This window comes from Molossus molossus, unplaced genomic scaffold (genome assembly GCF_014108415.1).
Source record: "Molossus molossus isolate mMolMol1 unplaced genomic scaffold, mMolMol1.p scaffold_m16_p_22, whole genome shotgun sequence".
NCBI lineage: Eukaryota > Metazoa > Chordata > Mammalia > Chiroptera > Molossidae > Molossus > Molossus molossus.
In genome coordinates, this window is record NW_023425358.1 from 21,576,138 (window position 1) to 21,692,907 (window position 116,770).

The 116,770-nt window shown below is 49.9% G+C and overlaps 4 protein-coding genes, 1 non-coding gene and 1 pseudogene across 10 annotated transcripts in view; 3 read left to right on the forward strand and 3 right to left on the reverse strand.

Annotated features, from left to right (window-relative positions):
• The window catches only part of NEFH (neurofilament heavy), an 8,717-nt gene extending 3,035 nt beyond the window's left edge, over nucleotides 1–5,682 (reverse strand). Inside the window, exons 1-3 of the mRNA XM_036276412.1 lie at nucleotides 4,763–5,682; nucleotides 2,740–2,939; nucleotides 1,336–1,460 (exon numbers count right to left, since the gene is read on the reverse strand). Coding sequence (XP_036132305.1) covers nucleotides 1,336–1,460; nucleotides 2,740–2,939; nucleotides 4,763–5,642 — 1,205 coding nt within the window. The 5' untranslated portion in view covers nucleotides 5,643–5,682. The remainder of the gene's footprint in view (nucleotides 1–1,335; nucleotides 1,461–2,739; nucleotides 2,940–4,762) is intronic.
• A 22,260-nt stretch (nucleotides 5,683–27,942) lies between these two features.
• LOC118639860 lies at nucleotides 27,943–28,279 on the reverse strand (annotated as a pseudogene).
• A 4,333-nt stretch (nucleotides 28,280–32,612) lies between these two features.
• Nucleotides 32,613–90,451, forward strand: AP1B1 (adaptor related protein complex 1 subunit beta 1). 4 transcript variants are annotated; one of them, XM_036276407.1, is made up of 23 exons: nucleotides 32,613–32,759; nucleotides 51,941–52,003; nucleotides 55,515–55,620; nucleotides 61,963–62,098; nucleotides 62,868–63,113; nucleotides 64,842–65,032; nucleotides 66,097–66,318; nucleotides 69,427–69,547; nucleotides 70,018–70,113; nucleotides 71,140–71,255; nucleotides 71,846–72,011; nucleotides 77,139–77,237; nucleotides 77,586–77,845; nucleotides 78,504–78,705; nucleotides 79,500–79,520; nucleotides 80,149–80,292; nucleotides 84,376–84,521; nucleotides 86,347–86,476; nucleotides 86,770–86,854; nucleotides 87,530–87,616; nucleotides 87,713–87,867; nucleotides 88,515–88,523; nucleotides 89,314–90,451. In XM_036276407.1, exons 2-23 carry the CDS (start codon nucleotides 51,967–51,969, stop codon nucleotides 89,386–89,388), a joined length of 2,850 nt encoding a protein of 949 aa, XP_036132300.1. In that variant the 5' UTR covers nucleotides 32,613–32,759; nucleotides 51,941–51,966; the 3' UTR covers nucleotides 89,389–90,451. The 4 variants fall into 4 exon arrangements, with proteins under 4 accessions (XP_036132300.1, XP_036132301.1, XP_036132302.1 ...); XM_036276408.1 differs by lacking the exon at nucleotides 88,515–88,523; XM_036276409.1 differs by lacking the exon at nucleotides 79,500–79,520 and having other exon boundaries at nucleotides 89,314–90,449.
• LOC118640478 lies at nucleotides 85,065–85,161 on the forward strand. The gene has a single exon (XR_004961393.1). It is a non-coding gene; the product is annotated as a small nucleolar RNA SNORD125 (small nucleolar RNA).
• An 11,766-nt stretch (nucleotides 90,452–102,217) lies between the features above and the next one.
• Nucleotides 102,218–104,824, forward strand: RASL10A (RAS like family 10 member A). The gene is made up of 3 exons (XM_036276442.1): nucleotides 102,218–102,436; nucleotides 103,760–103,884; nucleotides 104,249–104,824. The coding sequence occupies exons 1-3, from the start codon at nucleotides 102,218–102,220 to the stop codon at nucleotides 104,514–104,516; spliced, it is 612 nt and encodes a 203-aa protein (XP_036132335.1). The 3' UTR covers nucleotides 104,517–104,824.
• Nucleotides 104,825–105,025: 201 nt separating this feature from the next.
• On the reverse strand, nucleotides 105,026–110,732 carry GAS2L1 (growth arrest specific 2 like 1). 3 transcript variants are annotated; one of them, XM_036276414.1, is made up of 7 exons: nucleotides 110,411–110,732; nucleotides 109,544–109,656; nucleotides 108,801–109,458; nucleotides 107,366–107,473; nucleotides 107,175–107,271; nucleotides 106,916–107,087; nucleotides 105,026–106,369 (listed from the first exon to the last, which is right to left on the reverse strand). In XM_036276414.1, exons 3-7 carry the CDS (start codon nucleotides 109,437–109,439, stop codon nucleotides 105,325–105,327), a joined length of 2,061 nt encoding a protein of 686 aa, XP_036132307.1. In that variant the 5' UTR covers nucleotides 109,440–109,458; nucleotides 109,544–109,656; nucleotides 110,411–110,732; the 3' UTR covers nucleotides 105,026–105,324. The 3 variants fall into 3 exon arrangements, with proteins under 3 accessions (XP_036132307.1, XP_036132306.1, XP_036132308.1); XM_036276415.1 differs by lacking the exon at nucleotides 109,544–109,656 and having other exon boundaries at nucleotides 105,609–105,658; nucleotides 105,999–106,369; XM_036276413.1 differs by lacking the exon at nucleotides 109,544–109,656.
• Nucleotides 110,733–116,770: the final 6,038 nt, after the last annotated feature.

Consider the following 116,770-nt stretch of genomic DNA (forward strand, 5'->3'; position numbering starts at 1 on the left):
TTATTATCACTCCCATTTTATTTTTCCAGAAAACACATGCTAAGAGAGATGAGAAACTCTAAGAGAGACAAAAAGTTTTAAAGGCCCCTGACAACTCAAGTACCTCTTTTGCCTCCAAAGCAGGCCTCTAGCTGGCTGGATATTGGGGGGGGGGGGTGCTTAAACCCTCTAAGTCACTGTCAGAATGAAAAGATTTTTGTCTCTCAGAAAGTAGAGTGGCGATTGCCAGGGCTGGGAGAATAAAGGAAAGGAGCGTGGGGAGTTACTGTTTAATAAACACAGAGTTTCAGTGTGAGATGATGAAAAATGTTCTGGAGATAGATGGTGATGATGGTTGCACAACAATGTAAATGTACTTAGTGCCATGTATATTTAAAAATAGTTGCCCTGCCCTGGCCGGTTTGGCTCAGCGGTTAGAGTGTCGGCCTGTAGTCCTGAGAGACCTGGGTTTGGTTCCCGCTAAGCGCATGTACCGAGGTTGTAGTGTGTCCCTGGCCCTGGTTGGGTCATGCGGGTGGCAGCCACTCGATGTGTCCCTTTCACATCGATGTTTCTCTCTCTCTTCCTCTTTTCCCCTCCCACTCTATCTGAACAAAAAAACAGAAAAATGTCCTCAGGTGAGAATAAAAAAAAAAAGGTTGCCCTGGCAGGTTTGGCTCAGCGGGTTAGAGTGTCAGCCTGCAGTCCAGAGAGACCCGGGTTCGGTTCCTGCTAAGGGCGCATACCTCGGTTGCAGTTTGTCCCCGGCCCTGGTTGGGTCGTGCAGATGGCAACCACTCGATGTGTCCCTTTCACGTCGATGTTTCTCTCTCTCTCTCCCTCCCACTATATCTGAGCAAAAAATGGAAAAATGTCCTCAGGTGAGGATTAAAACAAAAAAATAAATAAATAAAAATAGTTAAATGGCAAATATTTATGTTACATATATTTTACCACAATAAAAAAAAAGTTCAGCCCTGGCCGGTTTGGCTCAGCAGTTGGAGCATCGGCCTGCGGTCCAGAGAGACCCGGGTTCGGTTCCCGCTAAGGGCACGTACCTCGGTTGCAGTTTGTCCCCGGCCCTGGTTGGTCATGAGGGTGGCAGCCACTCGATGTGTCCCTTTCACACTGATGTTTCTCTCTCTCTCTCTGTTCCTCTCTCTCCCTCCCACTCTACCTGAACAAAAAATGGAAAAGGTATCCTCGGGTGAGAATTAAAAAAAAAAAAAAAAAAAAGTGCATCTTTATCTCTAAGACAGGCAGGCTGCTTCACTGGAAGCTCGAAAACAAAGGCTTAGCTCCTCATAAGAATACAAGGGCTCCCCACCACCCCAAAGGCCCCCTGGCCCACTTCACCTGTAAGCGGCGATCTCAATATCCAGAGCCATCTTGACGTTGAGCAAGTCCTGATACTCTCGGAGCTGGGCTGCCATCTCCCACTTAGTATTCCTTAGCTCAGCGTCCAACTGCTGGATAGCTTCCTGAGGAGGAGAGGTTACATACATGTCACATGCCAGCCAACACCTGGCCCTCTGGACCAGAAAAGCAGGGGCAAGCCATGCAACCCAAAGCAGTCCTGTCCAGCCATGCAGCTGGAGCCAACACCCACCCTGTTAAAGCTGTGGGGACCTCATTCATGGACATGGAAACCACATGAAGCAAAAATTCAGCTATGTATATAACTTCAGCCTGGGGAATGGTCTGGAAAGAAACACACCAGACTCCGACAATGGTTATCACTGGTTAGTAGGATGATGGTTGAATTTTTGAATTTTTACAGATCTCTTTTTTTTTTTTTTAATCCTCACCCGAGGACATTTTTCCATTTTTTGTACAGATAGAGTGGGAGGGAGGGAGAGGAAGAGAGAGAGAGAGAGAAACATCGATGTGAAAGGGACACATCGAGTGGCTGCCACCTGCACGACCCACCAGGACCGGGGACAAACTGCAACCGAGGTACATGCCCTTAGCGGGAACCGAACCCGGGTCTCTCCGGACCGCAGGCCAACGCTCTAACCGCTGAGCCAAACTGGCCAGGGCTTTACAGATCTCTTAAGCTTAGAAAATGCTCAGTGGGAACAGAGCCTTGTCTGTTTGGCTCGTTATTGGTCCCGTAATTCTCCAAAGTGCCTGCCACATAGTTAAGGGCTTGAGAAGCATCCGTTGTTGACAACTGAGACAATACACAGAAGTTAAATGTAGTTGAAGCTTCTCCCCTGTTCCCAGGCCCATTTAACCACTGTTTAAAGTAAATCATTATGGCTGATTTTTATTGCCTCCTTTTTGCTTTCTTGGTTTTCTAATTTTTCTATCATCACCACATATTATTTGCATAATTTCTTCAAAAGTGATGTTTTCTTTTGCCAGTTGTCTTTAATGGGGCATCTGCCAAGGCCTTCCCCAGGTTACCCACACACACAGACACTGGTTATTGTTTACCAAATGCACTTATTGTGACCAAACCCTGCTAAGAACATTCACATTCATCTCTTTAAAAGTTTATCTATATTCTTAACCTTCACAGCTCTGCAAAGCAGGCATTTTTTTTCCTCTCTTCTTTTTCATTGAAGGAATTCAGATTCAGAGAGGCAGATAAATTTCTTGGAGTCATATACCTAGAAAGACATACTGATATATCTGGTATGTCTGACTCCAAGGCCCATGGTCTTGATCACTACCACCGTGCTCAGAGGACAGTGATTTGTCCAGGGTCACCCAAACAGATGAGGCCGTCTGGCTCTCTGCCCCACCCCTGTCCACCTGGTAGGATGCGATGTCAGCCTGATGACGGTCCTCAAGCTCAGAGCGCTGCCTCTCCAGCGAGTCCTTGGTGCCTTTGAGTGCCTCCAGCTCCGTGGTCCTGGCCTGCAGCTGGCGCCGGTACTCAGTTATTTCCTCCTGTGCTGAGCGCATGGCATCTGTGTTTACCTTGGCTGCCTCTGACAGTCGGTCCAGCCTCACTGGGGGAGAAGGGAAGGGCACAGGGTTAGCACACCTGGATATGCCCAGATCCAGAAGGTGACACACATAGGTTGAGGACCTACTGGGTGCTGAGTACTATCTTGGAATGTTTAACTCACCTTATCTTGTATGATAGGCAAATAACTACTGCTCAAGGCTACCCAACTGGTGAGTGGCAGCGCTGGGATTTAAATTTAGTGTCTATCTGGCTCCAAAGATTAGACTGTCTTCCTGACTCAGTGTCCAGAAACCCTACAGGGCAGAGGGACACCCTCATTTCTGGTCTTAATGCCTGGTTCAGCTTCCCAGCAAGGGGATTCAGATGTGAAATCTGGCTTAAGTCTGAACTTGTGGCTGAATAAGTTCATGAGCCTTTGACCTTTGAAGACACGAGGGTGCTATGAGCCACCATGTAGCCACAGCCCCTTCTTTGCAGATTTCTGCTATGCAGAGCACAAGGTCACTGCAGAGCCTGGGGCCTGTGTGCCAGCTCCTCTGTCCCTTCCTCCACCTGGCTGTACATTCTGGCACTGGAGCCCCTGAGCCAATGGCAACCACATCTTGCCCCTACAAGTAAAGGGCTGCTGGTTCCCAGACCTCCCATAGCCAGTGGAGGTCTAGAGACTAGGCTACATCTCCTCAAAGTGAACGTCCTGAATCCTGAGATAGTGACACCCAGGCCCTGAGCTGGGAGTGTGGGAGGAAGAAGGGAAACCAGCTGGATGGGCCAGAAGCCTAGGATGATTTGCCTGTTTGAAGGGCAAAGCCCAAGAGAACAGAGAGGTTTGCTCTGGGAGGAGCCTTGAAGCAGAGATGAGGAGGAGACAGTCTGCTACTGCAGAGAAGTGGAAAACAAAACAAAACGAGAAAAGCCACACATCCAAATCCCAGCTTTCCTTACTAGTGCTGGCAAATATTGAGAAACCATCCTGATGGGTAAGGATTTTTACCCACTGTGGATCACAGACCCATTTGGAAATCACTGAAACCCCTGCACCCTCTCCCAAGAACAATGCACAAAGTTGTATGGTGTGTGTGTGTGTGTGTTGAGGGGTGGAGTGGGGATCATGGAGCTTCCCAGAGTAAGAAGCCCAGCTGGTCCACCTCCATCGTTCAACCCAAATAGAAATGAAAACCAGAGAGGGCAAGTGTTGGTCAAGGTCACCCTGCAGCTGATGGAAACAGCTTCAGAGCTGCTGCAGCAGCAACAGAGCTGACTCGGGGCAGCATGAAGTTGGAGGGGGACGGACTTGGGAGGCTCACCAGCCACCTCAGTCTCAGGTACCAATTGGATGTAGTGATGGTCCCCCTTGAGAAGAAAGGATGTGAGAATGCCCCACCCCTTCCATAAGTAGTGGGGAGAAACCTGACAGGGATCAGAATAATGGAGTCCCCTGCAGTGTGCAGGAAAGGGGGATGGGCAACGTTGGTCAGGGAAGTCAGGTTACTTCGAAGGGCAGAGAGTCCCCAGCACTTGTGACTAGAAAGCAGCATTGTTACGGAACAACAGAAGGAACCTGATGGAACTGGGACCTAGGAATGGGGTTACCCAAATACGGTGGGGGAGACCAGAGGAGACCCAGAGTTAAAGAACAAATATAAGGAACCTGAAAAAGGGAGGTGTTCCACATGAGACCCACCAGAAAATCATTATTTAACTAAGGGTTATGCACTTTAAATGGGAAAGCTGAGTAGCACACCCTCCAGTCCTGCCACCTCCACGCAGAGTCCACCAGCGTCCCCTGGCGTCATGCCACCCCGCCCCTTGCTGCGGGACCAGCATGGTACACCCCATCCTCCCCATTCCCGCGCACTTGCGAACCTCGAAACCACTCCTCCGACTGCAACGTGCTTTGCACCGCGTGGCCTTCGAGCTGCGCGCGAATCTCGCGCAGCGCCGACGTCACGTCGCATTTGAGGGAGTCGCGCGCGTCGGCTTGTGCCTGCGCCTGCGCGACACCGCAGCCCTGGATTTGGCTGAGCAGCTCGCCCACCTCTTCCTGGTGGTGGCGCCGCAGGTAGCCGCACTCCTCCTGAAGGGCTTGCGCTTTCTTTTGCAGCTCGACCCGCGCCGCCTCGGCCTCCTGCGCAAAGCGCGCGAGCGCGCGCGCCGCCGCCTCAGCCTCCTCGCGCTGCCGGGCCTCGTCGTCCAGGCGCTGGCGCACGTGCGCGATGTCCTCGAGCAGGTGCTCCTGCTCCAGGCGCAGCTGGCCGCGCGCCGCGCCCAGGCGCAGCACGACGCCGCGCATCTCGCGCACCTCGCGCTCGTACAGCTCGCCCATGGCAGCGCGTCCCGCTTGCTGCTGCCGCAGCGCCGCCGCCTCGCCCTCCAAGTTGCGATTGTGCGCCTCCAGCTGCCGCACTTTGTCGATGTAGCCCGCGAAGCGGTCGTTCAGCACCTGCAGCTGCTCCTTCTCGCTGCGCGCTGCCACCGCTACAACGCAGCCCTCTGGTCCGTTGCTCAACGTGTCTAGCGAGTCGGTGCTCGAGGCGATTGCCGCACCGCGGAAACGACTCGGCGAGGCCGACACTGAGCTCACGGACGTCCGCCCCCACGAGTGGAAACCGCTCGACGAGCCGGCGGCCGAGCGCGCTCCGCCTGAGCCGCCCTTTCGAGCCAGTGCATAATGCAGGATGCCACCTCCGTGCAGCGACGCGAACGGGGAGCCCAGCAGCGCGTCGGCGCCGCTGAAGCTCATCATGGCTGGAGCAGGTGCAGCTGCCGGTGGAGCGGGTGACTGCGGCTGGGACGGGGCGGGTAGCACTGCGGCAGCTCCGGGACGCCGGCCCTTTTATAGCAGCCGGGCCAGTCCAGCCCCTCGGCAGCTGCGGGGGGGGGGGGGGTGACGGGGGAGGGCCCCGCCCGCCTCCTCCCCTGCTGCCCCGGGGCTGGCCGGCTCCGCCGCAGTGAGAAGGGCGGGGCAGAGGGGACCAAAGAGTGAAGGGGAATCCGCGAGAAGTCGGAAGAACACCCCCCCCCCGCCCGGCCTCGAGGTCAGAACAAGGGGTAAAGGACTCCTAGAGTGAACCGGCGGGGACCCCCAGGTGTGAATCGGAAGACCCTGCCCCTGTTTTCGGAATTAGAGAAAGGGGAAAGGGGAGAGAACAAGGAAAGCTGATGGGAATAGGGGCAAGGTGCCTTAGGGATGGAACGAAGGAAGACTCTATAGTCAGTGGGATGAGGGGATTGCTGCATGAAATGGGGGTACAAGGTTTCCCTAATAATTAGAGAGGTCCTCAGGATAGGGGGTGCAGAGGTCTGCAGCCACCCCGGAATAGGAGAGGGAGCAAGGTAATCTTGAATGGAGGCATGGTGAATACTACAGAGAACAGAGACAGCAGACCTCTGAAGTTTCAATGTTTCCCCCCAATAGCTAGAGGGGCCACCAGGAGAGGGCTCAGGAAGCTCTGCAGCCACTCCAGAATAGGGATGGGGAACCTGGAGTTGGGGAGGGCAGCAAGGCTACTCTTAACTGGGGGAGAGAAGGAATCCTAGATGATGGGGCACAGTAGTCACAGAAGGATAGAAGGTGGGAGACCCTGCAAATGGCCCCAGCAAGAAGGACCCTCCTTGGAAGGGTCAGAGGGTCTCCTGCATAGACAGGAGGAACCCGGGCTGAGTGTGAGGGTCAAAAAACCCAGAGTGGGGGTGCTGCTGGGGACTGAGCATGAAGTTGGGAGAGCTGGCACCTGTATGGGGTGGGGGGAAGTGACAGGTATGCTAGTAGTCAGTCAGGTCAGCTCTATAATTTGCAGGCCAAATGACCTTGGACAAGTTGTGTCTCTCCCTACCCCACCCCCCTCCACCAACCTCAGTTTTCTCATCTGTGAAAGGAAGGGGCCTTGCCTTGGGGCAGGTTGCAATTTAAGACCCCTAGCTTCCCAAGAAGCCTCGGCTTTGGGAGGGGCCCCCTCTGCCTGAATTGGGGGAGGGGAACTTTCACAGGCTGCCTCTAGATAAGACAGCTGCTTTCCCACAACTAGGAAGTCCATTTTTCTAGCTTTCCCTTTTCATCTCCTCAACTTCAACTTGGCATCTCTTCCCCCGCCCCCACAACAGATAAGTGGGTGCCCCATAGGCTTCCCTTCTCACCCCCAGGGAAGTAGTGGGATGCTTTTAGGGTACCAAAGTCCCTCACCCTAAAAAGCCCTATTGGAGGATCAGGTATAAAAAGGGGTCTTTGAGCTTTATGTGTGTGTGGCGGGGGGTGGGGGTGGGGTGGGGGGGAGGGCTTTCCTGGAACTGTTGATGTTATTTCACTTTTTCTCATTTTTGGCTAATTTCAAATGCCTTGGGAGTGGGGGCAGCACTGCAGATGATGCTTCAGCACAGGGGTCAGGACCTGCTCCTTGTCAGGAAGAAAGGGGTTAACCTCTGCCTTGAAGTTGGGGGGAGAGGAAGAGGGTATACAGATCCCCCATACCTAACTGTGAGCAGAGCAGATGGGGAACTGAATAAAGGTGGAAGAATGGTCTGGCAGGGTCACAAAGGGAGCCAAGGACCCAGCCCCTTGACTTTCTGGTAGGGATCCTGTCCCATATTTTCTGTTAAATTCTCCCACATACATACCTGGGCTACCTTGCTCCTCCACTGGGAGCTGAAAGGACCTGGGGGGGATGCCAGATGCAGGGAAGGGATCTTTTAGAGTCCGTGTAGACTCTGCTATCAGATCTGAGCCTCCCTTAGGTGGTTATCTCAACCCCCACTACCTTTCCAATTTACACTGGTTTTTCTTCTGTGGTATCCCCAAAATGGGGACAGACTGATCCCTCAGAAAAGTCCTCTGCCAGTTCTTTTCTCTTTGCCTTCCACCTCATTCCCAGACCCTGGTTCTAAGCATGCCGTGAGGGATGGGGAAGTGATGGTGCTGTCCCTTTAACCACGTTTTACTGGAAGGAGAGTGCGCTGGGGAGGACGCAGGAGGGGGAAGGGAGTTTCTGGTTTTGCATGGAGAAGCAGAACATGATGAAGCATTTTCCCCCTATTTAAAGATCCAGGCATGCTCTAGTTTGTAGGGGGGAGAGGTGCTGATTTGCACTTGGTATTGGGAGGATGGAGGTGAGTGTTTTGAGGCTTCTGAGAATGGCACTTTATGGGGGGTGCTTACACAGGGTCCCCTTACTTTCACATGGCTCCCCATTTACTGTCATTCTGCTTGTAATTGTACCATTAGAGCCTTGTTCCACTGAGTCTTTTCAGTCATCTGCATAATGCAGAGACATCCTCTGGGTGTGGAAAGGCTGACAGGCAGCCAACAGCAAGGGGGAGTATTGCCAGGGGCCAGATAAAAGAGGGGAGGGGGCCAAGATGGATCTGTCAAGGCTAGGGACCCACAACCATGGGATAACAGCTGGCTGTGGATTCCAAGCAAGAAATTCCAAGCATGGTGTGGCTGGAAAAAGGACATGAGGGTGGGAGCTCTCAGCTCACTCCCTCAAAGGGCCCTTCAGGCTCACCTCCAGGAAGCCATTTCTGGCCTCCTTTACTCCCACATTTAGTTTATTATTCCCTCCCTAGTCCTCATTGCTAATCCACCACATCACACTTAATATTGTCATTAGGTAAATAAATTCCATCAGGCCCTGGCTGGTTTGGCTTAGTGGTTGGAGCATCAGCCTGCGGACCAGAGAGCCTGGGTTTGGTTCCTGCTAAGGGCACGTATCATTAATTAATTAATTCCATCAGTTCTCCTGCCAAACTTGTGTGGTCTAGAGGGAAGTAAAAATGATTCTGCCCCAATTCCTTGGGCTTCGAATCACTTTCATCTTTCCCCCTTCAATTCTTACCATTTGGAAGTGAGTAGAACAGCATTCTCATATCCTTCAAGTGTTTACTGAGCATCTGCTCTGTGATAGGCACACAGAAACACAGGTCACAGAACCTTATAAACATCTAAACTTTTCTCCCTGGGACCAGGATTCTTATGTCCTTCCCAAATCCCAGTCCAGCATTCCCCATGGCACCTCCATCAGGATGATGATAAGATTACCTAAGTGTGGGGGAATGAGAGACCCCAGAGATGTAATAGGCAGCTGGCTGGGGTTGGGGTCCCCCCTCTGAGAATTGCCCAGCAGAGAGTACCTGTGATGTGTGACCCAGTGTAAGCACATCCTTTATGTGGGGGAATCACTTCTCAGCCTGGCATCCTGTACCTCTGTGTGATCTCTCTGGGAAACAGCACATGACCACTGTTTTGGAGTACATTTGCTACTTCTTTTCTTGCTTTATTTTTCTCAGTAGAACTTGACCTTTTCTAACGTCAGCAATTCTCTTATCTTGTCTCTTCATATAGAATTTAAACTTCACAAGGGAGGGCTTTTTGTCTGTTTTATTTACTGCTGATTTACCTAGCCTTTGGAACAATGGCGGGTATATAGTAAGTGCTGAAAAAGTAGTTGTCAGTGGACTGTACAGTCGTGCTGGAGACATGGAGGATCACAGGGACATTTCAGCACCAGGCACGTGGACAGTTCCCAGCCTGCTGCACTTTTTTTATTTTTTTATCCTCACTCAAGGGCATTTTTCCATTTTTTTGTTCAGATAGAGCGGGAGGGGGAGAGAGGAAGAGAGAGAGAGAAACATCGATGTGAAAGGGACACATCGAGTGGCCGCCACCCATACAACCCAACAAGGGCCGGGGACAAACTGCAGCCAAGGTACATGCTCTTAGCAGAACTGAACCTGGGTCTCTGTGGACCACAGGCTAATGCTCTAACCACTAAGCCAAACCGGCCATGGTGCCTGCTGCACTTTTAGAGAGAGACCACCTAAGGTTGGCTGTAAAAGATGGGCTTGAAAGTGTGGCCCCCAGCCCTGGCCAGTTTGGCTCAGCAGTTAGAGCGTCGGCCGGCCTGTGGTCCTGAGAGACCTGGGTTCGGTTCCCACTAAGGGCACGTACCTTGGTTGCAGTTTGTCCCTGGCCCTGGTTGGGTCGTGCTAGTGGCAGCCATTCGATGTGTCCCTTTCACGTTGATGTTTCTCTCTCTCTCTCTCTTTCTCTCTCTCCCTCCCACTCTATCTGAACAAAAAATGGAAAAATGTCCTCGGGTGAGGATAGGAAGGAGGGAGGGAGGGAGGGAGGAAAGAGTGACCCCCAGCCCTGGCTTGGTAGCTCAGTTGGTCAGAGTGCCATCCCAATACACCAAGGTTGTGGGTTCCATCCCCAATCAGGACACATACAAGAATCAACCAATGAATGCATACATAAATGGAAAAATAAATAGATTTTTCTCACTTCTTCTCTCTCTCCCTAAAAATCACTAAATTAGCCCTGGCCGGTTTGGCTCAGCCGTTAGAGCGTCGGCCTGCGGTCTGGAGAGACCCGGGTTCGGTTCCCGCTAAGGGCACGTACCTCGGTTGCAGTTTGTCCCTGGCCCTGGTTGGTCGTGTGGGTGGCAGCCACTCGATGTGTTCCTTTCACATGGATGTTTCTCTCTCTCTCTGTTCCTCTCTCTCCCTCCCACTCTACCTGAACAAAAAATGGAAAAATGTCCTCGGGTGAGGATAAAAAAAAAAAAATCACTAAATTAAAAATTAAAAAAGAAAGTGTGGCCTCCACCCTCAGGCTTTGAGCCTCCCAGCCCCAGCTGTGTGGTCAGTGATCTTTGCTGCGACTTAAGCCCTGCTCACTCCATCGCTTGCAAACTCACCCCACACCTATTTTCCTTTTTGAGTTTGGCAGTTATTTTCTATATCTATAAAACACTAAACATCTCTTTTTCTCCTTGTCTCTCTTCCTCTTTAGTGTTCATTATATCCCATATTCTCTGTCTCTCTCTCATTTGTCCCCTCCTTCTCCACTTCTTTCCCTTTTCCTCTCTCTGTTCCTTTTCCCCATGACATCCCTCCTTCTTCTTTTCCCCCAATTTTTATGTCCTGCTTATTCCTTCCTGCCTTCCCTCTTTGTCCTTCCCCTTGTTAGAAGTGTCCTATTTTTACAGAACTTGAATCTGATTTATAGTAAAGGGGAGACAGCCTTCCTCCCCCTATTCTGTTTATGAAGCAAACAGCAAAAACTGAACTACGTGCAGTTTGGCATAAGCTCCCCCTTCTAGTGTCTACCCACAGTCTTAACCACCAGGAGACCAGCCCATAGCTGATGAGTGCTTGCAGCTTGCCTTCCTGCCCACTATCTGCTGCCCTGGAGGGCACCTGATGGGCAGCTGAATTCTGCCGCAAAGGTCAGGAGCAGGTGGGTGGATTTACAGATCTCCCCCCCTCCCTTACTCTAGTTTCCTTTGTGGGCAATTATGGATGAATGATTCTTGAGCTGTGGTTCTTGAGACTGGGAGTCAGATGGTTCATTGGTTTTTCCTACTGGACCAGTTCTAGCAATTGGGTGAGGCTTGCTAAGTTACATGTGCTCTAATGCTGTATGTGCTTGTTACCAAGAGCAAGAGGTTAGGCAACAATAGAAATAAAGGCTCTCATCTAAGAAGGGGGGGAAGTACCTCTACTTTTATGCCTGGTCTTTGTCATCCCTGCAATGCTATGAAGTAAAACTATCTCTACTTCATGGTTTGGGAAATAGAAGCCCAGAGAGGTTGGATAACTTTCCAAGGTTACATAGCTAGTAAATGGTGGAGCTGGGATTTGAACCCAGGTCTGATGGGCTCAATAATAGGTATACTCAACTACAAGACTGTTCTACCACCATTCATGTTCATAGAAAGGTCCTACTGGATTCCCCTAGGACCACTGCTCTAGACTGGACCCTGTACTTTCCTGGTTCCATCACAGCTGGCAGGAACTTTGTTATAGGGATTCCTTCTGGCCCCTTCATGGAAGCAAGGGGGGTTGAGACTGGCCTTGTCTTGGAGGGAGGAGGTTAGGCTTCCCAGACAGTACAGTAAGGAAGTTGAAATGATAGCTGATTCAGCTTTTTAAAAAATTTTATCCTCACTCGAGGACATTTTTCCATTTTTTGTTCAGATAGAGTGGGAGGAAGAGAGAGAGAGAGAGAAACTTTGATGTGAAAGGGACACATCAAGTGGCTGCCACCCGCACGACCCAACCAGGGCCAGGGACAAACTGCAGCCAAGGTACATGCCCTTAGCGGGAACTGAACCCCGGTCTCTTTGGACTGCAGGCCGATACTCTAACCGCTGAGCCAAACCGACCAGGGCTGATTCAGCTTTTTTGATGATCTGGCTTGAGGAGATAGATAAGTAGAAAGAAATCACAGTCATGATTGGTGTTCACAGTGCAGATCTTGAGTCATCAAGAAGACTATTTTGGCAACAATTTTGCCCTGTGTGTTGAGTACCTGCCAGCTGTGTGCTGAATGTTTACATATGTGGCATCTGCAACAACTCTGCTAGGTCTGCAGGGTCATCCTCCAATACAGAGTAGGACATCGAGGTCAGAGAAAGAAAATAACCTGCCAAGATCACAGAACAAGGTAGTGGAGGGGCTCTGGTTCCCAACTAGGCCTCCTGCACTTTCCAGTATCCACACTGGCTTTCAGGAAAAATGGTTTCAATGGTGCTTCATCTCTTTAGTCTGGAGGAGAATGTAAATCCATAGTACATTTTAGAGAGATTCTATGTCAAAGGGTTTAAATGTGGGTGTTGGGACTTAAGAGGAGAACTATCTGTTGGATAAAAGTTCATTCCTGATGCTATGTTGGCAGGAAAACAAGGAAGGCATCACTAGGCTTTCGAAGAGGCCCCTACAAGTGGGCACAACCCTGGGCTTGCTGAACATGAAGTTTGCTTTGCTTGGGAGAAGCTGCACCCTAGTCTGTTTGCTGTGTGGTCAGGCTGCATGAGGATACACAATCTGGTGGAAGCCTGGCACCACCCAACAGCAGCAAACACCAGCAGGGGGAAAATGTGCCAGGAAGGTTTCTGAAACCTCTTCCTCGGCCCTCAGCCAGGTGCCAGCCATAGATGGAAGACTGCAGGAGCCCAGAGTAGACCTGGATCAGGGACTCAGGCATACATATTGCTGAACTGCTTCCTGGCTTCTGGGGAGATTAGTGGTGGAGGAAGGATACAGAGCTGACTTTGTGGCCTGGGCTGTCTTTTAGGGGGAATTAGTAGTGATAATGTGCTTTTTATTAACATTTAAATAATAATTCTGCCTCTGTGTTGGTCACCAATGCAAATTCCTGGGTCTACCAGACTTTCTGGTGGAGGGGCCTGGGGATGTGCATTCTGAGCCAGTATCTGTATAGCAGAACTGCCTTTTTGATCTGGCCTCAACTAACCTTCCAGGTGCACTGATTGAGCTCCTAACATTAAGTGTTGTTTTTATATTTGTTATCTCATTTAGATGTCACATCCACTCTGGGAGGCTTTGGTGAGCAAAATGAGGCCTAGAGAGATTAAATTACTTGCCAAGCACAAAACTTCACAGTCTGGCTCTAGGATTTCACCCTATCCCACCTCCCTATCTTTTTTTTTTTTCTTTATTGATTTTTAGAAAGAGGGAGGGAGAGGGAAATAGAGATAGAAACATCGATGAGAGAGAACATTGATTAGTCACCTCCTGCATGCCCCCTATTGGGGATTGGCCCACAACCTGGGCATGTGCCCTGACCATCGACCTCTTGGTGGGTGGGTTGATGCTCAACCACTGAGCCACACCAACCAGGCACCACCTCACTATCTTTACTCATGACTGGATAGCTCCCAGGAATATCTTCCTCCCTCATCTTACCAGTCCAAGCCTTCCTTGTCCTCCATGTCCTCTCATTCCTAGTTCCTTGTACTAGGCTCATTCCTTAAGTGCATGTCCTGGGACTTAGTTGATAGCATGTGCTGGAGTCCCTGGTGCCTATGCTTTCTGACACTTCCTGCACCATGAGCCCAGTGGTGCAGAGAGTGGTCCTTGCACCTGGGAGTTCAGGGTGTGTGCGCAGTGGGTGATCGAATGGTGGGGATATAACACTTGAAGCATAGACAGAAGAGCACAAGAATGCTCTCTCATGGTTGCTTAGGAGGGGCAGGGCTGAATGGAATGGACAGAGAGCTGGTATGCCCTCCCCTGCCCACATCTCTGTCTGCCCAAATTTCTTCTACCTTCCAGGCCCACTCCATGAAATGATTGATTCTATCATATTCTCTCACACTCTGAGCTTCTTGTCTAAAATCCTTTACCCCACCCCAATATTTATGCCCTCCTCCTTCACATAACTCCTCTTTATCCTTCAGCTATTCCCTATTACTTCCTCCTTCGGGGAGCTTTACTGAACCCCCAAGGTTTTAATAGCTGCTTCCTTTGGGCTCCACAGCCCCCTGCCTTTTCCTCATTCTGGCCCTAACACCATGTCCTAAGGGCTATTTTTCCTAACTAGACTTTGAGCTCCACAAGGGCAGAAGCTGTCTCTTATTTAATGTTGCAGCCATGGGGCCTGGTACCAGAGTATTAGTTCAGTGAAGTTTGTTAAAGGAATAAATGCCAATTGTTGGGTGACTTCCTTATGAACTCTACTCCACCTTATACATCTACAGTAATTATAAGCCATCTTGGGCTACATTTCACAAGCCAGAGTCAAAGGAATCCAGGGTAGAGGGTCGTAGAAACCATTAGTTGTATAAACGGGGAAACTGAGGCCCAAGTGGTCAGTGGTAGTACTGACTCTGGCCAGTATTTTCACTGTAGCTCGTCCCTGCCTTGTTTCTGGTTCTGCTGCTTGAGCTCCTTGAGGGCAGGAACCAAGACGTGGATATTATTTCCTGACTTGGCAGGGTGCTTTGCCATTTATCACAGTCATTGCTGTTAACTGGGTATGTAGAAGGTGTGGGGGACCCTTTATATGTATTTTTGCCAGTTTGCAATTCTCACAGTATAGGCAGGGAAGGAAGGTACAACTACCCTATTTACAGATGAACAAACTGAGGCAAGCTAAGTAACTTGTAGGTTCCCTTCACAAACTTACCAGGGTCTAACTTGAGCCCCACAGCACTTGTCATCAAACACATCTTCCAGAGAAAGAAATCGGAGGCTCTGGGGCTATGGAACCTGTTTTCCCAGATTTTCTGGCCTAGCAGAATCACGCCCTCTGCAGGCAGCAGGCACACCTGCGTCAACGTCAGCCCCACCCCTCAATTCCGGGAACTTCCACCATCGAACATTGCTGAACACCCCTCAGAAGACTCTGGCTCAGAGAAGCAGTGCTGGTCTCCGAAGCGTCGGGTTAGAGGCATCCCGCGGGAACTGCGGAAAGGTGGCTGCGGCTTTGGCTGCCAACACATTCTTCGTCGTGAGTGATTTCCCCACGGTGGCGGTGCTCAGAGGGGAAAGGAACTTCCTGGGGGACCATGCACAAGTGAGGGCACCAGTGTGTCAAGCACTGGGCCTGTGTCCGTGCCTCTGTGCATCTGAGGGCAGCCTCCCTGTCCCTAGACCTTAGTTTCTGCACTCTAAAACAGGGACTCTTCCAGGACACTTCCACGACTGCAAAATCATGATTTTGTCCAGCATTTTCAGAAATTCTGTCCCTAGGCAGGCACTGAGAAATCGGAGCTACCTACCCCTTCCCTACTGCATTAGTACTGCTGAGACTGGAGAGTCCTGGAGGATGGGGAACAGCCCCTTCCTGGTAAACCAGGCGCCCTACAGCCTGGGATGATGACAGACAAGAAACATGGCCATGGAAGTAACAAGTGACAATAGCAGCTCAGATTTATTGAGCACTTACATGAAGGCCATCACATGTGTTATTTCCATTTCACCCTAGGTAGGTACTATTCTTGCTATTCCCTTCACTGATGAGGTGTTGGAGACCCAGAGTCACAGAATAGTTACTAGTCCAAGGTCATACAGCCAACTAGTGTTGAAGCAGTGATCCACAATCATACCCACTATATTGTATGGAGAAATGTTTGACCTAGAAGGCAGGTGGCAGAGGGGGAAAATGAGAAGGATCTATCAGTATTAATAATATAAACCATGAATTGAACACTCAGTATGTATTGGGTACTTACCTAAGGACCATGCATCCTATGTACTCCTGACAGTAACCCTATGCTATAGGTTTTATTATTTCCACTTCACAGACAAGGTTCAAAGGTCACCTCATATGTCTCAAGACCCACTGCAGCTAAAGCAAACTGGAACTTTGGGGTCCATTGATGGTGCACTCAGCCTGCCTGAATATTATTCTTAGGAAGTACCCACTCTTCCCTGAATCTCAGTTTCCCCTTCTGTAAAATGAGATGCTTAGACAGGAAGGCCCTGGACATTGTTTTCTGAGCTCATGTTTTTTTTATTTTGGGGAATATTGACATAATGTCCGGAGTCCTGGGTTTGTTCCTAATTATCTGTGATTTGGGCATGTCTTAACGGAGTCTCCTGCATCTCTAGAGCTGAGCACTGCCCCCTCCAGTTAGATGTGGAGATTGGAAAATATCAATCACCAGGGCACCTTCCAGCTTTACTATGTTATGACTGCAGATGAAGAAACAAGTTGAGGTTCAGCAAACTGTGTATCCCTGAGAAACTGTCATGAATGTGATTCTCCCACTTCACTCAGAATATCCCTGGTATGAGGCTTTCTGCATGGGTGAAGGGGAGCAGCCACCTCCAAACAGTAGGCAGTAACTGCTAGGGGAGGCTACTCCCCTAATGGTTCAGAGGTTCACCTCTGAGGTCAGACTGACCCAAGGTTGAGTGCTAGTACTCCCACTTCCTAGTGGGGTACCATGGGCAAGCAGCCTCTCTTTTCTGTGCCTCAGTTTCTCCATCTGTAAAATGGGGTGCTATAGTACCAGCTTCATTTGAGATTTGTTGGGAAAACATGCAAAAAGCCTAAAGCCATTTTTGGTCTAGAAAACCCTCAATAACCCCAACTGTTAGCAATTATGTCCGTAGCACCATTCTGAGCACTGGGAGAGTTCCTGAGACTTGAACCCTGCCAACCCTCTGGGACCAATAGTATTAGTGGTGAAGAGGAGGGGCAGGGTCCTGCTGAGTCAGCGGGGACCCAGATGTGAGATGCAGGCATCCCCCACTCCTGAGGCTGCTGGCACAGACTACCAGGCCTGGTGGCATTAACAGACATTCCAGCACATCTCTGGTTGGTGACAGCTTCTGGGGAGGGCAGCAGCCATGTGAGAATGGAGGAGGTGGAGGAACAGTCTCAGGACTGCAGCATTGTGTGCCCAGGGTTAAAGCCTTGTGATTTAAGATGAAACAGCTGAAGTGAATATTGTGCTTCAGATTTTGTTTTCTCTTTTTTTTTTTACTTTATTGATTTTAGAGAGGGAGGAAGGGAGAGGGAGAGAAAGATAGAAGCATTGATGAGAGAGAACATCAATTGGCCACCTCCTGCCTGTCCCCCCCCCCCCCCGGGGGATTTGGCCCACAACCTGGGCATGTGCCCTGACCGGGAATCAAACCATGGACCTCCTGGAACATGGCAGTGACCCTGAAGACTGGGAAAGGAAAGGAAGATCAAAGCTTGAGAGTGGTGAGGCCCACTTCTGCCTACTCATGTTGGGGCATTGGCTTTGGGGGTCCCTGCTGAGGAGTCCTGATAAACCTACAGGATCCCCCAGCATTCAGCAAGGCATGAGGAGACCTAAGGTCCTCTGGAGCGGGGATCAGAGGAGAAGCCTTGAAGACCCTGAGCCATGTGGACTGAGTAGGCAGGGGGGCTGGTGGGCAGGATTAGCCCCTAGAAAGAACACATTGGATATTGGGACAAAGGGAACCTTCCTGATAGAGGTCCGGAGTGTGTGTGGGGGGGGGATTGTTCTGTTTTCATTGTTTTTCTGAAGCTGTCAGGCCTGTGTTCAGACCAAATCTTCCAGGAAAGCCCCACACATAAACTCATGGAAGAGCCATCCTGGAAGAAGAGGTTGGGTGGCCTGGAGTTCTCCTCTGAAAATCCTGAAGGGCATATTGAAGTACCCAGGAGGGGTCTCAGACCTGCCCAAGGTCGCACACAGCGAAAGAGCTGTGCTTAGGCCAGGAGTCTCTTGGCTCCCTGGAAGCAGAGAATACTGACTCTGGAGTCAGTCAGACTCAGGACAGATCCTGACTGTAACTCAGTGACCTCAGACAAGCCCCTTCACCTCTCATTAGAATGAGGTGTCAGTACCTCTCTCACAGGGTATGAGGAGGGGTTGAGGGGATTTTGCTTGTCAGGTGCCCACATACTGCCTGGGAGTATGGTTGTCACAGTTATCAAGGTATCATTCCTAGGGCTGTTGTGATGACCTAGGCTGCCTGCCCTCTGACCCCCAAGATTGGGAGAACTCCCCATATTCCCTCCTCTGCTCTTTCTGCTCCCTCCCAGGCCACACAGCCAGCAGGAATTTGTCCTCTGCAGGGATGTGCAGGAAGAGAAGTCTCCTTTTTTGATGAAACAGCAATGAGGTGATGTCTGGTTTTTTTATATCCCCATTGCTGAATTGATGCCAGACACAAGAGTCCAGGCTAAATTTCATTACCTACATTTGTCCTTTGGGCTCCTGGCCCTGTGGGGACCTTCCGGAGGTTCAGCTTGAGACCCAGCTGCTGGGAAAAGCCGCCAGGGCCCATGAGAACAGTTCTGAGAGCTAGCACTCTCACTGGGGACTCAGGCAGGGTCCTTGAGAACCTGCCTCATTCAAGAGTCTTTTCTTTAAAAAACAAAACACATTACTTTTTTCTTCTTCTTAGCAAAATAAGGCATGCTTGGAGGTGTAGGAATTAGCACTGACCCCCTTTTGGAGGGCAAACTGAGGCCTACATAGGTCATTTACCTTGGCCATAAGTCATGCTCTTAATCCTATTAATTCATTATCAGAAGCCTGAGTCCTCATTACCATTCTGATCAATTGTCTGGAGACAGTGGTTAGTTATAATATTATAGGATAATATTTTAAATGGGAAAAAACTTCTAAAAGTGACACACACTTGTTAAAAATAAATTCAGTTACAAAAATGTCTGAGGTACACAGTGGTAGTCCCTGAAACCCCACACCATACAGATAAGCTCTAGAACCATTTATTATATATATTCCTCCCGATTTTTCTATACATTTACAAGTAAATGTTGACATTTATGTTTTGTTTTGTTTTTTCTCACCCGAGGACATTTTTCCATTTTTTGTTCAGATAGAGTGGAAGGGAGAGAGAGAGAGAGAGAGAAACATTGACGTGAAAGGGACACATCAAGTGGTTGCCACCCGCACAACCCAACCAGGGCTGGGGACAAACTGCAACCGAGGTACGTGCCCTTAGCGGGAACTGAACCTGGGTCTCTCTGGACCGCAGGCCGACACTCTAACTGCTGAGCCAAACCGGCCAGGGCAACATTTATGTTTTGATAAGATTATACTATGCATTCTGTTTTGCAACTTGGTTTTTGCAAATAACAGTAGCTCTTGAAATGCAGAGGTTCTTAACCAGGCAGATCTGGTGGGGGAAGCAGCTGGTAAAGTTTTGTGCAAAATTGTGTTGGGTATGTTTGTGTTGAGGGTTAGTGACGAGGACTGTCATCAGACGCTAAAAAGATTCAGAGCCTTGGCTAGTGCGGCTCAGTTGGTTGAGCATTGTGCCCCGTGCCTCCCACCCCCATTCCATCAGGGCACATGGATGGAGTCTCCCCCATATGGATGTTTCTCTCTTCTTCTCTTTTCCTCTCTCTCTAAGATAAATAAAAACATAGTTTAAAATATAAAAATAAATAAAAAGATTCAGACCCAAGCCCCTTGTTTTTCAGATGGAGGAAGTGAGTCCGAGAAGGGAAGGGTCCCGTGAGAGGGGAGCCCAGCTCCTCTGGATGGCCTTGAAGGATGAGGGCAAGAATGCTGCAGTCGCCAAGCCCTGGGCATCCTGCCCTGGACCCAGAGAGGAGATTCGCCCTGCAGAGCCAGGAGGGCAAGGAAGTCAGCCCTGCCTAAGCTACCAGGAGGAGCCTCTGCAGTTCCTTCTGGGAGATTTACAGCCACCAGGAACTTGGGGAGGTTACAGAGAAAAAGTCTGATGCAGCACTTGGTGAGAATATTGCCTGCAGCACAACAATAGGCTGGCTTCTGGTTGGGCCTGGCTCCTGCAGGGTCAGGAAGGTCCTCCAAGGAGCAGGCTTAGAGTGTGGGGGTGGGCAAGGATCAGAGCATGCTGTTGGGATCAGGAACCCCACAGCCCCCTGGTGCTAGGACCCAGACCCTGAAGAGGGCTCTGAGTACGGAACCTGCCCAGGCTCTTGTTACTGTGCTGTGAGTACTATCAGCACAGCCCACAGGCTTTCTGGAGCTTAAACTGCTCAGGATTTTCTAGCTGCTACAGGAGAGTCTGATATCACTAACAATGGCCACCATCCATCAAGGGCATCTCCTATGTGGGCCCTGTGCCAAGCACTGTGCGGGCACATACTTCAGCCTTTAATCTGCCCATCAGCCCCTGGGGAGGTGGGGGTGAGGGAGTCCTGTCTTTCTCTCACTTTACAGTGACTCACCAAGGCCAAGGACACTGCCCAAGGCCAATGGAGTCAGCAGAGGTACTGTGCAGTTTGAGCCTGGTGCTGAAGCCCCATTTTCAACCACGTCCACTTTCTGCTGTCCTCCGGGAGAGGGGCCGCACCTTGGCACAGGAACGACCCTGTGAGATTAGGGTGGAGAAGTTTTTGTTCTGTTTGAACTTTTTACCACAAGCATGTGCCACTTTTACAGTTAAGAAGGAACATTTTTTTTTAGTCTGTATTTCTGGCCCTGACCTATTTGGCTCATTGGTTAGGGTTAGAGCATCCTGGTCAAGGGCAAGTACCTGGGTTGCAGATTCGATCCCTGGCCCTGGTTAGGGTTGTGCGGGAGGCAACCAGTAGATGTGGACACATTGATGTTTCTCTCTCGCTCTCTCTTTCTCTCCCTCCCTTCCATTCTACCTAAATAGATCAATGGAAAAATACCCTCAGGTGAAGATTAACAACAAAATTTATTTTTTACTTTATTGATTTTAGAGAGAGAGAGGAAGTGAGAGGGAGAGATAGAGATAGAAACATTAATGAGAGAGAACATCAATTGGCCGCCTTCTACATGCTCCTCACTGGGGATATGGCCCACAACCTGGGCATGTGCCCTGACTGGGAATTGAACCGACCAGACCAACAACAAAATTTTTTTAATCTGTATTTCTGAAATGATTAGCAAACAGCCCAGTTTAGTGCCTTACCAGTAGGGCCTAATAAAGGCCCACTGAGGCTGGGATGCTGCAGTCTTCTTGTTCATGGACACCCCTCTCAGACAACACCTTCCTCAAACCCAGCCTTAGGGCTGGGAGACGCTGCTTCCACTGCATTCGTGGCCTCAGAGCAGGGTGGGCTTCCCTGATGAGGAGGCCCATGGGCTGGTGGAAGTAGAGTGAGGTGAGGTATGGCAGGAAGGACTGGGTATATAGCTTAGACAAAGGCTCAGAAGTGTTAATGAGTGCAGGCTGTTCCTGGAATAAGAAGATTGGCCCAGGAGGGCTTCTGAAAGACTAAGAGCAGAAAGTGCTATGTCTTAGCTGGAGGGCCACATGGCCTGCTCACTCTTTTTTTTTTTTTCAATATGTTTTTATTAATTTTAGAGAGAGAGGAAGGGAGAGGGAGAGAGCGATAGAGCAATAGAAACATCGATTGGCCCTGGCCGGTTTGACTCAGCGGTAGAGCATCGGCCCGCAGACCAGAGAGGCCCAGGTTCAGTTCCCACTAAGCGCACGTACCTCGGTTGCAGTTTGTCCCTGGCCCTGGTTGGGGTCCTTTGGGTGGCAACCAGTCAACTGTATCTCTCCCACATCGATATTTCTCTCTCTGTCTTCCTCCCTCTCTCCCTTCCCCTCTATCTAAAGATAAATGCAAAAATGTCCTTGGGTGAGGATAAAATAAAATAAAAGAAAAAAGAAACATCAATTAGGTGCCTCCTGTACTCCCCCTACTGGGGATCAAGCATGCAACCTGGGCATGTGCTCTGACTGGGAATCCAACCAGCAACCTCTTGGTGTATGGGACAATGCTCAGCCAACTGAGTCACACCAGCTAGGCGGCCTGCTCACTTTCGGTGAAACAGCTGAGGGCCAGAGTGGGACAGGTGACCAGGGTGGCACAGGAGGTAAGTTGTCCAGCTCACCCTAAGCCGCTGTTTATGCCATTTATTCTTTCAGCCCACCAGTCTTTTTTTTTTTTTTTTTTAGCCTCACCCGAGGACATTGTCTCATTTTTTGTTCAGATGGAGTTGGAGGGAGAGAGAGGAAGAGAGAGAGAGAAACATCGACATGAAAGGGACACATCAAGTGGCTGCCTCCCACATGACCCAACCAGGGCTGGGGACAAACTGCAACCGAGGTACGTGCCCTTAGTGGGAACCAAACCTAGGTCTCTCTGGACCGCAGGCCGACACTCTAACCGCTGAGCCAAACCAGCCAGGGCAGTCTTTTTTTTTCTTTATTGATTTTAGAGAGAGAGGAAGGGAGAGAAAGAGATGGAAACATCAGTGAGAGCCTCCTGCATGCCCCCCAGTGGAGATCAGGCCCACAACCTGGGCATGTGCCCTGACCAGGAATCAAACTGGCGACTTCTTGGTGCATGGGTCGATGCTCAGACACTGAGCCACACCAGCCAGGCTTTTTTTTTAAAATCCTCACCCGAGGATATTTTCCCATTTATCTTCAGATAGAGGGGGAGGGAGGGAGACAGAGAGAAACATAGATGTGAGAGACACACATCCACTGGCCACCTCCCACGTGACCCTGACTAGGGCCGGGCACAAACCACAACCGAACCTGTGACTCACTGGTCCACGAGCCGACACTCTAACTGCTGAGCCAAACTGGCCAGGGCAGCCCACCAGCCTTTATTTGGCTCAACTCAGCACCAGACCCTGAGCTTCCAGCTGCTAAGACAGCAGCATGCAGTGATATGGGAGAGGAATGCACACACAGTTCAGGGTAGTGGTTAAAAGCCAGGCTTTGAAAAGAGCATGACAGTTGAGAGCTTGATTCCCTGCTCCACCCCTTACTAACTCTGTCATCAAAATGTTTACCCCGCCCTGGCTGGTTTGTCTCAGCAGTTAGAGCGTTGGTCCGTGGACCGGAGAGTTCCAGGTTCGGTTCCCGCTAAGGACATGTACCTCAGTTGCAGTTTGTCCCCGGCCCTGGTTAGGGTCGTGTGGGTGGCAGCTACTCCATGTGTCCCTCTCACGTCGATGTTTCTCTCTCTCTTTCTCCCTCTCTGCCTCCCGCTCTATCTGAAGATAAATGAAAAAAAAAATGTTTACCAAGCAACTATTATACACCAGGCTGTATGCCTGGCACTGGTGGGACAGTTAGGAACACATAGACACACTCTCTGCCCGCACAGGGGTCACAGCCCAAAGATCTCTCTGAGCCTCAGTTTCCTCATCTATGTAATAGAGATCATAATAGTACCCCTCACCCCAGCTCTGTGTGTGTGTAGGAGTAATGCCAAGTACCCTGTACAGTCTGTTCAATATACAGGGCAATTATTATGGGTGAATTTAGGTAGTGCAGGACTTCTTGGGTGAATTCTGCTTCAGCTCTCTGCTTCTGCCAACCTTTATTGAGCACTCACTATGTACCAGGTACTAGACCAAGCAGTTTGACAGTCCAAGGTATCACAGTGATAGATTTACAACCAGAACTCTTACAGCAAAGTCTACTGTACTTACCAGGACACAGCCTAGGGACATATTGGGATTGTTCCATAAACCAAGAGATGTGATGTCCTCAGTTGACACTTCTTTGTGAAATGAGAAGGACAAACCTCTTCCATCACTGGTTCAGCTGGGCTTGGTAGTTATGCATGTGGGCTCTGGAGTCAGAGCCTGGACTGGAGCCTCAGCTCAGTCATTTCCTTGCTGTGTGGCTTGGATTGGTTACTCAGCCTCTCTGAGCTACAATTTTCTTACCTGTGAAATGGGATGATAATATCAGCCTTGCAGAGTAGTTGTAAAACATGAGATGGTTGCCCTGGCTGGTTTGGCTCAGCGGTTAGAGCGTCGGCCTGAAGTCCAGAGAGACCCGGGTTCGGTTTCCGCTAAGGGCATGTGCCTCAGTTGCAGTTTGCCCCCGGCCCTGATTGGGTCATGTGGGTAGCAGCCACTCGATGTGTCCCTTTCACATCGATGTTTCTCTCTCTCTCTCTCTCTCTCTCCCCCTCTCTCCCCCTCTCTCCCACTCTCCCTCTCTCCCTCTCCCTCTCCCTCTCCCTCTCCCTCTCCCTCTCCCTCTCCCTCTCCCTCCCGCTCTGTCTGAACAAAAAAATGAAAAAATGTCCTCGGGTGAGGATAAATTAAAAAAAACAAAAACAAAAAAAACATGAGATGGTTGATTGCACACATTTTGCACAGTGCCTATCACTTGGAAGAGCACAATAAATGGGGTGGCTCCATTGCCACTGTTATTGTTTTGGACCACAGCTGCCCCTTCCTGTACCATGTTTTAACCTCAGCTTTCCCCCACCCCCAAACATTAATACTGCTGGTACTATGAAGGTCAGGGTAGACCCCCTTGGAGGGCCACCTGAGCAGGGGAAACAGCCCCACTTGACGCAGCTGGAGTCAGTGGCTTCACTTCCCAAGGCCTCTTGTCACACCTGCTTGGCTGCTTCCCCTCTTAGCCAGTCTTGGGTGTGTCCAGGCTGATTCCTGGCCAGGTGTCCCCTCAGGAGGCCCCTGAGGACTCTGGGCCATGGCTGAGGCTGGGGGAATGGGCATCTTCCATGACACTGACCTCATGTCTAGATTTCCTTTCTGACCCTGCCTTCCCGACCTCCTCCGCTCCTTAGCTACTAGGGTTATAGGCTCAGCCCACTCCTCTTCTCTCTTGTTCTCCTGCCGCGCCATGCAACCTCACCACCACCACTGCCCACCTTGCATATCTTATCTCTCCTGCACCCACCTGTCACCTTCCTGCTCCTTAGTCCTGGCCTCTGGGAAGTTTCAGGTTGGCCTTTCCATCAGGGACACCCACTAGATGCTGCTGCTGAGGGATCTATCACGGACTCCAGCAATGTCCTCTTCAAGAACAGTGTCTGCTTGGTGACCAGGCAGGGGATCTAGGTGGGGGTTCCTGGATGAGGGATCGGGTAGTTGTGATTTATAGTCATGACCACAACTATTTTCAGCATAGTCATCTATGCATCACTTGACATTTTCACATTTCAGTTTTTGCCCACTTCTTTCAGTGTGGCAGGTATGGAGGTGCCTATTATCATCCCCATTGTGCAGATGAGCAGAGGCTCAGGGAAGGCAAGTGACTTGCCCCAAATCACACAGCCAGGCCAGGTCTGGTTTCCAACATCCTGCTTCAGTGAGTGGTCTGGGAAGTGTTCTCTTTCTACACACTAGGTGTGGCCTGGCTGGTACCGCGGTGGACATCATCCTGGTGCTTTACCACTACCACAGTGGCCACATCCATTACTGGGGACCCGCCACAGGTGAGGCACTATGCCAAGCACTGCACATTCATTTACACAATGAATCCTCTCAGCGACTTCCAAAGGCAGACATTGTTCCTATTTTACAGAAGATGGAAAGAGGGCACCAGCAGGTTAAGCAACTTGCACGAGGCCATATACAGCCAGAGCCAGCACTGCACCACCAAATCCTCTTTCTCTTCAAAAATTGAGATATAATTTGTATACCATAACATTCACCACTTTAAAATGTAAAAGTCAGTGGTTTTCAGTAAAGTCCCAAGGTTGTATAACTATCACCTAACACCAGACATTTATTCATCCCCCCAAAGGAATCCCATACCCACTAGGGGTCACTGTCCATTCTCCTATCCTCCCCACCCCCTGAGCAACCAGTAATCTCCTTTCTGTCTCTGTGGATTTGCCTACTCTGGACATTTTATATAAATGGGATAATATATTATGTGGCCTTTTATATCTGTCTTTTTTCACTGAACATAATGTTTTCAAGGTCCATCCATGTTGTGGCATGTATCATATTTCATTCCCTTGTATAAATATAGATGTTCCTCCATTGTATAGATATAGACATTTTGTTTCTTCATTTATAACCCAGGTCCTTTTGACCGCAAAATGCATGCTTTCCATGTGGTCCTGGGTGCTGGCCATATGAGCTGTGGCCTCACTCTTTCACCTGGCACATGTCGACATTGTCCAGGTCGATGAATGCATGGCTGAGGAGCTGTGATGCTACCTTATCAGCACAGGTTCAAGAGGAAAGTTGGCTGAATGGTCTGGAATTCAAGTCCACTGGAACTGCTCAAGGGCTTCCCGGGGCTCCTGCCCTGTGTCAGAGGAGTTGTGGGTAGACTCAGACTCAGAGTGTAAGAATATGCAGGTTCCTCAGAGATGGACCCACTCACCCACTCCTTAATGTTAGTGATGATAGCTTTAACAGTAATGACAGTAGTGGTACTATCAACTGCGAAAGCTCAAAACAGGGCCAGCCTGGAGGGAGTGCTTCACACACCAGGTAGTTTGGGCTCACTTTTCTGAGCATCTTCTGTAACCCTGACCTTCTCTGGGCCCTCTGTGTATGGGTGGCTGGGAGGGTTTACATAATAAGAATTACCACCTCTTTTACATTTGTTATCTCATAGCAGCCTGAAAATAGCACCTTCCAGGTAGCTCTCAGTTTTACAAATGAATATGAGGCCCAGAGAAATGAAGTAACTTGTCCAAGGTCACATAGCTACTAATTAAAATCTTGGTCCTTATGATGCTTAAACCTGGGCCTGTATGCCCTGCTCAGAGAGCCCTCTCTGCCTTCTTCAGGAAGTCTTCCCAGCCCCCTCTCCAGGCCCTCACTCCTGCCCTGTGCTTTGAGCTCTCAGACAGGAACTGTCTGTTGACAGGGCATTCTCCCAGGAGGGCAGTTTTGGCATAGGGCCTGGCACAGAGTCCACAAATGTTTATCAAAAATAATGAAATGAATGAAAAGTCCCCAATTTGTTTTAAGAAGAGAGCACTGAAGCACCCCATCTCTCCCTAGGTCCTCTGATCTCCACAGAATCTGCAACAGATACATAGATACATCCAGGTCATTCGTCCGTTCATTAGTTCGTTCGTTCGTTCATTCATTCATTCATTCATTCATTCATTCATTCATTCAGCAACTGGCATGGGAATGAGGCAGTACAGTCCTAAAATGAATGTGGTTCCAGTTCCAGATCTGGTGGAGAGTTAGAGCAGGATGGGGCTGCCATTGGGAGTCTGGTCATGGGTCTCTCCCAGGATTTAATGGGGAAGGGGGGTGTGAGCTGGGCCTTGCAGAGGGGACTGAACGAGTTTAGTGAAGAGCAAACAGGCAGGAAGCTCCTTAGGGCAGAGGCTGGTTATGGGCCTGCCAGAAGGGGATAGCGGCACACAGACACACACACACACAGACACACACTCTCTCTCTCTCTCTCTCTCTCTCTCTCTCTCTCTCTCTCACTCTCTCACCCCCACCCTCACCCCCCCTGACACCCCATGCAGCCTGGCTGGGGAGCTGGGCAGGCACCTGGCAGGCACCTGACAGGCCTGGTAAGCTGCTATGGTGACCTGGCTCCTCTAGGGGGCAACTTGAGTCCATCATGAAATTGGAGTTTTCAACCCAAACAGTATTGCACCTCAAGCTTCAGCAGGGCCTTACCCAGAGGGTAGATTGTTGGGACTGTGGGATCAAATGGACTGTGGTTCAAGTCCCAGCCACAGATAATAACGTATTTAGTCTGGAATACTGATTGATGTCTGCATTGTGCTCCCTGCATGCCAGGCATTGGGCATTACTTCCTTTGGTCCTCGTGGCAGCCCTGTGGAGTGGGCATCAGAGGAAACAGGCACAGAGAGGGCAAGTGTCAGAACCTGGGTTCAAGCCCAGGGATCTGTGATTCTGGACTGGGCTCTTCCCAGATGTACTCCCTCCCAGCTCAGCTCTTTTCCAGCTAAATGAGCCTGTATATCCTCACCTATGAAATGATGATGACAATTATCCATAGGGATATCATGCAGATTAAAAGAGACAGTCCAATTAAATGATTTTTGTACGGAGTCTGTCACATTATGAATTTTTTTCTTCAAGTTTTGTTCCTTTATTTCAAAGGCAGTAATAGTCTCAAAAATCTTTCTCTTCATCAGATGTTTGATTCTCCTTGCAAAATTTTTGGTCTCTGAGCTTGAACATGGAGTTCTACTCCATCAATAACATGACTTTCCTGTTGTAGTGCATTTTGAAGTTCTTCTGAAGAAGAAAATTAAATCCAACCCATACCTCTGTGAAAGCCAGTCTCTTTATCTAAAGGTACAGTGCACTTGAGTACATGGCCAAACTGTGCCAGGTGTTCTCTCAGCTCACTCGAGGTGGTGGTCCAGGGAATTTTTCTGACAAAAGCAACGGGCTGGTCAGTATTCGCCTGCAGAGTCATCGCGCCCCTCAGTGCCGAAGCTGCCATTTCTAGACTCACATGATGTGTTTTTGATAAATGGCACTGCCACACCATCATCACCATTATTACTGGTAGGCAGCGGAGCCAGGAGAGGGTGAGCAGAATTTTGTTTCTGGTAGACCAGGAATGGGTGAATGAAAGCATTTGCAGCAGGAAGAGATGAGGGCAGAGGAGGGATTCTGGGTGGCCTCTAGGCCCCTCTGCCCTGGGGGCTGTGCCAGATCTACCCTGGGTGGGAAGGATTTGGAGCTGCCCACCCTCAACAGGTGGGGAGCTGGCATTGTTAGTGAGGCTGTAGACAAAGTCTCCTCCTTCCTCCTTCCAAAAAGGATATGAGGTAACTTACAGAAATTTGTAGCATAAAAACAACAAAAACAGCCCTGGCCGGTTTGCTCAGTGGTTGGAGCATTGGCCTGCGGACCAGAGAGTCCCGAGTTCGGTTCCCGCTAGGGGCATGTACCAAAAACAAACAACAAACAAACAAAATAACAGAAACAGCAAGCAAATATAAATTGAAGGAGAGGAATAGAAATCACATAAAAAGAAGAATCACATAGAAAGAAGGTTGGGAATTAGAAAAGCATGCTGTGGGGCTGCCTGTGAGACAGTTACATCCAAAGGGAAAGGTGGCAGTTAATGTCACCGGTAGGCCCTCTAGTGGGCTTAGATGGAAAGAATACTTAATTCAACATACTGTACTTATTATGTACCAGTGTGGAGGGAGGGTGAGAGAAGGACAGGCTCTGAGATTTTGTGTCAGAAAGAGGAAGAGACTTGCTGAAGGTCTCACAGTGCCAGCAGCAGGTCCTGGCATCACAAGTACTCCCAACCTTCCTCTGATTGTATGAAACCTCATGAGGCAGGTAAAGATGGGGTGAGAGGGAACGCATGAGCCCTGCAGTCATCAGCCCTGGTCTTGACTTCCAGGTCCTACTGTTGTTACCTTGTGAAATTGGGAAAGATTCTCAGCTTCTCAGAACCTCAGTGTGCTCATCTGTAATGGGTTATAGTAATGCCCACTTCTTGAGAATGGTGATAGATGTCAAGGGCATACAATGGTGCTTGGTCCATGATGTGTTCAGAGTTCTCAGAAAGGAGAAACAAGCCCAAAGTGGTGGACCGACCTCTTCAACATCAGCCAGCTCAACAGAGTGGAATAGAAGATAAATAGGGCTTGGAGAAAAGTTTGAAAACTTCCTCCTCCAACCAGGAAGTGATGTTATTCTTAGCAATGATATATTTATTGGGAGAGATCAGTTCTCTCTCCAGGTGGGATTGGCCATCATTGGCTCTGCCCCACCCATCCTGGAGCAAGGGACTCCACCTGGACCCAGAGTCTCAGAGGGCCAGAGTGGACCGCACATGCCCCAGCTGTGACTGTTCTAGACATAACTCAGCATTTGATGATTAGTGTGACTCAGGCAGTGTGGCCAGCTAGCTTTGGTGATGAGGATGGAGAGGGAAGCCCCACTTCCCCAATTCCATCTTCCAACTCTGCAAGCAGCCTTTGGCACTGAGCTGTCTCCTCTTAATTAGCATTATATTTTTAGCCTTCCTGCCAGGCTGAGCTGTGGGAGAGGAGGCCCAGGCCCACAGGGAAGTGGGGAAGAAATCGGCTTTGCCCACAGGCCTAAGTTTTTTTATCTTTACTTGAGGACAGTTGTGGAATTGAATTGTTGGGAGAGTTCAGTAAGTTAATACATAGATAAGCCTGGCACAGTGTCTGGTTCATGTAACTATTAGTAGTAGTAATATCATCCTTCACTATTCAGGCTGGATGTCATTTCCTCTAGGAAGCCATCCCTGACTTTCTCAGGCTGCGTTTGGTACCTGAGTCTCTTGTGTATTCCTGGTCCTTCTGAACTGTTATAATTGTCTCTTTATTGTCTCTCTCCTACACTCAACAGTGGCCTCAAGGAGAGGTTGTACCACATCTTGATCAGTGCTATATCTCTAATATGGCTGGCTCAGGTAGGAGTGAAAAATACATTTCAGGTGAATGAGTAGGACTTATGACAGCATATATCCCAGGGCTTGGAACCAATCCCTCAGCTCTGCCACTCAGATACTGTTTGACTTAAGCAGTTTGCCCCTACCCAGATAAAATGGGGAAGATGTGAGGAACAAACAAAACCCTCTGCACACTACCAGGCACACCCCATGTGCTCCATAAATATTCACTGTTGTACTGCAGTCTCAGGTTAATGCCCCCGTTTGTCCAGGCCTCTCCTGGTCCCTCCAACCCTGGGGGAGCTTTCATTCCTTCTCTGGACTCCCATATCCTCAGTGCATCCCCTATCACAGCACCAATCATATTTGTCTGCTGCTCTGTCACGCTCCCCAGACAAACTATAGGTTCAGCAAGGGCAGGGCCTTTGCCTCACCCCATACCCAGCCCAGGACCTGGTTCAGAGTAGGGGCTTGAAAAATGCTTTCTGAAGGACCCAGTTGCCAGGCTCCCTTGCCTTCTTGCCTCTGCACTGTTGTCCCTGGATTACCTTTTTCTTTCATCTCAGCTTATACAATTGTGTTCTCAATGAGCAAGGCCTAGCACAAATGCCACCTTCCCCAGGATGTCCTTCCTGAGAAAATGACCCTGTGACTTCCATCTTGGAACTCTTAAAGCTCTGACTTCTTCAACCAGCTTGACACCTCTAGGTTTGTTGATTTGTTTTTTTGTTAGATAATTCATCTCTTTCAATGTTAATTCTCAATGAAGTTTTGCTTTCCAGTGAGGCTGATGGTATTTGCCAACATTTATCATTAGAGAAGGGTAGTTCCTCCAGACAGCTGTGCATAGCACATAGAACATGGTACACACTCATAAAATTATTTTGTTTTGAGCCTACTTCATAAAAGGATTTTAAAATGGAATAAGGTCTGTAAATTTAGTTAATGGTATTGTACCAATGCTAATTTCCTGTTTTGTTTTTTTTTATCCTCACCCAGGACATTTTTCTATTTTTTGTTCAGATAGAGTGGGGGGGGGGGCATTGATGTGAAAGGGACACATTGAGTGGCTGCCACCGGCACGACCAACCAGGGCCCGGGGACAAACTGCAACCAAGGTATGTGCCCTTAGTGGGAACTGAACCTGGGTCTCTCTGGACCGCAGGCCAATGCTCTAACCGCTGAGCCAAACCGGCCAGGGCTAATTTCCTGGTTTTGATTTATATTACTAATATATAAAATGTCACCATTAAGGGAAGCTGGGTGAAGGGTACATGGGACTCTATGTATTATTGTGTAATTTCCTGTAAGTCTATAACTATTTAAAAATAAAAAATTTATAAAATAATTCGAGTCTCATTAAATATATAAAATTATATTAAATATTAAAGCAATATCTAGATTAGATAGGACATACAGATTTGGCTGTACAAGCTTATTTATTTAGTTTTATAACATAAAAAGATTGATAACCTAAGTGTACAACTGTAGGGAACTGATTTTGAGAACAGGGATACCAGCCCTACAGTGGAATACCATACAGGTATTGGAATGCACCGCATAGAAATGTACTTATTGTTTTGAGAAAGTTTTTACCAATATTTTAGTGAGGTAAAAATATCAAATCTTAAATCAGGTCTAGAAGGAAATTCACCAAAATATTAAAAGTGATTGTCTCAGGACAAAAGAATTGCAGATTTCTTTCCTCCCCCCTCCCCTCTCCCTCCCCCTCCCCCTCCCTCTTCTCACCAGGACGACAAAGCTGGGGACGGGGTGGGGGGGATGGGGAGGAGGGTGTCAATGGGGAAAAAAAGGAGAAACATCTGTAACAAAAATTAACAAAACAATAAAATAAATACCAAAACAACAACAACAACAACAAAAATTATCTGTAAGAAGAAGGAGACAGTTAATAGTACCAGTTGGGAGTGAGGTGGCTATAGAAATTGAGGTCCTAGCAGACCCAATAAAAGGGGAAATGGGACATTATAAAGTTCTCCTTGGATAAAATTTCCATGGAAGGTGCGATATTTCCCCCTACAACGCGGAATTCCCGAAGGGCTGCACTGAAAGGCGACAAGCACTAGACTAGACTTGAAGCTATTCATAAGGTAAGAGATCTTGAAAACCCTGCCTTCTCAGAGCCTCAGTTTTTCCGTCTGTAACACAGAAGGAGGAGATGGACCTCAAAGTGTCTACCACCTTTTCCATCCACGTTGAATTACTTAGCGGCTAACTGGCTAATTTTTCTAAGCGTTCTACGGGACGTATTGGCGAAGCAGCGCCGCGGCTAAGAAAGGGTTAATCCCCCGTGGCCCCGCCCCCGCCCGGGTTGCACCTTTGACCCCGCCCCCAGGTCTGCGTCCACCGGAAGTGCCCGCGCGCAGGCAGCTCACTTCCGCCCGACAGGTGACAGCCGCGGGGCTCGGAGCTGCCGGCTGCACTGTCGCACCGGGAAAGCGGGAGGACGAGGCCGCGGACATTTTGCCGCCCAGCCGAGCCGCGCCGTGGCGCTGGGAGCCGTTCGGAACTGCGGGTGAGGAAGCAGGGAGTCTGGCGAGGCAGGAGAAGACGTGTGGCGGAGAGTCGGGGGTGTAAGATTAGGTGTTTGCGGGGGTCAAGGGTCATGGAGAGGAAGGGGCGCGAGAGGGCGGAGAGTGGCTTCCCAGACCCCGACAAGGCAGAAAGACTGCGGGTTCATTCATTCACGCCCATTTGGCCGCGGACCTGCGCCTCAGCTAGCCCAAGTTCCGCAGCCCCTCCCGAGGCGCCCTGTGGGACAGAGTCCTAGACTTGGGCCCCGAGGAGCTTGCGCTTGGCCGGAGGGGAAACTCCTCTTCGCGTCCTGGTTTCCCCCTTCACACTCACCCCTATGGCCATCCTGAGGCCTCCTGGTCGTTCAGGTGTTTATCTCTTTGCCAAGATTCGAAAAGAAAAAAAATCAAGAAACAGCCGCCTGCTCCGGGGTAGATTTGGGTTCGGTGTGTCCGTTGGTGCTTCAGGACCAAGTTAACTGGGGGCACCTATAGTAATGCTAAAAATACTGATGCAAACTAATTTAAGAATATTCAGAACCCTACTGTGTACCAGGCACAGTGCTGAGCACTTTACTTACTGTGCTGCATTGAAACTACATAATAACTGTGAGATAGCTACTGTTGTTATCCCCATTTTATCAACTGGTAAACTAAGGCACAGAGAGGTTAAATCACACATGTAAGGTCAATCGGGTACAGAATCAGAGTTCCTACCCAGGCTACTCAGGCTTTCAGGGACCTGCAAAGTGCAGAGACAAAAGAGAAGCTGGTGCTATTTGAGCTGCCATTATATTTACGTGCATCCAGGTAAAGATGTGGCCTACTGCTTCTCTTCTAATCTTCGCAAGGGACATTTGATTCACTTTCTTTAGGATGAAACAATTTTTCAGGCTATTCGTGTAAGTGATTACCCTTCAGGGCAAGAGTAGAAGTTTTTCCTGACTCTTGAGAAGTGTGAGACACACAACAGGCTATCCATGAAACTAATTTAAGAATATTCAGCCCTGGCCGGTTGCGCAGTGGTTAGAGCGTCGGCCTGTGGTCCAGAGAGACCCGGGTTCGGTTCCCGCTAAGGGCATGTACCTCGGTTGCAGTTTGTCCCGGGCCCTGGTTGGTCGTGCGGGTGACAGCCATTCAATGTGTCCCTTTCATGTCGATGTTTCTCTCTCTCTCTCCCTCCACTCTATCTGAGCAAAATATAAAAAATAAAAAAATAAAAAAAAAAAACCCTCTGATCTGTTCTCCTAGTTCCACTGAATTCACAGAAACTTAATATTGTTACCTTATCCCCATCCTTCCAAGAGAGGGTTTGAGATGAAGTGACTTGTCACAAATGGTAGGAACATGAGTAGAATTCAGAGCATTTGGCTCCCTCTCCTGAGTTGAGCCCACAAGACTCCTCTGACCTCTTTCAAACTGTCATAAAGAGCAGCTTCACTCGTTCTCAAAGAATCAGAGGCTTAGACTCTAAGGCTTAGAGGTTATGTAGAGATTATCTGTTAAGTGAGGGTTGCGCAGAGACTTCACCCTGAACAGCTTGAAGGGCTCAGAGGGATCATGGAAAAAGCACTCCTGACTCCCATCAGTCAGCCCTGGGTCTCAACTCCAGCTCAGCAGCTTCCTGGTAGTAGTGACCTGGACAGCTTACTTAGGCTTGGTCTCCTTTATGTCAGCTTAAAATTATACTGGCCACCACCTTTCTGCCCCTGTCCCCAGCCCTGGTGTGTGTCGGGTTAGATGAGGAAATTCGTGCAGAGCCTGTTATTGTTGTAGTGGGTGCCTAACCCTAGGCAGTTGGTGCCTGCTGGGGGCCTATGTCTGAAGAAAGCTGTCATCCCTGTTTTGTGGGGTGTTACTTCCTTCTGCAAACAGATCTTTACATACACACTTCTTCTACACACTTCTTCTACCCTTCTCGTTTCACTTCCTAAAAGTGTTTTCAAACAAGTTCAGTATGTTGGTCCTGCTGGCTTTGGACTTGAGCTTTCATCTTTTTCTAGTTATCTTCTGAAACTGTTGCATGTCTTGACTGCTCACTTTCCAGAAAACCCCCCACCTGGCACCAAAGCCTGAGATGCTTACTGTGAGCAAACATGGCTTGGGTATGGGTTTTGCACTTTGCTGTATTTCTAAAAGCGGAGGGGGCATCTGTTACTTGAAGATGTTTCTTTTTTTCTGAATAGGTCTTTTTGCCTAAGATAGGTCACTGAGAAATTATCACAACCAGAAATGGTTTTGTGTTCTTTTTCTCTTCACACAGAAAGGAACAAATAACTCCAGAGAGAAAATATCACTTGAGCAGTTGGGGAATCCTTTAAAAAAAAATTCTGCTTAGCCCGCCCAATGTGGCTAAGTGATTGAGCATTGACCCATGCACCAGGAGGTTGCTGGTTCAATTCCTGGTCAGGGCACATGCCCAGGTTGTGGGCCAAATCCCCAGTGTGGGGCATGCAGGAGGCTGCTGATTGATGTTCTCTCTCATCGATGTTTCTATTTCTCCCTCTAAAATCAATAAAGAAAAAAAAAATTAAAAAAAAACTAAGCCTGGCTGGTATGGCTCGGTGGTTGAGTGTCGACCCATGCACCAAGAGGTCACTGGTTTGATTCCTGGTCAGGGCACATGCCCAGATTGTGGGCCCCCCAGTGGGGGACATGCAGGAGGCTGCCAGTCAATGTTCTCTGTCATCGATGTTTCTATCTTTCTCTCCCTCTCCCTTTCTCTCTAAAATCAATAAAGAAAGAAATTTTTAAAACAATCAATAAAGAAAAATTATTTTTTAAAAATCTTGCTTAAATATCCATCAGCATCTCCTCATTGCCTTCAAGCTAAAACTCACATTCCTTAGTATGACCTCCAAGGCCTTTTGGGCTCTGGCTCTTCTGCCTCATCTCTCCTACTCCACCTTCCACCTCCTCCCAAGCTTCAGTCAAACTCATTTGCTTTTCAGCAAAGCTCCAACGCTGTACCTCTCTGTCTTTGCTTTGTGCTGTTCCCACTGCCTGAACACCATTTCCTGTCACCATCCTCCCTTTGCTGGACCACTGCTTGTTGCCTCTTATATGATCATTCCCCCCATACCTTGCCGGCCTGAACTAGATGCCCTCTTTGATGTCCTGTGGTACTGATCACAATGGATTGTCATTGCCTGTTTACTTGGCTCTCTTCTAAGTAAACGGCTCCTAATCTTGGAGAAGACACGTCTTAGCTGTCTGCGTCTCCATTACCTAGTAAAATGTCTGGCACATAGTAGGTGTTCAGTGAATGAACAGATGAATGAATATTGCATTGAATTGTTAGGATTCCTTGACTCCTAAGGAATTCAGAGCACTTTCCAGATGTATCCTCATGTCACCCCAGGGGAAGAGGGAAAAATCTGACCAGTGGTGGGATTAACTACTCTCAAACTTCTGTTGCTACCACTCAGCCAGCCACTAGTGTGCTCCCGGGCCTCCAGAGAGCTGGAGTTTGGGGAGCAGCAGGGAGGTGCTGATGGTAACCTCTCTTCCTATGTAGTAGTAATAGTGGCTAACATTTATCATAAGCTGGCACTGCTGAGGGCTTTGTATGTATTGACATATTTTAGGTCACAAACCCCTCAGGTATTTGACGTTGTAATTCTCATTTTACAGTTCTGTGGTTGTGCCTGTTATGTTATAGCCCCTGGAAAGACCCCATCCTTCCTGCTGTGGCCACCTTTCCTTTCCCAACCCCTTGCTATTGGATTATCTCCTGTTATTTAATGGAGTTGAAGTTAAGAAGAGCTTGGGTTTGGTTTTATTTTTTTTTTTATTTTTATTTTTTTATCCTCACCCGAGGACATTTTTCCATTTTTTTTTGTTCAGGTAGAGTGGGAGGGAGAGAGAGGAACAGAGAGAGAGAGAAACATCGATGCGAAAGGAACACATCGAGTGGCTGCCACCCGCACAACCCAACCAGGGCCGGGGACAAACTGCAACCGAGGTATGTGCCCTTAGCAGGAACCGAACCCGGGTCTCTCAGGACCGCAGGCCGACGCTCTAACCGCTGAGCCAAACCGGCCAGGGCTTGGGTTTGGTTTTAGACTCCCAAGCTTCATGCTTTTTATGTTTTTAGTTTTGGGTTTGACCTCTGACCACCTGAAGTTGGAAGGCCTCTTCTAGTTAAGAAAAGAGTATGGTTGGTTGACTCCAGAATGCTCAGAGTTCATCATCAACCAGGATACCTTAGCCTGATCCCCCAGGTTCCATCTCTGTGGACTTGAGCTGGAGGGTGGTAGATTTGGAAATCAGGACTCAAAAACGTTAAAACCGACTCTTCAGTGTCCCTTTTTAACATTGAAAGTGTTAGTTACAGCTGAGCTCTGTAGAGGAATAGACTTGGGTGGCACATTCATTCTACTACACTCTCATTGCTTTTTGGGTCTTAAGCATATTGAGAGTAGAATGACAAAATTTTATTATGGGCAGCTGTTAAGTTTGCTTCTTTGGTATTTATTCTGTGATCTTTAAGGGTTGGATGGCTGGATTTGAGACACTGAGGACAGAACCTTCATACATCTAGCATTCATTCATCTAGTATTTATTTCAGACCCTGTTCTATGCCTGGCACTGGGCTAAGTGTGAAGATAGGTAGACAAACCAGATAGTTTCTATCCTTGACTTGCTTACTACATTCTAATGGGGGAGAGAGGCAAAGAAGAAATAGAAAACAAATGTAATAATTAGAAAAACTGATAAGCCCTAAGGAAATAGAAGCACCTGTTGATATGTAAGTCCAATCTCAGGATTCCTGTTTAGAACCCTCAGTGGTTCCCAGCTCACTGAGAAAAAGCCAGAGTCACTACCTTGACCTGGAAGGCCCCCACCATTCTCTTCTGACCTCATTACCCCCCCCCCCATTGCTCACTCAGCTTGAGCCACATCACCTGCCTGCTGTTCCTCAAACAGACCAGTTACATTCCCACCTTTGTACTATTTCTTATGCCCAGACAATGTCACCTATCACCTTCTCCAGGAGGCCTCTGTGGCCACTCTGGTTAAATTTCAACCTCCACCTCCCCCAAGCATCCTATCCTCCTTCCCCCCTGCTCTCTCTTTCTCCATAGCATTTATCACTATCTGAGATACTGTTTTACTTATTTATCCTGCTTGTGGTTCCTGCTTGCCATGAGGATGTATACTTCCAGAAATTTCATTCACTGTTACATCCCCATCACGTAGACCCGTTCATGGCACATGAGAGGTGTTTATAAACATATAAATAGGACTACTTGGGAGTGAGGACAGAAAAGTTCCTACTCATTATATGCAGGGATGGTATCTTTGAAATGATATCATCTAAACAGATTTGAAGGGTAAATTGGAGCAGCCACTCTAGAAGCCAGAGAGGATAGTCCAAGCAGAGGATCAGCAAGTGCAAAGGCAGCAAAGAGCTTGGCAGTTAGAGGAACACAGGAGGCCTGTGGGCCTGGAGGGTTATAGGTGGAGGGTTATAGGTGGAGGGAAAGGCCTAGCTGTGCTCATATGATAGCCTGTGTCAGATCCCCCTCCATCCCCCTCCCCCAGCATTTGTACTCCCACCTCCCACAACTCTGGTCACTTTGTGAGCTGATGCCTGTGGGAGCAAGAGATGCTGGTCTGGCCTCACTAAAGAAAGTGGCCTGAACATTTCTCCCATCAGAGATGTTGCTGCCTGATCATCTACCCTTTGTCCTTTCTTTTTTTTTAATCCTCAGCTGAGGACATTTTTCCATTTTTTGTTCAGACCGAGTGGGAGGGAGAGAGAGAGAGAAACATTGACGTGAAAGGGACACATCAAGTGGTTGCCACCTGCATGACCCAACCAGGGTCGGGGACAAACTGCAACCGAGGTACGTGCCCTTACAGGGAACTGAACCCAGGTCTCTCTGGACCGCAGGCCAATGCTCTAACTGCTGAGCCAAACCGGCCAGGGCACCCTTTGCCCTTTTTTTTTTCTCTTATCATTTATTTACTTACATTTATTGGCTATGAAATAGACTATGGGGTCTGGCATTTTCGATTTCAATTTTTTCAAAATAGCTTGACAACCAGAGCAGGTGTAGTTCTAATCCTGGCAAACCCTGCTTTCTAGTTTAGGTTGGTTTACAAAGCATAAAATTTCTTGAAGAGGAGAGTTGAACACTAGTCATTCAAATATTTATTGAGCACCTACTATTTTTCAGGTATCATCTAAGAGCTAGGAATGCAGTAGTAAACAAAATGAAAAAAATCCTTGTCCTCATGAAATTTATGTTATGGAGGGAAGAAAATAATAGACATTATAAATACATTTTATAGTATATTAGTGATACATACTTCGAAGAAAAACAAAAAGCTGAAAGGATATGCCCTTCTTTGGCTCAGTGGTTAGAGTGTTGGCCTGCAGACCAACGAGTTGCAGGTTCGATTCCGGTCAAGGGCACGTACCTCGGTTGCAGTTCATCCCCAGCCCTGGTTGGGGTCGTGCAGGAAGCAGCCAGTTGATGTATCCCTCTCATGTCAATGTTTTTCTCTCTCTCCCTCTTTCTTCCTCCCTTCCACTCTATCTGAAGATAAATGGAAAAATATCCTCGGGTGAGGATTAATGAAAAGGATGATAGGAAGTGGGGTGGATTGGTCAGGGATACACTAAATGTGGTCAGAGAAGGCCTCAGCGAGAAGGTCACATTTGAGCCAACACTTAAAAAGAAGTGAGGGACTGTCCTGGCTAGTGTGGCTCAGTTGGTTGAGCATCATCCCATTCACCAAAAGGTTGCTGGTTTGATTCCTGGTTAGGGCACATTCCCAGGTTACAGGCTGGATCCCCATGCAGGAGGCAGCCAGTTAATGTTTCGCTCTCACATTCATGTTTCTCTCTCTTTCCTCCTTTTCCTTCCTTTCTCTCTCAAAATCAATAAAAAAAATCTTTTTTTTGTTTGGTTCGGCTGGTGTGGCTCAGTGGTTGAGCATTGACCCATGCACCAAGAGGTCGCCGGTTCGATTCCCGGTCAGGACATATGCCCGGGTTGTGGGCCAAATCCCCAGTGGGGAGCATGCAGGAGGCGGCCAATCAATGATCTCTCTCATCAGTGTTTCTGTCTTTCTCCTTCTCACTTCCTCTCTCTCTAAAATCAATAAAGAAAAAATAACTTAAAAAGAAAATCTTTTTTTTTTTTTAAGGCTTTAAAAAAAAGTGAGAGTAAGCCATAGAGGCTATTTGGAGAAAGAGTACCCCTGGTAAATTTTGAACCATGTGTGCAAAGGCTCTGAGGTGGAAACATTTCTGTTTTGTACAAGGGTCAGCAAAGAGGCCTATATGGCTATAACTGAAGGAGTGATAGAGAAAATAGGGGGAAAGAGTTCAGTTAATGATAATGTGGAGGGTGTGTGGGGGAGAGACAGAAGGGGTGCACATCTCATACAGGGCCTTATAAGCCATAGGCCATGTTAGGAACTTTGGCTTTTACTCTGAGATGGAGAGGATTATGAGCAGAGGGGTGCCATTGTCTGACTTAGACTATAATAGGATTGTTCTATAGTTGAGGTGTGTTGCAGGGGACGGTGTGCAAGTAGCTTTGTAACAGTCCCAACGGGAGGTGATAGTGGTCTAGGGACTGGTGCCAGTGATGGAGCTGGTAAGAAGCCACTTCATGGATTCTGGATTCATTCTGAAGGTAGTCCTAATAGGATTTGCTGATAGATTAGATATGGTATATGTAAGAGAAAGGGAGTATGTTGTCAAGGGTAACTAAGGTTTTTGGCATGCGAACCTGTTCAAGATGATGTTGGCAGTAACTGGATAATGAAGACTGTAGGTTGAGCCACTTGCGGATAGGGAGGAGGCAGGAGGTCAGTTTTTATCATGTTTAAGTTTGAGCTGCCTATCAGTCATATAGACATTCAAGTTCAGATATCAATTAGATAGTTTGGATATATGAGCTGGGGGTTAAGGGGGATGTAAAGTTATGAGTTGTCAGCATGTAGATGATAATTACAGCCTTGACACTGGATAAGATCACCAAAGAGGTAGTATAGCTGGAGAAGGGAAGAGGTACTAAGCCAGAGCTCTGGAGCACTCCAGTGTTGAAGGAGAGGGAGAGAAGGAAGAATCAACAGAGGAGACTGAGAAGAAGACATTAGGGTAGGAGGTAAAGCAGAGAGCATGGAATCCTGGAGTCCAAGAGAAGAAAGTATATCAAGGAGGAGGGAGCATTCTGCAGTGTCAAATGCTAGTCAGTGTGAGACTTCTCATTAGATAGGATCACTGCATCTTATGCTGGCAGAATCTAACACTCTCTGGCATCTAAAACCATCTTTGATCTCATCCTTCCTTTCATTCAGCCAGGCAGGTCTCACAGGTTCCTATACATGCATGCTTGTTTTGGCCTTGGATAAGTCACTCCTCTCTGTGTCAGTTTCTGATTCCTCATTTTAAATGGATTATCTTTTGAGGGAATTAAAGGAGGGGATATAAATCACTTAGCACAGAGTCTGCACGCCAGCCAGTATTCTTGGTGATTTAGTTATTCTCCATTTGCTCCCTGTTAGGTTGACATCTTGTGGGTCTTCTCCGTGTCACTTTCCCCACTCCCTTTCCAAATCTGACCCATTTTTTCATATTTAGGCAAGCTTTTCATTTAAGAAGTTTTTGCTTGATGCTTCACTATCAGAACCCTCCTGCTCTGAGCATTGGTGACAATTATCAGGAAGGCATGAACACTCTGCTCTTTACCTGCTTCTTTTACATGGCCTCTGAATCTGTAAGAACTAGGGGGGAAAGACTGTCCTTTGTCTACTGTGTGCATGCTCCTGTGTGGGGCACAGTCCCAGTCCCAGAGCTGATGGTGTTCCGCAATGTTACATATGCTGAATGGATGGATATCTGCAAACCTGACAGATCTTCAGAAAGTGTTCCCATTACATAGGTGGGAAAACTGAGATGATGAGCTTTGTTCTATAGTCTTTGGCTTCTTTCTCCTCGTCTTGACTAATTTAAATATTGTTCAGAAGAAGCCTCAGTTACTTTTATTTTTTCAAGTCCAGAGGAACTTTTCTTTTTCTTGACAACAGATCTTTCCACACACTATTGCTTATAAAGAGTTGAGAATTAGCACCGGATTCTAAAATTAGATTCTAGAGACTCAGTGCTGATATAGGAACATTTGCATTTGCTTACCTTTAGTTTCTTTTTCATTTGAGCCTTTAATTGTTCATGGGTCGTAGGAGACTGATATTGACCAATCAATTTTCATCCAAATCCCAGGAAGCCCATTTCTTGGCAAGCTCATCTAGATAGGCTTTCACCAGGCTCATTACCAAACTTGACTGTTTCTGCTGTCCAAACTGGATGAACTGGTCCTAAAATAACCCGTCATTCAACTTTTGAGGGATTCTTCAGGGATGTGTGGCAACATATCTTATATACCCTTTAGCCTGGAATGTGTGTGTTTCTGCCAGAGCTTCATTCGGAATGGAGGAGTTGCTTCACTTAACAGACTGGGACATGTGGGACCTCATTATGGGGCAAGTGTGGCTAGTGTTGGCCCTACCATTTCTAGTTGTGTGACTCCAGAAAAATGCCATAACCTCTCTGGGCTTCAAGTTCCTCATTTTGTGATTTTATCAATACTCTTCTTTTTTTTAATCCTTACCTGAGGATATTTTTCCATTTATCTTCAGATAGAGTGGGAGAGAGGAAGAGAGCGAGAGAGAGAGAGAGAGATGCATTGACGTGAGAGAGACACATCGTTTGGTTGCCTCCCACACGACCCCGACCAGGACTGAGGATGAACCACAACCAAGATACATGCCCTTTGCCAAAATCAAACCCACAACTCATTGGTCCATGGGCTGACACTCTAACCACTGAGCCAAACTGGCCAGGTCTCACCTTTTAATCTTCAAGTTGGCCTTACCTTGTCTATAAAGTGAATTTGTATTTTTGTGAGGACCTTTTTCTTTTTTTTAAATCCTCACTGAGAATACTTTTTGCCATTTTTATCTTCAGATAGAGTGGGAGAGAGAAACATAGACGTGAGAGAGACATGTTGATTGGTTGCCTCCTACACGACCCCAACCAGGGCCAGGGACTGAACCGCAACCAAGGTACGTGCCCTTGACCAGAATCAAACCCTCGACTCTGGTCTGCAGGCCAGTGCTCTACCACTGAGCCAAACCGGCCAGGGCAGGACCTTTTCTTTTTAAAAGGAGACTATCAGACCAGTGAAAAGTAGTGAATAGAATTACTGGGTGGTGAGTAGAATTGTTGTCTCTATTAAACTCGAAGTTTCATAGGGGCCAGGGCACAACCCAGAGCATGACACAGAGTAGGGGAGTATTTGTGGAATAAATAACCTCTGCCTTTCAGACAGAACTGAAATGGCGAAACATGTGGGATGATCAAAGTTTGGTTTATCTGTTCCAAGTGAAGAAACGGTGGCACCACCCTACCCCATTTTATTCACTCTTCCTAGCTTGGTCTTGAATGTCTTGGAGCTAACAGATGCCTTGGAGCAGGTTTCTGAACAGGTATTCATCAGGCAAGGGTTTACAAATGATAGTTGTCAACACTGAAGTTGGAAGCCACCAAAACAGACTTTCAGGGATCAGTTTTCCCTTCCTGAATATCCTTGAATTCAGAGATGGGTCTTGGCCACTGGATCAGACCTTGCCAAATATCTCTTTCCCCTTTATTTTTTGTAACACTTCTCTGGCTGATCTCACAATAGCAATTGTCTCCCTTGTTAATTTACTGCTAATCCACTGAGTGTGCAGTGTGCTGTGCTAGTGCTGCCAACGTCATGCCTCTCATCCTATTGCAGAGCATGGCCTGCTCTGACATGAATCACTGTCCCGAGACTAGAATAATCCTTACCCTAGCCATTGGCTGGCCAGTTGGGGAATTGTTTGACTTGTTACTGTTTTCCTTCCTACTGAAGACTTAATAAGGTTTGCTGGCCCTGGCTGCATTTTGAATTTTTCTATTTTGTCCTCTTAGAAATGACTTTTGTCATGTTCTGAGAATGTTCATACTCCATTTCCTCATCTTATGTCCAGGAAGAACAGTCATTGGTGAAGAAATGAGTTTGTCATAGAATGTGAGGTGTGGGAGAGACTTTATCTGTCATTTAATAGACTGGTTTTTAAACTCTGTCCCATGGAACAGTGAGTTGTCTGATGGGCCTTCGGTGAGGAAAGGGGAGGGTGGAATGAGCCAGGTTCTAGGCCCCTGCATCCTATGTCAACCAGAGCAGTCCCACTTTTGTGTTTTTATATTCTTTTTTTTTTTTTTGGTATGTGCCCCGAGCGGGAACTGAACCCGGGACTCTCTGGTCTGCAGGCTGATGTTTCAACCGCTGAGCCAAACCGGCTAGGGCACCACTTTTGTGTTTTAAACAGTTTAAAAGCAAGGAGGGGCTTGAAAAGCCATTAACCTGGTTGAATTCTCTTGTTTGACAGTTGATAAAAGTAAGTCTCAGAGATGGAGGGATTTGCTCAGGATCACACAGCTGTTGGTAGCAAATTAAATTTCCTGGCAGCCATCTTGGCATTGGATCAGCCTTGTCATGTTTGTTGAAAGTTAACTGTAAAACCTTATGTTCCTGGCCTGTCCAGTCATCGTTGTCTGGCACTCATCAGGGAGGACTCTTGTCTTGATCTATTATGGGCCCTTGGTTTTGTAGCTTCTCTGAGAACCTGTCTTTTCATTCATTGTGTCAGCAAACATTTGGTGAACTCCTGGAATGTGCCAGGCATAGTGCCAGTCACTGGGTTGACAGCATTAAACAGGACAGATCCCAAATTAGAGTTGTGAGAAGAGCTGTGAAGAAGTCCATAATAGTTGAGTCATGTGTTAGGGAGGCTTTTGCCATCTGGGTCCAGAGACGACTCGATGCAGCAGTGTTTAAGCTGAGACTGAAGGATGAGCATGGGTAGGAACAGTGTTTTGGATAGATGTATCATTGTTTTCTAAATTATATTATATTTAGGAGAGGTGATGTAGGCACAGGATATAAAATTCCCAAGATATAAAAAGGTGAATGATGAAAGGTCAGTCTCTCACTCATCCCTTGGTAATCCAGCTTTCTTTCTAGAGGAAACCACTGTTAACATTTCTTATTTACCCTTTCAAGGATAGTCAATGCATTTGTAAACATGGTATTTATATTTTTCTCTTTTTTTATCCTCACCCGAGGACATTTTTCCATTTTTTGTTCAGATAGAGTGGGAGGGAGAAAGAGAGAGAGAAACATCGACGTGAAAGGGACACATTGAGTGGTTGCCACCCGCACGACCCAACCAGGGCCAGAGACAAACTGCAACCGAGGTACGTGCCCTGAGTGGGAACCAAACCCAGGTCTCTCTGGTCCGCAGGCCAATGCTCTAACCGCTAGGGCTATTTTTCTTTTTTAATAGAAATTGTAGTAAACTACATACACTTCTTAAAAATATGTTTTTATTGATTTTTAGAGAGGATAGTAGAGGGGGAGAGAGAGAAACATAAATGAGAGAGAAACATCAGTTGGCTGCCTCCTGCACACCTCCTACTGGGGATCTAGCTCGCAACCCAGGCAAGTACCCTAACTAGGAATCAGTGACCTATCAGTGCATGGGATGACACTCAACCAACTGAGCCACACCAGCCAGGGCTACATACACTTTTTTCATCTTGCTTTTTTTACTTAATATCTTGGAGAGTGTTGTATACAAGCACATGTAGAACTGCCTCATTCTTTTTCTTGGTTGCATTTATTTTATTTATTTATTTATTTATTTATTTATTTATTTATTTATTTATTTTAATCCTCACCTGAGGATATTTTTTGATATTTTATTCAGATAGAGTGGGGGAGAGAGAGAGAGAGAGAGAGAGAAACATCGACATGAAAGGGACACATTGAGCGGTTGCCACCCACGACCCAACCAGGGCTGGGGACAAACTGCAACCTAAGTTACGTGCCCTTAGCGGGAACTGAACCCAGGTCTCTCCAGACCGCAGGCCAACGCTCTAATTGTTGAGCCAAACCGGCCAGGGCTACTTATTTATTTTTAATATGTTTTTATTGATTTCAGAGAGAGCAAGGGAGAGAGAGAGAGAAACATCAGTAAAAGAGAAACATCGATTGGCTGCCTCCTGCACAGCCCCCACTAGGGATTGAGCCTGAAACCAGGGTGTGTCCCTTGACCGAGAATTGAATCTTCGACCTCCTGGTGCATGGGATGCCACTCAACCAACTAAGCCACACCAGCTGGGCTGGGCCATAATTTTTAAATCAGTCCTCTATGGAAGGATATTTAAGGTGTCTACAATATTTTGCTATTACCAAGGATGCTACATGAATAACTATATCTGCATAGTTTTATACATATAGAATGAATTCCTAGAAGCAGAATTGCTGAGTCAAAGGCTAAGTACTTTTGCAATTTTGATAGCTGTTGCCAAATTGTTCTTTGGGTTAGGGCAATTTAGACTCTCATTAGCATCTGCTGCCTCCTGCACATGCCCCACTGGGTATCGAGCCCACAACCCCTGGCATGTGCCCTTACCAGGAATTGAACTGGCACCTTTCGTTGCAAAGAAAAATGCCCAACCAAACCAAGCCACACTGGCCAGGGCTAGCTGGGGATATTTTTATGAGTTTTTCTCCCCTTCCCTTTTCTTCTGAGGACCTCATTTTTACATTCTTAGATTACATTATATCTGTGTCCCTGGCTGGTCTGTCAGTGATTCTCATCAAGGACTTCTTTTATGACTCTAAAACACATGAGAGAAAATGACTGTATTTTAGGTGTTATTCCTCAGTTCCCTTTTTAAAAGCCTAGAGGCAGGAGAAACAGGCATGTCAAAAGGATTTTTTTTTTAAGTGAGATTAACAGGAACTGGTCCTGTGATTTTGACATCAAAGTCATCTTCCAAGGAGGGGTGTGGGAAGGTAGAGTTAAGGCGAGGACCGCAGCATTGGCTCCTGAAAGACAAAAGAGCCCTTCCAGTTGTGCTTCTCTTGTAATTTGGACTGTGCCATGCCCTTGAACCATTCCTTGGCCTGTAATTGCTGCAGTTGAGGGATATCCCAGCCCAGAATGCTGTCTTAGCATAAGTGACTCATCACACTGGCCAGAGCAGTTACTGAACCAAAAATTTCCTCCAGTTACTGCTTTTTAGAATGTGCCTTGCCACTTCCAAAGTTGGGATCCAAACCCTGAGCTATTTCCTGCTTCAGTGGGCTGCCTGCTTTCAACTGTGGCTCATGTACACAGTCAGATTCATCAACAAACAAGGTCTTAGCCCCTTTGGCCTCCAATGGTAGGTATGTGATGTGTGGCGACAGCTGAGCAGTGCCAGCACACTCTCTTCTGTGACATCTACAAGTCTGAGCTCCTTTAGGACTAAACTAGGGTTTTTTCCATTCCTGCAGAGAGAATGAAAAAATCTCTCTCGCACTGACATCCAAGAGGCAACTGCAGTGAATGGACACAAGGAGATAACCACCCTCAGTAGACCAACAGGGTACAAGTGATCTTTCACAGTGAAATTAGGTTTTTAAACCTGTGCCCTGGTCCTGGCCGGTTTGGCTTAGCAGTTAGAGTGTCAGCCTGCGGACCAGAGAGTCCAGGGTTCAGTACCCATTAAGGGTATGTGCCTCGGTTGCAGTTTGTCCTCTGCCCCGGTTTCGGTCATGTGGGTGGCAACCACTTGATGTGTCTCTCTTGCATTGATGTTTCTCTCTCTCTTCCTCCCTCCCTCCCTCCCTCCCTCCTGCTCTATCTGAAGAAAAATGCAAAAAAAAGTGTCCTCGAGTGAGGATAAAAAAAAAACACCTGTGCCCTGGGGTGGCTTTGCAAAAGCGTTTTCACTTCTCCTCCTTCCCCTTCCTCCTCTACTTTAATTTCCTGTATATAAAACAACTTAAGAGAGATACAATTTCTGCATCACCAATTCCATCGGGCCCTCTGCAGAGGGATATGCGAAATGGATACTGCAGAGAAGTGGCAGCCAGCACACTGAGTGGCCGTTTAAGTTTGTGAGTACATAGTTGCTTAGCACCTATAAAAGGAATTGTCATCAATGCTGTAGGGGTATCAGCAGCTGTGGTGGTTTGACTTGACTGACACTGCGGCTCTGTTGTTTTGTTTAATCCCCCAAATTTCCCACCCTTTCTTCCACCTGGGTGGTGACATACACCACATTCAGTAGCAGGTTATGTTTTGGAAAGTTAGTGCCCCCAGATACTGTGTTGCCCCTGACAGCCTCCCCTACTGGAGAAGGAAGAATTTCTGGGCAGTGCTGAAACATCTAAGGTAGTTTTTGCCTTGTTCACTTTGTTTTTTTAATTTATTTTTGTTACAGATGTTTCTCCTTTCCCCCCCATTGACACCCTCCTCCTGATCCCGACCCCCCACCCCTGTTCACTTTGTTTCCTTCTAGATTTAACATTGGAAGGGTTTGTATATTACTTTCTGTGATTCTTTTGACCTGTGCTTTTTAGCCCTGTTTGCTTTCATTGCTCCCTCTTAGACTAATCTTAACTGTGAAAAACAGGGTACTCTCCTATTCTGGATACCTCTGCCATTTATGCTTTGCAGCCTGTTACTTCTGAAGCCATGCAGCCCTTTATTGAGTGATAAATATCCCATTATCTTGTTTACTTGCTCATTCTCAGAGCTCCAGAAAAATCTCTAGGTTGGTGAGGTTTCTCTGAGAAAATGGCTTTTTGTGTGCTCAAAACAAAATTATTTTTAATGTAAGTAAACTCTTGTAGAAAACAAATGCCAAATAGTTATATAACAGAGCTGTCGGAGAGCAGTCTGAGGCTCTCTGGGATTTTAAGTGGGCCCTTTTCATTTCTTTCAACAACCATCAACTGAACACTGGCCACATGTGGAGCCCTGGGCCCCTGCATGTAGGGGGAGGATGGATGGAGCTATGGACCAGACCAGTGTGGGTGCTCCCTTTGTGGATCTGCCTACAGCCCTGACTCCTGCTGCCAGGACTGGCAGTTAGAATCCCCACTGACGGACTGGCATCATCAGACACGGCGGTCTCTTTGGCTCTTTCTCACAGCTCCCATAGGAAAGTACCATCATCCCTTTCAACCTCACAAAGCAAAAGGAAAGTAGAATTCTGTCTTTTTCTTTATACCATTTTGTCAGCCAAGCCTTTATATTCCTTTATCCTAATGGGATCCACAACAGACTTAAGGTAGCCCCAAGACAATACATATTTGTTTTCCACTGATCACTGAAACAAAATCTATGGGCATTTTATTTGGGAAACAGCCCTGTTGCCATCCTGCCATAGTACATGCTTAGCCTGGAAAAATACAGTTGGGTTGAGGAGGAGCTATGTTGGCTTTGTTTCTAGAGAGTTTTGAAATGATCCTTGACCCCTCACACTCATCCGACCAATAACCATCTTTCCCCCACATAGTAATGAAAGAAAATGTTAATGGGTTACATGTTTGAGCCTATTCCATAGAGGCAACAGAAGGGACAAAGTGAGTAAATTTTCTCCATTCAAATGTCTGTTTTTTTTTTTATCCTCACCTGAGGAAATTTTTCCATTTTTTGTTCAGATAGAGTGGGAGGGAGGGGGGGAGAGAGAGAGAGAGAGAGAGAGAGAGAGAGAGAGAGAGAGAGAGAGAGAGAAAGAAACATTGACTTGAAGGGACACATCGAGTGGATGCCACCCACACGACCAACCAGGGCCGGGGACAAACTGCAACCGAGGTTCGCGCCCTTAGTGGGAACCGAACATGGGTCTCTCTGGACCGCAGGCCGATGCTCTAACTGCTGTGCCAAACCGGCCAGGGCTCAAATGTCTGTTTTTTGCATTGTGGGGTTTTCTTACCATGTGAAACTACAGGTGGGACTAGAAAGTCTCATGGTTTCTTGAACGGAGTCCTTAGCCACTGCCAGGGCTCTATTCTCCCTCTCAGATGGGGGAAATAGAATTCCCTCGTCATTAGAGCACAGTTGTTGAGCTCAGATGGACCTAAAATGGTCTCCTAGTCTAGCCACTTACAAGTCATGTGACCTTGGGCAAATTGTTGAGCATCTGTAAAAATGAGGTTGAAAACAGTTACCTTTTTGGTAGGATTAAAGGAGATAATGTGTGTAAAGCTCTTGGCTGTAATAGGGGCTTGGTTAATGATAGCTTCTTTTATTATTATTATTATTATTATTATCATTGTTATTATTATTACCTTTATTTAGTAATACAGGTCTCTCCATTCCATATTGTTCCAGAGAGTATAATCATGAACCCTCTACCAATCAATTCTTTTTTTTTAAATTAATATATTTATTTTTGTTACAGATGTTTCTCCTTTTCCCCCCACTGATTCCCCCTTCCCTCTCCCTCCCCGTCCTGTCCCCAGCTTTGTTGTCCATGTCCATTGTGCATGCATACATGCATATAAGTTCTGTAGTTTATCTCTCCCCCACCACCCCCTCTTCTGAGGATTGTCAGTCTGCACCCCACTTTCACGTCTCTGGGACTACCCCATTCCTCAGACTGTTATGTTCATTATATTCCACAAATAAGTGAGATCATATGATACTTGTCTTTCTCTGTTTGGCTTGTTTCGCTTAGGATAATACTTTCCAGGTCCCTCCATGTTGTCTCAAAGGATAAGAGATCTTTCTTTCTTATAGCTGCATAGTACTCCATTGTGTATATGTACCATTGCTTTTTTATCCATTCGTCTACTGATGGACATTTGGGTTGTTTCCAGATCTTAGCTATTGTAAATAGTGCTGCTACGAACATGGGGGTACATATATTCTTTCTGATTGGTGTTTCAGGCTTCTTAGGGTATATTCCTAGAAGTGGGTAATGATAGCTTCTTAATAAATATTAGAACAATCCTAGAAGCCTGTGCCATGTATCCAGGGCACGTAACTTTTTCCTGTGTAGCTTCTTTTATCTTTCATCTGTTGACCAAGAGTAACTAGTGAGGTTAGGTGTCCAGTAAATATTTGTTGAATGAACAAGAGGGCCTTGGTACTTTCTTTGTCCTATTGTCTTCGAACAGCACTTCACACGGTAAGTTTTGTGCTAGGAGGTATCCTGAGAGATACTTTGAGAAAACTGGCCATTCCTTATTGGGCAGTGCTACAGAGCCTGCAGAGTATAGATTCTAGCCTTCTCTACAGGTGAATAATGAGCATCACTGTTAGAGAAATTTGGAAAAGTTGGGGAGGGAATAAATCTTTGTAGCTTTTTAAACTTGGCATTTTACAACCTCATTTAACTTTGTAGGGCAGTGATAGTACTGCTGTGAGTGTGTGGTGAGGCTTTAATGAGTTAATGTGTGCGAAGCACTTAGAACAGTGCTGCTGTAACTAACCGTGATTGTTAGGTGTTTTGGTGTGGGTTTTTTTTGTTTTTCTTTTTTATCCTCACCCGAGGACATTTTTCCATTTTTTGTTCAGATAGAGTGGGAGGGAGAGAGAGGGAGAGAGAAAGAGAGAAACATCGACGTGAAAGGGAACATTGAGTGGCTGCCACCCACACAACCAACCAGGGCCAGGGACAAACTGCAACCGAGGTATGCGCCCTTAGTGGGAACTGAACCCGGGTCTCTCTGGACCTCAGGCCGACACTCTAACTGCTGAGCCAAACCGGCCAGGGCTGTTAGGTATTTTTTAATCTGCGGACTCTTTCAGAGTATTTAGCCAATCCCTTATTGATGGGCATTTAAGTTATTTCCAATGGTGCATTGTTATGGACAGTGCTGCAGTAAAAGCTCTTATATCTATACAGACATTTCTGTGGGAGAGTCCTAGAAGTAGAGTTTGGTCAAAGGATATGCACATTCAAAGCTTTGCTAGATCCTTCAGAATTACCCTCTAAAATCTAATCAGCCATTATCTAATAGTTCATTTGCCCAGTAAAGAGATAAGAAGCTATCTTTGGGGGTGGGTGGGTAGATAGAAGAGGGTATAGAGGGGGATAAATGGTGATGGAAGGTGATGATGGTGAACACACAATATACAGATGATATATTATAGAATTATACACCTGAAACCTATGTAATTTTATTAACCAGTGTCACCCCAATAAGTTCAATTAAAAAAAAAAGAAGTTATCTTCCCATACTACATGTGTGCTACATCCTCTCCTCTTCCTCTTGTGCTCTGTAACTAAAAATGGAATGGAACACAATGGAATGTCACCTCTTTCTTCTGTCTTGTCTTGCAGAATCTGGCCACAGATAAGGGACCAAAATGACGGACTCAAAATATTTCACCACAACCAAGAAAGGTACAGTTTGTTTCATTGTGAGATTTTGTCCTACTTTTTCCCTGTTCAACCTTTCTGCTTGCTCCCTGCAGGCATGAGGAGTGGTGGTGGTGGAGGGTGGAGGCCTGGACTTGAGTGGTGGAATTACCCAGAGCACGTTTTAACCCTGTGGATCTAGAAAACTGAACTGTTGATAGTGGAAGAAATTGACCACTTCTTTTAGAATTCAAGAAGGGAAGAACATTAGCTTCAAGTATAGGATGGAAAAAAGCCCTCTTTTGTTCCCCGTGGCTTAAAATTAAGTGTGATGTATAGTTTTGTTTTTTTTCCTGGTAGAAAGAAGGCACACAATGCTATCAGCAGCCCCACAGCAGTATGTGTATGTTTGGCCCTTATCCTTGGGCACATGTTCTATGTGGTTGAATTCAGAGTTTATATCCTGTTTTTCATTTGACATTATCGTCAACATTTCCCCACAGTTCTGACGATTCAGTCTTAGTCTATTGAGTTGCTGCACTGAAATTTGCTAAGTTTGTCTTATATTGTTGCATACTGTGGTTGTTTCTGCTTTTCGGGAAATGGGGGTTGTGTAGCAGCTGACAAATATACTTTGACCCTGTGAGCATCTACTGACCGGCCCTTCCTTCCTCCCTCCCTCCTTCCTTTTAAGTGAGATTGACACAAGCCTGCTGACCAGATGAAAAGAGTCTATTGTTGGGTCAGTTGAGCCAGGACCTGAATGTCTGCCCCTCCTCAGGCATTTCATTTATTAGTCCAGCCAGTTTTTTGTTTGTGTGTTTGTTTTTTATGTTTTATTGATTTTTTTTTTTTTAGAGAGGAAGGGAGAGGAAGAGAGAGATAGAAACATCAATGAGAGAGAAACATCTATCAGCTGTCTCCTGCACTCCCCACACTGGGGGTCAAGCGCAAAACCTGGGCATGTGCCCTGATTGGGAATCGAATCTTGGTCCATTGATCGATGCTCAGCCACTGAGCCATACCAGCTGGGCAGTCCAGCCAGTTTTTATTGAACACTTTCCATGTGCAGTAGAGGAGACAGCCATTCTCTAAACTGGCTTTGCTTGTGGTTGAGCAGAGAAGACAGTTTATTAAGTAGTACTTACTCTAAAGGGCTGGTGGATGCTATGATAAGGGAAGCGTTGGAGGCTGTAGGCGGGCCCTGGGTGGACTTAGCTTGATAAAGTAGGTATGGGGAGGGGAGCAGAGCTGAAGAAGTGCTCTGCCTGTGGTACATTCAGGGAAAGGAAAGCAGTTGGGCACAAGTTACTGAAGAGTGTGATGGGAAGTTGGAAAGGTATCAGGGATGAGTCATGAAGGAGCTGGTGAGCCCGGCTAGAGGGGCTGAACTTAGTGTTGAGTGTGTTGGGGTGTCAGTGATTTTTTTTGTGACGTATCTTTCTTTTTTTAATTTTTTTTCTTTATTGATTTTAGAGAGAGAGTAAAGGAGAGGGAGAGAGAGATAGAAACATTGATGAGCGAGAACATCGATTGGCCGCCTCCTGCATACCCCCATACTGTGGATTTGGCCCACAACCTGGGCATGTGCCCTAACCTGGAGTCGAATCGGTGACCTCTTGGTGTATGGGTCGACGCTCAACCACTGAGTTATACTGGCTGGGCATTTTGTGATTTATATTTTGAGGAAAATGTCTATAGCGAGATGCCTGGATCCAAATTTGACATCACTGTTGGTTTTAAGCAAGGGAAGGTCCAAGGCAGATTCTAATAAAGGAGTGAAGGGGGTGAAGCTGGGGGGAGGCAGGGGGACCAGTACCACAGCTCTGATGAGAGATGGAGATGATAGTGCCTGAGCTAGGTGGGTGGCAATGTAGAGAGAATCAGATGCCTCATATGTGATTGAGGAGGTAGTCTTGGTCACTGAGAAAGGAGACATTCAGATGCAGAAAGACCCCAAGATTACCTCATCAGCCTCCTTGGGACCAAGGTGACTCAGGCCTGGATCCATCAATTGATGGCCAATTGTACTGTAACCGGCCAAAGGTTTCAAGCAAAGTAGGGGCAGCCTGCAGCAGGGCCCAGGGTCAAAGTCATTATGGTCTGTTGGGATTCCACAGATGGGAGACAGGGCCCTCACAGTCTCTTGGAGGAGAAGGGTACTGGTTCCTTCAGCCCTACAGAGCCATTGAACTGCAAGGTCTGCAGATTCCTCCTGGCTCTGTTGAGCAATATCCACAGCGTGGCCTTGCCCTGGGCTGTGCTGTGTGTTTGTTCTTAATTAACCTTGTTTATGAGTTCTTTGATGAACACTACATTGTTCAGTCATGATAAAAACCTGCTAAGTTTTCTTTTTCTCACTGTAAATCAGTCTAGAGTTTTCTCATGATAGTCTGCTTTACCCTCGCCCAAGCAACTTGAGAGGGAAGCCTGGTACTCTTATTCCTTCAAAAGAGATAGCCAAGACAGAGGGTCACCCTTAATGCAGGCCACTGAGTGCCACACACTAAAATGTGTGGTTCACATCTGAGTGTTAAATGAGAGAATTCAGCGTCCTGGTCAAGGTAGAGAATACAGACAAGAAAACGGGTCCAGAGAAGCAAAGTGTATCCTGAGTCAGTCCAAGCATATGAGCTTTGGAGCTAGCACACCTGGTTTTGAATCTAGGCCTTACCTTTTACTAGCTGTGTGTCCATGGGCAAATTACCAAACTTCTTACAGCCTCTGTTTACTCATCTATAAAATGGGGGAAATGCAGAGTTGTGAGGATGAAATAGAAAGTGTAGGAAGAAGTTAGTGTGGTGCTTGGCTTAGAGAAAGGCGCAGGAAATGCTGGTGGCTGCTGTTTTGAGAGCTGGAGGCCTGTCACTGCAAAGTCTGCCCTCTTCACCTTTTACTAGGGTTATCAGGGTCCTGACTACCTCTCCATGGCAGGACCCTGAACAACCCTACTTCCTCATTTGCTTTTCCTAGATCATCAAGTTCTTAAGACAGTTTATTGCATGTTAGATAGAGCCCTTGTGGGGCAGCTGAATTCCCATTTTCAGAGCTGAGCAACCACTTGTGGCTTAGGAAGTGAAACCCTGAGTGAGCTGTTTTAACTGGAGGTTCTAGGAAAACAAGAAAAGCCAAGTGTGGGAAGCGAGCAAATCCTACCCTCTCTTCTCAAACCTTAAGTCCGCACATTCCATTACACACTGCCTTGAGGGCTTTGAAGGGTGGCTGAGGAGGACTTTGCTTCCCTCTTTGTGTTTTTAGCCATCTGGCTGAGCCGGACCTGCCTTCATGTTTTTTGTCTCCCTCAGAACCCTTGTAGCTTTCACAGTTCCTCTCTCTTCAAACCAATGTGACCTTCAAGCTTTCATCTTGATAATTCCTCTCCTAACAGTTGTTCTCTCTGCTGCCTGCCCCACCCGAGGCCAGGGGCCTAAAGGTGACCTCAGCTGGCAACGTGGAGTGTCTTACCTGCTTCCCTCCTACTCTTTCAGAAGTTGGGGATTGGGAATCACCCCCTGGTAGGTGGGAATGGATCACTCATGTGTGCCTCCTTTTTCAGGGGAAATCTTCGAGCTGAAGGCAGAGCTCAACAGTGACAAGAAGGAGAAGAAGAAGGAGGCGGTGAAGAAAGTCATTGCATCAATGACAGTGGGCAAAGATGTCAGGTGTGCAGGAGTAGGCTGAGGGGCAGCTGGGTTCAGTTCAGATCTCTCCTTGAGGGCATCCCTAGGGACCCATGTCTGCCCTCATCTAGCTCCCTTCATGAATCTCCTTTCCAGACAGAAGGCTTTATTTGCAGAGGGGTCACGAGCTCACATGTTGATGGGGTCAGGCAGTAATGGAGTGAGTGAAATGGACTAGGTTAAAAAGGCAACAAGCGAAGTGGATGTAGTATGAGCCCTGTCAGAAACTCCAGAGGATTGCTGCCAGTTGGGAAGAATGAACCTAATGTGGCCAGGTCTTCTCGTTTTTCAAAAGAATGGAAAGTTGGATTTTTCATTTTAAATCTCCCTGCTTTAGATTGCCAGGTGATATTAAACAAAGAAATGAACACTGCCCACCCAAAACACACCTGCAGCCCTGGCCAGTTTGGCTCAGCAGTTAGAGCGTCGGCCTGCGGTCCAGAGAGACCCGGGCTCGGTTCCCGCTAAGGGCACGTACCTCGGTTGCAGTTTGTCCCCGGCCCTGGTTGGTCGTGCGGGTGGCAGCCACTTGATGTGTCCCTTTCACGTCGATGTTTCTCTCTCTCCCTCGCACTCTATCTGAACAAAAAAGAATGGAAAAGTGTCCTCAGGTGAGGATAAAACAAACAAACAAAAAAAAAAACACACCTGCAGATTGAATTTGTTGAATTTGGCACCAGTTTGCAGCCTCTGCTTTGCATCTGATTACCTGAGCAGATCATGTAGAAGTGCTGCCACACCTTTGTTCACGTTTTTTCTCCTGCATGGAATGTCCCCTTCCTCTTTTCCAAGTACCCAGCTTGTCTTTCCATCTTTAAAAACCCATTCAATGTCTCCCTGCTGTCTTCCTCATCACCCCAGCCCACTGCCCTGTGCACATAGCATTTTCTCTATGTTCCTAATTCTAGGTTATTTTCCTCTTATGTATACTTGTGTTTACCTGCCCACCACATTGTAAAGTCCACAAGGGCAGGGACTGGATTTTACAACAACTTAACACTTGCACAGTGTTTGAGAGTCTGTAGAACACTTTCAGATATGTTTTCCTAGCAGTTCCTTACAGTTCCCATATTGTAGGTAATGATGATTTTACTACCAAAGAAACTAGATGAAAAGAGTATATGACTGCCCAATGGTCACATGGTTAATGGCAGAACTAGGATTCATGCCCAGCCCTTCTGAAATCCAAATCCAGGATTCCTCTCCTCTGTGTTCTCATGGTGCCCAGCCCCCATGCTTCATAGTCCCGAGTGCTACCATGGAGCAGCTCCCCCATTCAGGGTCCCACAGTAGGATCACACTGCTCCAGACTTCTCCATGGACTGCCCTATTCCATTGCCACCTCATCAAGGACTTCCTGACAGCATCATAGGAGAAACAGTTCTGCAGAGGGACCGGCTAAAGACAGGGTAGCAAAGGGATCAGGTGTGTGCTGGAAAACTGGGCCTCTTTCCAAATCAAATTCCTTCCAGGACAAAGCCACTCTCCTTCAGCTAGAACATCACTGTCACCTCCACATAGGAAGCCTCCTTGTTCTCTGTCTCGAATTAGCTTGTCGTGCTGATGTGACAGGTCCAAAAGAGCAAGCGGGCTCATCAGTTGTTTCCCATCTCCTCCCCCACCTTTCTTCCTGGTGTGTCCTATTCCAAGGTGATCTATCAGTTTCAGCGCCAACTAGTCTCCTGCCTGTTGGGGCTCAGGAAATTCACTTTGACCTCTTAAGTCTCTGTGTTATACCATATCCTTACCCATAAAATTGCAGGGCTTGAGAGGTGAGGTGATTCCAGAGACAGAAAATTGATCTCTAACCATATTTTACATCTCAAGCAGCCTGTGACTCTGGGACTGTGAATACCATGTTGGGACAAGTTCACCCAGAATAACAACAGTCCTAGCACAGGCTTTGGAGTCAGATCTGGCTCTCAGGCAGGTTATTTGACATTTATGAACCTCATATTATCTTCTATAAAATGGGGATAATTCTTGCCCTGGCTGGGTAGCTCAGTTGGTTAGAACATCATCCCAGTATACCAAGGTGGCGGGTTTGATCTCTGGTCAGGGTACATACAAGAAGCAACCAATGAATGCATAAATAAGTGGAACAACAAATCAATGTTTCTCTCTCTCTCTCTCTCTGAAAATCAAAAAATTAAAAAAAATTTTTTTTAATGGTGATAATTCCCTGACTTCTCTGGGCTATTAAATGAGATAAAGTATAGCCATGGCTGGTATCTCAGTGGTTAGAGCATCAACCAGTGCACCAAAGGGTTGTGGGTTTGATTTCTGGTCCAGGGCACATAGCTAGGTTGTAGGTGTGATCCCCTGCCCTGGTTGGGGTACTTGTGGAAGGCAACTGATAGATGTTTCTCTACCCCTATCTTACTCACCCTTCTACTCTCTCTAAAAAATAAATAAATAAAAACTAAATGGAAAAAATTATCCTCAGGTGAGGATTAAAAACAACAAAAGACTTCCAGTCAAGATGGTGGCGTAGGTAAACGTGGTATCACGTCCTCCCACAACCACATCAAAGTTACAACTAAACTACAGAACAACCATCATTCAGAACCGCCTGAAATCAAGCTGAATGGAAGTCCTACAACTACAGAATTAAAGAAGCAGCCACATCGAGACTGGTAGGAGGGGCGGAGGCGGAGGGGCTGGCCCCACACCCACATGTGCCGGATAAAAATCAGGAGGATACCTCGGCTGGGAAGGTCCTCCTTGAGGACTGAGGGGGTCCCGGTCCCACATCAGGTGTCCCGCTCAGGGTTTCAGTGCCCGGAAGAGAAGTCCCCATAACCTCTGGCTGGAAAACCTGTGGGAACTGAGGCTCAGGGAGGCTGATGCAGCTGGAGCCCCAGGCAGCTCCTCTTCAAGGGCCCACGCATGGACTTATCGGACTCACTCCCTCTAAGCTTGGAGGGGAGGCAGCTTGAGGGGCGCCAGAGGCATACAGGGAAGAACTGAGCTGTTTGGCACTGGAGAGGGGGCTTTCTCCGGGACAGACGTGCAGTCAGAGACTTTTGTTCCTTTGGTGAGCCCTTCCCTGGGCCAGCAGACAGCAGCCGTATCTGGGACTCCAGAAACCTGGCTCACACAGGTTGCCCCGCCCTCGTGATTCCCTGAGGCCCCACCCCACCCAGTTTTCAGGCGCACCCAAGCTATTGCCAGTTGGTTAACAATAGGATTGGTCTGTCTCGGATCCTGCTTCAGGTTTTCCTAAATTCTTTCAAACGAGCAGCATCTGGTCTCAGCTAGCCCCATACCTCTCGTTAAGTAATGCACAGAAACACAGGGAGGCAGCCAAAATGAGGAGACAAAGAAACAGGTCCCAAATGAAAGAACAGAACAAAACCCCAGGAAAAGAACTAAGTGAAATGGAGATAAGCAACCTAACAGATGCTGAGTTCAAAATACTGCTTATAAGGATGCTCAATGAACTTAGTGAGAACCTCAGTGAACTTAGTGAGGGCCTCAAGAGCATAAAATCGGACCAGTCAGAAATGAAGAAGGCACTAACTGAAATAAAGTATAATTTACACAGATTCAATAGTAGAGTAGGTAAAGCCAAGAAGCACACCATCGATTTGGAATATAAGGAAGCAAAAAACACCCAATCAGAACAGTAAAGCCCTGGCTGGTTTGGCTCAGCGGTTGGAGAGTCGGCCTGCAGTACAGAGACAGAACAGTAAAAACAAAAAAGAATCCAAAAAAATGATAGTGTAAGGAGCCTCTGGGACAACTTCAAGTGTGCCAACATTCGCATCTTGGGGGTGCCAGAAGAAGAAGAGAGAGAACAAGAAATCGAAAACCTATTTGAAACAATAGTGGTAGAAAACTTCCTTAACTTGGTGAGGGAAACAGACATACAAGTCCAGGAAGCACAGAGAGTCCCAAACAAGATGAACTCCAAGAGGCCTACACCAAGGCACATCATCATCAAAATGCAAAAGGTTCAAGACAGAATCTTAAAAGCAGCAAGAGAAAAGCAGTTAGTTACCTACAAGGGAGTTCCCATAAGACTGTCAGCTGATTTCTCAAAAGAAACTTTACAGGCCAGAAGGGAGTGGCAAGAAATATTCAGAGTGACGAAAAGCAAGAACCTACAACCAAGATTACTCTATCCTGCAAAACTGTCATTTAGAATCGATGGCCATATAAAGAGTTTCCCAGACAAGGAAAAGCTAAAGGAGTTCATCACAACCAAACCATTATATGAAATGTTGAAGGATCTTCTTGAAGAAAAAGATAAAAAATATGAACAAACAAAATGGCAATGAATATATATCTATCGACAATTGAATCTACAAACAAAATGAACAAGCAGAACAGAAACATTCTCAGATATAGAGAACATTTTGTTGGTTGCTAGATGGGAGGGGCTTTGGGGGAATGGGTGGAAAAGGTGAAGGGATTAAGAAGTACAAATTGGTTGCTAGACTGCCAAACCTCAAAGAGAAGGGGGGTTGGGGAGTGAGAAGAAATAAACCAAAGAACTTATATGCATATATGCATAACCAATGGACACAGACAACAGTGTAGAAAAAGGCAGGAGGGGGACGGGAGTGGGGAGAAGGGGGTCAATGGGGGAAACATGAGGAACAATCTGTAATACATTCAACAATAAAGATTAAAAAAAAACAAAAAAAACAAAAAACCAGCCCTGGCCGGTTTGGCTCAGCGGTTAGAGTGTCGACCTGCGGTCCTGAGAGACCCGGGTTCGGTTTCCGCTAAGGGCGCGTACCTCGGTTGCAGTTTGTCCCCGGCCCTGGTCCGTCGTGCGGGTGGCAGCCACTCGATGTGTTCCTTTCACATCGATGTTTCTCTCTCTCTCTCTGTTCCTCTCTCTCCCTCCCACTCTACCTGAACAAATTAAAAAAAAGAAAAAAAACAACAAAATAGTGAGATCAAGTACACATGTAAAAAAAGCCCTTAGTTGCCCTGGCCGATTTGGCTCAGCAGTTAGAGTGTCGGCCTGTGGTCCAGAGAGACCTGGGTTTGGTTCCCGCTAAGGGCACGTGCCTCAGTTGCAGTTTGTCCCTGGCCCTGGTAGGGTTGTGCGGGTGGCAACCACTTGATGTGTCCCTTTCACATCGATGTTTCTCTTTCTCTCTCCCTCATACTCTATCTGAACAAAAAATGGAAAAATGTCCTCAGGTGAGGATAAAGAAAAAAAAAAGCCCTTAGTGCCACACCTTGCATATAGCACATGCTCTGATTCTCTGTACATGCTGGCCTGGTTTATTTTTTTCTTTATCGATTTTAGAGAGAAAGGAAGTGAGAGGGTGAGAGAGATAAAAACATCAATGAGAGAGAACGTCGATTGGCTGCCTCCTGCATGCCCCCCACTAGAGATCAGGCCCACAACCCGGGCATGTGTCCTGACCAGAAATTGAACTGGTGACCTGGTGCATGCAACACTCAACCACTGAGCCACACCAGCCAGACTGCTGGGCTGATTTTTTTTTTTTTCCTCACCTGAGGACATTTTTCAATATTTTGTTCAAATAGAGTGGGAGGGGGAGAGAGAGAGAGAGAGAGAGTGCGAAACATTGACGTGAAAGGGATACATCGAGTGGTTGCCACCCACACGACCCAAACAGGGTCAGAGACAAACTGCAACCGAGGTACGTGCCCTTAGCGGGAACTGAACCCGTCTCTCAGGACTGCAGGTCGATGCTCTAAACGCTGAGCCAAACTGACCGGGGCTGCTGGGCTGGTTTTTAGTGGGTATCTGAACTGGCCCCTTGTGAAAACAGCATGGCCCATCCCTGCTTCCCTATAACCCTCCAGAACCAGCAGACTTATATAAGAGGCCACATTAAATATCAGGGAAAGGAAAAACAATCATTTTCATTTATTTAACACCTCTCAGATGTCAAAGATCAGATACCTTAAGTATGTTGTCTTCTTCAATTATCACAAGGGTCCTGTGAAATGGAATTTTATTATACATTTCTTGCAAATGAGGGTTGGGTGAGGGTGGAATGAAGGAATTTCCCCAACTTCAGACAGCTAACAAAAAGCAGAGCTGGATTTTAACCAGGTCTAATGGGCCCCAGAGTTCATCTTTGAACCCTGGGAAAAGAACAGAGGACTTTTTTTTGCTTTTAAAATCACCCTTTGGAATTCCGTTTCTACCAGTGGGTGTTCATGGTAACAGCATAGTTGATGTTCTCCCTTTTACTAGGAGGTCCTGTTATTTTTCTCTTTCCCTACTATTTCCTGTCTCCTCGCATCCCCTCCCTTATTAGCTGCCTGAAAAATCTTTCTCTTCTTTTCTTCGGCCTTTTCCACACTGATACCATTTTGACCTTCTAGTGCCCTCTTCCCTGATGTGGTAAACTGTATGCAGACGGACAACCTGGAGCTGAAGAAGCTGGTGTACCTGTACTTGATGAACTATGCCAAGAGTCAGCCTGACATGGCCATCATGGCTGTCAACACCTTTGTGAAGGTGAGTTGGAGCTTGGTGAGAGGGAGGAGTATGGGTGCTTGCTGCTTCATCTCCCCATTGATCTCCTGGGGTGAGGTACTATGGCCCTGAAGAGAAGCACTCAGGCTCCTTTCCATGCCCTCTGACTCCCAGCCTAAGGGCTTCATCTTCCAGCAGAGGGCTTCTGCTCTCCAGAAAATCAGATGGTACAGACCCTGCTAACTCATTCCACGTGAAGTTGATCCCTGAATGCCCCTGGGATGAGCCATTGCCTGTATCCTTTACCAGGGCAGGATTCAGCAAGTGTCTGAGAGCTTCTATGTTTCCCTTCTAGACTTTGCTCCTTTCTGCATTTTTTGTCCTCCTGATTGAGGAAACAACGAGCACTTAAATTGTCAGCTCTGTGCACCTTTAGAACTGTAGCTCCCCTACCCCCGTTGATGCCCAGTTATGGGTACATGAGACTTTCTGTGGCCCAGTGGAAAGATTAAAGGTTGTGGTGCTGGATAGACGTGGGTTTGAATCATAGCTCCGCTTTGTGACTGGATGAGTTCTCAACCTTCCTGAGATCCTCATCTCACTCACCTGTAAAATAGGAAGAGTATTGTATATCTGCTGTGAGGATCAGAGGTGACAAAGCACAGAGGCCCAGCACAATATCTGGCATATGCTAGGTGCCCATACATGGCACTTTTAATGCTGTTGGCCACAGTTGGTGGGAGATCCCATAGCAGTTGTCTGATGTTGCTCAGCCCACTTCTGCCTCTGGCCAATGGCTGGTCCCCCTCAGGACTGTGAGGACCCCAACCCTCTGATCCGGGCCCTGGCTGTGCGGACTATGGGCTGCATCCGCGTTGACAAGATCACAGAGTACCTTTGTGAGCCACTCCGGAAGTGCCTGAAGGATGAAGACCCATATGTTCGCAAGACAGCGGCTGTATGTGTGGCCAAACTTCACGACATCAACGCCCAGCTGGTAGAGGACCAGGGTTTCTTGGACACACTTAAAGACCTCATCTCTGACTCTAACCCCATGGTAAGCTGCTGCCACCCAGTGCTGCCTCCACTACCTCCTGGTTTGCTTGGGAAGACCTTGGCTTGACCCTCTGCCAGACAGTCTCCAGTTCCTGAAAGTCAGAGCCGTGCTGGGTGGGGTAATTATTTTTGTGCCTGCAGAAGTTCAGGTACCACCTTTGGAGTGAACTAGACCTTGATTCCCTTCTTTGTGTCCTCTCTAACAAATTGTGTGACTTTGGGCAAACTGCCTAACCTTCCATAGCCCTCTTTTCTTCATCAGTAAGATGGATCTAGTTCTGCATGGTTGACAGGAGTGCTGTGAGGCTTAAGCTATAAAGGTAATGTGTCTGGTACAGCCTGGCACACAGTGGGCATGCAACCCAGCCTAGTGCCCTCCCAGTCACTGTCATTGTCATTGTCTTCTCACCAAGACCACCAGTGAGCTCTGAATGTGAGGTGCTTTTACCTTTCCTCACATAGAGGTCACCCTGGAAGTGGCATAGCCTGGACCATAGGCACCAGGGTGTAGCTGGGAGCAGAACTTGTCTCCTCACACATGGCAGTGGCAGAAGTTTGGAGGACAGTTCTACAGGCCCTGTTTGATATGAAATATGCAAAACCCTCAGCCCATCCAGCCTACTCTGTGTCCTACAGAAACAATGATCACACACAGGCGCTGAGTGGCCAGTCCAGGGATGGCCATTGGAACACTGTTTGTCATAGAGGAAAGTTGAAAACCATGTAGAACACACATAAAAATAACTACTCTAGTGACAATGGGTTGAGGGCCCAGCGCTTCACCTGGCAAGCCTCTCTGTACTCTAGCCCCCGTGTGTTTCCAGCAGCACCTGGGACTCTGCAGGGGTCCTCTAGCTCTGAGAAGCACTGTTGACACCCCTGAAGTGAGCTGTCGTAGCTGGTAGACGTGGGCTGTGTTAGGTAGGTGGGAATGCTACCTAACATCCAGGTGGCCAGGCACCTGGAGCTAGATCTTTCTTTTGTTTCCTCTCTTCTTTTTCTTTAGTGCAATGGTTCTCAACCTTCCTAATGCCGCGACCCTTTAGTACAGCTCCTCATGTTGTATGTGGGCATATCTGCATGTGGGCAAACCTGCCTGAAGACGGATAGAGGAGCGTTGTCTAGTTCCTAAGACCATCAGAAATATGTGTTTTCCGCCCTGGCCGGTTTGGCTCAGTGGTTGGAGCGTCGGCCTGTGATACAGAGAGACCCGGGTTCGGTTCCCGCTAAGAGCATGTACCTCGGTTGCAGTTTGTCCCCGGCCCTGGTTGGTCGTGCGGGTGGCAGCCACTCGATGTGTCCTTTTCACATCAATGTTTCTCTCTCTCTCTCTCTCTCTCTCTCTCTCTCTCTCTCTCTCTCTCTCCCTCCCTCTCTCCCTCCCTCCCTCCCTCCCTCTCTCCCACTCTATCTGTACAAAAAATGGAAAAACGTCCTCGGGTGAGAATAAAAAAAAAAAAAGAAAGAAATATGTGTTTTCCAATGGTCTTAGGCAACCCCTGTGATAGGTTGAAAACCGCTGCTTAAATGGCAAGTGCACTTATTTTAGCTCCAGTTTACAGGAGTCAGTAGGATGAGTGCTTAGAGTTGGTCTCTGTGCTCCAGACCCTGCCTAGCAGGTCATTTTTTTCAAGATATTCAACTTCTGACCAACCAGCATCATTAGCCCCACTGCCCCCTGGCCTGTGAGCAGTGCCCTCAGCTTCTGCCCTTTTCACCCTCTAACCAGGTGGTGGCAAATGCAGTAGCTGCCCTCTCAGAGATTGCCGAGTCTCACCCCAGCAGTAACCTTCTCGACCTGAATCCTCAGTCCATTAACAAGCTACTGACAGCTCTGAACGAGTGCACCGAATGGGGCCAGATTTTCATCCTGGACTGCCTGGCCAACTACACACCCAAGGATGACCGAGAGGCCCAGAGGTGAGCAAGCTACCCTTTGTTTGCCAGCCTGACCGGAACTGGTCATCGGGGGTGGCTCTAATCATGAGCTGGGCCTCAAGCCTCTAGTGAGCTCCTTTCCAGGGCCTTGCCCCACAAACCATCCTCAGACTCACCTTGAGGGAGGCCAGAGCCAGGCTGTCAGTGGTGTTCCTACAGGCAGTCAGCTCACTGTTCATCATGGGCAAAGACAGAAGCCAGGACCTGACCTGGGAGCTGACAGAGACCCTGGCCACCTTGGGTTGAGAGAGAAGGAGATGGATAGCATCAGAGCCACCCTTTCTTGAATTCTGACTGTGTACCTGGGGCTCTGCTGGTGCTTCCCATGCATTTGATAATCCTTAAAGCAGCCCTGTAAAGGTGGTCCCATTATTTTTTTAAAAAATTTTTATTTTTTTATTTTTTGTTCAGATAGAGTGGGAGGGAGAGGAAGAGAGAGAAAGAGAAACATCAACATGAAAGGGACACATCGAGTGGCTGCCACCCGCACAACCAACCAGGGCCAGGGACAAACTGCAACCGAGGTACACGCCCTTAGCAGGAACCAAACCCGGGTCTCTTTGGACCACAGGCCGACACTCTAATCACTGAGCAAAACCGGCCAGGGCATGTGGTTTCATTATTGTCCCCATTTTACAGGTAAGGAAATTCCCCTTAGAGAGATGGAAGAAATTGTGCAGGTTACCAGGCTTAGGCTTCCCTGACCGTTGGTCCTAACCAACGTGATATTCTGCTGCTTTTGAATGCCCTTGCTGCAGGGGAAGTAAGGGAGTTGACATTTATCAAGTATGTGCAGATGCCGGGCATTCTGCTGGTGCTTTGTCTCATTTAAGCCCCAGCAACTCTGTGAAGTCAGCATCATCATCTCCATTTTCTAAGTGAGGAAACTGAGGCTTAGAGTGATTTTCATATAATGGGGTCAGTTTACAAGGAGCAAAACAAAGATCTAGATCTTCCATTACAAAAGACATGCTATCTTGATAACTAAAAACAGTGTGTTTCCCCTCGTCTGTCTGTCCTCTTTACCCCCTTGGAACGGACCTCAGTATCTGTGAGCGGGTCACCCCCAGGCTCTCCCACGCCAACTCTGCTGTGGTGCTATCTGCTGTGAAGGTGCTGATGAAGTTCATGGAGATGCTGTCCAAGGATCTGGACTACTATGGCACACTACTCAAGAAGCTGGCCCCGCCCCTGGTCACACTGCTATCAGCTGAGCCTGAGCTGCAGTACGTGGCCCTGCGCAACATCAACCTCATTGTGCAGAAAAGGTACCAGGACTGCCACGCATGTGCAATGTGTACTTCTGGGCGTTCTGTTCCTGGGAACAGCGCTCTGAAGGGAAACTGACTTGTCCCTGTGCAGGAAGTCTCAATAGCTTACAGAGGTTTTCAGCCAAGGACAACTTTGTCCTCCAGGGGACATTTGACAGTGTCTGGGGAAATTTTTTGATTGTCACAGCTGGAGGTGGTACTGGCATCTAGTGGGTAGAGGCCAGGGATTCTACTTAATATCCTGCAATGCATAGGACAGTGAACTGTTTGTCCTTAATATCAGTAGTGCTGGAGTTGAGAAACCCTGGCTTAGCTTAACCAGGTAGCAGGCCAGGTAAAGGCTAGTATGGAGCTTCTTCACCACAGGCAATGGATGGCTCCACAGTCCACAGAGCCCTCAGGAAATGGGGTGTAAGATTATGTGTGTGTGTGTGTGTGTGTGTGTGTGTGTGTGTGTGTGCACGCACACGCACGCATTTTTTCTGGGGACAGAGTCTTTCGCTCTAGTCAAATTCCCAGAGCTTGGAGGACTCCAGGTGATGAGGCGCAGTGTGGATTTTGCATCGGCCTGGGGCCAGGGGAGGGGTATGTCAAAGTTGTTCAGAATGCGGTGCAGCCTATTTCCATCTGCCCCATGGAAACAATTATGGCAAGAAGCCACTGCTCCTAAGGGAAGGTGCCTGATACCCGAAATGGGTGGGGCTGAAAAGCAATGGGAGTGCCGTTTCAAGGGGCCCAGAGCAGGAGGGGCTCTCTGGAATGATCAGTGAGGGAGCTCAGCAGCTCTACAGAGTAGAGCTGGACTCTCAAATTCTACCAGCCTTTTTGGTCAAATGGCTTCCTCAGCAATTAACTCATGATCATCTTTGTGTTACAGCAGCCCTGTTGGTGGCAGTGGGGCTATGTGGAGAACAGGGGCCTCATAGACATTCTCTCTTGGAAGACAGCACACACTCCTTGTCAATGTCGTATCAGTCTGGTTCTTAGGACATTCTTGGGGGCCCAGAGATATCAGTGGAATTGGGACATTTGTGTAGGTTTGGGAATTAAATACGGGAATGCTCTCTGAATGCCTAGACAAAGGGGTGAGACAGGGAATCACAGCTGCAGGGTGGGATTAGTAAGGTGTAGTGACCTATGAATCCCAGTCAGCATTGAGGGGTCCCTCGGCTATATTGAACATGGCAAATCTCTTAAGAAGTTGACTGTTAGCCCTGGCTGGTTTGGCTCAGCGGTTAGAGCGTCAGAGTCCCGGGTTCGATTCCGGCCAAAGGCATGTACCTTGGTTGCAGTTCGTCCCTGGTCTTGGTTGGGGTCATGTGGGAGGAAACTAATCGATGTGTCTCTCCCACATCGATGTTTCTCTCTCTCTCTCTCTCTCTCTCTCTCTCTCTCTCTCTCTCCCCCCCCTCCCTCCCTCCCTCCCTCTCTTCTTTCCTTCTTCCCTCCCACTCTATCTGAAGATAAATGGAAAAATATTCTCGGGTGAAAATTTTAAAAAAAAAGGAAGTTGACTGTTACCAAAGTACCACCTGGTTCAGTCCCAACACGTGGATGGGCAGCTTTGCCAAGTCCTGACTGCAAAAACCACTTCTTCCCCAGCTCAGATCCTGCCTCCCCCACAGGCACAATGGAGGTTCTTTGCTATGCCAGGACCTCCCTACAGCTTGCACAGCAGCATGGAGTACCCAGGGTCCCTCCTTTCTTTTCCATGTTGTGTCTTCTCCCTTCTTCACCATCTGTCCTTATTCCTTTGCCTTCCTCCTTTCTGTTCTGGAAAAGGCGTAGGAGTAGGAGTAGGAGTAGGAGTAGAGGGTGGTGACTGTCATCTTGCTGCCATCTTCATTAGCACTAAGTGTGTAACCTGGTGCATGCCTGTCCACCTCTCAGCTTTCCTCACCTAAGAAAGAGGTGGGTGGTGCCAGAGGAGCAATGATACTGGTGATAGCTCCTGTGTAGCCCGCCATTGCCTTCTCTGAGGCAGCTTGTTGATCATGCTAGATGCTTCACAACAGCCCTTCTATGTAGGTGTCTGTGCCAGAGTCCCAGGACCACCCCACGTTCAGAGATTCACTAGGACTCATGTGAGTCAGCATGTAGTTGTCCTCACAGCTAAAATTTATTTGCTTTTTTTTTTATCCTCACCTGAAGACATTTTTTCATTTTTTGTTCAGACAGAGTGGGAGGGAGAGAGAGAGAGAGAGAGAGAGAAACATCCACATGAAAGGGATACATTGAGTGGCTGCCACCCACACGACCAACCAGGGCCAGGGACAAACTGCAACCAAGGTACATGCCCCTAGTGGGAACCGAACCTGGGTCTCTCTGGACTGTAGGCCGGCACTCTAACTGCTGAGCCAAACCAACCAGGGCTAAAATTTATTTTCAGTGTAGTGAGGATACATAGCTGGGTCATAAGGGAGAAAGACACAGATGGAATCTGGAGGAATCCACGTACAGGTTTCCTTTTGCTCCCTCCCTTCCATAGGGCTGGGGTCACATAGAGCATACTCCTCCCTCAGCAACAAAATGCAGCAACATGGGTGTAATGTCTCTGCCTGGGGTACCTCTTTTAGAGCCATGTAGGTGGCCTTTGCCTGGCACTTTCCCAAATTCCAGACTCCCAGAAGGAAAGCAGGTATTTAGCATAGACCATATTGTTTATACAAATAGTCTAGGCATAGTTAATCACCTTTATCATTTAGGGAATGGTGAGAACACTCCCAAAAGCTGAGTTCCTGGACGCCAGGCCTTTCTAAGACTAGAGACTCAGATCTGCAATGGTAATGCTTTCCGGCACAGTGTCATGCTTGTTTCATGGGTGAGGTAGTAGGGGCCTGAGTCACAAGCTGGGATTGGAACCAAGCCCTGATCCCCAAGCCCATTACCTGGTGCCTGCTGCCTCTTGAATGCAAACTGTCTATTGCTTATATTCCCACGCAATGACCAGTCAGAACTTTGCTCAAGCCAGTCAGTGGGCCCTCTGCCCAGAAGTGTGCAACTCCACCTCACACCCCAGAAATGTTCCAACAAATGTAGAAAAGGTTTTCTCACTGGGCTTAAGACTTGCTTTTTGCTTTTTGGGCAACTTTGCCCCACCACTAGGCCTGAGATCCTGAAGCATGAGATGAAAGTTTTCTTCGTGAAGTACAATGACCCCATCTATGTGAAGCTAGAGAAGCTGGACATCATGATCCGCCTGGCCTCCCAGGCCAACATCGCCCAGGTCAGCAGAGGGTGGTGGCTGGAGGCATGGGCTTTGGTGTTGGACAGCAACACCACCCACGGGCTGTGGTCTCTGGGCAGGCTGCTTTATCTCACTGTTAACAGTTCATCCATGAAGTGCTTAGCATAGGGCATGGGGCTCTGTAATTAAGCATGTAACAAATGTTAAGAGAGAAAAAAATTTGTTCTCTCTGTTACTACTTATCCATCCATTGAAAAGTGGTAGTTAGGTGGGTGTGTTAGCTAGATCAACCTAAACAAGGGCTGTCCAGCCCTCCCAATTAGTCCTTCTCTGCTTTTCTCTTGGGGCACCTGACAGCTTTCTCCCTCCCTCCGGCCTTCCACCTCTAACATCTCATCTTCCACCTCTCATCTTTCTAGAGAGTCTTGGCATCCCCACTACCGAGAAGTATTTCAGGTGGTTGCCCCACTAGATCCCCTCCAATCTCATCCTCTCTTTTTGGGCCATAGGTCTTGGCAGAGCTTAAAGAATATGCGACAGAGGTGGATGTAGATTTTGTGCGGAAGGCTGTACGAGCCATTGGCCGCTGCGCCATCAAGGTGGAGGTAAGGCTCTGGGACTCTGTCCTCAGCTGGGGGAGGGGTTGGAGGAGGGTAAAGTAGCTGAAACCAGGAAACCAGTCTGATTCTAGCAGAATCTGCCAGCTTCTTGTGGTCCAGGAAGGCCTGAGGGTCACTGCTGGAGTCACCAAGACACCCATTGTGCAGATTTAGTTGGGCTTATTCTAGCTCTGTAATCTCCTTTAGGCCTTCAGGTTGTTGCACATGAAATGAACCCATGATAATCATGGATTCTCCTGCAACACTAGCTAAGAGGATGGGCCAGCCTCAGCTGGTGGTAGCCCTGGTAGACTTAGCTTCCACTTCATGAAGCTTTGGGTCAGGGGCTGTGCCTGTCAGAGGTTCTGGTAAGAGTCATGATTCAGCCAATCATGTGCCCCTTTCTCCAAGCTCCCAAGGACTCTACAGACCCCCATGTCCTGACATTTCATCCCATTCTCTGCCTGTGGAAATGTTTCTTAACCACTGAACTGACTCAAATGGGTCCACTGGACGCTGGGGATCCTTGGACAGCTGATCACCCCAGCCCCTTATGACATTTTCTCCTTGGCACCTGTGATGGCATCCTAAGAAATCTCTCCCACAAGGGCATTAGTGCAGCGTACTGGAATGGGAAGGGGCCGGGGGGATGTCCAAACAGAGCTTTTCTAAGTGTTTTTGGTCACAGGAGACCATTTTGGGAAACAAGTAGAGGTGAGGTGAGGTCAGTTTAGAGCATGGTCACCCTGCCCTCAGAGCTTGGCCTGGAGGAACTCCAGGACTCTCCCCACTTTCAGAAACTCTGTTGACCTTCTCCTCAGTCTAATTCTATCTCCCTACGTCCCTGCCATCCTGAGGCCATCCTTTTGTATTTGTTCTCTCACCTGTCATCTGGGGTTAGTGTTCTGTTTTCTCACTGTGACAAGGAAGATGGGCAAGGCATGACTGTTCCCTTAGCCAAGGCACAGTTATTAGAAGTTCTATTGGAAATGGGTACAGGGGCCTTGCCCACACTCTCCTTTTCCCACACAGCAATCTGCGGAGCGCTGTGTGAGCACACTGCTTGATCTCATCCAGACCAAGGTGAACTACGTGGTCCAGGAAGCCATTGTGGTCATTAAAGACATCTTCCGCAAGTACCCCAACAAGTACGTGCCCATCCCTCCCAGTGGGACCGATGTGACTCTGCTGGGAAGAGGGATGGTGGAGGAGCCTCTCCCCTCTCCCTTACTTCTTGGTCACAAACAGAACTTTTAAAAGAAACCCTTGGGCCCTGGCCGGTTTGGCTCAGCGGTTAGAGCGTCCACCTGCGGTCCGGAGAGACCCGGGTTCGGTTCCCGCTGGGGGCGTGTACCTCGGTTGCAGTTTGTCCCTGGCCCTGGTTGGTCGTGCGGGTGGCGGCCACTCAATGTGTCCCTTTCACGTCGATGTTTCCCCCTCTCTCTCTTCCTCTCTCTCCCTCCCACTCTGTCTGTACAAAAAATGGAAAAATGTCCTCGGATGAGGATTAAAAAAAAAAAGAAAAGAAACCCTTGGTTTCTTTTTATTTTTCCTGAGCTGCCCCTTGTCTACTCCCCAGACCAAAATAACTAAAATGTAACACAACTCAAATCCCTTTACTCACCACCCTCTTGGGGTCTTGCAGGGCATCTACTTGTCTCTCTTGGCCCCTGCTAGGCCTCCCCTGAGTTGCTTGAGCTCCTTCAGTGCTCATTGCCATCTGTGTGCTGGTCTCCAGGTACGAGAGCGTGATCGCCACACTGTGCGAGAACCTGGACTCCCTGGATGAGCCTGAGGCCCGGGCTGCCATGATCTGGATTGTGGGCGAGTATGCTGAGCGGATTGACAATGCAGATGAGCTGCTGGAAAGCTTCCTCGAGGGTTTCCATGATGAGAGCACCCAGGTGAGCTGCCAAGCAGGCCAACTCAAGCCAGGGTGTGGGTCATGACCGGCAGCAGCACCACTGAGGTCCATCCTACTCTGAACCCGTCCCCTCAGCCAGCAGGCCTCAGGGCTCTGCCCCTGCTAATACTGCACTGATGGTGTGGACAGACAGATAAGTGATGTGTGGGTGACAGGTGTGGCTCCTTTTCCTACTACACTGCAGTGAGGAGGACATAGAGAATTGTCTGTGATGGTGTGCACTGAAAGCAGGCAACACTTTCTGGTTTTGTTTTCGTATTTCTCTTTGGATTGTTAATGCACTGACTTGGTTCAAAACTGAAAAAATTCAAAAGAATTTTTATAGTGAAAATTCCCTTTCCCACCACTTTCCTGGCCACCAGTTCTCTCAGAGATCACTAATGTTATTTATTGTTTTTTGGGGGGGATACTTCCAGAGAGAGTTTAGGAGTACACCAGTAGGTATAAATATCTCTATACATGTAAACATACACGTAAATGATCAGTATTGTTATTTGTGGTTCATATGTTCTATAAAATCACCACAGACACTGGATTAGCAAGTACTAAACCATTGCTCCCAGAAGAAATATAGAGTTGGGTTCCTATTGGCCTCAGGTTTCAACATTTTCATCTGCTGGTCAATACATAACCTTGTTTTACATGTGTTCCTGTTTAAAGACATTTAATATATATTGTTGGTTCATTCACATTGAAATAATGAACAACAGCATTATAACTCATGCCTAAGTAGAGCACATCTAACACATGTATTTCTCCATAAGGCACATCACAGCTTTTCTTCTTTATTGATTTTTGAGAGAGAGAGAGAGAGAAATCAATTTGTTGTTGCACTATTTATGCATTCACTGATTAATTCTTGTATGTGCCCTGACCGGGGATTGAACCTGCAGCCTTGGGCATATTGGGATGATGCTCTAACCAACTGAGCTACCTGGGCAAGGCATCACAGCCTTCTTGCACTTAGGAACACTAGACAGCCCTTCAATAGTACACTTGGGGGCCATTTTAAACAGAAATCACCCACAAAAACACCAAAATGTGAAAGACATGGCACCAAGTAGACTCTGAAAAGGACACTTGTTTCCTAAGTGAGAACTGAAACAGAAAGGCAGAGCGTTGCCTCATTTGACCTCAGGCAGCTAGGAATGTGTGTTAGGCAACTCAAATTTTGCACTGCTCTGCATGTGTCTGTGAACAACCACAACAGTGCCACGAGAATTGATTTTGGGGTTATGTACATTTTAGCAAGCAGGCAAATTTGCAAATATGGACTCAGCGAATGAGGATTGATTGTCTATATATTTCTTTCTTATTTATTTGTTTGTTTGTTTGTTTGTTTATTATTTATTTATTCTGCTAGAATCCAACCCATGAACCAAGAGGTCGCCAGTTCAATTCTCAGGGCAGATGCCCAGGTTGTGGGCCCTATCTCCAGTGGGGGACATGCAGGAGGTGACCAGTCAATATTCTCTCTCATTGATGTTCCTGTCTCTCTCTCCCTTCCTTTCTCTCTAAAAAAGCAATAAAAACATTAAAGGGGGGAACTGTACATTGGAGATTTTTCTTAGTTTAGAGATTGTTCTGATTTACACTCTTAGCTCAGAAGTGGATAGCCCTCTCTACCTCCTTGCCAGCCTAGTGCATCCTCAAACTTTATTTTTGCCAATCTGATAGTTGAGAAGAGGTACAGTGGTGTAGCTTTGTTTGTGTTTGTGTTTGTGTTTGTGTTTCTGTTCTGAGGGGTGAAGCATCTTTTCATTTGTAGTCCCTTTTCTGGGAACTGTCTGGTCATGCATGGGGCCTTTAAAATGTCAGTTTGTAAGCACAAAAAGTCTTTTCTCTCCCAACCAGGGCATTGTAACCTTATGGGTCAGGGCACGGGCCTTGGAATTAGAGATCCCAGAGCCCGAACACCTCTTCTACCTCTTCCTAGCTCAGTGCCAATCCTTCACCTCTCTGAGCCTCAGTTTCCTGCTTATAAAATGAGGATCATAAGACTATCTCTCATCTTGCTGCAGTGAAAGTTGAATGGGATGCTTTGTGTAAAGTCCTTAACACGTGCCCAGCCCATGATAAGCATTCACTATAGTATTGGTGTTGGTCACAGTTGGTTTAAAAACAAACTAATCTAGGCAGAAAAGGGTACCAACTGACCCCTATAGCTGGTAAGTTCCAGGAGTGTGCCCCCCTGCACCCATGGGTGAGGGCCCTCATGGCTATCTCTGCCTTTCTGGGGTGGCTTCTCCCTTGGTCAGTCTCCCATGAGTGGGTCTGTGAGGAGTTGGGAGTTCCAGACTATAGCTTAGAGATTCCTGTAATTACTTTCTCCTCAGTAGTTCCAGCAATAGTCCAGGCCCGTTCACATTGTCCTGAACCAGTCGCTGTGACTCTAGCCAGGTCTGTCAGACACACATCCCTTGCAAGGGGCAGGGAGGGAGAAGGACGATTCCTTGAAGGAAAGCCAGAGTTTCTATTACCAGAGGACAGGATACATGCTGGGTGGGCTAAAACAAGAGATGTTTATCACAAAGTAATAGTAATAGTTCCCACCAACACCCACTTCCACCTGCCAAGTCCAGCTGCCAGCCTGTCCTGGGGCTGTGTTGACTTGCACCACACAAGCTTCTCTCTTGTCTGTGAGGAGCAAAGCTCAGCCTGGGATGGTTTCTGCCCCTGTAGTTACATCCTGCCTGGGATTACTGCAGAACATGTCCTGGGTTGGTGGGGGTGGGATTCTGCCCATATATTAGAATAAATCTTTTACAGCCTCTTCCCCCTTAGCAAAGCTCTCTATAGAGCCAGGATTAGAAAAGTCAGACAAGAACCCTGGCTGGTTTGGCTCAGTGGTTGGAGCGTCAGCCTGTGGACCAGAGAGTCCTGGGTTTGGTTCCCGATAGGGGCACATACCAAAAAAAAGAAAAGTATCTTTATGCCCTGGCTGGTTTGGCTCAGTGGTTGGAGCGTTGGCCTGCAGACCAGAGAGTCCCGGGTTCGGTTCCTGCTAGGCGCACGTACCAAAAAAAAACAAAACAAAAGAGAAGCCAGACAAGGAAAAGCTGGAGACTGGGGTGTGGAACTGATTTGAGGCTCCTCCTCTGTTGGGTGGCCTGGAGCAGGTTCAGCTTACCAAGCCTGTTTCCTTGTCTCTAGCACAAAGCTCCTGCAAAGCTTCTTGGGTGATGTGTGTAAACTGCCCACTCTACTGCTCAGTAAACAGTAGCTGTGTGGTGGTGGTCTTTTAATTAACTGGCCTGCTTCCTTTGCCTCCTGGATTTACAACACAGTTCAAAGCTTTTATAAGAATACTTGTTTAGTATTTTTCAGTTTGGGAACTTACTTTAGATTGTCTATTTGAGTCCCCTTGTCTTAGGCAACTTGGCCTCTCCAGCCATGGATGGGACGCTCAGAAAGTGTTAGCCAGGGTGTACGTTCAGCCCAGCCTGTGTCTGGCCCCTGTCTGGATGGCAGGTGCAGTGGCATCATTTTAGGAGGGCTGCTGGGTAGGAGGGTGGGAGGAGTTGGGCTTGTGGCCATATCTCCCAGGCAGCACAGCACACCAGACAGTGATGAATGATTCCAGGCAGCCAACTGACTTGGGCTGGGGAGAACTTGGTAAAGTGTCCCTGTGTGGTGGTCATGCTGATACTGATGATGATGATGACAGCTGTTGTGTATTGAACAGCATGCATAATAGATTCTTTACCGTTATTGCCATATTGACTCTTCCATTAACCCTGTGAGGTATTATACCCATTTTATAGATGAGGAAACACACTCAGAGAAGTTAAATGATTTGTGCAGGGTCACCCAGATGGGAAGTGTTCAGTTGAGATGTGATATAACTCTAGCACCAAGTAAGCTGCCATAAATTGCTGTTTTCAGAGCTTACAAGAACCCCCTGAAGTAAGCTACACCTCTATCTCACTGACTGAGGGTAAATGGTTTTTGCTACACTGCTCAGCCAGGGCTGGAAGCCAGTCCCTGGGCCACCTCCTCCCTTAGAAACAGCCAGCCCACAGCTCCTCGGCTATTGGCCCATGTGAAACCAAATTGCAAGGACTCTGGATCACCTAATGTCAGAAATAGAATACCTCCCCCCACCCTGTGTACCAGGATAATTAAGCCATTTGTTTCTGTAAGTGCCCTCCTGCCAGACAGGCCCAAGATGTGCCACCAGCCCAGCCTTGCCCTCTTGCCTCAGTCCTGTCCTTGGCACAGCCCTGGCTCAGGAGCTCTCAGGCTGCCCTCTTATCCCAGGACTGACAAAAGTGAAATGTGGCTAAGGAAGAACTATGTGCAGAGAATTATTTTTTCAGTCAGCAAGTTTTCCTTTAGTGCCTGCTGTGCACTGGGCACTAGATTGCACAATAACCAGGGATACAACTGTGACAGACATGATCTGCCTGCCCTCAAGGGGCTCTCTCCATGGGACAGCCTGGTGGCTAGAAAACTTTTCCAGTACTGTGGGATAGCTAGGAGGGCATGCAGAAGGCTGCAGAAGCGGGGGTCAGTATGAGATCCACGGGGGTGGGGAGGTATTAGCCAGGCTGCGGGCAGCAGGAGGCACGTTCAAGTGAAGGCAGCAGCAGGTAAGAGGCGGAGGCTGGGAGAGGGCTGGGTAGGGATGGTTCCCACCTTCTGGTAGAAGCACAGCTCCTCAACGACAGGCTGGCTCTGGAGGCCCTGCTGGCCCAGTCCCCTGGGCCCACTGGTACCATCTCTGCTTGTTGACAGATGTTCCCTTTAAGAAGCATACCAGCTTATACATGTTGCCTTTTTAAGCTGTGAGCTCCTTGAGGTACTATGAAGCCTGGAGCCCTCATAGGTTTCTGGGACCCCAGGGCAGGGCATCATCCCGGGCCTGCCTGAGGTTGCCAAATAGTACAATGGCCAGCTCCTTCCTGAGTGGTTTAGGGTACTTAGCACTGCCAATACCCCCTGCTGACCTTAGTTTGTGTTCCATGGCCACCCCCAAACCTAGGAAAGCTGGTCTCTGCTTCCTAGGGCCTTTAAACACCCGTTTCCCTCTTCAAGGCCCTTGTTTGATTTCCTACCATCCCCACATGAAGCCCACACTTATTGTCATTTCTCTATCTTCCTGCAGGTCCAGCTACAGCTGCTTACAGCCATAGTGAAACTCTTTCTGAAGAAGCCAACAGAGACCCAGGAGCTGGTGCAGCAGGTCCTCAGCTTGGCTACTCAGGTGGGTGCCTTAGCCTTGTGCCCAACATAACTCTCACTCCAAAGGGGGCTGTTCATCCAAGAAGCCAGACCTGGGTGGTCCTGCCCCTAAGACTGGTACCCTTGTGGGTTTGGCCCAGAGTAATACAGAATCCCTGCTCAAGATGCTCAGGCACAAGCAAATCAAGATGGAATGGGGTCAGGTGGCAAAGTTGAGACAGATTGTAAATGAGAGAGGAGAGGGAAGTCCATGACAACCAGAGGGATTATGCAGGCGGGGGAATGCTGAGTCATGTCCATTTAAACTTTCCCTTTCCCTCACCCGGTTGCTATGCTCTAAGTTTCATTAGCTTCTCCTTACTCCCCCAAGGACTCGGACAACCCAGACCTGCGGGACCGTGGCTACATCTACTGGCGCCTGCTCTCCACAGACCCAGTGGCTGCCAAGGAGGTGGTGTTGGCCGAGAAGCCACTCATCTCAGAAGAGACAGACCTCATCGAGCCCACACTGCTGGACGAACTCATCTGCTACATCGGCACGCTGGCTTCCGTCTACCACAAGCCACCCAGTGCCTTTGTGGAGGGAGGCCGGGGCGTTGTGCACAAGAGCCTGCCGCCCCGGACTGCCTCGTGAGTGAAGGGGGCCAGTTGCCAGGCTGAGCCTCCCCACCTGGTTTCTCAGTTCAGTAGCACAGGTGCTCGAGCTACATGTGATGTCCCCTGGCAAGGCCTGAGTCTGAGGGAAATTACAGTTCTAGCAACCTTTTATTGAATTCTTACTACACACCAGGTGTTGTCTAGGTGACCTCATTTGATCCTTACAACAGATCTGAGAGATGCCCCCATTTAACAGGCGAGGACAGTAGACAGAGCGAGTTTGAGTGCCTGGTGTAGCATCCCACAGCCAGCAGAGCTGGGCTCAGACCCGATTCTGTCTGATTCTGGAGTGCTGTTCCCACCTTCCTCTGCCACTCCACATGGCTGGTTTGGCCTGGTTGCCTAGTCCTCTGGGGCTGGCACCCAGTCTTCTCTGTAGAGTGGGCTGAGTGGTGGAAATATAGGCAGCCCATCCCTTCACTCATCCCCATGAAGCTGCGTCCCCTAGAGAGCCAAAAAATGGATCAGGCAGAGGAGTAGGGAGGAAGAGGAGGCATGAAACATCTCCTAAGGGACAGTGAGAAGACCCAGTGCCTGTCTTGGGGGAGGATCCTAGAGACTGGGAACTCTGACCTCTCTGAGACAGTCTGCTCCCCACCCTTCTGATCCTCTCCCTCCTGTGTCCCCAAAGGAGCGAGAGCACGGAGAGCCCTGAGACGGCCCCTGCTGGAGCACCCTCTGGTGAGCAACCAGATGTCATTCCAGCCCAGGGTGACCTACTGGGTGACCTCCTCAACCTGGACCTTGGCCCCCCGGTGAGCGGCCCACCCCTGGCCACCTCCTCAGTGCAAATGGGAGCTGTGGACCTTCTTGGTGGCGGCCTTGACAGCCTGGTATGTTCTGGGAACCCCTCTAGATGCCGTTGATAATGATCTTCAGAGGAGCAATCATTGAACACCCTTTCTGTGCTAGGCAGCACTGCCTGTGAAGGTGATCATGTAACTCCCTACTTATAGTTGAGAAAACTGAGACTTAATGAGATCAGGAGACTTTCCCTCCAAGAGAACACAGCTGCTAAATGGCAGGCACAGGACTTAGCCTCTTGTTGGGCCACTGAACCCCAAGAGACCTGGGGCAGTGTAGGGCTAGTTCTACTCCCTTCCCCTGAGTCTGACCCTGCAGGTGCCTTGGCCCTGTAAGGTTGGAGGAGCCAGATCTATGCCCATTTACCCCCATGCCCTGCACAAACTAGGGCAGCAGCCCAGCAGGCTTGAGAGAGGCCCATTAGAAGTCAGGGACAGTTCTCACCTGTAGAAGGGATGGTGAGACTGGCCTGGGTCTCTCCCTGGAACTTCTTCAGGTAGCTGATAGAGCCAGGTAGAGGGGGCAGCAGGGCCCATGTCACTTATCCATGCCCAGCTCAGGTCCTCAAGGCTGTGGCACAGAATGTGGGTGGTAATGTAAGAGCAGGGGGCTAGTGCTCATCATAGAAATAGTCTAGGCCCCTCCAAGGCCCAGTACAGCCTTGCACCAGACTCATCTCGGATGGGCAGTAGTAACTAATCTTTTCTCTCTTTCCCTCTCTCTATCCCCCCCTCCACCTTGTCTCTCTCTGTGTCTTCCTTCCTGGCTTTTCTCTCTGCATGTGGCTGCCTGTTCTCTTCACCCTGCCTGCTTCTGCTTGGAGATGGGGGATGAGCCTGAAGGGGTATGGTTCAACCCTTTCGTCACCAAGCCTTCGTCCCTGCTCCTCCTGAGAGCGCTGGCCTAACATCCCAAGGGTCAGATGATGTCAAAGCAGTCCCTCCCTGCTGAGCCCTGGCCTCTGTCCAGTGTCCTGGCAGCCTCTGCTGACTGCCTGGCATCCAGCTGTCACTGGGCCCTCAAATCCATGAATTCCTTGTCCCATCCTTACTACCCTATGACAGAGTTGCCTTGTCATCCTGAGGATCACTGGTCCTCTGTCCCCATGGGCCCTCTCTAATATCCTGGAGGGCACACTCCCATCTCCTTAGCACAGCCCTCTCACAGCAGTGTGCCTCTGGTACCCCTTTTATCTATGGACTGAGTGTTGGTCTGCAAGTGTCCCCAGCTTTCCCAGAGGTCACCCCTAAGGCTCGAGATTTGCTGGGTAGAGGAGGGCTTGGCCTCTCTTCTCCACTCAACTCACTCTTTCTTATTTCTGCAACTTAGAGTTGATGTAACAGCAGCTTTGCAGGACCCCCTCCTGGTCCACCCACCCTATTTTCTAAAGAGCCAGGTGACTACACTTATCCCAGGCCCCTGATGACCCTGCCTCAGGTGCTTACCACTGACCCCTTCCCTTTCCTTTCCAGATTGGGGGCCCCAACTTCGTGACACCCCCAGCAGCAGCAGTACCAGCCAACCTAGGTGCACCCATGGGCAGTGGCCTGAGTGACCTTTTTGACCTGACCAGTGGCGTGGGCACCTTGTCAGGATCATATGTGGCCCCCAAAGCAGTAAGTACCATGCTGCTTCTCTTGGCAAGAGCAGAGAGGTTAGAGACCGGTATGCGGGCTCCTTAAGTGGCTCATTGTGCAGAATCTGCTTAGGCCAATGGATGGGCTCCAGGAGCAGCCGTTTGCCAGCATAACACTAAGGGCAGTTGGGGCTGTGGGAACACAGAGAAGAGATGCTGAGTCAGGCATGGGGGTGGGCCAGGGAAAGGCATCCCAGAGGGAAGCTGGAGCTCAGGACTGCAGATCAAGTCAGAATTAGCCAGACAAAAGTGGGGAGAGGGCTTCAGCCTGTGGGAAAGCCTGGTGGTGAGAGAGAGCCCAGCACCCTCCAAAGAACTGGCAAAAGTCCCATCTAGTTGGAGCAGCACTTCCCAGTGCTGTCCAACTCAATGCCTCTCATTGATAATGGACTGTGCACCTACCTACACATTATAATTTTTAAAAAGGAAGAAAATAAAAGTATATATGTATGTATATTTTAAATCCTCACCCGAGGATATTTTTCCATTTATCTTCAGAAAGAGTGGGAGGGAGAGAAAGAGAGAAACATTGATGTGAGAGAGACACATCAGCTGACCACCTCCCACACAACCCCGACCAGGGCCGGGGACCAAACCATAAACAAGGTACGTGCCCTTGACCGGAATTGAACCCGCAACTCTTTGGTCTGTGGACCAACGCTCCAACCGCCGAGCCAAACTGGCCAGAGCAAAAGTATATATTTTGATGTCACAAAGGCTTTGCCATGCCCACCCTGGAAGACCTAATGCAGTTGTTGGGTCTTGGCAGCAGTGCAAAGTCACCATGACAGCCGTCAGGTGCCATGAGTGGTATGGCCAGTGGTGCTGTTAGTTTCTCACCTGGTGACTGACTCCCACTAAAGTTTCAACAAACAAAGAACAGGTTTCCCTTGATTTTCACCACAGTTCAGTTCTGGTAATTTTGGGGCATGCCGAAACCATGCAGAACATACTAGAAAGATACAAGACAACTGCTCATTGTGGGAACTATTGTCCCCTGGCAGCATGTCCAGCATCCCTGACTCTGACCCACTGAATGTAGTGCCTCCCCAACATTGTGCCACCTAAAGATGCCCCACAAATGCCTGCTATGCTGCTGAGGGGCAGTACCCTCCCTGAGACTCCTGGCTAGACAGATTAGGGAGCGCCAGGCTGTGAGGGGCTGCTCACGATCCTGGTGGAAAGAGAGCTAGTGGAAGGTTTTAAACAGATGAAACAGGTTCGCACTTGAGAGAGATGGCTCTGGCTCTGGCTACAGTGTGGAAGCCGGGTTGGTAGGGGTAAGGCAGAATCAAGGAGCCTGGTGAGGACACTGGCAGGAGTTGATGCGTGCTGATGGCAGCCTGGACAAGGAAAGCACCTTTGAGGGTGGAGGCAAGAGGCGGTACTGGAGGGCTTTCTGAGAGGTGGGACTGGCAGGACGTGGGGGCTGACGAGGAGGGGTGATTCTGGCTCAAGCAATAGGGTAAAGAGAGTTGTCATTTTCTGAGATGGGGAGGGCGAAGGAAGGAGAGCTGAGTTTGGAGTGCAAGAACATGCAAGCCTGGCACTAAGGAATGCATGGTGTGGGTTGCACCCTTAGCATAAAGGAATCTGCCATTGAGGACGGACCTGACCTGATCCCCTCGTAACACTCAAGTCAGACACTGTGTCTGCCACTTTGTTTCCAGCCAGAGCCCCTCTTTCTCTTCCAAGATCCTCTCTCCAGAGAAGGATGCAGCTGGTCTTCAAGTGCTTTGACATCTCCATCGTGAGCCAGCACCTGCCCTGGCTTCACCAGGTGTGCCAGCTATACCTGCCACAGTGGTGGCAGGAGCCCCCAGGCAGCATCTGGACCTTAGGGGTCCACAGCAGACAACATGTGTAGTGCTGGCAGCTGCACACTTCTGTGCCAGGGATTGCATGAGCATGGCACAGGCCCATCCCACCAAATCCTCCCAGCAGCCTTATGGTGCTGTTATTCCCATTTTGTGGTTGAGAAATCTGAGTGCTTTTGCCTAAGGTCACATAGTTGGTAAGTGACAGAGACAAACTGAATGCAGGAGGTAGCACCAAAGTTTGTGCCCCCAACTCCTATGTGGTCACATCCTAAAGTGTTTGAGAACCTCCTGAGTGCCTGCCTTAATGTCTTTCCTAACAGCCTAGAATTGTTTGTCCCGTGTGCACTTTCCCTCCCCGCCTGTGGAGATAAATACATTCTCCAGCCTTTCTGGTCAAGGGGATAAGGCTCTCTGTGTACAAGAACTTAGAGTTCCTCAAGCACTTGGATGGTGACAGTTTATTGGTTCCTCTAGTAAATGTTTTTTTTTTTTTTTTTTTTTTAATCCTCATCCGAGGACATTTTTCCATTTTTTGTACAGACAGAGTGGGAGGGAGAGAGAGGAAGAGAGAGAGAGGGAAACATCGATGTGAAAGGGACACATCGAGTGGCTGCCACCCGCACGACCAACCAGGGCCGGGGACAAACTGCAACCAAGGTACATGCCCTTAGCGGGAACCGAACCCAGGTCTCTCCGGACCGCAGGCGGACGCTCTAACCGCTGAGCCAAACCGGCCAGGGCAGTGTTAAGGGTTAGTTCTGTGAGGACTTGTGCTAGACTCCGTGAACCCACAGTGACCAAGAGAGGTGAAATCCCCACCCTCAGCAGTTAGGCATAGTGACAGAAAGAGCCAATTCTGCAAGAACGTGGGAAAGGCCTGGTGGAGGGGCAGGGCACAGGGAAGTCACCATACTCAAGCCTTCTGAGTGCTGTCTGCATGCCAGAACACAACGGAAAACTAAAGCCATGTGATTCTACCCTCGCAGGTTTGTCCAGGGGAAGCAAGGATGCTCATGATTAGCAAGTACAGCAGGCGTGGGTGTGGGCCTCGGGAAGCACTTTCCAAACAGAGGGAACAGCAAGGTGGTGCTAGAGGAACAGGTGCCAGCCGAGCCTGGGGATAGCAGGACACCAGGCTGTGGCAGTCATGGACAGTGGAAGTCATTGCCAAATAGGAAGGGTTTTGAAGGTGCCACAATCAGATTTGCATTTTAAAAGATGGCTTTAGCTGCTGTGGAGATTGGAGAAAGAGGAATTGGCTGCTATCGTATCTGGTGAACTCTGAAGGCAGCTCAGGCACAGGTGGTGCCTGTAGAGGCGTAAGAAGCTGAAGACCTGGCAGATTGGAGATGGTGGTGTTGACAGGAGCTGGGCTTCATGACAGTGCACAGGGATCAGGGTGGGCTGAAGGCTGCTTCCCAGATGGCTGTGAGGTTCCTGGTTTGGGCAACTTGAGAGATGGTGGAACGTTTGCTATGTTATAGGACAAGCTTTAGAGGGGGACCTGCGCCTTTTTCCCTTGCTGTGAGCCATATGAGTGAGAGTAACGGCCTGAGAGGCATTTGCATGTCCACAGGATGACGCCAGTGGATGTCCTTCACGGGCAGGGCTTTAATTCAAGCTCTTAGCTCAGCAAACACTCCCTGAATACCACTAGGGAAGGAGCCTGGGGGCGGGCTTCTCTGAGGAGGCAGCTCTTAAGCTGAGACTTGGATGACAAGGGCAGCCAAACAGCAGAGGGCCTGCTAGGCAAGGGGTCTTCTTAGGTACTGTCCTTGGTCAGACCAGTTTCTACAATTAAAGGGCAGCCCTGCCTTCTGTGGGAGAGGACAGGCTGTGCAGCCAGGGAGGCCTAAGGCCCTGGCTGAGGCCCAGGATGGCCTTGGGCTCTCGACTCTCCTTTGCTTGTCTGGAGGCTGGCAGGGACCTGCTTTTGTCCTCACCTTCCCCAGACCTACTTCCTGAGTGTTCCTTCTTTGACTTCTGAAGATGTGGATCAACCTTTGGGCACACCAAGCACCTCCCTACCCAGTTCTGCTCCAGTGGTGGTGGCCCTGGGTGGGCCATGGAGGATCGTTCTCATGCCAATATACACACGGTCATCCCCTGGTGGTAAAGTCAGCTGTGGTCAATCTGGGAGGCACCTTCACGGGAGAGAGAGGGCAGAGAGGAAGGGCTCTCAGGTGGGCTGTTGAGTTTTGGGGAAGTGGCAAACTCCAGGACTCTACCCACCTTCCCTGCAGGTCTGGCTCCCTGCCATGAAAGCCAAGGGGTTGGAGATCTCAGGCACCTTCACCCGCCAGGTGGGCTCCATTTCCATGGACCTGCAGCTGACCAACAAGGCCCTGCAGGTCATGACCGACTTTGCCATCCAGTTCAACCGCAACAGGTGAGCTCCCCAAGGCCAGCCTGCTGAGAGCCCACGCTGGTGACTGCAGGTAGGGGCTGAGGGCTGCCGGGGATCTTATGTCTTTTCTGCTGAAGGTGGGTATTCCTCACAATCATACCTCACACCAAAATTCTCTAATTTCTCCCCCAATGACCTCTCGACGTGGACTCCAAAGCACTGGGCAGAGGGGTGGGGTTTCTTTTGTCTTCCTCCCTTACCCAAAATGGTGTTTTACTGACAAAAATCCCCAGCTTCGGCCTAGGAGCCTGCCTTTGACAAGCACCCCACATAACGAGCTCACAGCCTCCTTTCCAGCCCTGACTTGCTCCCTGCTCTAAGAAGGCTGATGAGGAGTAGACCTGCCTGCCAGCCTCCCCCATGGGGCAAATAATTAAACTGTCAGTCGGGGCCTCTGGGAGTGGTGGCTGCTCCAGGCTCTTCACCCCAACAGGTCCCCTGCACTGGGGGTCAGTGGGGAGGTCTCCTGTCTGGCACTAGCAGGGTCTTCATGGACCAGGCCAGGTAGGCCCAAACTCTCTGGGGAACCCAAGCAGCCTCTCCTGATGATTCTTCTTCCTGAGCAGCTCTAGTGATGAGCAAACTAAGCCTCTAAGAAGTTGACTGAAGGGGCTGCTTCCTCAGGGAGAGCCTGCAGGCCAGTGGGTCCTGACCTCTGTCAGACTAGAGAGGGTGGCAGCTGCTCTACCACTTACTCTTACATGAGGCCACAGAAACAATCCATGCTCCAAGGGGTGGTCTCAGTGATCGCTCTTTCTGGTCCGCGGGCCGACGCTCTAACCGCTGAACCAAACCGGCCAGGGCCCAGTGATTACTCTTAACAAACTTACTGTGTGTTGAAAACTTCCTAGGTTCTAGGCCCTGTGCCAAGGACTTTCAGAGTATTGTCTCACTTAGCCACCTGACAGCCCAGTGAGGTCAATGCCATTACTCCCCTTTTAGTAGCTAATGACACCTGGGCTCAGGTCACACAGCAGCAGTGGTGGAGCTCTGAGGAAAACCTGCAGTGCTGGGCCACCACAGGGGCCTGAGGTTCCCATGTCATCTCCTGCTGTGTCTCACGCAGCCCTGATTGCCAGTGTGAGCAAAGTATAGGTTGGGGTCAGACAGCTTAAGCTCTGGATCTCAGCAGTGCCACTCACCTGAAGGGTCTGGGCACGGGCCTGCTCCTCCTTTAGTCTCTGTATCCTGGAAGCTGGGAGACTATATTATATTGCTCTTTTCATGAGGCTAGGAGTCAGTATGATATCAAATGCTCAGTTCATGGTCCCCGCCAACACTGTGGTGATACATTGTCCCAGAGCCTGTGGCTGGGGCTTCTCTCACTCGTGGGATCCTATGGATTTGCCCATATGCTGCTTTATCGAGAAGCAGGGCTTTCCTGTCTGTCACTCCGGATGGGCAGCTCCTTCCTGGGAGATGGAAATTGGCAGCAGCAACTTGGGCAGTCACAGAGTTTTCAAGGTCGAAGAAGCTTACAGACCCCTGGTATTAGACGAAGCTCTCTGAAACAGGTCAAGACTGCTTACTGCGGTCTGCCCAGTGCCTAGCCCAGAGGAGAAAGGAGCGGAGATGAGCCTCAGGCCTGCAGCCAGCCTGCAACTCTGTCCTCCTGTCCACGTGGCCATTGAGGGGTGGAGGGCAAGGGTCAGAAGTTTGTCTTTCTGGCTTGGGTCTTTGCCTGAGGGGAGGCCGGCTTGCTAGAGAGGCTTGTTGCCAACCGCTGCCCCAGCTCTGGGGCCTGAGGAGCCCATGTGTTAGCACCTGCTCCCCCCAGCCATCCCCATAGGGACTTCTCTCTCCCCAGCTTTGGCCTGGCCCCCGCCGCCCCCCTCCAGGTCCATGCACCGCTCAGCCCCAACCAGACTGTGGAGATCTCCCTGCCTCTCAACACAGTGGGCTCAGTCATGAAGATGGAACCTCTGAACAACCTCCAGGTGTGTTCTGGGCAGGACCAAGCACCTCAGTTACCCCCAAACCCACCCCAGGGGAGGAGCCTGGTAGAGAGGTCTGGGGCCTGGCCTCTGTAGGCAAAGTGCTGTGTCTGTGGAGGCATGCTCTTGGCCACAGGTGTACCCAGGAGGCCTGATCTGAGGGGATAGAGGGGCGTGGCTTTCAGGGAAGACGTGAGGGAATCTACTCAGGTATAGGGCACAGGGCGTGGGCCCTTCCTGGGGCCTCAGAGGGGGAGCCAAGCATCAGGGACTGACTCAGGGCCCCCTGTTCCTAGGTGGCTGTGAAGAACAACATTGATGTCTTCTACTTCAGCACCTTGTACCCACTGCACATCCTCTTTGTGGAGGATGGGAAGATGGGTAAGTCATGAGGTCACCCCTGGGATCCCTGGAATAAATGGATTGGTTTTACCCCACAACAGAGTCCCTGAATCACCAGCTTCTCTGCAAAGCCTGGAGTAAGGGGCACACCTCCATGGGGGTTCCCCGGGTTTTGTCAGGCCAGCTGTGGCCCACAGCGGCGTAGGGGGCTGTGCCATGCAGGAGCTGTCTCATTCCTTGGTTCTCTAGCTCTGCCCTTCAGCCATCTGAGGCAGGGAGCCCAGGCCATGTCTCACACCTGATGCCCATCTCCTGTGCTCTGGCTAGAACCCCTGAGAAGACTCGTCCCAGGGCCGAGGACTCGATTCCAGCTTGGCCCTGTGTGGAGCACTTTGACCCCCTCATCTCTGTCATCACAGAAGGCCTGTAATGCAGTGACTAACAAGCAGGCTGCTTGAGGCCAGAGCAGGAGGAAGGCATATGTGGGTTCTGGGGAAGAGAGAGCTAAGGCCCCAAGGCAGGAAGCCCAGAATCTTTTGGGAGCAGCATGGTGGTCACCTTCACAGAGCTGAAGGTTTGCTCAGGGAGGCAGGAGCTGCTGTAGCAGAGCTAGTGCCTGTCATCAGCTTCAAGGCAGATCCATTTTCTGCTCAGTGTTATTGAGCGGGGCCACAAGTTTATCAGGGTCCCATCTTTTCTTCCCCTTCCCCTCAGACCGGCAGATGTTCTTGGCCACGTGGAAGGACATTCCCAATGAGAATGAAGCCCAGTTCCAGATCAGAGATTGTCCTCTCAATACGGGTAGGACTCCTGGGCACCCCCACTTCATCCATACTGCTCCTCACCTCTACCCAGTCCCTCCCTCCTCACTGACTGGGGGTGCCTTCTGACCCCCAGAGGCCGTGAGCAGCAGGCTGCAGAGTAGCAACATCTTCACAGTCGCCAAGAGGAATGTGGAGGGTCAGGACATGCTCTACCAGTCCCTGAAGCTGACCAACGGCATCTGGGTGCTGGCAGAGCTGCGTATCCAGCCAGGCAACCCCAACTTCATGGTGAGGGCCCCCGCTCCTGCCCTGCCAGCCCTGGGGCCTCTACTCCCTGTCCTAGGGAGCCTCTCCTGCCCCCGCCCCCTCCCAGGCCCAGGGGCTGCTCTGAGGGGGACACTTTAGCCCAGCTCAGCTGGAGTCCCCTTGAGCCTGGTGTGAATGTGCATCAGAATTCTGTACCTATAAAGGACCTTAGAAAGCTTTAAACTCAGTCTCATCAAGTTACCCAGATAAGACACCAAACTGGGTCTCAGAACATGAGTTGGACTAGAAGATTCTATAAAATTGAGCCCTGTAAGGCGGCACAGTGGCCTGCCTGAGTGCCCACCTCAGGGGAGGATGGTGATTCTGAGCACCTTGTCCTTCCCAGCCTTTGAGTCAGACCCCAATCAGGAGATGGCTTCTGTGTAGTGCGTGGTTGTCCTGGAGGCCAAGCTGCTGTTCCAGGCCCCAAAGAGCCAGGCTTTGCTTCTTCCCCTGCACCCGAGTCTCTGGCAGGCATGGTCTTCCAGACACTGCTCCCCAGGCCCCGCTGGCGGCATTGGCTCTGTGGTTGGGCGGAGGCTGCAGCGGTGGCTTCGGTGATGGTAATTTCCGTCTCCCTGTGTTTGGTTGCTGCATGTCCACCTTCCCTGCTGGTGCCCGTGGTGCAGGACTTGGAGGTTAGCAGACTGCTTTTCTCTTCCTCTTTCCCCTCCATCCTCCCCAGCCACACCTTGCACACCCCACCTCCTGGCTTGGCTCCAGTGCACTCCCAGCTCTCCTGGCCTCTCTGCACCCTGCTGCTCCCCAAATCCAGGCAGACACACATGCAGGCTGCAGACAGGAGAGCAAGCTGCCCTCTACTGACGCCCTGATGCTTCCCAACCAGGTGGCCCTGATTGAAAAGCTGGTACCCCCACTTCCCAACACACACAGTTTGCACAGAGCCCTTCAGAGGAGACTGGGGCCCTTTGGGGCCACAGCTGCTGGTTTCTGGAGCAGAGTCTGATGTACCTGCTCCCTGTGCAGGAAATCAGGAAGAACCCCCGTGGCCCCCACCATCTCCCAGAGCAGAAAACTGCTCCCTCCCAGCTCTCACGCCTCCTCAGGGACCTCGGTCTCCCCATGGGCTGTGGGGGGCCAGCAGCTCTGCAGGGTGGGGGCTGGGCACTCCCTCACCGCCTCTGGCTGCTGATTCACTGCTTGCCATAGGACTATGGTGGCTGGGCTGACAGCAGGTGTGTGGGCTGCAAGTATATTTGGTCCACACCCAGCTGGCTGTGGCGGCCGCCCCCTCTCCTTCACCACACATCTGCCCCAGCCATGCTGCTGCCACCAGGCCACGTATGCACACCACACCTCCATCTGGTTCCCACCTTCTCTGTCCTCCCCACGTGTTCCTTCCCAGCCTGGTAAATGACCGCTCTAGACAGGAGCTCTAATGAGTGTGGCCCTTCTTTCCCCCTGCAGCTGTCCCTGAAGTGTCGAGCACCAGAGGTGTCCCAGCATGTGTACCAGGCCTACGAGACCATCCTCAAGAACTGAGGCCCCGACCAGTGCCCACCCCAGCCTTCTGCCAGCCCACTGAGGAGCCCCCTGCTGGGTGACAGCACCTGCTCCCAGGAGGGGCCTGGCAAGGCTCCTAGCCACCTACGGGGCTCCCTGGCCCTCAGGGCAGGGTGGCACCGCCCCTGGAGTGAAATCTCAGTGTTCTCCTGTGCTCGGAGGCTCCTCTCTTCTGTTGCTGCTGACATTTAGGGTCAGTGAGGAGAAGACCAAAGGAGACAGAGCCAGAGTGGTCACAGAGTGTCCAAGCTGGACAGGGAGACCCAGAGTTCTTTTTCTTTTCCTGGCACCTGAGGGCAAGAACAAGGTTCCTTCCTTAGGCTCCCAGACCAGGAAGCGCCCTGCCCCTCAGGCTCTTTCCTGTTGGTGTTAGCAGACCTCCCCCACTGCCTGCTCCAGTGGAATGGGCCCTGCCAGGCTGTCCTGGTGTGCGTGGAGGGTCCCCTTGGTACCAGGAGAGCCACTCTGTCAGAATTGGGGGTTCCCAGGACCTGCACCCCACACCCTTTCTCCCTGTATCTACCCAGGCTGGGGCCCAGCAGTCATGCCAGTTGGGCTATAGCCTCCCAAGAGTGGACAGGCATGGGAAAGACCAGGCAGAAGCTCCTGGAGCCCCTGCCCAGTCTCCTGCTCCCCTGGCAGTTGCACACACCTCCCCACCCCCACTCACTCCCCCTCTTGCCCCTGAGGATGGTCACTGCCTGTGATACATTCCTCAGTGTCCCCTGGGCTCCCAGAGCAGAGAAGGGGCCGAGGGGTGGGGAATGCAGGCAAGTGGGGTACCTCCCGTCCAGGGTTTCTTTGGGGTTTCTCTTTAGTGTCTGCTGCCCTCCTGCTGGCCTCCCAAGTGTCAGTTGTGTCTGACAGAGCATTAGGTTTTCCTGTTACTGCTGTTTAATAATAAAGAGTCTGCTTTTGGCAATCACGGACACTTTTTTCCCTTTCCACCAAATGTCAGAATTAAAAACTGCCTCCAAGTGGTTAAGGATGGTTTTCTGAGCCCTGCAGTAACTATATCTAATATATATAAATAGAGACTATCTATTGTATGTTTACTCTTATTTTCAAAAAGAGAAAGTGAATAAAAATGATGACATCAAGTACGTCCCTGGCCAGTGTGTCAGGTCCTGCCTGAGGCTCTTCTGGTCGGGGTCTGGAGTCCAGGGTCAAGCCCTTGAACTATGTGCCCAGCCCCTCCCCTGGCGTTCCGAGGGCAGTGCATTTCCCTCCACCCTGTTCTTAAATACTGACTTCTGAGGCCTACTGGTCTCCTTGGCACCTCTCCTACCCTAGATCCCAACTCTACCCAAGCAGACGCTGTCTGGCCTTTTGATGTTGGTCCAGAATTACAGAGTGATCTGGACCGTTTGGTTTTCCTTAGCTCTCTGCCACCAGAGAGGCTCCTGGGAGCGGCTTCAGGAGACAGGCTCTGGCAGCGGGCTGTGCACCAGGCCTGTCTGGGCAGGCTGTTCCCCACCTTGCAGCTGTACTTGGCTGTGTGTGGATACCAAGCTGACAGCCGCCCAGCTGCCACCAAGGACTCCCCATGTGGTCCTAGTCCTGGCACTGGCCTGGCTTTCAGGGGAGGGCAACCAGACCCTGGGCAGGGCTTTGACGGCAGAGCTGCCTAAGGGTTCTCAGTGCCTCGTGGCTGGTAGGCCTTCACCCTGCTTCTGAGGCAGAAGTAGACCGAGTGCCATTGCCTGTTTCAACCCCATCCACTGCCTGCACCCTGCCCACCTATGACATGGCTGCCTTCCTAGCTATCTTCCTAGCTGCCTGGAGATCAGGCATTGGCAGGGGCACCTGACCCTCCACTGCCCCACCTCTGACACCTGGGTATTGCCATGCTGTCCTAGGGACCACAGAGCCTAGGCCCTTAGTTGTACAGCCCTAGCTCCCACCTCACCTCAAAGACCCCAGGCTCAGAAGGCCCTGCACAAATGCAGCTGGAGTCCCTCTGGCTGTGGACTGGAGCAGGGTTTTGAGCCCTACAGGAGATTCTTACCCTGGCCTGCCGTGTGGCCTGCTACCCCTGCCACACTGGGGGCCCAGCACCCCTGAACACCCCATGAGTGCACTGCTGGCTCAGTCATCCTGGAACCTCACAGAGCTTTCTGTTTGCACCCCTCCACTGCGGAGGGCAGAAGTGCAGGACAGCTGTCCCCAGTGGGGTGATAGTGGGTGACTTGAGGCCCAGGACTAAGACCTGGGGTGAGGCGGAGTGCTGACAAGGAAGGTTGGCCTGGTTGGACAGAGGGCTTTGTCATCTTGGATTTGCCCCCATAATTCAGGCTGTGGCCGGGCCTCGGGTAATTGTGGGCAGGACGTTCCATGATTTTGCCCTCTCCCCGCACACAGGGCCCAGCATGATGGGACCCAGTAGTCTTAATATACTCAGGGAGAAACCAAGGCAGAGAGCATTCTCACTCCCAGTTCCCCAGGCCTGGGCTTTACCACATTACTGCACCAGGAAAACGCACCAGGCCACCCTCAGAGGCCCAGGGCTTTAGGAAAAGTGTGTTAGGGAATATCCAATCAGTGCCTTCTGCTTCCTGACCGCCCTCACCTCAGTGAGAACCCTTTATGTGCCTCCTTCTCCCTCTCCTGCACCCCCTAGTCTGAGGTGCTCAGGCCTCCCCACTCTCAGGGCCTGACACCTCTCAGGGGCCTTGGCATCCTGCAGAAGATTCTCCAACATCCTGGGCCTTCCCAGCCAGTTGGGGAATTCAACAGCCCCCATGTGTGTGCTAGCTGCTGTACTAAGGACTGTAGTGTGACCTCATTGTACATTTTTTTAATCTTCAACTAGAGGTTTGCTGTTTTTTATTTTGTTATTTTACAGAGTGATTCTGGACCATGGTAGGATCAGCCACGCAAAGGATTGAGGTCTCCCTCCCCCCTTCCCTAGTTCTTAGTTTCCTCCCCTAGAGGCAAACTTTATTGCTAGATTTTGGTTTTCTTTCAGGAACATTCTGTGCATGTATGAAGCACACTCTAGATACTGCCAGCACCGCTTCTCTTACCTATCTGTGCACATGGATCAGCACTGCTTGTGAGGATGGGTTGCCATTAGCCAGTGGCAGCTGATGGACAGTGCAATGACTATCTTCCTACAAAAGTCCTTGTTCAAGTGTAGCATTTTACATTTTATATTGTAGTTCTTATTTTGAAAAGGTAATGCATTCACATGGTTCAAAACCCTAAAGGATAGAAGTGATTTTTTTTCCCCTCATTTTTCTCCTCAAAGGAATCAATGTCTAATATTATCATTTCCTTTTTATTCACAAGTGGTAGCACGGAACCCTGGCAGGTTTGGTTCAGTGGTTAGAGCATTGACCTTCAGACTAAAGGGTCTGAGGTTCAATTCCAGTCAGGGGCACATACCTGGATTGCAGATTCGATCCCTGGCCCAGGTCTGGTCATGCAGGAGGCAGCTAATCGACATGTCTCTCTCACATTGATCTCTCTCTCTCTCTCTCTCCTTTTCTCCCTTCCACTCTCTCTAAAAGAGCAATGGAGAAATATCGAGTGAGGATTTAAAAACAAAACAAAATTAAAAAAAGGTAGCATAGAATACACCCCGTTCTGCACCATACTTCTTGGAGTCTTTTCCATTATCAGTCCATCATAGAATCCTAATGCCTTTTTTTTTTTTTTTATCCTCACCTGAAGACATTTTTCCATTTTTTTTTTCAGATAGAGTGGGAAGGAGAGAGAAAAATATCGATGTGAAAGGGACACAAAGAGTGTGCTTCCCGCACAACCCAACCAGGGCCAGGGACAAACTGCAACCGAGGTACATGCACTTAGCAGGAACCAAACCCGGGTCTCTCTGGACCACAGGCCAACGCTCTAACTGCTGAGCCAAACCGGCCGGGGCCTAATGCCTTTTCTTTTTTTTTTTTTTTAAGGGAGAGAGAGATAGAAACATTGATGTGAGAAAGAAACATGGATCGGCTGCTTCCTGCACGCCCCCCACACACACACACTGGGGATCGAGCCCCAAATCCAGGCATGTGCCTTGGCTGGGAATTGAACCAGAACCTCTCAGTCCATGGGTCGACGCTCAATCCACTGAGCCACACTGGTCAGGGTGTAATGCCTTTTTATAACAGCTATATGGTTTTCCAGTGAATGGAGGTACCATCAGGAACCAATAGCCCCAAGATGTCCATTGAGTTGTGTCTACAGTGTTGCTAGTGTTGCAAAGAATATTCACATTCATACTTGAGTAAGTTACTGAGATGGAAATTGCTGGGTCAAAGGTAGACTCATTTGTAATTTTTTTTTTTATCCTCACTGGAGGACATTTTTTTTCCATTTTTTGTTTAGATAGAGTGGGAGGGAGAGAGAGAGAGAGAAATATCAATGTGAAAGGGACACATCAAGTGGTTGCCACCCGCACGACCCAACCAGGGCCGGGGACAAACTGCAACCAAGATACATGCCCCTAGAGGGAACCGAACCCGGGTCTCTCTGGACCATAGGCCGACGCTCTAACCGGTGAGCCAAACTGGCCAGGGCGGCTTATTTGTAATTTTGATAGCTGTTGCTAAGAAGTCTCTATTGGAGGGGAGGGGAGAAACATCTGTAACAAAAATAAATTAATAAAATAAATAATTTTTAAAAATTCTCTAACTTACATTCCCACCAGCCAGGAATAAGCTCCCTTGTGCCCTTGTAAACTCAGCGTATTGATATGTGCCAAACTGACGGGTAAAAAATTGTACCTTACTGTGCTTTATTATTTTTTTAATCCTCACTCGAGGATATTTTTCCATTTATCTTTAGATAGAGTAGGAGGGAGGGAAAGGAGAGAGAGAGAGAGAGAGAAACATCGACAGGAGAGGGACACATCAACTGGTTGCCTCCTGTAGGACCCTGACCAGGGCCAGGGGTGAACCGAAACCAACGTATGTGCCCTTGACCGGAATCGAACCCGCATCTCATTGGTCCGCGGGCCAAGGCACTAACCACTGAGAAAACCGGCCAGGGCCTGTTCATGTTTTTATTATTATTATTATTGATTTTAGCGAGAGAAACATTAATCTGTAGTTCCACTTATTTATTTATTTATTTATTTATTTATTTTTAATCCTCACCCAAGGACATTTTTCCATTTTTTGTTCAGATAGAGCAGGAGGGAGAGAGAGGAAGAGAGAGAGAGAGAAACATCGATGCGAAGGGACACATCGAGTGGCTGCCACCCGCACGACCAACCAGGGCCGGGGACAAACTGCAACCGAGGTACATGCCCTTAGTGGGAACCGAACCCGGGTCTCTCTGTACCACAGGCCGACGCTCTAACCGCTGAGCCAAACCGGCCAGGGCTGTTCCACTTATTTATACATTCATTGGTCGATTCTTCCATGTGCTCTGACCAGGAATGGAAATGGCAGCCTCTCGGTGCATGGAACAACGCTCAACCAACTAAGCCACACCTCCAGGGCTTACCCATTTTTCTATATGGTTATTGGTCCTTTTCTTCCTGTTTTGTCATTATTTCTCCCATTTTGTTACTGCTTTTTACTTTTCCTTGTTGAAATTGCTTTTTATGTAGTCTTGTTTTAATCTCTTCTTCTTTCTAGTACTTACCTGATCGTAGTTTTTGCACTTTGATCCTATTCCATCTGAGCTTTATGTTAGAAATGAGGTAGGTATCCAAATTCCTCTTTTCCCAGATGGTTACCCAGTTATCTTCACACCATTCCCTGAATAATTCATCTTTTCCCCCACAGATTTGAAATGTCATTTTATCACATACTAAATTTCTACATATATATATGAGTGCTTTTATGGATTCTGCTCTGTACCAGAGAATCTGTCTATTCATGGGCCACTGCAATTTTTAAAAGAATTGTATCTTTATATTATCATAATTTATGGTATCCTCTTATTTGCCCTCTTTGTACCATTTGAACTTTAGAACTAGTTTGTCATTTTAAAAAATTGATGGTATTATTTTTATTTGGATCACATCAAATGTTTATATTAACTGATGGAGAATGGACATCCTTATAATGATGTCAATAATACTTTTAAGAAAAATATTTTTCCTTTATTGGCTTTAGAGAGAGAGGAAGGGAGAGGGAGAGAGAGATAGAAACATCAATGAGAGAGAACATCAACTGGCCGCCTCCTGCATGCCCCCCACTGGGGATCGGGCCCACAACATGGGCATGTGCCCTGACCAGGAATCGAACCGGCGACCGCTTGGTGCATAGGTCAACGCCCAACCACTGAGCACACCAGCTGGGCTCAATAATACTTTTAAAACACTTTCATTGATTTTAGAGAGAGGAAGGGAAAGATAGAAACATCAACGTGAGGGAGAAACATTGATTGGTTGCCTCCTGCACATGCTCCAACTGGGGATCGAACCCACAACCTGAGTATGTGCCCTGACCAGGAATCAAACCTGCCACCTTTTGGTGTACAGGACGATGTTCCAACCAACTGAGCCACACTTGCCAGGGCAATAATATTAACTTTATTTTATTTTTTTTAGATATGTTTTTATTAATTTTTTTATCTTCACCTGAGGACATTTTTTCATTTTTTGTTCAGATAGAGTGGGAAGGAGAGAGAGGAAGAGAGAGAGAGAAACATCAATGTGAAAAGGACACATCGAGTGGCTGCCTCCAGCACGACCCAACCAGGGCCAGGGACAAACTGCAACTGAGGTAAGTGCCCTTAGCAGGAACCAAATCTGGATCTCTCTGGATCGCAGGCCGACGCTCTAACCGCTGAGCCAAACCGGACAGGGCTGTTTTTATTGTTTTTTTTATAGAGAGCGGAAGGGAGAGAGAGACAGAAACATCGATGTCAGAGAGAAACATCCACCGGCCACCTCCCTCATGCCCCCCTACCAGGGATTGAGCCTTCAACCGAGGCATGTTCCCTGACTGGGAATCAAACCGGGACCTCTCAGTCAATGGGACGACACTCAGTCCACTGAGCCACACCGACTGGGCAATAATATTAACTTTAGCCCTGGCCAGTTTGGTTCAGCAGTTAAAGTGTTGGCCTGTGGACCAATGATTCATGGGTTTGATCCTGGTCAAGGGCATGTACCTCTGTTGTAGTTCATCCCCAGCCCTGGTCTGGTCATTCGAGAGGCAACCAGTCGATGTCTCTCTCACATCGATGTTTCTCCCTCTCCCTTTCTCTCTCTCTCCCTTCCTCCCACTCTATCTGATGATAAATAGAAAAATATTCTTGGGTGAGAATTTAAAAAAATAATATTAACTTTATATCTAAACACAGGAGTAGATGCTTTTCCATTGGTTCATGCTATCTTTCTTTTTTCTTTATTGATTTTAGAGAGAGGAAGGGAAAGGGGGAGAGAGAGAGAGAGAAACATCGATGAGAGAGAACATCAATTGGCCATCTCCTACACGTCTCGTATTGGGGATCTGGCCCACAACCTGGGCATGTGCCCTGATCAGGAATCAAACCAGCGACCTTTTGGTGCATGGGTCAACGCTCAACCACTGAGCCACATTGGTCGGGTGGTTCATGCTTTCTTTGATGTCTCTTTTTAATATTTAAAATTTTCTTCATTAAAATTTATTGCATGCATATTCATAAAAAAATTTTTTAAATTATGGTTGGCACACAATATTATATTAGTTTCAGGTGTATAACATAGTGATTCAGCATTTATCTAATACCTCCTGAGTCTCCTCTGGTCTGTCATAGTTTCTTCATTGTGTGTGTGTTTGTGTGTGTTAAATATGTTTTTGTTGATTTTTTTTTTTTTTGAGAGAGAGAGAAGAAGGGAGAGAGAGACATTGATGTTAGAGGGAAACACTGATCAGTTTCCTCCTGACCACACCCTGACTGGGGATCAAACCTGCAATCTGGGTATGTGCCGTGACCAGGAATTGAACTGTCAACCTTTTGGTGCACAGGATGATGCCAACCAAGTGAGCCACACCAGCCAGGGCAACTCTCTTCGTTTTTCATGACTTTAATAATTTTGATGAGTACTGGTCAGGTATTTTGTAGACTATCCACCTTTGGGATTGTCTGATGTTTTTCTCAGGGTGAGACTGGGGCTATGAGTTTTTAAGAAGACCAAAGTGGTGTCCTCATCACGTCACCTCACAGGTACATGCCATCAACATGATTTGTCACTCTCATATTAGCCTGGATCAGCATTTATCTGATACCTTGGCTAAGGTGGTGTTTGCGGCTTTCTCTACTGTGAAATTATTTTCCCCCCATCTGTACTCTACTCCTTGGAAGCAAATCACTAAGTGCAACCTACACTCGGGAAAGAACATGGGGACAGGGAGTAGTTGCATAAATTACTTGGAATTCTTTTGTAAGAGAGACTTGTTTTTTCTACCATATGTATTTATGAAATAGTTTATATTAGTTTGGAGTCATAAATATTTATTTTATAATTTGGGTTTAATCCAAAACCACATTATTGTGTGGTTTAAATTTTTTTTTTTTTTTATCCTCATTCGAGGACATTTTTCCATTTTTTGTACAGACAGAGTGGGAGGGAGAGAGAGGAAGAGAGAGAGGGAAACATCGATGTGAAAGGGACACATCGAGTGGCTGCCACCCGCACGACCAACCAGGGCCGGGGACAAACTGCAACCAAGGTACATGCCCTTAGCGGGAACCGAACCCGGGTCTCTCCGGACCGCAGGCGGACACTCTAACCACTGAGCCAAACCGGCCAGGGCTGGTTTAAATTGTTTTAACTTCTGACATTGGGAGCTCTTTTCAGGTAATCTCTGTGTCCCTTGGACATGCCACCATCCTTCTGTTTCTTTCTGGCACTATGAGATGCTCCAGGCTCATCTTGCATTTGTCCTACACCAACCCTAGAATCAGCCTTTTCTTCAAGAAGTCTGGCTCATTTATTAGCGAGTGGCATTAGAAACCAAGATCTGGCCCAACCAGTGTGGCTCAGTGGACTGAGAGTCGTCCCATGGACTAAGAGGTCCCAGTTCAATTCTCTGTCAGAGCACATGCCCTGGTTGCCAGCTCAATCCCCAGTAGGGGGCGTGCAGGAGGCAGCCAATCCATGTATCTCTCATATCCATGTTTCTCTCTCTCCCTTCCTCCCTAAAAAAAACAATAAAACTATATTTAAAAAAAGAAAAAAGAGCCCGGCCAGTGTGGCTCAGTGGCTAAGAGTCAACTCATGCACCTAGAGGTTGCAGGTTTGATTCCCGGTCAGGGTACGTGCCCAGGTTGTGGGCCTGATACCCTGTGGGGGCATTGAGGAGGCAGCCAATCGATGTCCTCTCTCCTCGATGTTTCTCTCTCTCTCTTCCCCTCTCCCTTCCTCTCTCTCTAAAATCAATAAAGAAAAAAAATTAAAAGAGAAAAAAGAAACAAAGATCTGGGTGCCGGATCGTGGTGTGCTTGTTGCTCCTGGGGTGGTACTTTCATGCCCTTTCAGCTGACAGGTTAGGAAATGTCTGTCTGCATCCTGACCCAGGTATACAGACATACCCCTCCATTATGTTTTGTGACTAGTAATTATTTGCATATAAAAATGAAATTGTTTTACATGTACAGATACTGTCCCCTCCAGCCTTACTAAATTGTCTTGCTTTTCTCTTTGTTATCTCATTTCATCTCACAACAACTCTATGAAGTTAAGTCCATTATTATCCCCTTTATAGAGAAGGAAACTGAGGCTCAAAGAGTTTAAGTAACTCGCACAGATGATACACCCGGGGAGAAGCTTTCCCACTCAGGAGGTCTCCCTTCGGAGGCCTGGACGCCCTGTCTGTCTGGCCTCCTTGTGTCCTAATGACTGTAAGACCCTGCTGGCCTTCAGGACGCTAACCAGCTACCCTCAATGGGCAGCAGTATTGTGATGGTGGCCAAGATGTGCCAGGCATCTGTGTGGTAAGGGTACTGCCCCCCATTCAGGGCCCAGGTAGGTGAGTTACTGCTGGGCCAAGTGGCATGGAGCTGTAATTCATGGTCAGGATACACCACAAGTAATGGTCAGTGAAGCGGCCCAGATGGTTGGGCCAGAAGATTCCAGAGCAAATGCCCCTGGGAGCTGGATGCAGTCCAGGGAAAGGCTGGAATTGGGCTAGTTAGGAAGAAGCTGTGTGGCAAAGGCCAAGTGGTGGGGTGGGGTGGGATGGGAGGACACTCATCTGGCTGGTTTTGGGTGACTGTCAGCAATGAACTAGGAGACGCAGGATTCCCCACCCAGGGCCTGCCCCTGGCTAGGCCCTCTCAGCCGCTTCCCAGCCCATCCCACTTTCTGTGGCTAATGCTCCAGGGCTCAGTTTAGGTGTGTCATCAGGCCCTTCCTGAACCCCCACCCTTGGCCAAGTTGGTGGTTTCTCTGGGTCCCATCAGCTCCCCAGGCCTGAACCAGCCCAGTGCTCCTGTCTATAACTGACTGTATGTCTGTCTCCCTCACACCGCAGAGGGCAGGCTGTGTGCCCAGCTCCAGGTCCCAAGGGCTGAAGGAGCACATGCATGGGTGCTTGGTGGGTGCTCCCTGGAGCATTCCAAAACCATGCACCGAGAAACCACACTGGGACCTACAGAAACCTCTCCTACTCCCACCCCCATCCCTTTGATTGTTTCTAAAGAAGCCCTGAGCCCTGCCCAAGAAGGCACTCTGTAGAAAACGAAGTAACAAAGGTTTTCCAGGACTCCCAGAGCTTGCTCCCAAAGGTGGGCAGGAGCAAAAAGAGAGGGTGGTCCAAGCAGGGGAGTGGGCCCCACTGAGGGCCTTAAGGAAGACCAGCCTCATGTCAGTCCCACACCCTGCTGAGTGCCAAAAGGGGAGGGGACTTAATTTACACTCTTTCCCAAAGGAAATGAGGTGATTCACAAAACCCAGAAGCCTGAAAAGTTACAGAGTGAGAGGGAAAATGGGTAAAAGGAAAAATCATGGCAGGAAAGGAAGATGAGCCAGGAGTCCCCACTCACTGGACTTGAAAACACAGGACACAATTGCCAAAGGTAGCCACAAGTCTGGCTCTGAGCTCCCTAGTGGCTGAGAAGAATGAAAACACACCCAATACTTTGCAGAAACACTCTCTGGTTGCAGATATACCCCTCCCCACTTCAAGGTTTAGCTCCTCCTTCTTCCTCTACTTTTCCCAAGCTGGGGTGTGCATCTTTGTATTCTTACAGTTTCTGGATCCCATATGTTCTAGAACCTTCTCTCCTAAGGCAGGACTCTCTCTCTCTCTCTCTTTTAAAAATCCATCGTGGGCCCTGGACAGTTTTGTTCAGCAGTTACTGCCCAGACCGGTCCCTGGTTTGATTCCTGGCCCCGGCCCTGGTTAGGGTTGTGTGGGAGACAACCAATCAATGTTTCTCTCTCTCTCCCTCCCTCCCTTTCACTCTATCTAAAAATCAGTGGAAAAATATCTTTGGGTGAAGATTACCTAAAATAAAATAAAATCCATCTCAGCATCCTGGCAAGCAGTAAGTGAAACTCTCGGTCAGTGCAGAAACAGAAAAGTCTGAGCATTTCACCCAGAACCTGGGCATCTGATCAGAGATGTGGGAGCCCCTCTGCAGGGAAGAGGCAGGCAGAGATAGAGGAGAGGGGACCTGGGCAAACCTAGACTTTCCAAGCCTGATGGGGAAGGAACTCACCAGCTCCAGGGAGGAAGAATTTGGGCTTTAAGGGAGCCACAGGAGGAGACTCAGGCAGAAAACTTGGCCTTGGTGGAGACGGTGGTGGTGTCAACCAATTTCTCAATCTCTTAGCCTTGTTTGGACCGGGATTTGGGGCTGAGCTGCTGTGACCAGGTGTGTGTCCCACCCTCTCTCCACATTTGCCATTTGACGTATTGTTTAGTGCTGACCATTTACTCCTGTGGGCAGCAGAAGGTGAAAGGGCTCCTCAGAGGAGACCACAAGGCTGGTAGGGGTCACATACTGTCCCTAACTTTGGAGAGTCCTCTCAAAAGGAGACACCAGGTTGAGGCTGTAGCTTCAGGGATCACTTACCTAATAGCTTAGGAAAGGGCCGGGACAGTAGTGTTTTCAAGAAGTGATGTCTGCTTTAGATGGGTGCTGAGCAGAGAGCCAGCGCAGTGCGGCGACTCGCCCAAGGTCACACAGCTGGGGCCGGATCCGACCCAGGGCGGCCGGAGTCCAGCGGGCCAGGGTTTGTCTGGAGCCAGCTTCGGGAGCGGTGTGTGGAGTAGCACACGTGGGCCGGAAGGGCTTCTATTTTGGATCAGGTGAGAGGAGCGCGGTGCGCGGAGGGGGCTCGGTCCCTCCCCGGGCTCCCTGCGCCCCAGTCACCTTCCCGAGACCCTTCGGGGAGGACCGTCCGGGGCGAGAAGGGGAGGTGGGAGGGGCAGCGGGCGGTTACCTCATCGGCTCGCTCGCGCCGCGGGCTGGGGCGGCGACTCCGGCGCCTGAGCGAGAGAAGGACAGAGGGACCAAGGCGCTGAAGGCAGCACCGGCCCCCGCGCCCTGCTCCGCTGCGGGAACCTCGTGCCGAGGAGGCCGGACCTCAGTGCTCCGTGCTGCCGGCGGCGCCTCCAGTCGCGCTGCGGGGCGGAGGCGGTGTCTGCGCGCGGCGCGTCGGGTCTGTTCGCTCTGAGCTTCGGCACCCGCCGGAGCTGCTCGTGCGTCCGCCGTCGGCCTGCTCGGCTGTCTGTCTGCCCTTCCGCCGCCAGCTCCGTCCTCCGGCCTGGCCTCTTTGGGCCCCGTGTGCTCTGGGGGACGATGAGGAGCGCGGTGGAGCCGGGGCGCACAGGGCAGGGCGCGCGGGGCGCACAACGCGGCGCCGGCCCATGAGGCTTTCCAACGCGGGGCGCGGCAGCGCGCGCCGGCCATGGGGGGCAGCCTGCGGGTGGCCGTACTGGGAGCCCCCGGCGTGGGCAAGACGGCCATCATCCGCCAGTTCCTGTTTGGTGACTATCCCGAGTGCCACCAGCCCACGGACGGGCCGCGCCTCTACCGGCCTGCGGTGCTGCTCGACGGCGCCGTCTACGACCTGAGCATCTGCGATGGTGCCGGCGCTGGACCGGGTCAGAGCCCCGGAAGTCTAGAGGTAGCAGCTCGAGGGGCGTGACTGTGTGTGTGTGGGGGGGGGGGGCGTCGGTGCACACATATGTGTCCCGGTGGACAGCCCCAGGGTGCCCAACTGTGACCATGGATGGAAGGATGCATGGGTACTGGTGCTTTTGTGTCTCACCCCTTCTCCCTGGCTTGGAGGCGCACAAGACCAGGCCCCAGACCAGGCGATGTTGCAGAGCAGCTTTTTCTTGCTAGCTAAGTGCCTCTGTATTTGCCTGCCTCCGATAGTGGGTCGGGTCTGAATCAGTACTTGGTGGAGCGTGGTCATGCCTCCCCGGAGGGTGAGCATTGTGTGTTTGGGGCCTTGAACAGAGACACAGAGGGAGAGTTGGGGCCAGACATAGTGGTGTACTTTCAGGGAGGAGGAGTGTGTCATTCTCTGCTCTCATTTCTGTGACCTGGAGCAAAGACTGTGTAATGAGTTGTGAAAAGCCCAGGGCAGATTTTGTTTGAATCCTTGGAGCTGGGTGCCTCTGACAGGTGAATTAGGCAACAGCAGGTAGGATTAAGCAGGGTTTCCAGGATGGGTGGCATTTGAGCTGCACCTGTGAGGATGAGTGAAGTTTTGATTAAAAGAAGTGACAAGCCCTGGTGGATTTGCCTCTGGGGTTAGAGCATTGGCCCAAAGACCAAAGGGTTGTGGGTTCGATTCCCAGTCAAGGGCGTGTACCTGGGTTGCATGTTTGATCCTCCAGGGGAGTGTGTGAGACAACTAACTGATGTGTCTCTCACATCCATGTTTCTCTCTCACTCTCACTTTCTCTCCTCTCCCTTTCTTCCACTTTATCTAAAAATCAATGGAAAAATATCCTCAGGAGAGGATTAACAAAAATAAACAAACAAATAAATAAAAAGAAGTGGCAAAAGCATTCTAGGTGGAAATAAGAGCATGTGTTTAGGCCTGGAGGCCTAAACGTTTACAGCTGCCCACAACAGGCCCAGCTCTTTGGAATTAGTCTTAGGGGCAGTAGTAACTAGCCAGGGCGTGGAAGAAGGGGAGGGGCCTGACCCGAGTTAAAAGCTGGAAGGAAAAAAGAAAACTAGAGGGTAGGCAGAGAGATGTAGCGTGAAGCAGGGTTGGTGACTGATCAGCTTCAGGTATGGATTGGAAATTTTTACCCTGGTGATCATGAGGACAGTTGAGCCCAGGGAACTTGGGGGACAGGGCTCACAGAGGAGGATGGGGACGACCGAGGCCTGAGGATGAACTCTGGTTTAGTGTGAAGACCCATGCAGAAGTTCAGGGCGCAGGAGGGTGAAAAAAGGGCTCCAGTAAACCCTGGCCTCCCGCCTCCAGGAGTGGCCAGACCCTAAGGACTGGAGCTTGCAGGACACGGACGCCTTTGTGCTTGTCTACGACATCTGCAGCCCGGACAGCTTCGACTATGTGAAGGTGCTGAGGCAGCGAATTGCGGAGACCAGGTGAGGATGCGGCTGGATGGGGGTGGGGGGTGGGGGGTGGGGAGGAGGTGAGCTTTTGCCAGTCTGACCTGGCCTGGCCTTTGCCAGAGGGTAGTGGGTGGGCCCTTTCGCCTTTGAAGGCCTGGTCTCAGGCCTGCTGGGCTAGGCCTTTGTCCATGGGAAGGTCTTTGGTCTACATGGATCTGGTGTTTGCTGGGGGTGGGGGTGGTCTGGTGTGTGGTGGTGGATGGTGGGTGATGGTGTGCGCGTGTGCTCCTGTCTGGCCCCAAGAGAGGATGCTCCTGAGTGTGTATCACCCCTGGGGGAATTCTCCAACCTGGGGTCCCTGGCAACCGCTGCCCTCACTACCTAATCTGGTCCCCAGGCCTGCAGGCACACCGGAGGCACCCATCCTTGTGGTAGGCAACAAGCGGGACCGGCAACGCCTACGCTTTGGGCCTCGGCGTGCACTGGCTGCCCTAGTGCGCAGGGGCTGGCGCTGCGGCTACCTCGAGTGCTCAGCTAAGTACAACTGGCACGTGCTGCGTCTCTTCCGCGAACTGCTACGCTGCGCTCTAGTGCGCACGCGGCCTGCTCACCCAGCCCTGCGCCTGCAGGGGGCGTTGCATCCGGCGCGCTGCAGCCTCATGTGACCAAATTGGACAACGACACTGATGGGAGAGCAGGACATTTTGACTGGACCAACCAGGGACCTGGAATGGACAAGCTTCTTTCTTTGGACAGGACAGTTTCCTTCCTGATTGGATGAGAAAAGCTCCCACCCAGTCTCCTGGGTGACAGGCCTCTCTTTGAATCTCATTGGACCCAGACAGGCCCTGAGCCCCATCGGACAAGATCAGTGCTTCCTGGGACATCATTGAGTCACGATCCCATTGGATGGAAGGGACTTGAATATGAATCTGATTGGAAGCTCTCAGGCTGCTCCTGGAGCTTCATTGGACAAAGTCTTAAGTCACACCTTTCAGGAGATAATAAATGGGGAAACAATTCAACTGCACCTGCCCATTTAGTCTCAAGTCTACAAACTAGAGTTGGTGGGCTTTGCCCCTGACGGTTAATTCCAGAATCCAACATGTAATGAGCGCTCCCAAAAGGGTGACCCCCCCCCCAAGGATGAGTCCCCAAGAAGCAGACACAAGTGGCTGGAACAAAACTTTACTATCAGGCTCTGCAGGGCCACAGGACCTCAGGAGGGGTCCTCACTGGGCTGGCCCAGGCTCCTCTAAGGCATTCAATAACATTAGTAATTAAATAGCAATGCTCACCCCCCAATCGGAATGTACAACAGAGATCCCATTGTGCCATGTAAGGGGTCTGGTCCCATGAGGTCTGGTACCCGAGAGGTGCAGGGGTGGGGGGTGTTCCCTGATGCAGAGGGGTTAAGGCCACAAAGGAAAAGGAGGAGGAGGAATGGGGCCTGGAGGCAGCTGGGCTGGTCTATCACATCCAGGAATCCGGCTGCACCCTTGGGCTGACTGAGTGCAGGGCACGCCAGGCCCCAGGCACCGTGGGTTCAGATGGGCGGCGGGGGCCCCTAGGCGTGGGAATTCGTGAGGGTTTTCGGTCTGGCTGTGTGTCCATCCGGCCCCGTGCCCAGGTCCTTGGGAGCTCAGGGCCAGCCAGCTGACTCCCAGATGCATCTGGCTGCCCCACCACACCAGGGCAGGGGCTGCCTTCATCGGAAGAGCTGGACAGGGCTGGACCTCGGCACCCAGGCAGCCCGTTGGCCATCCGGCCAGAGTCCCCTGGTTGACCACACTTGCCACCTAGGACACTGAGGGATGAAGAGGAGGAGCTGGAGGAACAGTAGGCTGAGTCAGGAGCTAGAGGGTCTGGGGCCCGAGCTGGGTCAGGGGCTGGTCCAGTGGGGTTTCCACCAGCAGTAGCCTCAAGGGCTCGGGCATTGGCCAGGAATTCCTCTTCCAGGCGCCGAAACAGTTGCTCTTCATGCTGTGGATCAAGCTGCAGGGGGGTGCGGAAGACACTGGCAGGTGTGGTGCCCAACTCTGGACTGGGGCTGGAGACCCGGGGAGGCCGAGGAGGCCGGGGGGCTACAGGGCTGCAGGCACGGGGAGTGCGGGGGCTGCTCCTGCCAGAGCCTCCTTGGGCCCTACCCTGTGGCACCCAAGAGTGCTGCCCGTCTGGGTCCCTACGCACAAGCAACACAGCCTGCTCCTCACGGCTCTGGCTCCGGGCCCTCCGGGCAGGGCTAGTGGTTGACAGCTGGGCTCTCCTGCCTCCTGGGGCCTCCCGGGGCCGCCCTCGATCTAGCTGGTCTCGGGACTGGCTGCGGGGAGCAGGGGGCCGTCTAGGGGAGGCTGGAGTGCCTGTGGTCAGCCGCCGGCTGGGCCGCTCCCTCCTGGGGCCAGTGCCTGAGTCATCACTTCGGACACCAAGGGGGCCACTCTGGGCTGAAGAGGCTGAAGAGTCGCTGTCCCCAGAGTAGCGTCGGGATCGGGGATGGGGGGGCAGCTGATCACGGGCCCTGGGGCAAGGGAACAAAGGGGAGAGAGATGGGGCATCATGGAAAGAGGACTGGCGTGCAGAAAGGGTAGGGAGGGGAAGGAAGAAGATTTGTGGTTGATAGGGGGCGGGGAAGAATACCTGTGGTGCTGTGGGGGGTTTTGGTGAGGGTTGTCAAGGGCTTATGTCTGTCCTGGGGACTTCCAGGGAGAAGTGAGAGGCTCTGCAGCAGCTTCCTGCAGCCAGAGCCCCTACCCCCACCCTTACCCGAAGGCAGCGGAAGAAGCAAGGCCTCTGGGACCCTAAGCTCCAGCCCTCCTGTTTCCTGGACAGGCCAGAAGGAAGCAGGGTTGGTTGGACTGGCTGCCACCCAGCCCCAGGGCCCGCCCCAGCTGTGTTGTTAGTTTGGTTGGGTTGCCGTGGAGATGGGAAGCTAGGCCTGCCCCCACCCACGGGAACTATTCCCAGGGTGTGAGTCACTCCAAAGTACAGTCTCCATCATCCGGGCCAGGGCTGATGCCCCCACCCCCACCCTCTAGACCTCTCACCTCCACGTCCTGCGTCTCACCTGAGTGGGGTCTCAGGCCCCTCCTTTGAGCTTCGTAAGCTAATGGGTGTCACCTCTGGCCGGGAGCCTCGATGCTCACTCCCTGGGGCTGGGCTACCAGCTCGGGGGCTGGGGGTGGGTGATACCCTCTGGGGGGAGAAGGTTCGGGTCCTCGGCTGGGGTGGGCGGTGGGCTGCAGGGAGAGAAGACAGACAGCATGTGAGGGCTGGAGCCAGAGAGATGAGCTCCCTGACTGCCTGCCCCTGCCAAGGGCACTGACCTGTGGAGGAACAGCGGCAAGGGTCATGCTTGTCCAGGTAATGCTCCAGCGTATCCCAGCCGCCACCCACTCGAACCATCACATGGCTCCTCAGCACCTGTGGGAGCCACCCAGGGCAGGTCACAGCCTGTCCTGTGGGCCTCGAAGCCCACCCCATGGGCTGCTGCCTGCGGGGAGCCCCTCACTCTTACCCGCACAAAGATGAGCAGGCTGGAGTCTCCCACGCGGTACTTCCCTTCAGAGACCTTGATCATGGGAAATTGGTCTGGGCAGGTGCAGTGGCCCAGGATCTCCCTCACCTGAGGTGAGAGAGAGAAGGCTGGAGGTCAGGGGTTAAGTCCCTCCTCCTGGAGTCTGATGTCAGCCACTCCAGGGTTAGAAGAAAGGAAGTCCTTCTGGGTAATGGGAGCATGGCTTGGTGCAGCCTGTACACTTGACCTTTCACCAGCTCTCCTTCCCCTTTGGCTGACGGGTCAAGGAGATAACAAGATGGTGGGGCTGTGGTCAGACCAGGACCTGGGACCCCAAGGAAGCACATCCCCAAAGCCCCTGAGTCTGGGGAAGGAGCAGTCCTCATCCCCCCTTAACCCACTTCACAGCTATGAAGACTGAGGTCCAGAGGGAGGCCAGGTTCTGGGAGGTGGCAGGTCACAGGACTTGAGCACAGCGGGGGCTCACACCACACTGAGGCAGGGATGCTACAGACACCAACATGCACACACAGGCCACCTGCCCAGTGAGCACACATCTACCCACATAATCCTTTCAGGCCCTGAGCTGCCAGGCTGGCTATGTGGGCGGCACCGCCTGCCTCCCTGCCCAGAGTGGAGCTGGAGGAAATGAGCAGGTGGAGCCTTGGGTGACCCTGGCCCAGGACAGAGGTGGGGTGGGGTGGCAGACTCTGCCCACGCTATCCGGCTATCGCCCTCCAGGACTGGCACATTATAGCCCCAACCCTTTGATAAGAAGGAAACTCTTGTCCGGCTGCGGGGGTGTCAGGGACACCTAGGTCCTGGGATAAGGAAGAGGGAGCTGGGGCATGGTCTGGCACCTCCTATGCTCAGAGTAGAACTAATTCTGCAGCTCCCAGCAGCAGCAGCAGCTCTGGGCCTGGCTTCCCAGATAAATGATGTGTGCAGGGCCTTGGAGAGTGGGAGGAGCCTGTGGAGCCCCTGGAAACTTCCCTAGGCACCACTGAGTACCTACTGTGTGCCAGGTACCTTGCTCAGGGCCAAGTGTCACAGGCATCCACTTTACCTTGAGCAACATGGATGCAAACTGTCTAGCACTCAAGTGATGGCACACAGGAGGGGCTCCAATCATGTGGCCCCTGGAGGAAGGAATACACAACACTTATCTGGTACCTGATTAGCACATAAAGGAAGGGGGGCAGTCATGCAGTGGGGCTCAGATTTTATCCCAGGCCAGCTGGGACTTGTGACCTCACCCAACACCTCTCCCTCTGTAGGCCTTCCCATCTCCTTGGGGCCAGGTATACACTTGGTGCTCAACATGTGCACCCTTTCCACAGGACAGGCCATCCTGCAGAGGTTCGGGAACCAGTTGTGGGCACTGGCTCTGCTGTCTAGTCCCTGCAGGGTAAGAGCATAGCAGGACCGGACTCACCAGCTCGTCAAGATTGCGCAGGTCCATGGGTGTCATGCGAGGCCCACGGGTGGGAACCCCTGGTGCAGCAGCAGTTTCAGCGGTGTCCTCAGCAGTGGGGGCAGTGCGAGTATTGGGGGCCAAGGGTGCAGCCCGCAGCTCCTGCTCAATCTCCTGTTCGAACTGCACGAGGCGAGGTGCGAGCAAGCCTAGGCGGGCCCCACGCCGAGCCACCTCCAGCAGGCAGAGCACCACGCTTTTCTCATTCTTCCGCAGCACCAAGTCCTCAGTCTCAAACATGAGCACTTCGGGCACCCCCAGCTCTGTTCGGCACCAGCCGATGAAGGTGGCCACGTTGTCTCGGGCCATGAAGGAGCCGGGCACTACACTGTGAGCCTGGAAGGCCACACCTCGGGCAGGACGGGCAGCAGACAAAGTCCGGGCAGCTTCAGTGACAGCGTTGGCATGTTGGCACAGAGTGGTGCCTGTGGCCAGTCCCATCAGGAAGCCATCACCGCCACTGGGCAGACCCAGGCCGTACAAGGCATTGAGCCACTCGGCCAGGTCCTCCTTCATGGCCTCCACATAGGCCTCACTCGAGCGGAATGGCCTCACACTCTTGGCTGCCGAGCCTGCAATGCCCGCCACTGGGTCTGCCATGCCCAGACCAGCAGAGTCACTGTGGGCAGGGACACAGATCAGGGTTGCTGTGAGTATCCAGCAAACACTCAATATAAACTAAGCCACTGACAACCTGTACCCACCTGTCATTTCAGGCCAAATGCCTGAGTTTGAGCCCTGGTTGTCAAAATTTTCTCTGTACCTCAGCTTCCTCATCAGTGAAATGGGCACAATACTACTACCTTCCTCCTGGGACCTAATGGGATAATTTTTATAAGTGATTTAGTGTTCATTAGTGTTTGCTGTTTGGCTCTTTGTTGGGGAGTGGATTAGGGGACTGGCTGAGTCCTCCCTCCCAGGCAAAGGAGGCATGCATCCTCACTGCCCTATGTGATAGGGCTAGAGCTGAGCCCTAGAGAGATGAAGTCCACAGCCACCGACTCACAGTGGGCAGGAGCGGAACCCAGGTCCTGACTCAGGCAGGGGTTAGCTCCATTGCTGAGGCATGTGCAGATGCCACTACCTCCAGGAAGGTCCAGGGTCCTCCCTCAGCCCCCTTCACTATGGGCTGTCATTATAACAAGGATATAGCAGTAATAACAGTAACCACACTGATATTGGCCAGGGCTTAGAGGGCTGTGATAATTATCGCCATTTTACAGATAAAGAGACTGAGGTGCAGAGAGAGTAAGAACTCCATTAAAGTTGCAGACCAGTGGGTGGTGGAGCCCGGGCCCAGGGCAACGCATTGCTGAATCCATGCGTGATCAGGCAGCCCACTGGCTGAGGCCAGGCCCCGCCTCCGAGGAGCCTCCCTAGCACCCAGGCTGGTGCCTCTGGCCGGGACTCCGAATGGCCTCCAGTCTGATCTGTCCTTCCGGACTTGGGCCCAGAGAGGGTGCGGGGCTGCCCAAGGTCACACAGCCCCAGAGAACTGAGGCTGCCGACGCCCGGTCCCCCACCCAGTGCGCGCCAGCATGGCAGGGGTTGCTGGGGGTCCCCGAGCTCACCTGGCTCATCCCGCGGCCTCGGGCAGCATCGCCCCGGCAGGGGCCGGAGCCTGGCCGGGGCCCCACGGAGAGGCGCCGCCCGAGCCACAGCGATCCGGTCCCACTGCTGCAGCCGCTTTGCCCCGTCTCCGCCCCGCCTCCCTGGAATTCGGATCCGGCCTGGAGGGGGCGGGTGGGGCCTCCCGCTCTTAAAGGGGCCGTGCAGTTCCCGTCCTGGCAGGGCAGGCGGGAGGAGGAGCTGGAATCTCCTGATTAGGGGCTGGGCCTGGCCTGGCCCTCCCGCCTGGGCGTTCCCAGAGCCCCAGGCGATCCTACCGCTCACCCAGGCTAGTCCCCACAGTCCCTTCCACCTTCCTTGGTTTCCTTTGAGAGGGGTTTGGGTCCCTCCCCCCTTCAGTGGTCTCCCTGGAGGAGGCCACGGGGCCTGTTCCCGAGATGAACTCCGGAAGCGATAGAGTTTGGGGGCTGCAAAGTCACCTCCGGCTGGTGTGGACCTCTCTAGGTCAGATAAATGAGGCCACCCACCCAGGGTTTCGAGCTTTCTATTCACAGTGCCAGCCTCAAGGAGTGGGAGGGTGGCCCGGTTATCCCATTCAGCATCCTGTTCCACCTTGAATGTTCGTTTTTAACCCTGAGGTTAGGGGAACCCATGTTTTGGATCGGGACACTGAGGCTCAGAGGGTGGGGGCTAAGGCCTACAGATCTGACCCTGTGACCCCTGCCTGTGAGAGGCCAGTCCTGGCCATTTCAACCACTTCTTGTTGCCTGGGTTAGAAAATTAAGGGGAGAGGAGGGAGGGTATGAGGCAACCTGATCGGTCTAACTCTGGAGGGTTAACCCCCACTGGTTTTCTTTTCAAACTGCAGAGGAGGGACCTGGCTGGGATCTTCTGGGAAATCCTGCCCCCTGCTGCTGCAGGGACACCAGGCCTGGCTGAGCAGCTTCCTTGCTGGCCAGACAGGACCAGCGTAGGGGGTGGAAGCACTGTCAACAATAGCCAAGACGCAGAGCTTTAATAAAGCTCCTGCTGTGTACCAGACCAGCTCTGTGCTCTTGACTCGAACTCACTGCTATGAGGGACACTTATATGCCCAAACTAGAGCTCAGTCAGGACAGCAGTTGGAGTTGGGAGTTTGAGCATGATTATTAGAGGAATACCCTTATTCTAGGATCGGGGCCATTTTTTGAGTACCTACTGTGTGCCAGACTTCCTGGTACCAGGCTGCTCACATGCATCATCTCACCAAGTCCTCATGACCTTTCAAAAAGTGGGCTCTGTCGCCCTGGCTGGTTTGGCTCAGCTGTTAGAGCGTTGGCCTGTGGATCAGAGAGACCCGGGTTCAGTTTCCGCTAAGGGCACGTACCTCGGTTGCAGTTTGTCCCTGGCCTGGGTTGGGTTGGGGTCATGTGGGTGGCAGCCAGTTGATGTGTCTTTCTCACATTGATGTTTCTCTCTCTCTCTTCCTCTCTCCCTCCTGCTCTATCTGTCCTCGGGGGAGGATAAAAAAAAACAAAAAACAAAAAAAAAGTGGGCTCTCACTCCCTTGCCCTGGATACCTAGTTGGTTCAGGTCCTACTCTACCTTCTCCTCCAGCCCCCATAACTAGTAATAGTAATGGCTGACACATGTGTCACCTACAGTGTGCTGAGTCTCTTAGCACTGAGGCCCTGGGTTATAGCTGCTGGGGAGGAGAGGTGGAGCCAGGTGAAGGGGGGCAGGACTCCAGAGTGGATTGGGGGGTGGGCTGGGCCTACAATTTTGTTTAAATTTTATTTGTTATTTTGGTACGTGCCCCTAGCTGGGACCGAACCTGGGACTCTCTAGTCCGCAGGCCGATGCTCCAACCGCTGAGCCAAACCGACCAGGGCTGGGCCTACAATTTTGAATCAGTGATCAGAAAAGGTGAGGAAGGGAGCTTTGTAAATATGTGGGTGGAGGGCTTTTCAGGAAGAGGGGATAATCAGTGCAAAGCCCCTGAGGTAGGCATGTGCTTGGTGTGCTCAAGGAAAAGTGAAGAGGCCTGTGAGGCTGGTGTGAAGGGAGATGGAGAAGGGGATGAAGATAGAGAAATTGGAGGTAGGTCAAGTAGACTTTATGGGCCCTGCTTCTTTTGAGGGACATGGGAGCCATGGAGGGCTTTGGAACAGGGGAGGGATATTACCTGACTTTGGTCTTCACAGGTTCCTTTTGGCTGCTGTGGTGGGCAGGGCAGGAGCCCCAGGGCAGGGTTGGATTTTGGCTGTACTTTGAGGGGAGAACTGAAAGAATGTGTTGGTGAATTGAGTATGAATGTGAGGACAGAGTCAAGAATACTTCCCAGGTTTGGGATTGCTGATACCTGAGGAAGAGAGGAGGACCACTGGAGATGAGGCAGGGAATACAGGTTTCAGGGTATGGATACTAAGTAATTTAATCCTCAAAATAATCCTATGAGATATGATATTTTTATGTGTTCTCATTTTACAGTTTAAGGAAACTGAGGCCAAGAGGGGGCAAGGGGTGTATGTGGTAACTGTGCAAGTATTTGGCTCCTGAGTATATTTACCTTGTTGCACTGCAGGGGTCGGGACATAGGAACGGTCATGTGACACTCACACTCAGACAGCCAGGGCAAGGTTCACTACTCCTCTGAGAAGGAGGGGACAAAGTGGGGACTTGCTCCTCCCTATCTCCAGTCCTGAGTTGTGGCCTAAGATCACAGAGGCCCACTATAGACGTCAACATTCCAATTCTAGAACATGTAGCAGGTGTGGTGCTGATTGGTATGGCCAGACCCCTGACCCAGGTCATGGAGGTTCTTTTTTTTTCAAATGTTTTTATTTATTTTTTAGAGAGGGAGGAAGGGAGAGAGAGATAGAAATATTGATGTGAGAAACATTGATTGCACGCCCCCTACTGGGGATCGGGCCTGAAACCCTGGCATGTGCCCTGACCAGGAATCGAACTGAGACCTCTCAGTCCACAGGACGATGCTCAGTCTACTGAGCCACACTGTCTGGGCGGCCATGGAGGTTCTTGATTTTTGACCTCTTCTATTGTGTGGCAGCCTCACCTATTTCTGCTAGAGGGACAAGAAGTTTAGACTGAGGTTGTCCTGAGCCTGTCCCCATAGATCCCAGAGGCCACCTCGGTGTACAGAATGCTGTGGTTCCGATGTAGGCTTGGTCTGGTGCTTGGCCAGTGGGCACATGGCCACATTTTTTTCCCCTCACTGCTGGATGTCAGGGAGCAGACTGCTGCCTTGGCTCCAGCTGGAGATGAGAGGATGGCCATGCAATGTTCAAGCAAAGCCCTCACTAGCAGGCCCCAGACCCGGTGCTGGGCAGCTGGGATGCAGGTTGCGTCCACTCGAAGCATTCCAGGCTAGGCTGAGCTTGTGAGCACAGCGCAGGATGTGAGTAACCCATAGAGGGCTTCAGGCTGCTCTGTCCAGATGTGGGACCAACCATGATGACTGTGTCTGCCCTGGCTGTAGGACAAATGACCCCAAGCTTCCCTGAGCTGCCTCTTGTGCTCTCCATGAGAGAGACAAAATCAGAAAGCCCTAGAGGACCTGCTTTCCAACTTGCCTTCATCACACTGTGCTCACTGCTCACTCCGTACCCGGCAGCTCTATAAGGAGTAGGGCAGGATTGGGGTAGTTTGTGAACCCACTGTCGGCCCAGTGTCCTGGTGTCTGGGAGCTGGTCCCAGTTGCATTGGCCACTGGCCCTGGTCACTGCTCTGTCCTTGACCCCACAGCCGCTGCAGCCCTGGAGTCCCAAGTTCCTTCCATGGAACAGGTGAGCCACTTCCTGCGGGCCTTTGTTCACGTGTTGGGCATAGATTAGTCACTCCACTGACTTCATAACCTTTGCCCAGGCACTCTGGGTGTGGCTTAGTGGGACCACCAGGCTGTGCTGGAAAGTTTTATTCCAAGTGTGACTGACCAGGAGCTAAGAATTTGGAGCAGGTTGTGGAAACTAGGTAAGACTTTTCCCTCTCACCTCTCCTGCTCCCTCCTGCCCCTGCCCATTTCCCCCATCCTCCTCCCCAGGCACTGACCAGCTTTGTACAGCCCTTTGAGACACAGCCTGAGTGCTGCCTGAGGGGATCTGAGGCCAGTGCCATCCAGACGTTTCTTTTGGCTGAGAGAAATTGGCCTGCCTGACATAAACACCTCCACCCTAGACCTTGGCACCTGGGACATAAACACCTCTCTTACAGGGCCATTCATTTAGTGCCAATGACAAACCCCTTTCTAGGCAGGGACATGAGGCTACTCCTGGGACAGCCTCAAGCTCTAGGCGGGAGATAGGCAATGCTGGTCACATGTGATGGATGTCTGCAATGCTGGTCACATGTGATGGATGTCTGCACAGCAGCCTCCAATAAAGGCTGCTTGTCATCTCTTAACACTGGCTGTAGACCAAGAGGTGGCTGATCCATACCCATTTGCTGCCGGAGTACCTGGCCTTTCAGAAACAGGAAGCCTGTGTAGGGGGAGGCAAGAGGGTGCGAGCGCAGGCTCTGGAGGGAGACTGCCCTCAGGCTCACTTTGGCGCTTCGATGGCCAAGCCCCATTCCTCATTTGAGAAACGGGAACAGCATGCTTCCTCTCTCAAAGGGTTGTTAGGAACTAAACTTGCTGAGGCAGTGCTTGCATGATGCAGGGGTTGATTCTGGGCCTCGGGTGTGCCCCTGGCTCTGACGCTTTTAACACCTGCCATAGCTGAGGTGGGAGAAGCCTTGGCTTCTTGGAGGAACAGCATGGACCCATGTGGCTGGACTGCAGTGGGCGAGGCAGGGCAGCTGTCACTGGGGCCTGCAGGGGCCTGTGGGTCATGGCAAGGGTGGTGGGAGCACCCAGGTTTCAACAATCACAGTGACGGTGTTGAGAAGTCACTCTGGCCAATATGGGGAAAGGGCTAGAGGGAAAGCAGGGAACCCAGCGAGGGGTGTGCAGCCCGGACTGTTTGGTGGGAGGCATGGGTGATTGGTGCTGTACTGTATTTTGAAGAGGGCCTGATGGGTTGCGAGGGGCTGGGGTGATTTGGGGAGAACAAGGAGTCAGGGACCAGGCAAGGGGCAAGTACTCCTTTGCTGAGATGGGATGGAGGAGAAGCTGGGCAGGATCCAGCCCTCCTTTGAGCCCAGCAGACACCCAGGAGCTGGCACTTGGGAGAAGGGTGCACATTCAGTACAGAGGGTGGGAGGTCAGCCAGGCAGTGAGGGGTGAGAGCCCTAACACCAGCCTTGGCCCTCCTGTTTAGAGGTCAGGAAGAGGCAAAATGCTGGAACTGAGGAAGAGTGATCGTTAGTTTGGCAATGTGGAGGTTGGTGACTGAGAGCTGTTGTTTCAGTAGAGACAAAACTGATTAGAAGTGGGTTCTAGAAAAGGGAACAGAAAAATGGTTTGGCAGCTGGAAGGGGATAACTAAGGGTTAAAGGAGGGTTTCCAAAGGTGGGAGAGCAGTGCATCTTCAGCAGGGTACTGACCTGGTAACTATGAACTGGAGATGGATGTCAAACGTGTATGTCCAGGAGGGGTGGGTAAAGTGCAGAGAACCGTGTGTCTACCTGAACACAGGTAAGCAGTGCAAACCCTATGGCCAGCGAGTGGTACACCAGCTCCTCAGAAGCTCCCAATGGGGGCAGGGATGAAAGTGAAGTAATTTGTTCTAAATTTTTTTTGTTCCTCTCCCTGGCTAAAGGTAACAATCTCTCATTGAACCTTTGGACCAAGTTCTTTTCTCACTGGGCACGTGTTAAGACTTGCTGGTTTCTTGCCTGGCCAGTGTGGCCGAGCACCATGCACCAAGAGGTTGCTGGTTCGATTCCTGGTCAGGGCACACGCCCAGGTTGTGGGCCCAACCCCCAGTGGGGGGCATGCGGGAGGTGGCCAACTGATGTTCTCTTTCATCAATGTCTCTCTAAAATAAAGAAGAAAAAAAAAAAAAGACTTGCTGGTTTCTTAAACATCTGTCTGATGATAAAACCTTATTAGACTTGGAAAACCTCTTTTCCTAGGTAGGCATGTCAGGGCCTCAAACTCTGAAAGACTGAAATCACACATGCACAGATGGGTAAGACTTAAATCCACTGGACTGGATTTTATGAAGTCCGAAAAGAAACAAGACTTTGTGATCAAAAAGGCCATGTGAAGGGTCTGGGGGCTCTTCTCATCTTGTGCCTAATTTCAGAAACATGCCCACTGGAAAAAGCCTGGACATTTGACCCTGCACAGGGCAACTGGGGACTAGGATCTTAAAGGTGGCCTCTATTTTAGTATTAGGCTGATTACCAAATTTTAACATTAAGGAAGTGCCAATATCACCGAGCAGGAAGAATAAACCTCTCTGGGCTTTCGCTTAGGCAGA

Bases quoted from the DNA above. Each gene is read 5' to 3' on its own strand.
- AP1B1 (XM_036276407.1), top strand. From the start codon at position 51,967: ATGACGGACTCAAAATATTTCACCACAACCAAGAAAG. The intron at 52,004-55,514 runs GTACAGTTTGTT...CTCCTTTTTCAG, and splicing joins TTTCACCACAACCAAGAAAG to GGGAAATCTTCGAGCTGAAG. The intron at 62,099-62,867 runs GTGAGTTGGAGC...GGTCCCCCTCAG, and splicing joins CTGTCAACACCTTTGTGAAG to GACTGTGAGGACCCCAACCC.
- RASL10A (XM_036276442.1), top strand. From the start codon at position 102,218: ATGGGGGGCAGCCTGCGGGTGGCCGTACTGGGAGCCCCCGGCGTGGGC. The intron at 102,437-103,759 runs GTAGCAGCTCGA...TCCCGCCTCCAG, and splicing joins AGAGCCCCGGAAGTCTAGAG to GAGTGGCCAGACCCTAAGGA. The intron at 103,885-104,248 runs GTGAGGATGCGG...TCTGGTCCCCAG, and splicing joins CAGCGAATTGCGGAGACCAG to GCCTGCAGGCACACCGGAGG.
- GAS2L1 (XM_036276413.1), bottom strand. From the start codon at position 109,439: ATGGCAGACCCAGTGGCGGGCATTGCAGGCTCGGCAGCCAAGAGTGTG. The intron at 107,474-108,800 runs GTGAGTCCGGTC...CTCTCACCTCAG, and splicing joins TGCGCAATCTTGACGAGCTG to GTGAGGGAGATCCTGGGCCA. The intron at 107,272-107,365 runs GTAAGAGTGAGG...TGGCTCCCACAG, and splicing joins GCCTGCTCATCTTTGTGCGG to GTGCTGAGGAGCCATGTGAT.